Source organism: Mobula birostris, chromosome 16 (genome assembly GCF_030028105.1).
Source record: "Mobula birostris isolate sMobBir1 chromosome 16, sMobBir1.hap1, whole genome shotgun sequence".
In the NCBI taxonomy this organism is placed as follows: Eukaryota; Metazoa; Chordata; class Chondrichthyes; order Myliobatiformes; family Myliobatidae; genus Mobula; species Mobula birostris.
Genome location: NC_092385.1, coordinates 81,423,384 through 81,546,565, shown reverse-complemented (window position 1 = coordinate 81,546,565; position 123,182 = coordinate 81,423,384). Strand labels below are relative to the sequence as shown.

The 123,182-nt window shown below is 46.8% G+C and overlaps 1 protein-coding gene across 1 annotated transcript; it reads left to right on the top strand.

Moving 5' to 3' along the window:
• Positions 1-4,417: 4,417 nt before the first annotated feature.
• Positions 4,418-74,112, top strand: LOC140210902 (uncharacterized). Its single transcript, XM_072280166.1, has 14 exons — positions 4,418-4,522; positions 11,599-11,729; positions 21,266-21,422; positions 28,272-28,415; positions 38,642-38,727; positions 43,972-44,197; positions 47,705-47,886; positions 52,931-53,099; positions 55,458-55,631; positions 61,855-62,307; positions 66,256-66,685; positions 71,202-71,385; positions 72,552-72,639; positions 72,897-74,112. Exons 1-13 carry the CDS (start codon positions 4,502-4,504, stop codon positions 72,589-72,591), a joined length of 2,397 nt encoding a protein of 798 aa, XP_072136267.1. The 5' UTR covers positions 4,418-4,501; the 3' UTR covers positions 72,592-72,639; positions 72,897-74,112.
• The last annotated feature ends 49,070 nt before the right edge of the window (positions 74,113-123,182 follow it).

The window sequence follows — 123,182 nt, the reverse complement described above, 5'->3', positions numbered from 1 at the left end:
GAGAGCTGATACGGCACAGCCAGAGGAACTGAAAGAAGGGGATGTCATTTTTACAAGTGACAGGCTGGGAAGAGGTATAGTTCAGGTAGCTGTGAAAATGAGTAGGTTTATAAAAGATATCAGTAGATAAACTTTCTGCAGAGATAGAGACAGAGAGATCAAGAAAGAGAAGGGAAGTGTTGGAAATGGACCAGGTAAGTTTGAGGGCAGCGTGGAAGTTGTAGGCAAAGTTGATGAAGTGGACGAGTTCAGCACTGGTGCAGGAAGCAGCACTAATGCAGTTATCGATGTAGTGTAGGAAGAGTTGGTGCATGATACCAGTGTAGGCTTGGAACATAAACTATTCCACGTAGCCGATGAAAAAGCAGGCATAGCTGGGACCCCCGTGAGTGCTCGTGGCTTCACCTTTTAGTTTGAAGGAAGTGGGAGGAGCCAGAGGAGAATTTGTTGAGGGTGGGGAACAGTTCTGCCAGAGGGAGGAGAGTGGTGGTGGAGGGGAACAGGTTGGGTCTGGTGTCCAGAAAGAAGCAGAGAGCTTTAAGGCTGATGGGGGCTGGAGGTGTGTAGGGACTGGACATCCATAGTGAAAATGAGACGACCAGGGCTAGGGAACTTGAAGTCATTGAAAAGATGAAGAGCGAGTGATGGGTCTACCTGGACAAGTAGGTTTGTGGATCTTGGGTAGGAGGTAGAAATGGGAGGTGCAGGATGAGGGAACAATGAGGTTGGTGAAGATGGGTTGGAGATCCCCAGAGTCAATATGGTTGGTGATGGTGTGGGGGACAATGGCCTGGTGCTCCTTAGTGGGGTCCTGTTCCAGGGGTAAGTAAGAGGAGGTGTCTGAGAGCTGACGCTGGGGCTCAGCAAGGTAGAGGTCAGTTCGCCAGACTACTACAGCACCTCCCTAATCTGCGGGTTTGATGGTGAGGTTGGGATTAGTGCGGAGGCAGTGCAGAGCGGAGTGTTGAGAAGGAGTGAGGTTGGAATTGGAGAGGAATGTTGAAGTCGAGACGGTTGATGTCCCATCGGCAGTTGGCAATGGAGGTGTCCAGAGCAGGCAAAAGACCAGGGTGGGGTGTCCAGGAGGAGGAGGAGGGTTAAAGATGGGAGAAGAGGTCACTGGTGTGGGGTGGGGCGTCCTTGCCTAAGAAATAGGCTCGGAGACGGAGATGGCGGAGGAAGAGCTCGGTATCATGGTGGGCGCGGAACTCACTAAGGTGTGGGTGCGGGGGGTCCGAGGACAGAACGGTCTGCCTCAGAGAGGGAGGTTGGAAGGAATTGTGAAGACCCGGCACGGATGAGAGCTGGGATTGGAGTGGGGGAGGGGGTTGGTAGTGTCTGAGGAGAGGGGAGGATTGAGGTGTTCAGGGAAGGTGATAGATGGGTGAATAGGAGAGAACTCGTAGCGGGGGAGCCAAGATGGAATATATTGTGTGTGTTGCTCTGAATTTATAGTATCTGTTGAACCTCTTGTGTTTAATCGCTGGTGTGTTTCTGGTTTTTAATTGTGAGGAGAGTTAATTTGCTCCAAAAACAATAATTCAACCTCAGGGATAGAAGAGCTTCAGGAGTCTATTCAGCAGTGGTGGGAATTGAACCCGGGTCGCCGGTACAGTAAAGCGTGTGGACCGCTACGCTACCGGGCTGCCCCACGGTTCACTTGGAATCCAGCACTGTGTATGGAGTGTATGATGGACGGGATTGTGTTAAAAACAAATCCAGTGCACCCCTTGGCTGGCGGGGTGGAGATACGTCTCTAGCAAAGGAGGTGTGAAGCGCTCTTTCCCTCCGCCAGCCTGCGGGTCACCCTTGGGCAAGGTGTAGTACCTGCCACCTGCCTAGCCCCCCAGTCTGGGTTATGTGAGGCTAAGGGAGCAGCTGGTGGATGGTTGTATGAGCAGCCGGTGCAGATCACAAGTCCAGGTTACGCCAGCACTGATACCAGGCAGACAATCTCTGAAGAGTATTGATAATGGCTGGGGGGTGGGGGGGGAGTCAGAGGTCTTGTAAAGACACTGCCCAGAAGGCGGCAGTGACAAACCACTTCTGTAGAAAATTTTGCCAAGAACAATCGTGGTCATGGAAAGACTGTGATTGCCCACATCACACGACACGGTGCATAATGGTGACGTCATATGACACGGCACATAATGATGAAGCAGCTTAATTTCCAACTGACAAATGCTGGAAATCCAGAGTAACACAAGCAAAATGGAGCAACTCAGGAGATTAGAGAGCTGGATAAAGAGCCAACATTACGGGAGGTCCACAGCCTTGTTGTGGTTTGAAGGCTTGCATGCCTCAACGACCCAGAGAGCTATGCTGGCTGGGGTCGGGGCTTTGTGCTTTGGCTCTTGGTAGGATCGCCCACGCCAAACAGGTCAAAGGGTAGGGGTCAAACTAAGAGTGGTCCAGCAGTCCTCGGGATTCGGGGGTTCAGCTCAGAATTGTTACGGAAACAGTAGTGACGATTCCTTCTACGTCTGAGTGCTGACGATACTCCTGAGTCTCCACCCGGGGCTTGCAAGGCTGACAGTAGTGAAAATGGAGAGAAGTCACCGACGTGATGAAGAGAGTCCTGAAGATCGTCAGAGATGGAGGACCTCCATTGCAGAAGGTAAAGTAAGTTTCAGGCCGAGACCCTTCATTAGGACTCACTAATACTTTGTGATTGGTGAAACCGACCATTGTGTGTGGGACAGTCTGACTCTGCCCAGCTGAATCTACATAGGGGGAAGGCATCAGATCAGTATCGGCACTTTGTGAAAGATATATCCCTGCCTCTTGAGGCCCAGCTCAGGACACTTAAACCTCTGTTTAGTTGTATATTCAGGGTGCCATGCGTCAACCCTGTAACAGAAAGGGTTCTGCTAGTTGGGACATGCTACCATTGTAATTATGTGATTCTTTTAATCTGCCTGACTCTATTCAAAATGTTCACATTAAGTAGGTGATTAGTTAATCAATCATGGTGTTGACGAAGTCAAAGTCAAAGTAAAATTTATTATCAACAACCCTGAGATTCATTTTCAATAAATCTATGGAATAAAAACCTTAACAGAATCAATGAAAGACCGCGACAACTTGGGGGTCAGCCAGAGTGCAAAAGGCAACAAGCTGTGCAAATCGGAAAAGAAAGAAACAATAAGCAATAAATATCGAGAATATGAGATGAAGAGTCCTTGAAAGTGAATCCACAAGTTGTGGCAACATTTCAGTGATGGAGCAAGTGAAGTTGAGTGAAGTTAACCCCTTTGGTTCAAGAGCCTGTACCACCTTCCTGATGGTTGAGGGGTAATAACTGTTCCTGAACCTGGTGGTGTGGGTCCTGAGGCTCCTGTACCTCCTTCTTGATGGTTGAGGGCTAATAACTGTTCCTGAACCTGGTGCTGTGGGTCCTGAGGCTCCTGTACCTCCTTCTTGATGGTTGAGGGCTAATAACTGTTCCTGAACCTGGTGGTGTGGGTCCTGAAGCTCCTGTACCTCCTTCCTGATGGTTGAGGGGTAATAACTGTTCCTGAACCTGGTGGTGTGGGTCCTGAGGCTTCTGTACCACCTTCCTGATGGTTGAGGGGTAATAACTGTTCCTGAACCTGGTAGTGTGGGTCCTGAGGCTTCTGTACCTCCTTCCTGTTGGCAGCAATGAGGGAGGGAGTCGGATGATGGATGCTAACTTCCTGTGACAATGTTTCACGTAGATGTGCTTTACCTGTGATGGACTGGGCAGCATCCACAACTTTTTGTAGGATTTTCCGTTCAAGGGCATTGGTGCTTCCCTACCAGACTGTGGTGCAGCCTGTCAATATACTCTCCACCACACATCTATAGATGTTTGTCAAAGTTTTAGAGGTCACGCTGAATCTCCACCCGCTCTCAAGGAAGTAGAGGCGCTGCCATGCTTTCTACAATGGAATTTACAATAAAAACTCCACGTAAACGCAGATTGCCAAACAACCAATGTGCAAAAGAATGCAAGTTGTGTATTAAAGAAAAGCAGGGAACTTGAGTTGTAAAATGTCCTTGAAATGTGAGTTTGCAGTTTGCAGGAATTCTGAAAAATAGTGTCTGGAGAGTAAGAATCTCTCGGATTCACCTGCACCCTACATGAGGACGGAAAAGGGTTCTCGGCTTGAAACGTTGACTGTGTATTCAATACCTTAGATGCTGCCTGACCTGCTGTGTTCCTCCGACAGTTTGCATGTGTTGTTCTGGGTTTCCAGCTTCTGCAGAGCCTCTCGTGTTTATGAAGACCCTCCCCATTCCTGCATTTGTTGCTCTGGAGTTTCTCCATTCTCCAGTCCCCCACCTTCCTTCCTTCCTCCCTCCCTCCCTCCTGCAATGGCGGCAATCTATGGGTCTCCAGTCTACAATCACAGACTGAACTGGCATTGTTTCTTTCGCAGTTCGCCGTGCAGCTGCACTCCTTGGGTTGAAAGAGGTCGGCGAAGAGGAGCAATGGACATTGTACTGGTCGGACAATTTCGTGTCACGGGATAAAGCCATGTCACTAAAGCGGTACCAGGTAATTGACCCACGGAAGAGCCAATGAGAAGCTCCCATTCTGCCCCCACCCCCAGAACCTGCACCATTGTGAAGCTCCACTCAGCTTTTAAATTTCATGATGTTGATGCTGTAGTTACATGGCATTCCTTCCCTCCGCTAGCCTGCATGTCAGCTTTGGGCAAGGTGTAGCACCTGGTTAGACCCCCCCCCCCACTGATCAGGGTCACGCGAAGCCATGGGGGCAGCTGGTGGATGGCCATATGAGCAGCAAGTGCAGATCAAAAGTCCTGGTGATATAACCACTGACGCCAGGCAGACAATCTCTGAAGAGTATTGACGATGGTTTGGTGGGGGGGGGTTAACCATAGAACATAGAACAGTACAGCACAGTACAGGCCCTTCAGCCCACAATGTTGTGCCGACCCTTAAACCCTTCCTCCCATATAACCCCACCACCTTAAATTCCTCCATATACCTGTCTAGCAGTCTCTTAAGTTTCACCAGTGTATCTGCCTTCATTACTGACTCAAGCAGTGCATTCCACACACCAACCACTCTCTGAATAAAAAAACCTTCCTCTAATATCCCCCTTGAACTTCACACCCCTTACCTTAAAACCATGTCCTCTTGTACTGAGCAGTGGTGCCCTGGGGAAGAGGCGCTGGCTATCCACTCTATCTATTCCTCTTAATATCTTGTATACCTCTATCATGTCTCCTGTCATCCTCCTTCTCTGCAAAGAGTAAAGCCCTATCTCCCTTAATCTCTGATCATAATCCATACTCCCTAAACCAGGCCCCATCCTGTTAAATCTCCTCTGTACCCTTTCCAATGCTTCCATATCCGTCCTAAAGTGAGGTGACCAGAACTGGACACGGTACTCCAAGTGTGGCCTAACCAGAGTTTTATAGAGCTGCATCATTACCTCGCAACTCTTAAACTCTGTCCCTCGACTTATGAAAGCTAACACCCCATAAGCTTTCTTAACTACCCTATCTACCTGTGAGGCAACTCATATTGTCCCCACCTTCATCAAGTTCCCTCTCATTGGTGATTACCGAAGAGAAGTATTCATTGAGGACCTCGCTCACCTCCACAACCTCCAGGCACATCTTCCCACCTTTATCTCTAATCGGTCCTACCTTCATTCCTGTCATCATTTTGTTCTTCACATAATTGAAGAATGCCTGGGTTTTCCTTTACCCTACTCGCCAAGGCCTTCTCATGTTCCCTTCTTGCTCTCCTCAGCCCCTTCTTAAGCTCCTTTCTTGCTACCCTATATTCCTCAATATATCCTTGCTTCCTAGACCATGTATGCTGCCTTCTTCCACCTGACTAGATTTTCCACCTCACTTGTCACCCATGGTTCCTTCAGCCGATCATTCTTTATCTTCCTCACCGGGACAAATTTATCCCTAACATCCAGCAAGAGATCCCTAAACATTGACCACATGTCCATAATACATTTCCCTGCAAAAACATCATCCCAATTCACACCCGCAAGTTCTAGCCTTATAGCCTCATAATTTGCCCTTCCCCAATTATAATTTTTCCTGTCCTCTCTGATTCTATCCTTTTCCATGATAATGTCAAAGGCCAGGGAGCAGTGGTCACTGTCCTCCAGATGCTCACCCACTGAGAGACCTGTGACTGACCTGGTTCGTTACCTAATACTAGATCTAGTAAGGCATTCCCCCAAGTCGGCCTGTCAACATATTGTGACAGGAATCCATGCTGGACATACTTAACAATCTCTGCCCTGTCTAAACCATTGGAACGGATCAGGTGCCAATCACTATTAGGGAAGTTAAAGTCACCCATGACAACAACCCTGTTATTTTTGCACCTTTCCAAAATCTGCCTCCCAATCTGCTCCTCGGTATTTCTGCTGATACCAGGATGCCTATAGAATACTCCCAATAGAGTAACTGCTCCCTTCTCGTTCCTGACTTCTACCCATACTGACTCAAAAGAGGATCCTGCTACATTACACACCCTTTCTGTAGCTGTAATAGTATCCCTGACCAGTAATGACACCCCTCCTCCCCTTTCCCCCCTCTCTATCCCTTTTAAAGCACTGAAATCCAAGAATATTGAGAATCCATCCCTACCATCGTGTAAAGACAATACCCAAAAGAAGGCAATGGCAAACCACTTCTGTAGATAACATTTGCTGAGAACAATCACGGTCAGGAGACAGTGATTGCTCACGTCATACAACATAATGGTTATGATGTGCATACAGTACAGTATTTGTCATCGTGGAGCAGAGAGTGAGTTTGTAACTCTGGCGGGAACAAAGGATTTTGGGAATGGCGAGGGTGGAGCACCTCAGGAGGGGTGTGGGACAGGTGGCAGAGAAGGAGTGCCAGGGGTGGGGGGGTGCAGACACACCCAGCCCTGAGACGCCAGGCAAGGTCACTTGATTCCAAAAATTGGTTTATTAATCATTACAGAATGTCTCTCTGGTGCCTTCCCCTCCCTTTCCATTTTCCCAACCAATTCATTCCCCTCTCCCTGCCCCACTTCCCACTCAGTCCACAACAGACACCCGTATCGATGACCTTCGTCTGGTCAGGGAGAGTGAGGAGTTGATAGAGAGGGGTTGCAGGCAGGTGGTCACGCCGGGGCCACGGGAGACAGACAAGTGGGTCACGGTTAGGAGGGGGAAGGGGAAGAGTCAGGTAATAGGGAGTACCCCGATCGCTGTACCCCTTAACAATAGGTACTCCTGTTTGAGTACTGTTGGGGAGGACAGCTTACCCGGGGGAAGCGACAGTGGCCGTGCCTCCGGCACAGAGTCTGGCCCTGTAGCTCAGAAGGGTAGGGCAAGGAAGAGGAGGGCAGTTGTGATAGGGGACTCGATAGTAAGGGGGTCAGATAGGCGATTCTGTGGACGCAGTCCAGAGACCCAGATGGTAGTCTGCCTCCCTGGTGCCAGGGTCCGGGATATTTCTGATCGTGTCCAAGATATCCTGAAGTGGGAGGGTGAGGAGCCAGAGGTCGTGGTACATATAGGTACCAATGACATAGGTAGGAAAAGGGATGAGGTCCTGAAAGGAGAATATAGGGAGCTAGGAAGGGAGTTGAGAAAAAGGACCACAAAGGTAGTAATCTCGGGATTACTGCCTGTGCCACGTGACAGTGAGAGTAGAAATGCGATGAGGTGGAGGATAAATGCGTGGCTGAGGGATTGGAGCAGGGGGCAGGGATTCAAGTTTTTGGATCATTGGGACCTCTTTTGGCGCAGGCGTGACCTGTACAAAAATGACGGGTTACACTTGAATCCTAGGGGGACCAATATCCTGGCAGGGAGATTAGCGAGGGCTACTGAGGTGACTTTAAACTAGAATGGTTGGGAGGTGGGAATCAAATTAAAGAGGCTAGGCGTGAGGTGGTTAGTTCACAACAGGGGGATGGGAACCAGTGCAGAGAGACAGGGGGGTGTAAAGTGAGGGTAGAAGCAAAAAGTACTAAGGAGAGGAGTAAAAGTGGCAGGCTGACAAATCCAGGGCAAGCATTAAAAAGAGCCACTTTTCAACATAATTGTATAAGAGCTAAGAGAGTTGTAAAAGAGCGCCTGAAGGCTTTGTGTGTCAATGCAAGGAGCATTCATAATAAGATGGATGAATTGAAAGTGCAGATTGTTATTAATGATTATGATATAGTTGGGATCACAGAGACATGGCTCCAGAGTGACCAAGGATGGGAGCTCAACGTTCAGGGATATTCAATATTCAGGAGGAATAGACATGAAGGGAGGGGAGGTGGGGTGGCGTTGCTGGTTAAAGAAGAGACTAACGCAATAGAAAGGAAGGACATAAGCCGGGAAGATGTGGAATCGATATGGGTAGAGCTGCGTAACACTAAGGGGCAGAAGACGCTGGTGGGAGTTGTGTACAGGCCACCTAACAGTAGTAGTGAGGTCGGAGATGGTATTGAACAGGAAATTAGAAATGTGTGCAATAAAGGAACAGCAGTTATAATGGGTGACTTCAATCTACATGTAGATTGAGTGAACCAAATTGGTAAAGGTGCTGAGGAAGAGGATTTCTTGGAATGTATGCGGGATGGTTTTTTGAACCAACATGTCGAGGAACCAACTAGAGAGCAGGCTATTCTGGACTGGGTTTTGAGCAATGAGGAAGGGTTAATTAGCAATCTTGTCGTGAGAGGCCCTTTGGGTAAGAGTGACCATAATATGGCGGAATTCTTCATTAAGATGGAGAGTGACATAGTTAATTCAGAAACAAAGGTTCTGAACTTAAAGAGGGGTAACTTTGAAGGTATGAGACGTGAATTAGCTAAGATAGACTGGCAAATGACACTTAAAGGATTGACGGTGGATGTGCAATGGCAAGCATTTAAAGGTTGCATGGATGAACTACAACAATTGTTCATCCCAGTTTGGCAAAAGAATAAATCAAGGAAGGTAGTGCACCCGTGACTGACAAGAGAAATTAGGGATAGTATCAATTCCAAAGAAGCAGCATACAAATTAGCCAGAGAAAGTGGCTCACCTGAGGACTGGGAGAAATTCAGAGTTCAGCAGAGGAGGACAAAGGGTTTAATTAGGAAGGGGAAAAAAGATTATGAGAGAAAACTGGCAGGGAACATAAAAACTGACTGTAAAAGCTTTTATAGGTATGTGAAAAGGAAAAGACTGGTAAAGACAAATGTAGGTCCCCTACAGACAGAAACAGGTGAATTGATTATGGGGAGCAAGGACATAGGAGACCAATTGAATAATTACTTTGGTTCTGTCTTCACTAAGGAGGACATAAATAATCTTCCAGAAATAGTAGGGGACAGAGGGTCCAGTGAGATGGAGGAACTGAGCGAAATACTTGTTAGTAGGGAAGTGGTGTTAGGTAAATTGAAGGGATTGAAGGCAGATAAATCCCCAGGGCCAGATGGTCTGCATCCTAGAGTGCTTAAGGAAGTAGCCCAAGAAATAATGGATGCATTAGTGATAATTTTTCAAAACTCGTTAGATTCTGGACTAGTTCGTGAGGATTGGAGGGTGGCTAATGTAACCCCACTTTTTAAAAAAGGAGGGAGAGAGAAACCGGGGAATTATAGACCGGTTAGCCTAACGTCGGTGGTGGGGAAACTGCTGGAGTCAGTTATCAAAGATGCGATAACAGCACATGTGGAAAGCGGTGAAATCATCGGACAAAGTCAACATGGATTTGTGAAGGGAAAATCATGTCTGACGAGTCTCATTGAATTTTTTGAGGATGTAACTAGTAGAGTGGATAGGGGAGAACCAGTGGATGTGGTATATTTGGATTTTCAAAAGGCTTTTGACAAGGTCCCACACAGGAGATTAGTGTGCAAACTTAAAGCACATGGTATTGGGGGTAAGGTATTGATGTGGATGGAGAATTGGTTAGCAGACAGGAAGCAAAGAGTGGGAATAAACGGAACCTTTTCAGAATGGCAGGCGGTGACTAGTGGGGTACCGCAAGGCTCAGTGCTGGGACCCCAGTTGTTTACAATATATATTAATGACTTGGATGAGGGAATTAAATGCAGCATCTCCAAGTTTGCGGATGACACGAAGCTGGGTGGCAGTGTTAGCTGTGAAGAGGATGCAGGATGACTTCGATAGGTTAGGTGAGTGGGCAAATTCATGGCAGATGCAATTTAATGTGGATAAATGTGAAGTTATCCATATTGGTGGCAAAAACAGGAAAACAGATTATTATCTGAATGGTGGCCGATTAGGAAAAGGGGAGGTGCAACGAGACCTGGGTGTCATTATACACCAGTCATTGAAAGTGGGCATGCAGGTACAGCAGGCGGTGAAAAAGGCGAATAGTATGCTGGCATTTATAGCGAGAGGATTTGAGTACAGGAGCAGGGAGGTACTACTGGAGTTGTACAAGGCCTTGGTGAGACCACACCTGGAGTATTGTGTGCAGTTTTGGTCCCCTAATCTGAGGAAAGACATCCTTGCCATAGAGGGAGTACAAAGAAGGTTCACCAGATTGATTCCTGGGATGGCAGGACTTTCATATGAAGAAAGACTGGATGAACTGGGCTTGTACTCGTTGGAATTTAGAAGATTGAGGGGGGATCTGATTGAAACGTATAAAATCCTAAAGGGATTGGACAGGCTAGATGCAGGAAGATTGTTCCCGATGTTGGGGAAGTCAAGAACAAGGGGTCACAGTTTGAGGATAAAGGGGAAGCCTTTTAGGACCGAGATTAGGAAAAACTTCTTCACACAGAGAGTGGTGAACCTGTGGAATTCTCTGCCACACGTAACAGTTGAGGCCAGTTCATTGGCTATATTTAAGAGGGAGTTAGATATGGCCCTTGTGGCTACGGGGATCAGGGGGTATGGAGGGAAGGCTGGGGCGGGGTTCTGAGGTGGATGATCAGCCATGATCATAATAAATGGCGGTGCAGGCTCGAAGGGCCGAATGGCCTACTCCTGCACCTATTTTCTATGTTTCTATGTTTCTATGTATCAGAATCAGGTTTATCATCACTCACACATGTCATGAAATTAGATTTTTTTTGTGGCAGCAGTACAGTGCAATACATAAAATCACTACACTACTGTGCACCCTTGATATTTAGATGTGCTCCTAAGACTGTTGCAGAGTACTCTACCTCATTATGATCTTGCATTTTGTCATTTACCTGTGCTGCATTTTCTGGGCAGCTTTTACACTTTATTCTGTACTTTGATTATTTTACCCTGTTCTGCCTGATTGTACTGATCTGTGTGAACAGTAGGCAAGACAAGCTTTTCACTGATTCTTGGTATGTGCATGAAAATCGCAGGAGGTCAGCAGTTTCTGACATACTCAAACCACCCTGTCTGTCACCGGCAATCATTCCATGGTCAAAGTCACTTAGATCACAAATTCTTACCCCTCTATTCTGATGTTTGATCTGAACAATGACCGAACTTCTTGACCATGTCTGCATGTTTTTACTAATTGAGTTTCTGCCACATGGTTGGCTGATGAGATATTTTATATTAAGGAGCAGGAGCACCTCGTAAAATGGTCACTGAACGTATGCCACGTCATACTGGTATACCGTCTGCATGGATTGTTAATTCTTTTCCTCACACAGAAAATGAATTACTTTCTTGGGATGAACGAAATCTGTATGAAGGATTTGCTGGTCATGAACTTAAATCGCATGCTAAGGCAATACCCAGAAGATTACAACATCTTCCCAAAAAGCTGGCGTTTACCATCTGAGTAAGTTTAAAGACCACCTCGAAATGGAGTGGGGCTCTGTTCATGCGTGTGTGTGTTTCAAACTTTCAAAGTACATTTATTATCAAAGAATGTGTAAATTATACAACCCTGAGATCTCCTTGCTTGTCAGCAGTTGCAAAGGAAGAAATCCGAAAGAACCCAATTAAAACTAAAGGCCAACACCCGATGGGTGGAGAAAGGGAAAAAACACAAATCATGCAAATAGTAGAAGCAAGCAAAATCTGTATGGTCTCTCTGAACCATAAAGTGTGTGTGTGTGTGTGTGTATAAGTTATGAAAAGATTAAAGATTAGCCTTACTTGTCACATGTACAGTACATCGAAATATACAGTGATATGTGGTCTCAGGCACAGAACCGAGAGTGCATCGAACCGGCAAAGCCCGGGTCCCGAGAGCGAGGAACGACCTGAGATTTGGACGATTTAAGTGCCGGGCCAGATTGAAAAGGTCAGGAGGTGACGAACGGGCTGGTATTCAACTCGCTGCTCGGCAAGGTTTACTGAACAGTGCGCTGAACTGAGGCCGTGGCCTGCAACGAACAGGCTCCTGGACTGGCTGCAGTGACGACTGGCTTCGTGTCAGTGCACTCACTTCTGTCAACTTCAGTTCTGGAAGTTATTTGCTTACTTTTATTGTTGGCACGATTTAATTTTGTTTCTGCCCATTGGGTGTCTGGCAGTCTTCACTTTTTTAATGGGTTCTTTTATGTTTCATTGTTCTGTGGCTGCCTGTAAGGAGACGATTCACAAGATTGGATGTCGTATACCTACTTTGATAATAAATGTACTTTGAACTGCGTCAATGACACTTAGCACCACTTTTCCATCTTTATTACATCAAAGGTTAAAGTTCAAAGTAAATTTATTATCAAGGTACATATATGATATGACCTTGAAATTTGTTTTCTTGCAAGTACGATAGAATTTGTGAAAGACTATAAATAACAAAGACTGACAAACAACCAATGCGCAAAAGAAGACGGATTGTGCCAAGTTGCAGAGTTCTTGAAAAAGAGTCCACAGGGTTGTAGAATGAGTTGAGGGTGGAGGTGAGTGAAGGTATCCATGCTGATGGTTGAGGGGTAATTACTGTTCCTGAACCTGATGGTGTGGGACCCCAGTCTGCTTGGACCTCTTTGTCCAATGAGCAGAGAGCACGGATGTGGATGTTGGATGCTATTTTCTTGTGGCAGTTAAGTGTACTCAATGGTGGGGAGGATTTTGCCTGGTATGGACTTTCTATAAACTCTTCCATTAATGCACATTGGTCTGAAGTTGAGATACGTTTTAAAACAAATCTCAACATATCTCATCTTAGCAATCTTTGTTGAAAATACACCCAAGTTGCAAGGGTCCATTAAGTTAACATCTAATGGAAAGAGATATTAAATGACCATTACCAGTCTCTCCTCCCATGTACCCACCCTCACCCCCTCCCACTCTCCCTGTCACTTTCTCTGTTGCTTCCTCTTCCCACTCATACCCACTCTCTCCCAATACTCCCCCCACTCCCCTGCCACTCTGCTCTTGCACTCCCCTGCTCCCAATCCCCCATGCATGCCCTCCAACACACACCTCCCAATCCCTGCTTTCACTCCCCCCAACACCCCTCCCAGTCCCCCCTCTGAGTCCTCTCTCCCACTCCACCCTCCACTGCCGCCTCCCCTCCCCTCTCACATCTGTATCATACAGCTCTCCAGGGATGTGGATGCAGCATATAAGATATAGCTGACCAATCTCCCATCATTGCCCAAAGGCAAAAGTACCCCATGATTATTATAATGACTGCATCCCTCACCTGCTTAAAAAATTATGGTGTCAAAGGCAAGTGCTCATTCAATAGTCAACAAATTAGGAAAAGAGATGGCAAGGTGGGGCTTGTTAGGCAAAGAGATGATGTGGTGGGACTTGTTAGGAAAAGAGATGGTGTGGTGGGACTTTTTAGGCAAAGGAATTGAGCAATGAGGAAGGGTTAATTAGCAATCTTGTCATGAGAGGCCCCTTGGGTAAGAGTGACTATAATATGGTGGAATTCTTCATTAAGATGGAGAGTGACATAGTTAATTCAGAAACAAAGGTTCTGAACTTAAAGAGGGGTAACTTTGAAGGTATGAGACATGAATTAGCTAAGATAGACTGGCAAATGACACTTAAATGGTTGACGATGGATATGCAATGGCAAGCATTTAAAGATCGCATGGATGAACTACAACAATTGTTCATCCCAGTTTGGCAAAAGAATAAATCAAGGAAGGCAGTGCACCCGTGGCTGACAAGGGAAATTAGGGATAGTATCAATTCCAAAGAAGAAGCATACAAATTAGCCAGAAAAAGTGGCTCACCTGAGGACTGGGAGAAATTCAGAGTTCAGCAGAGGAGGACAAAGGACTTAATTAGGAAGGGGAAAAAGATTATGAGAGAAAACTGGCAGGGAACATAAAAACTGACTGTAAAAGCTTTTATAGATATGTGAAAAGAAAAAGATTGGTTAAGACAAATGTAGGTCCCCTACAGACAGAAACAGGTAAATTGATTTTGGGGAGCAAGGACATGGCAGGCCAACTGAATAATTACTTTGGTTCTGTCTTCACTAAGGGGGACATAAATAATCTTCCGGAAATAGTAGGGGACAGAGGATCCAGTGAGATGGAGGAACTGAGCAAAATATATGTTAGTAGGGAAGTGGTGTTAGGTAAATTGAAGGGATTGAAGGCAGATAAATCCCCAGGGCCAGATGGTCTGCATCCCAGAGTGCTTAAGGAAGTAGCCCAAGAAATAGTGGATGCATTAGTGATAATTTTTCAAAACTCTTTAGATTCTGGACTAGTTCCTAAGGATTGGAGGGTGGCTAATGTAACCCCACTTTTTAAAAAAGGAGGGAAAGAGATACTAGGGAATTATAGACCGGTTAGCCTAACATCGGTGGTGGGGAAACTGCTAGAGTCAGTTATCAAAGATGTGATAACAGCACATTTGGAAAGCGGTGAAATCATCGGACAAAGTCAGCATGGATTTTTGAAAGGAAGATCATGTCTGACCAATCTCATAGAATTTTTTGAGGATGTAACTAGTGGAGTGGATAGGGGAGAACCAGTGGATGTGGTATATTTGGATTTTCAAAAGGCTTTTGACAAGGTCCCACACAGGAGATTAGTGTGCAAACTTAAAGGACACGGTATTAGGGGTAAGGTATTGATGTGGATAGAGAATTGGTTGGCAGACAGGAAGCAAAGAGTGGGAATAAACGGGACCTTTTCAGAATGGCAGGCAGTGACTAGTGGGGTACTGCAAGGCTCAGTGCTGGGACCCCAATTGTTTACAATATATATTAATGACTTGGATGAGGGAATTAAATGCAGCATCTCCAAGTTTGCGGATGACACGAAGCTGGGCGGCAGTGTTAGCTGTGAGGAGGATGCAGGATGACTTCGATAGGTTAGGTGAGTGGGCAAATTCATGGCAGATGCAATTTAATGTGGATAAATGTGAAGTTATCCACATTGGTGGCAAAAACAGGAAAACAGATTATTATCTGAATGGTGGCCGATTAGGAAAAGGGGAGGTGCAACGAGACCTGGGTGTCATTATACACCAGTCATTGAAAGTGGGCATGCAGATACAGCAGGCGGTGAAAAAGGCGAATGGTATGCTGGCATTCATAGCAAGAGGATTCGAGTACAGGAGCAGGGAGGTAATACTGCAGTTGTACAAGGCTTTGGTGAGACCACACCTGGAGTATTGTGTGCAGTTTTGGTCCCCTAATCTGAGGAAAGACATCCTTGCCATAGAGGGAGTACAAAGAAGGTTCACCAGATTGATTCCTGGGATGGCAGGACTTTCATATGATGAAAGACTGGATGAACTAGACTTATACTCGTTGGAATTTAGAAGATTGCGGGGGGGTCTGATTGAAACGTATAAAATCCTAAAGGGATTAGACAGGCTAGATGCAGGAAGATTGTTCCCAATGTTGGGGGAAGTCCAGAACGAGGGGTCACAGTTTGAGGATAAAGGGGAAGCCTTTTAGGACCGAGATTGGGAAAAACTTCTTCACAGAGAGAGTGGTGAATCTGTGGAATTCTCTGCCACAGGAAACAGTTGAGGCCAGTTCATTGGCTATATTTAAGAGGGAGTTAGACATGGCCCTTGTGGCTAAAGGGATCGGGGGGTATGGAGGGAAGGCAGGTACAGGGTTCTGAGTTGGATGATCAACCATGATCATACTGAATGGCGGTGCAGGCTCGAAGGGCCGAATGGCCTACTCCTGCACCTATTTTCTATGTTTCTATGTTTCTATGGAATGGTGTGGTGGGACTTGTTAGGCAAAGGGAGGGGGTGGTGGGACTTATTAGGCAAAGAGATGGTGTGGTGGGACTTGTTAGGCAAAGGGATGGTGTGGTGGGACTTGTTAGGCAAAGGGATGGTGTGGTGGGACTTGTTAGGCAAAGGGATGGTGTGGTGGGACTTGTTAGGCAAAGAGATGGTGTGGTGGGACTTGTTAGGCAAAGGGATGGCGTGGTGAGACTTGTGGCCTCCAGTTAAATTGACAGCAACAAAAGAGAGTTAATTTAAAATAAGCCTCTGCAATCAGCAGCAAATATAATTCAGCCATGTCTCCTGACTAAAAGCAGTGAGTGAAGGAGAGCTGAACAAGGTACAGAGGGAATGGATCTTTGATGTAGAAAGGAAAGCTAGGGGTCCAAGTTCATAACTCCCTGCAAATGGCCATGCAGATAGGTGGGGTGGTCAAGAGGGTGTACAGAAGTCTTTGCCTTCTTGGTTGTACACTCAGTACCCGAGTAAAGACGACATTTCACAGCTGTATAAAGCTTCAGTCAGCCTCCATTTGGAGTGTTGTTGCAGTCTGGTCACCCTATTGCAGGAAGGATATGGAGGCTAAGACTGCAGGACCATAAGACACAGGTGCGGAATTAGGCCATTTGGCTCATTGAGTCCGCTCTGCATTCCATCATGGCTGATCTATTATCCCTCCCAAACCCACTCTCCAGCCTTCTCCTGAAAACCTTTGACACTCTGACTAATCAAGAACTTATCAGCCTCCACCAGTGGTTTGTCCTCCACAGTCATCTGTGGCAATGAATTCCACATGTTCACCACCTTCTGGCTAAAGAAATTCCTCCTCATCCCTGTTCTAAGGGGACGTCCTTATACTCTGAGGTCTTGAACTCTCCCACGATTCTCCTCTAGGGGAGAAAGTGGTCCAGGGACTGACTTAGACAGGCGTGGGGACACTTGATTGGATTTTGAGGACGGGTAACTAGACCATAGACAGGGGCTTGGCCTCCACAGCTGTCTGTGGCAACAAACTCCGCTGATTCACCACTCCAGCTGTAGCTCGGGAGTTACCAACCTGTTTTATGCTATTGACCCCTACCGTTAACCAAGGGATCCGTCGACCACTAGCTGAGAAATTCTTTCTCGTATCTGTTGAAAATGGACGTCTCTCTATTTTGAGGCTGTGCCCTTTGGTCTGAGACTCACTTTAGAGAGGATGCAGAGAAGGTTGGCCAGGATGCTCCCTGACCGAGAGAGTATAAATCTCTTTTGTCTCTACATTGAGGTTGGACAAGATTGGGATTTTTTTCTTGGGAGTGCAGGAGGCCGAGGGAAGTTTATAAACGTTGGACAAGATTAGATTATGAGGACACTCAGTCCACATTTATTGTCATTTAGAAATGGTTCAATGTTCCTCCAGTAGAATATCACAGAAACACAGGACAGACCAAGACTAAAAGGGACACAAACCACATAATTATAACATATAGTTACAACAGTGCAAAGGAATACCGTAATTTGATAAAGAGCAGACCATGGGCATGGTTAAAAAAAAAAGTCTCAAAGTCCCAATAGCCCCAACATCTCACGCAGACAGTAGAAGGGAGAGACTCTCCCTACCATGAGCCTCCAGCGTTGCAAACTTGCCAAAGCAGCATCCTGGAAGCACCCGACCACAGCCGACTCTGAGTCCGTCCGAAAACTTCGAGCCTCTGACCAGCCCTCCGACACCGAGCACCATCTCTGCCAAGCGCTTCGACCCCGCCCCGGCCGCCGAGCAACGCGCAAAGCCGAGGATTCGGGGCCTTCCCCTCCGGAGATTTCGGATCACACGGTAGCAGAGGCAGCGAAACAGGCATTTCAGAAGTTTCACCAGATGTTCCACCGTGCTCTCACGTCTGCCTCCATCAAATCAGAATTGTGCACGGCACCCTACTTGACAGATAACAGATATTCATCACCGGAGTGGCCGCTGTGCGCTGTGTCGCGCCGTCATCTTCTCCTCTGCAATTGAGTTATTTTATCTGGAGTGCAGGAGGATGAGGAAAGTTTATAAAGGTTGGACAAGTTTGGGTTATAGACAATAGACACTAGGTGCAGGAGTAGGCTATTCTGCCCTTCGAGCCAGCACTGCCATTCACTGTGATCATGGCTGATCATCCACAATCAGTACCCCGTTCCTGCCTTCTCCCCATATCCCTTGACTCCGCTATCATTAAGAGCTCTATCTAGCTCTTTCTTGAAAGCATCCAGAGAATTGGCCTCCACTGCCTTCTGAGGCAGAGCAGTCCACAGATCCACAACTCTCTGGGTGAAAAAGTTTTTCGTCAACTCCGTTCTAAATGGTCTACCCCTTATTCTCAAATTGTGACCCCTGGTTCTGGGCTCCCCCAACATCAGAAACATGTTTCCTGCCTCTAGCGTGTCCAATCCCTTAATAATCTTATATGTTTCAATGAGATCCCCTCTCATCCTTCTAAATGCCCAGTGGCTCCAATCTTTCAGCATATGACAGTCCCAGCATCCCAGGAATTAACCGCGTGAACCTCCGCTGCACTCCCTCAATAGCAAGGATGTACTTCCTCAAATTTGGAGACCAAAACTGTACACAATATTCCAGGTGTGGTTTCAGCAGGGCCCTGTACAACTGCAGAAGGACCTCTTTGCTCCTATACTCAACTCCCCTTGTTACGAAGGCCAACATGCCATTAGCTTTCTTCACTGCCTGCTGTACCTGCATGCTTACTTTCAGTGACTGATGAACAAGAACACCTAGATCTTGTTATACTTCCCCTTTTCCTAACTTGACACCATTCAAATAGTAATCTGCCTTCCACTTCTTGCCACCAAAGTGGATAACCTCACATTCATCCACATTAAACTGCATCTGCCCACACACCCAACCTGTCCAAGTCATCCTGCATTATCTCAACATCCTCCGCACATTTCACACTGCCACCCAGCTTTGTGTCATCTGCAAATTTGCTAATGTTAATTTTAATCCCTTCATCTAAATCATTAATGTATGTTGTAAATAACTGCGGTCCCAGCACCGAACCTTGCGGTACCCCACTAGTCACCACCTGCCATTCTGAAAGGGACCCATTTATCCCTACTCTTTGTTTCCTGTCTGCCAACCAATTTTCTATCCCTGTCAGTACCCTACCCCCAATACCATGTGCTCTAATTTTGCCCACTAATCTTCTATGTGGGACTTTATCAAAGGCTTTCTGTAAGTCCAGGTACACTACATCCACTGGCTCTCCCTTGTCCATTTTCATAGTTACATCCTCAAAAAATTCCAGAAGAATAGTCAAGCATGATTTCCCCTTCATAAATCCATGCTGACTTGGACCGATCCTGTTACTGCTATCCAAATGTGCCGCTATTTCATCCTTTATAATTGACTCCAGCATCTTCCCCAGCACTGATGTCAGGCTAACTGGTCTATAATTCCGTTTTCTCTCTCCCTCCTTTCTTAAAAAGTGGGATAACATTAGCTACCCTCCAGTCCTCAGGAACGGATCCTGAATCTATAGAACATTGGAAAATAATTACCAATGCATCCACGATTTCTAGAGGGTTGTTTTATCTGGGGTGCAGGATAGAAACATAAGCTTTCGGGGCTAAGGACTGGAGGCCTGTCTGAATGTATGAGTGGATGGGTGAGTGGCAGAGTGGGAAAGGAGCTTTACAGAGTCATAGAAAAGTACAGCACAGAAACAGGCTCTTTGGCCCATCTAGTCTATGCTGAACCATTTAAACAGCCTAGTCCCATTGGCTGCACCGGGACAATAGCTCTTCATACTTCCTACCATCAATGTACCTATGCAAACTTCTCTTAAACATTGAAATCGAGCTTGCAGGCACCACTTGTGCTGGCAGCTCGTTCCACACTCTCACCACCCTCTGGGTGAAGAGGCTTCCCTTCAGGTTCCCATTAAACTTTTCAGCTTTCACCTTTAACCTGTGACCTTTTGCTGCACTCCCTCCTAACCTCAGTAGAAAAAGCCAGCTTGCTTTTACCCTATCTCTACCCCTCATAATTTTGTGTACCTCTCATTCTTCCGCACTCCAAGGAATAAGTTCCTGACCTATTGAGCCGTTCCTTGTAACTCCTCCAATCCATCTCCCAGACCCGGCAGCATCCTTGTAAATTTTCTCTGTATTGTTTCAACCTTACCTACGACTTTCCTGTTCGTTTGTAGGCGACCGAAACTGCACAGAATACTCCAAATTTGCCGTGTTTTGTTGCTTGTGTTGCTCTGCTGAACATCATGGGCACGCTACGTTGTCACCGGAACGTGCTGCCCCCCAGCACACTTCGGTTGTGTTGTCTGTTAACACAAGTGGCATGTTTCACTGTCTGTTTCGGTGCACCTCCGATTAGTAAATGAACCTGATCTGATCTGAATTGTGGTCTGTAAAAAGATAAGGTTGTATAATCAACGCATAGAGTTGGCGTGATGTTTATCATCATCTTATGCCCCAAAGCCGGTTTGTTTAAAGATGATCTTAAAGGAGAGTTTAACCTGTCAAATCTCACCCATTTTTGCCAGAATGTGTGTCAATATTTGTCCCTGCTCATCCTTTGTTTTGCCAATGCAAATGACACATTTCACTGTATGTTTTGACGTACCTGTGACGTATCCATGAATCTGAACTTTTAACAGTGAAATCAGCAAATCTGGTTGGTGGAGGGTTTACAGAAACGTAAACCACAGTGGACAGTAGTGATGGCCGGAGTTGAGTAGTGTGGAAGAGAACAGGGGTGCAGCGGGCGTGCTGGAATCCGTGCTGGTCTGGGGTGGCTGGTTGCTCCTGTCGGTGCTGTCCTCTAGTGTCCACTCCTTGGAATACAAGCTTGATTGCTTGCAGCGGACCCAGCACGAGACAAGCTCATTTGCCCTCGCCTGCTGAACCGGGGCAAGTTGAGGAACTACTGCGTACTTATTCTTGGCTCCAGGCCAACATCCCAATCACCCCATCAAACTTCAGGCCTGTGCTATAATTTTTGGTAACTGTATGTCCTATCATAACTGTATGTACTATGTGTGTCTTTGTGTGCTTGTGCTTTGCAACTTTGGCCCCAGAGAAGTGCTGTTTCATTTGGCAGCATACGTGTGTACGGCCGGATGAGAATTAACCTTGAGCTCAGCCTTGAACTTAAAGACCTTATGACCTTCTTCTCTCAGTACTAATGAGTGCTTCTCGCTGCAGATATTTTGATTTTGCGGCCTACTATAAAGCCGGGAAACCCGAGACCTTCATCTGCAAGCCAAATCCTGACTATGACTGGCGCGGCATCTTTTTGACCCAGGACGTCAGAGATATGCAGTGCGGGGAGGACGTGATCTGCCAGGTCTACATTCCGAAGGTACTTTACTGCACTCTTGACTCTCTGCCTAGAACGTTAACTCTTTATCTGCATTCTGGTTTCCCTCTTACCCCTTCTCTTCTCCTCCTCCTTCCCTCTTTCCCACGGTCCACTGTCCCCTCCTATCAGATTCCTCCTTCTTCAGCACCTTGCCTCTTCCACCTATCACCTCCCAGCTTCTTACTTCATCCCCTATCCCCACCCACCTTTCTCCTCACCTGGTCTCACCAATCGAGCTTGTGGCAGGTTCCCCTTGCACCCCTTCTCTTCTCCTCCCCTCCCTCTGGAGCCCCTTCTTCCCTTTCTTCCGTAACCAACAGGAGTTGTTATCTTGTTATTTCATCTTCTCATTATTTATTGCTATTGATTTATATTTGCATTTCCACAGTTTGTTGTCTTCTGCACTCCAGTTGACCTTTCATTGATCCTGTTATAGTTACTCTTCGATAGATTTGCTGAAAATTAATCTCAGGGTTGTACATGGTGATGTACACGTACTTTGATAATAAAATTTACTTTGAACTTTGAACATAGACCACTCTCCTCTCTTATTATATTCCTCCTTCAGCCCTTTCCATTTTGCACCTAAATCCTTTTGGCCTCTGATCATCCACACCCACCTACCTTCCCCCCCCCACCTCACCTGGCTTCACCTAGCACCTGCCACGTTCTCCTCCCCCTCCCAACCCACCTTCTTATTCTGCCTTCTTGCCCCCTTTCTTTCCTGTCCTGGTGAAGAGCCTCAGATCAAAACATCACCTATTTATTCCTTTCCTTTGATGCTGCCTGACCTGCTGAGTTGCTCCAGCATTGTGTGTGTGTCTGAATTTCCAGCATCTGCTGAACCTCTTGTGTTTATGATTTACTGCACTCTTTCCTGCTGAGTATAAGCTGTCATAGAGGTGGATCCTAAAATAGACTTTGCTTTATTCGTTATGTTCTGCGTCATATGACGTGGACGATAGTCATAGTCATACTTTATTGATCCCGGGGGAAATGGTTTTCGTTACAGTTGCACCATAAATAATTAAATAGTAATATCTAAATTATGCTAGTAATTAAGTCCAGGACCAACCTATTGGCTCAGGGTGTCTGACCCTCCAAGGGAGGAGTTGTAAAGTTTGATGGCCACAGGCAGGAATAACTTCCTATGATGCTCTGTGTTGCATCTCGGAGGAATGAGTCTCCGGCTGAATGTACTCCTGTGCCCAACCAGTACAGTATGTAGTGGATCGGAGACATTGTCCAAGATGGCATGCAACTTGGACTGCATCCTCTTTTCAGACACCACCGTCAGAGAGTCCAGTTCCACCCCAACAACATCACTGGCATTATGAATGAGTTTGTTGATTCTGTTGGTGTCTGCTACCCTCAGCCTGCTGCCCCAGCACACAACAGCAAGCATGATAACACTGGCCACCGCAGACTCGTAGAACATCCTCAGCATCGTCCGGCAGATGTTAAAGGACCTCAGTCTCCTCAGGAAATAGAGATGGCTCTGACCCTTCTTGTAGACAGCCTCAGTGTTCTTTGACCAGTCCAGTTTATTGTCAATTCGTATCCCCAGGTATTTGTAATCCTCCACCATGTCCACACTGACCCCCTGGATGGAAACTGGGGTCACCGGTACCTTAACTCTCCTCAGGTCTACCACCAGCTCCTTAGTCTTTTTCACATTAAGCTGCAGATAATTCTGCTCACACCATGTGACAATGTTTCCTACTGTAGCCCTGTACTCAGCCTCATCTTCCTTGCTGATGTATCCAACTATGGAAGAGTCATCAGAAAACTTCTGAAGATGACAAGACTCTGTGCAGTAGTTGAAGTCCAAGGTGTAAATGGTGAAAAGAAAGGGAGACAATATGGTCCCCTGTGGAGCCCCAGTGCTGCTGATCACTCTGTCAGACACACAGTGTTGCAAGCAAAGTACTATGGTCTGCCAGTCAGGTAATCAAGAATCCATGACACCAGGAAAGCATCCACCTGCATCGCTGTCAGCTTCTCCCCCAGCAGAGCAGGGCGGATGGTGTTGAACGCACTGGAGAAGTCAAAAAACATGACCCTCACAGTGCTCGCTGGCTTGTCCAGGTGGGCGTAGACACGGTTCAGCAGGAAGACGATGACATCCTCAACTCCTAGTCGGGGCTGGTAGGTGAACTGGAGGGGATCTAAGTGTGGCCTGACCATAGGCCGGAGCAGCTCCAGAACAAGTCTCTCTAGGGTCTTCATGATGTGGGAGGTCAATGCTACCGGTCTGTAGTCATTAAGGCCGCTGGGGCGCGGCGTCTTCGGCACAGGGATGAGGCAGGATGTCTTCCACAGTACAGGAACCCTCCGGAGCCTCAGGCTCAGGTTGAAGACATGGTGAAGTATTCCACATAGCTGAGGGGCACAGGCTTTGAGCACCCTGGTACTGACACCATCCCGTCCTGCAGCCTTGCTTGGGTTGAGATGTTTCAGCTGTCTTCTCACCTGTTCAGCTGTGAAGCCCACCGTGGTGGTTTTGTGTGGGGAAGGGGTATCGTCATGAGAGCAGCGTGGGGGGCTGTGAGGAGGGGTAGGAGGGGAGAGTGGAATATGTGTTGGTTGGGGGCAGACAACAAATGACTCACGGGGGGGATGGGCAGGGGCCACAATGTCAAATCTGTTAAAGAACTGGTTAAGTTCGTTGGCCGTGTCCACACTGCCTTCAGCTCCTCTGTTGCTAGTTTGCCGGAACCCAGTGATGGTCCTCATCCCACTCCAGACCTCTCTCATGTTGTTCTACTGGAGTTTCCACTCAAGCTTCCTCCTACACCTGTCTTTAGCCTCCCTGATCCTGGCTTTCAGGTCCCTCTGTATTGCCCTCAGCTCCTCCCTATTTCCATCTCTAAACACCCTCTTTTTAGCGATCAGGATGTCCTTTATGTCCTTTGTCACCCATGGCTTGTTATTTGAATAACAAAGGACAGTTCTTGTCGGAACATTCCATGACTATGATTGTTCTTGGCCAATTTTTCCACAGAAGTGGTTTGCCATCGCCCTGTTCTGGGTAGGGGTGGGTGACCCCCAGCCATTATCAATACTATTCGGAGATTGTCTGCCTGGCACCAGTGATCGTATAACCAGGACTTGTGAACTGCACCGGCTGCTCATACAACCATCCACCCCCTGCTTCCACGGCTTCACGTGACCCTGATCCAGGAGCTAAGCAGGTGATACACCTTGCCCAAGGGTGACCTGCAGACCTTACATCTACTTTGGTGGAGACCTATCCCACCCTGTTCCTCAACCAAGATAATGGAAATTTTATTACTGCTCTGGTGGTAATTTTGTGTTTGGACTGGGTATCCACAGCATTCTGTCACTGTGAATGATAGGCTGGTGGGAATGGTGGAAACTTGGGTAAGAAGGAAATCGGGGGATTTGAAGATGTGTGGGTTGAGTGGGATAGTGGGGGGCATAATTCACGAATGGAATAAGGACTTGAGGGATAGGCTGGGCAGGAATTTCCATTAGCAAATCCCTTTTGTGATTGTCGAGCCAACTTCACATGCTAAAGTGATTACGCATTGGAAAACCATAGAAACCATAGAAAACTACAGCACAGAAACAAGCCTTTTGGCCCTTCTTGGCTGTGCCGAACCATTTTCTGCCTAGTCCCACTGACCTGCACATGGACCATATCCCTCCATACACCTCCCATCCATGTATCTGTCCAATTTATTCTTAAATGTTAAAAAAGAACCTGCATTTACCACCTCATCTGGCAGCTCATTCCATACTCCCACCACTCTCTGTGTGAAGAAGCCCCCACTAATGTTCCCTTTAAACTTTTCCCCCCTCACCCTTAACCCATGTCCTCTGGTTTCTTTCTCCCCTTGCCTCAGTGGAAAAAGCCTGCTTGCATTCACTCTATCTATACCCATCATAATTTTATATACCCCTATCAAGTCTCCCCTCATTCTTCTACGCTTCAGGGAATAAAGTCCTAACCTATTCAACCTTTCTCTGTAACTGAGTTTCTCAAGTCCTGGCAACATCCTTGTAAACCTTCTCTGCACTCTTTCAACCTTATTTATATCCTTCCTGTAATTTGGTGACCAAAACTGAAAACAATTCTCCAGATTCGGCCTCACCAATGCCTTATACAACCTCATCATAACATTCCAGCTCTTATACTCAATACTTTGATTAATAAAGGCCAATGTACCAAAAGCTCTCTTTACGACCCTATCGACCTGTGATGCCACTTTTAGGGAATTTTGTATCTGTATTCCCAGATCCCTCTGTTCTACTGCATTCCTCAGTGCCTTACCATTAACCCTGTATGTTCTACATTGGTTTGTCCTTCCAACGTGCAATACCTCACACTTGTCTGTCTTAAACTCTATCTGCCATTTTTCAGCCCATTTTTCCAGCTGGTCCAAGACCCTCTGCAGGCTCTGAAAACCTTTCTCACTGTCTACTACACCTCCAATCTTTGTATCATCAGCAAATTTGCTGATCCAATTTACCACATTATCATTCAGATCACTGATATAGATGACAAATAACAATGGACCCGGCACTGATCCCTGTGGCACACCACTAGTCACAGGCCTCCACTCGGAGAAGCAATTCTCTACTACCACTCTTTGGCTTCTTCCACTGAGCCAATGTCTCATCCAATTTTCCACCTCTCCATGTATACCTAGCGACTGAATTTTCCTAACTAACCTCCCATGCGGGATCTTGTCAAAGGCCTTACTGAAGTCCATGTAGACAATATCCACTGCCTTCCCTTCATCCACTCTCCTGGTAACCTCCTCGAAAAACTCCAGTAGATTGGTTAAACATGACCTACCACGCACAAAGCCATGTTGACTCTCCCTAATAAGTCCCTGACTATCCAAATGCTTGTAGATTCTGTCTCTTAGTACTCCCTCCAATAACTTACCTACTACCGACATTAAACTTACCGGCCTATAATTTCCCGGATTACTTTTCAACCCTTTCTTAAACAACGGAACAACATGAGCCACTCTCCAATCCTCCGGCACCTCACCCGTAGAGAGCGACATTATAAATATTTCTGCCAGGGCCCCCGCAATTTCAACATTAGTCTCTTTCAAGGTCCGAGGGAACACCCTGTCAGGTCCCGGGGATTTATCCACTTTAATTTTCCTCAAGACAGCAAGCATCTCCTCCCTTTCAATCTGTACAGTTTCCATGATCTCAGTACTTGATTCCCTTAATTCCATAGACTTTATGCCAGTTTCCTTAGTAAATACAGACGCAAAAAACCTATTTAAGATCTCCCCCATTGCCTTTGGCTCCGCACATAGCCGACCACTCTGATCTTCAAGAGGACGAATTTTATCCCTTACAATCCTTTTGCTCTTAATATACCTGTAAAAGCTCTTTGGATTATCCTTCACTTTGACTGCCAAGGCAACCTCATGTCTTCTTTTAGCCCTCCTGATTACTTTCTTAAGTATTTTCTTGCACTTCTTATACTCCTCAAGCACCTGATTTACTCCCTGTTTCCTATACATTTCATACAACTCCCTCTTCTTCTTTATCAGAGTTGCAATATCCCTTGAGAACCAAGGTTCCTTAGTCCTATTCACTTTGCCTTTAATCCTGACAGGAACATACAAATTCTGCACTCTCAAAATTTCTCCTTTGAAGGCTTCCCACCTACCAATCACATCTTTACCAGAGAACAACCTGTCCCAATCCATGCTTTTTTAGATCCCTTCTCATTTCTTCAAATTTGGCTTTCTTCCAGTTCAAAACCTCAACCCTAGGACCAGATCTATCCTTGTCCATGATCAAATTGAAGCTAATGGTGTTATGATCACTGGAACCAAAGTGCTCCCCTACACAGACTTCTGTCACTTGTCCTAACTCGTTTCCTAACAGGAGGTCCAATATTGCATCCCCTCTAGTTGGTCCCTCTATATATTGATTTAGAAAACTTTCCTGAACACATTTTAAACCATCTAAACCCCTAACAGTATGGGTGTCCCAATCAATAAATGGAACATTAAAATCCCCTACCACCACAACTTTATGTTTCCTGCAGTTGCCTGCTATCTCTCTGCAGATTTGCTCTTCCAAGTCTCGTTGACTATTTGCTGGTCTGAGTGGGATTGATCAGAGAGAATTTTGAGGGTTTCTGCATCGAGGGCTGGAGTAGGGGTAAGTCCGAAGGAAAGAACCAGATGCAGATAAACACAAGAGTTTCTGCAGGTGCTGAAAATCCAGAGTAACATATCCAAAATGCTGGGGGAAGTTAGCAGGTCAGGCAGCATCTATGCAGAGGAAAAAAAGAGTCGATGTTTCAGCCTAAGACCCTTCATCTGGAATGCAGACACACATTTCAAAAATTAGTTACCGATGCGGATGGCGACCGGGGGTTCAGCACCAGATGCCTGCGTTCTGATCACTGATGGGATCCCTCTGCCTCCAGGGAAGGAGCCTGTGGCAGCCTGTCGCTGTGTGGCGGCTCAGGTGGCCAGAGGGTCGGCCTCTACAGTGTCTCTTTCTCTCTTGACAATGGATTTTATATTCTGGGTTTTTCCCCATTCTTTCCTGTTTTTTATTTGAGTAGGCAGAGGGTGGGGGGATTTGGGAGTTGATGTTCTGTGTTTTGTGCAGGGGAAGGGGGATTTGGGGGGGGGTTGATGATTGTGTTGCTGTTCTTTTTTCTACGGGGGGGTGCACGGGTTTGATGTTTCTCTTTCAACGACCTCCATGTTTTTTCCTTTGTTCCGTGGCTATCTGGAGAAGATGAATCTCAGAGTTGTGCACTGCATAAATACTTTGATAATAAGTGAAACCTTTGAACCTCACAGTGTGTTAACTCTTCCTCTACTTGTGCAGCCCTTCACTTTGGATGGTTTCAAGTTTAACCTCAGGCTCTACGTCTTGGTTACTTCCTGTGACCCTCTGCGGATATACCTCTACAATGAGGGCCTGGTCTGCTTTGCCACTAAAAAGTATTCCGAACCGACCGAAAAGAATTTAGTAAGTGACACATTGACTTATCTTTAAGACATACAGTTAATTCTCTGAAAGTACGATCCTACTTTTATAAGAGGTTAATTCTTGCCTAATTCACTGTTGTATGGAAGTAATCGACTCGGGTGGGATCTTGCTGTTACGTTCCCAACCCCAGCCAAAAGCTGACTACTCTGTCTGGGGGGGCGGGGAGTGGGAGGTTGGTGTGGTTACAGAAGCATCTCCTAACGAGTCTAGTTCGTAAAGTTTACAAGACAAGGTCAGGAAAAGCCCTCCCCACCATTGAGCACGTCTACAATGAGCGCCGCCATAAGAAAGCAGCAACTATCATCAGGGATACCCACCATCCAGACCATGCTCTCTTCTCATCAGGAAGAAGGCACAAGAGCCGTAAATCTGTCACCGTAAGTTTCAGGAACAGTAATCACCCTACAACCATCAGGCTCCTGAACCAGTGTGGATAACTTCACTCAGTTCAACACTGAACTGGTTCCACAACCTATGGACTAATTTCCAAGGGCTCTACAACTCATGTCCTCAATGCTTCTGTCTGTCTTTATGTATTTGTGCAGTTTGCCTTCTTTTGTACGTCGGTTATTTGGCTGTGTCGGTGTGTTGTTTTTCATCAGTTCTATTGTATGAGACCATATGAGATAGGAGCAGAATGGGCCATTCAGCTCATCGAGTCTGTCACCATTTCATCATGGCTGATCCACTTTCCCTCTCAACCCCAATCTCCTGCCTTCTCCCGGTAACCTTTCACACCCTGAGTAATGAACAATCTGTCACCTCTGCCTTCAGTATACCCAATGACCTGGCCTCCACAGCCCTCCATGTGCACAATTAATTCCACAGATTCACAACCCTCTGGATAAAGAAATTCTCTTCATCTCCATTCTAAATGAACGTCCTTCTATTCTAAGACTGTGCCCTCTGGTGCTGGAGTCCCCCACCATAGGAAACATCCTTTTCACATCCAATCTGCCTACGCCTTTCAACATTCAATAGGTTTCAATGAGATTGCCTCTCAGTCTTCTAAGTTCTCATGCGTACAGGCCCAGAACCATCAAGCGCTCCTCCTGTAGTCATTCTGGTGAACGGCCTCTGAACCCTCTCCAATGTCCGCTCATCCTTTCTTAGATAAGGGCTGACGATATTCCAAGTGAGGCCTCACCACTCAACATTAACTCCTTGTTTTGATATTCTAGTCCTCTCGAGATGAATGCTAACATTGCATTTGCCATCATCACCACAGACTCAACCTGCAAATTAACCTTTAGGGAATCCTGCATGAAGGCTCTCTCATCCCTTGCACCTCAGATTTTTGGATTTTCCGCCTGCTTAGAAAATAGTCTACCCTTTTGTTCCTTCTGCCAAAGTGTATGACCATAAACTTCCCAACACCATAACTGTTATACTCTGCTCTGTGTCTGCCACTTTGCGTATTCTCCTTATCTGTCCAAGTCCTTCTGCAGGCTCCCTGCTTCCTCAACACTACCTGCCCCTCCACCTCTCTTCAAATCATCCGCCAGTCGGCCACAAAACCAACAATTCTGTCTTCATAGACAATACAGAAAGAAGCAGCTACTCCCCGCCCCCAACACTGATTCCTGTGGGACGCCAGTGGGTGCTGTGAACGCCTGCACGAAAATGAATCTCAGGCTAGTATATGGTGATATAGTCGTACTTCGATAATCAATTTACTTTGAAATTTGAACTTTGAAGATTTTATAAGATAAGTTTGTTACATGTACATCGAAACATCAAAACTGGGCTGAGAAGTGGCAGATGGAGTTCAACCCAGGTAAGTGTGAAGTGGTTCATTTTGGTAGGTCAGATATGATGGCAGAATATAGCTAATGGTAAGACTCTTGGCAGTGTGGAGGATCAGAGGGATCTTGGGGTCCAAAGCCATAGGACGCTCAAAGCAGCTGCGCAGGTTGACTCTGTGGTTAAGAAGGCATACGGTGTATTGGCCTTCATCAATCCTGGAATTGAATTTAGGAGCTGAGAGGTAATGTTGCAGTTATATAAGACCCTGGTCAGACCCCACTTGGAGTACTGTGCTCAGTTCCGGTCACCTCACTACAGGAAAGATGTGGAAGCCATAGAAAGGGTGCAGAGGAGATTTATAAGGATGTTGCCTGGATTGAGGAGCATGCCTGATGAAAACAGGTTGAGTGAACTCGTCCTTTTCTCCTTGGAGCAACGGAAGATGAGAGGTGACCTGATAGAGGTGTATAAGATGATGATCATGTGGATAGTCAGAGGCTTTTTCCCAGGGCTGAAATGGTTGCCACAAGAGGACACAGGTTTAAAGTGCTGGGGAGTAGGTACAGAGGAGATGTCAGGGGTAAGTTTTTTACTCAAAGTGGTGAGTCCGTGGAATGGGCTGCCAGAAACAGTGGTGGAGGCGGATAGGATAGGGTCTTTTAAGAGACTTTTGGATAGGTACGTGGAGCTTAGAAAAATAGAGGGCTATGGGGAAGTCTAGTAATTTCTAAAGTAGGGACATGTTCAGCACAACTTTGTGGGCCGAGGAGCCTGTGTTGTGCCATAGGTTTCCTATATTTCTATCCATGTGGCAATCTAAGAGTTTCTTAAATGCCTCTCATGTATCTGCCTCTACCAGTGCCACTGGCAGTGCATTCCACGCACCCATCGCTCTCCGTGTTAAAAGATTACCTCTGACCTCCCCCTCCCCCATACTTTCCTCCGATCCCCTCGTGCTTTAGCATTCCCCTGGCTATCCACTCCGTCTATGCCTCTGATCAGTTTCTACACCTCTATCGAGTCATCTCTCATCCTCCTTCACTCCAGGGAGAAAAGCCATAGCTTTCTCAACCTATCTCAACTCTGTGGTTAAGAAGGCATACGGTGCATTGGCCTTCACCAATCGTGGGATTGAGTTTAAGAGCCGAGAGGTAATGTTACAGCTATATTGGACCGTGGTCAGACCCCACTTGGAGTACTGTGCTCAATTCTGGTCGCCTCAGTACAGGAAGGACGTCGAAACGATGGAAAGGGTGCAGAGGAGATCTACAAGGATGTTGGGGAGCATGCCTTATCAGAATAGGTGAACTCGGCCTTTTCTTCTTGGAGTGACGGAGGATGAGAGGTGACCTTATAGAGGTGTTTAAGATGATGAGTGGCATTGATTGTGTGGACAGTCAGAGGCTTTTTCCCAGGGCTGAAATGGCTAGCACGAGAGGGCATAGCTTTAATGTGCTTGGAAGTAGGTACAGAGGAGATGTCAGGGGTAATTTATTTACTCAGAGACTGGTGAGTGAGTGGACTGGGCTGTCAACGGTGGTGGTGGAGGCGGAAATGACAGGGGTCCCCACCTTTTTTGCACCGCGGACCTGTTTAAGATTGGCAATATTCTTGCGGACCGGCCAACGGTGGGGGGGGGGGGGGGGGAGTGGGGGTGGCGTGTTCAAGTTCGACAGTGTGTGACAGGAAATGAGGAAAGGTGCAGCTGACTCATATCGTTTCATATCGCCAAATCATATCGTTTCCTCGCGGCCCAGTAGCACATGCTTTGCGGCCTGGTACCTTTCCGCGGCCCGGTGGTTGGGGACCACTCTTTTAAGAGACTCCTGGATGGATACATGGAGCTTGGAAAAATAGAGGGCTATGGATAAGCCTAGGTAATTCTAAGGTAAGGACAAGTTTGGCACAGCTTTGTGGGCCGAAGGCCTGTGTTGTGCTGTAGGTTTTCTGTGTTTCTATCCTCATAATCCAATCCAGGCAGCATCCTGGTAATCCTCTTAAATATTGAGGAAAATTGATGATTCCATCGTAAGACAGATTGAAAATGGGAAGTTGTGTGATATAACACTCAAGGATATATCTAGCCAGGGTTATTGGCCCTGCATCTTGTCTGGAGTTAATCTGCCTTGATTTCAAGAAAAAGCGATAGAATCATAGAAAAGTACAACACAGAAACAGGCTTTTTGGCTCGTCTAGTTGGTGCCAAACCATTTAATCTGCCAAATCCCATCAACCTGCACCCAGACCATAGCTCTCCATACCCCTCCCATCCAAACTTCTCTTAAATCTTGATATCAAAATCATATTCACATGAGGTTACGCATTGTATCGGAGGGATAGGAAGGTAGGCAGAGGGGGTGGTGTAGCTCTGCTGGTAAAGAATAGCATCAAATCAGCAGAAGGATGTGGCATAGAATCAGAAAATGTTGAATCCTTGTGAGTTCAGATAAGAAACTGCAAGGGTAATGGCAGTTATAAACAGGCCTCCCAACAGTAGCTGAGACATGGAGCACAGATTACAACAGGAAATGGAAAAAGGTGTTTCAAAAGGGTAACGTTATGGTAGCCATGGGAGATTTTATCATGCAGCTCAATTGGGAAAATTAGGTTGGTAATGGATTTCAAGAGAGTGAGTTTGTTGAATGCCTAAGAGATGGCTTTTTAGAGCAATTTGTCATTGAGCCTGCTAGGGGATCACCTACACTGGATTGGGTGTTATATAATGAACTGGAGGCGATTAGGAAGCTTAAGGTAAAGGAACCCTTAGGAGTCAGTGAAGACAATATGATTCAGATAGGGAGAAAGTAGAGTCTGATGTAGCGATATTTCAGTGGAGAAAAGGAAATTTGAAAGGAAAGTAAAGGTATGAGAGAGGAGTTGGCCAAAGTAAGTTGGGAGGAGATGCTGGCAGGGAAGACGGCAGAGCAGCAATGGCACAAGTTTCTGGGAAAATATGGGGAAGGTGCAGGATGAATGTATTCCAAAAACAAAGAAATACTTGAATGGCAAAATGCTACAACCGTAGCTGAGAAGGGAAGTCAAAACTAATGTAAAAGCAAAAGAGAGGGTATACAACAGAGCAAAAATTAGTGGGAAGATAGAAGGTTGGGAAGCTTTTAAAACCCTAGAGAGAGCAACTAAAAGAATCATTAGGAGGGAAAAGATGAAATATGAAAGCAAGCTAGCAAATAATATCAAAGTTGATAGAAAAAGCATTTTCAAGTATATAAAAAATAAAGGAGAAATGAGAGTGGATATAGGACCGCTAGAAACTGAGGGCAGAGAAATAATAACGGGAGACAAGAGGTGGCAAATGAACTAAATGAGTACTTTGCACCAGTCCTCACTGTGGAAGACACTAGCAGTGTGCCAGATTTGAAGAGTGTGAGGGAAGAGAAGTGAGTGCAGTTTCTATTACAAGGTTGAAGGTGCTCAAAAAGCTGAAAGACCAAAAGGTACTTTTTTCACCTGGACCAGACGAACTGCAAACTGGGGTTTTGAAAGAGGTAGTGGTAGAGAGTGTTGAGGCATTTGTAATGATCTTTCAAAAGTCATTGGACTCTGGCATGAAAATTCCAAATGTCACTTCACTCTTTAAGAAAGGAGGGAGGCAGCAGAAAGGAAATTATAGACCGGTCAGCCTGACCTCAGTGGTTGGGAAGATGTGGGAGTTGATTGTTAAGGGTGAGGCTATAGAGTACTTGGTGACACAGGACAAGATAGGACAAAGTCAACACGGTTTTCTTAAGGGAAAATACTGTCTGACGAACCTGTTGGAATTCTTTGAGGAGATTACAAGTAGGATAGATAAAGGGGACGCAGTGGAGGTTGTATATTTGGGCTTTCAGAAGGTGCCACACATGAGGCTGCTTACCAAGTTAAGAGCCCATGGTATTACTGGGAAGTTATTAACATGGTTAGAGCATTGGCTAATTAGTCGGAGGCAGCGAGTGGGAATAAAAGGATCCCTTTCTGGATGGCTGCCAGTGAGTAGTGGTGTTCCACAGGGGTCGGTGTTGGACCACTTCTTTTTATGCTGTATATAAATGACTTAGATGGTGAAATAGATGGCAAGTTTGCAGATGATACGGAGATTGGTGGAAGGGCAGGTAGTGTGGAAGAAGCAGGTAGGATGCAGAAGGACAGATAGATTAGGAGAATGGGCAAGAAAGTGGCAAATGAAATATAATGTTGGAAAATGCATAGTTATGCATTTTGGTAGCAGAGATAAATGTTCAGATTATTTTCTAAATGTGAAGAAAAATTCAAAAATTTGTGATGCAAAGGGACTTGGGAGTCCTTGTACAGAACACCCTAAAGGGTAACTTGCAGGTTGAGTCAGTGGTGAGGAAGGCAAATGCAATGTTAGCATTCATTTCAAGATGTCTAGAATACAAGAGCAGGGACATGATGCTGAGGCTTTATAAGGCACTGCTGAGGCCTCACCTTAAGCACTGTGAACTATTTTGGGCTCCTTATCTAAGAAAAGATGTGCTGGCATTGGAGAGGGTTGAGAGGAGGTACACAAGGATGAGTCTAGGACTGAAAGGGTTATCATATGAGGAACATCTGATGTATCTGGGCCTGTACTCGCTGGAATTTAGAAGGATGAGAGGGGATCTGATTGAAACCTTTCGAATATTGAAAGTCCTAGGCAGAGTAGACGTGGAAAGAATGTTTCCCATGGTGGGGGAGTCTAGGACAAGAGGGCAGAACCTCAAGGTAGAGGGGCATCCGCTTAAAACAGAGATGCAGAGAAAGTTCTTCAGTCAAAGGGTGGTGAATTTGTGGAACTTGTTACCACAGGCAGCTGTAGAGGACCGGTCGTTGGGTGTACTTAAGGCAGAAATTGATTAGTTCTTCAATGGCCGTGGCAACAAAGGTTACGGGGAGAAGGCTGGGCGGTGGGGTTGAGGAGGGGAGGAAAAGGATCAGCCATGATTGAATGGCGGAGCTGACGATGAGCCAAATGGCTCCTGTGACTTATGGTTTTATGGTAGTACAGAGAATTTAACACCGTGAATGTTAGGACGGAGAAATGCATTCAAACAGAGGGATCCGTAACTTCTTGAAAAAGAACTCACAGGTAGGTAGGGTCGTAGAGAGAGCTTTTGGCACACTGGCTTTCATAAGTCAAGGTACTGAGTACAGAAGCTGGGATGTTATGTTGGAACCACTTCTTTTTACAATATATATCAAGGATTTCGATGATGGAATTGATAGCTTCGAGGCTAAGTTAGCGAATGATCGGAAGATCGGTGAGGGTGGGGGGGCAGGTAGTATCGAGGAAGAGAATAGGTGCAGAAGGATTTAGACAGTGTAGGAGAATATGCAAAGAGGTGGCAGACGGAAAACAGTGTTGGGAAGTGTATGGTCATGCACTTCAGTAGAAAACTTCAAAGCATAGGCAATTGTATGACTGGAGAGAAAACTCAAAAATCGGAGGTGCAAAGGGACTTGGGAGTCTTCAAGCAGGATTCCATAAAGGTTAATTTGTTGGTTAAGTCAGTGATAAGGAAGGTGTTAGCATTCATTTTGAGAGGAATAGAACATGAAAACAAGGATATAATGTTTTATATGGAACACTCACAGAATGCTGGAAGAACTCAGCAGGCCCAGGAGCATCTCTGGAGTATTTGGGGCCCTGAATGGAAGTGAGAGAGGAGGTGTAGGGCAAGCGGGTGGAACAAGCATTGCACCTGACACTACACCTCGTCCCTCACTGCCATTCAGGAGGCAACACTTCACCTGTGAGTCTGTTGGGGTTCATCTACTGTATCTGATGCTCTTGGTGTGACCTCCTGTATGTCAGTGAGACCCGACGCAGATTGGGAGACCGCCTTGCAGAGCACCTACACTCCGTCTGCCAGAAAAACCCATTTCAAGTCTACTTCCCATTCCCATTCTGACATGTTAATCCTCGACTGCCACGATGAGGCCACACTCAGGTTGGAGGAGCAGCACCTTGTATTCCGTCTGGGTAGCCTCCAACCTGATGGCATGAATGTCGATTTCTCTAACCTCCGGTAATTGCCCCCAACTTTACCATTCCCATTCCCATTTCCCTCTGTCACCTCATCTCCTTAGCTGCCAATCACCTCCTACTGGTGCTCCCTCCCCTTCCCTTTCTTCCAAAGTCTTCTGTCCTCTCCTATCAGATTCCCCCTTCTCCAGCCCTTTATCTCTTTCACCAATTGACTTCCCAGTTCTTTACTTCCCTCCTCCCCCCTCCCAGTTTCACCCATCACCTACCACCTTGTACTCCTTCCTCCCCTCCCCCCAACCTTCTTGCTCTGACTTCTCATCTGTCCTGATGAAGGGTCTTGGTCTGAAACATCAACCTTTTGCTCTTTCCCATAGATGCTGCCTGGCCTGCTGAGTTCCTCCAGTATTTTGTGTGTGTTGCTCAGATTTCCAGCATCTGCAGGGTTTCTCCTCCTTGAGGCTTTAGAAGGCACTGGCGAGGCCTCCCTCGCTTGGGGTATTGTGAGCTGTTCCGGGCCCCAGAAAGGATATGGTGACACTGGAGAGGGTTGAAAGGAGGTTGACAAAAATGATTCCGGGATTGAAAGGCTTATTATATGAGGAGCATTTGATGGCTCTGGGCCTTAACTGACTGGAATTTAAAAGAATGAGGTGAAATCTCATCAAAACCTATCGAATGTTGAAAAGCATTGACAGAGTGGTGTGGAGAGGATGTTTCCTGTAGTGGGGGAGGCCAAGACCAGAGGACACAGCCTCAGAGTAGAGAGACATCGATTTAGAACAGAGATGAGGAGGAATTTCTTTAATTTGTAGAATTCGTTACTACATGCTGTGAAGGCCAAGTCGTCGGGTATACTTAAGGCAGAGTTTGTTAGGTTCTTGATTAGTCAGGGATAAATGGATACGGAGATTGGGGCTGAGAGGAAAATAGATCAGCCATGATGAAATGTCAGACAAGACTCGATGGGTCAAATGGCCCAATCCTGCTCCTACAACTTACAATCTTATGGCGTGGACTGCTCCGAAAAGAAAAACTCAGCCCATATTTCATAACCAGAATTGGAATCAGAATCACGTTTACTGTCATTGTCATTTGCCATGAAATTTGAGGTTATGCGGCAGCAGTACATTGCAGTACGTAGTAATGAAAGTTATAAATTACAAAAAGAAATATATTTTAAAAATTAAATAAGTTGTGCTAAACAAGACCAAGAGACAAATGTTATTGAGGTACTGTACATGGGATCATTGTTCATTCTGAAATCTAATGGCGGAGGGAATTGTTGAGTGTGTGTCTCAGGCTCCTGTACCTCCTCCCTGACGGTAGAAATGAAAAGAGGCTTTACCTGGGTGGCGAGGGTCCCTCAAGATGGATGTTGCCTTTTGAAGATGTCCTCGAAAGTGGGGAGGATTGTGCTCAGGATGGCTGATTTATTATCCCTCTCGACTGTTTTCTCCTGCCTTCTCCTGTTAACCTTTGATGCCCTGACTAAACAAGAACCTATCAACCTCTGCTTTAAATACACTCAATGACTTGTCCTCCACAGCGGTCTGTGGCAACAAATTCCACAGATTCACCACCCTCTGGCTAAAGAAATTCCTCACCTCTGCCCTAAAGGGAAGTTCTTCTATTCTGAGGCTTTGCCCTCTGCTCTTAGAGACAGCCGCCCCCCTCCCACTACAGGAAACATCCTCTCCACGTTGATTTTCAATATTTGATGGTTTTCGTTGAGATCCCCCATCATCCTTTTAAACTTCAGCGAGTACAAGCCCAGAGGGAGCAATGCTCCTCAAATGACAACCCTTTCATTCTCGTGAACCTCCCCCAGACCCTCTCCAATGCCAGCTCACCAATTCTTAGATAAGGGGCTCAGAACTGCTCACAATACTCCGAAGTTCGGTCTGAGTTATAAAGCCTCAGCCTCACATCCTTGCTCTGACTGACAGTACCCATCCTTATGCACTGCGCTTCAGATGAGCGATCCTTTGACTTGGCGATGTTTTGGGGCTACAAAAACTGCTTTAAGATGCAAGGCTTCCTTCAGTCCTTCAGTTTCACCTTCTTGCCACCTGCCGACTGCTCTTCATCACCACAGGAAAAGTGAAGCCGAGAGGAATGAGGAAAATAGCATTTGAGCAGCTTCTGGCTGGGATGGCGTTAGTGTGACGCGATAACTGAGGGCAATGTCCCTGACTGAGAAACCAACATCTTTATCTTCTGGGCAGCATCTGTAGGAAGAGATGCAGTTGACATTTCAGGCCGAGACCCTTCGTCAGGACTAACTGAAGGAAGAGTGAGTCACTCTTCCTTCAGTTAGTCCTGACGAAGGGTCTCAGCCTGAAATGTCAACTGCACCTCTTCCTGCAGATGCTGCCTGGCCTGCTGCGTTCACCAGCAACTTTGATGTGTGTTGCTTGAATTTCCAGCATCTGCAGAATTCCTGTTGTTTATCTTTATCTTCTGCCTCTCACAGGATGACGTCTGCATGCACCTCACCAATTATGTCATCAACAAGCGTATGATGAACGTTGTCCCGGATGAAAAGAAAGGCAGTAAAAGGTGAGACCATATGCAGCAGGGTGCACCCTTCACCACGAGCAGGCACGTTATAGAAGGTCAGTGTTGGAGTGATTTTTGGGGTTAGGACATAGACATTTAGCAATCGAATTTGGCTACCAGTCTTCATATCTGAATGTGTGTTGTGGATTTTATTTGGAGTGCAGATCTGAACTTTATATGTAGGCATCCGTTAGTCTTGTGAGACCATGGAAGGTTCCCCTTGGAAGTTTACACCTTGGAAGCTTTCCAGGGCGCAGGCCTGGGCAAGGTTGTATGGAAGACCAGCAGTTGCCCATGCTGCATGTCTCCCCTCTCCACGCCACCGATGTTGTCCGAGGGAAGGGCATTAGGACCCGTACAGCTTGGTACTGGGGTTAATGCAGAGCAATGTGTGGTTAAGTACCTTGCTCAAGGACACAACACGCTGCCTCGGCCAAGGCTCGAACTAGCGACCTTCAGATCACCAGAGGGACGCTTTAACCACTTGGCCACATGCCAACATGTGACCAAGTCTGAACATGTGGCCAGCTCTGAACAATGGGTTCCTAAAAGCCATGAATCCCAGCTGACAATGGTGATTAAAATTCATTTGGATGTGTGTGGTGTGGCTGTGAAGCAGGAGGCGTGAAGGTTGAATTTTGTTTCAAAGAAAGCATTGTCCATGCATTGTAAGTATGGAGTTGCCCTTTGCCGTTTGGCACATAAAATATTGAGCCCCACGTCAGGCCGGCCAGACCTTTCGACCAGAAGTGTCTTCATAAAATGCCTTCTCTAAACTTGCTTTGTCGAATAAAGAAGCTGCTTTGTATCTACCAGTAATTTTCTCTGCTGGCTTCATTCACACAACAACCTTAGCGAGCAGGCACATTGTAGAAGGAAGGGGAGCACACAGCAGCAGCTTACTGAAGCCCTTAATTCTGTTGCCACTACTTCAGGTTGTCATAACTGGCAGAATGCTCCCAATGGCATGCTATAAGACCATCAGATATAGGAGCAGAAGTGGGCCATTTGGCCCATTGAGTCTGCTCTGCCATTTAATCATGGGCTGATCCAATTCTTTCAGTCATCCCCACTCCCCTGCTTTCACCCCATACTCTGGCTAATCAAGAACCTATCTATCTCTGCCTTAAATGAGCTCAATGACTTGGCCCCCAAAGCCGCTCATGGCAACAAATTCCACAGATTTACCACCCTCTGACTAAAGTAATTTCTCTGCATCTCAGTTCTAAATGGACGTCCTTCAATCCTGAAGTCATGCCCTCTTGTCCTAGAATCCTATACCATGCCCTCCAATAACTTCTGACAACCAAGTCTAGCTCCTGGCCTTCACATGTGGCTTAGCCACTAAGCTGAGCGGAATCATTTCTACTGACAGGAGAAGGGGCAAAGGTGGGTTAATGGCATCTTACATCCAATCGCTTCAGGCAGATGGGACTCATCAACCATGGCTGGCCCCTCATCTAGGAGAGGGAAAACTCTGATCTCAAACCTCCCATTGCCCTGCGACTACACCCACTCATAGGGAAGGCTTCAGGAGTAAACCCTGAGGGAGTCCCACGTTGAGTTCAACACTGACTGGCAACTCCTGCGATGCAGCTGGTGCCAGGCTGTGTTGCTCTCTGCCGTTCCTTTGGGTTCATCAACTGCGTGGAGATGGGGAGCTTGCTACATGGGCAACAGCTTGCTCTCCATATCCGGGCGTAGTAGCTAAGCCACCGTGAAAGCCAGGAGCTGTGACTTGGTTGTCAGAGGCAATATTGAGGCACACGCCATTGGGAGCATTTAATAGGCAGTGGGAGCTCGTCCCCATTACCACCCCATGGCTATAACAACCTTAAGGAACGGAGTGAGGCTGAAATCGTTGCAATGGACGACTGGAAGCGGACCCAAGTGCAGAGCACCGACACGGAGGTAGCATTAACAAAAGTGTGTTTATTAATAGTTGCGAGGAAGACCAGAGAGTGAGGATTAGATGCTTACATGGCCAACAAACCGGAGTAGCCCGGACCCAGAGCTTGGTTATGGAGCTTGGACACGGAGCCTGGACTCGGACTCAGACATGGAGCCTGGACTCGGACACGGAGCCCGGACTTGGACTTGGACTCACACTCTGAGCCGGGACTCGGACACGGAGCCCGGACTCGGACTCGGACTGGGACATGGCGCCCGGACTTGGACACGGAGCCTGGACTTGGACACAGAACAACAAAACCAAAAACGACAGACAATTTGTATCTTGATTCGGAGTAGCAGCAAACGGCCAGCAATACTCAGCAGGACACGAAACTACAAAACCAAACAACGACAGTCTGTTGGTATCTTGACTCGAAATAGCGGCAAACGGCCGGCAATACTCAGCTGGACACGAGACGACAGAATTCCCAAAGCAACCCCAGGCACCGAAGCAACTTAGAGTCCACTATTCTCAGCGGCCCGGAACGTGCTTTGCCGCACTGGCTGAGGTGACGGTCCAGTCCCAAGTAGATGTAAGCCGGAGTTATTATGTTTCCAGTTCGGATGAGAATCAGGTGCCTTAGTCAAGGAGCCAGGTAAAACACGGGGAAAAGGAAATGAACAGAAATGAGGAATCAACTGGACCGTGACTGAAATAACAGATAAAAGTGAGTGGAAGGACAATGTTAAACACTCTCTCATTCAAATCTGCAGACAGGAGTCATTATTAATGATCAATAAATAATGACAATAATGAGCAGGAGTCAATTATACGTCCCTTGCCACAGGGAATGTACCTGGACTGGATTATCTCTCAGGATGTCCCGCTGGTTGGGATCGTCCCAATCTGGTATTTCACGTCCAGCAAGAACCATGGATCTAGAACAAAGAAATGTGAGCTAAATCCCATGAAGGCAGACAAATTTACATAAGTGATCAGATAAATCTGGAATAAAGGTCTGTAAGACATGGCAACTATTGAGCTGTTGTTAAAAAGCTCTTTAGTGAGGGAAATCTCCCATTTCCTCTTCATATTTGAGGCCTACAACACTGCTGTGGCCTTACCATTGCTTACAATGGGCCGTAAATTCATGGACCCTATGCAGATTACAGAGAAGGAGGTGCTTGCTGTCCTGAGGAAAATCAGGGTGAGTAAATCCCCAGGGCCTGACAAGGTGTTCCCTCAGACCCTGGGGGAGGCTAGTGCAGAAACTGCAGGGGCCCTAGCAGAGATATTTAAATAATTCTTAGTGACAAGAAAGGTTCTAAACATAAACCAGGAAATTACAGACTGCTCAGTCTGACATCAGTAGTGGGATAGTTATTGGAAAGTATTCTAAGAGACTGGATATATGAGTATTTGGATAGACATGGGACTGATTCAGGATAGTCAGCATGGCTTTGTGCATGGTAAGTCATGTCTGACCAATCCTGGAGAGTTTTTTGAGCGAGTTACCAGGAAAGCGGATGAAGGAAAAGCAGTGGATGTTGTCTCCGTGGACTTTAGCAAGGCATTTGACAAGGTCCCGTATGTGAGGTTGGTCAAGAGGGTTCAGTCGCTCGGCATTCAGCATAGGTTGTAAATTGGATTAGACATTGGCTTTGTGGGAGAAGCCAGAGAGTGGTAGTAGAGGTTTGCCTCTCTGACTGGAGCCTCTGCCTGTGACCAGTGGTGTGCTGCAGGGACCAGTGCTGGGCCCACTGTTGTTTGTCATCTCTATCAGTGTTCTGGATGATAATGTAGTTAACTGGATCAGTAAATTTGCAGATGACACCACGTTTGAGGATATAGTGGACAGTGAGGAAGGCGGTCATGGCTTGCAGAGGGATCTGGATCAGCTGGAAAAATGGGTTGAAAAGTGGCAGCTGGAAGTCAATGCAGACAAGTGCGAGGTGTTACATTTAGGTAGGACCAGCCGGGGAAGGTCTTACACAGTGAATGGTAGGGCACTGAGGAGTGCGGTAGAACAAAGGGATCTGGGAATAGAGGTCCAAAATTCGTTGAAAGTAGTGTCACAGGTAGAAAGAAAGCTGTTGTCACATCGGCTTTCATAAATCAATGTATTGAGTACAAGAGATGGGATGTTATGTTGAAGTTGTATAAGACATTGGTGAGGCCTAATTTGGAGTATCGTATGCAGTTTTGGTCACTTATCTACAGGAAAGATGTATAGTAAATAAGGTTGAAAGAGTAGAGGAAAAATTTACAAAAATGTAGCTAGTCTGGAGGACCTGAGTTATAAGGAAAGATTGAATAGGTTAGGACTTTCTTCCTTAGAATGTAGAAGGTTGAGAGGAGATTTGACAGAAATATTCAAGATTATGAGGGGTATAGAGAGGGTAAATGCAAGCAGGCTTTTTCCACTGAGGTTCAGTGTGACCACAACCAGGGATCATGGGTTAGGGTGAAAGGTGAAACACGAGGAGAAACGTCTTCACTCAGATGGTGGTGAGCAGTGTGGAATGAGCTGCCAACACAAGTGCTGCATGCGTGCTCGGTTTCAACGTTTCAGCGAAGTTTGGATAGGATGGAGGACTATGATCCTGGTGCAGGTCAGTGGGTGTCGGCAGTTTAGCAGGTTTTGGCATGGACTGGATGGGCCAAGAGGCCTGTTCCTGTGCTGTACTTTTCTATGACAATGACTCTGGAAACACTGATTCGTTACGTCAGGCTTATTACACGGAGCTTGGGAGGGTGAGACTAGAACTAGAGCTCGTGGGTTAAGGGTGAAAGGTGAGAAGTTTAAGGGGAACATGAAGGGAAACTTCTTCACTCGGAGGGTAGTGAGAGTATGGAGCAAGCTGCCAGCAGAAGAGATAGATGGAGGTGCGATTTCAACATTTAAGATAAATTTGTACATGGATGGTAGGGCTACAGACTGGGACCAGACAGATTAATGATTCAGCATGGACTAGATGGGCCAAAGGGCCTGTTTGTTTACTGTAGTGCTTTCTGACTGTGAATGTAAACCACCAGGCAACTTCACAAGATGGAATATTGTGGGTTCAGGGTGCAGTCAACCTTTTCAAAGGCAACTATGAATCGGCAAGAAATCACTTCCAATAAATCCTGTCAAAAAGGGGAGAAATGAATCAAGAGAGCTGATATTTCCTTCAATGGATACGCAGTCTATCTTGTGGCTTGCAGTGCTATTGACCTCTCACACAATAACACAAATGGTGGGGCAGAGTACTTGATCAGCGAAGTCACTCGGCAATGCCATCCGATGGATGAACGGTGGCCTGCGATAGATTAGAACTGACGGCTCTGTAAAATGTTGTTTCTTGCAGAAAGCTGTCTTTCTTTAACCAGTACATGGAGGGCAATGCCTATGACCTGGAGGTGCTGTGGAGCAGTATTGAGGACGTGATCATCAAAACCATTCTGTCTGTGTATCCGGCCCTGAGGAACACCTACTTCACCTGCTTCAGAAATCACGTGTCTGGGAGTGCTTGCTTTCAGCTCCTCGGCTTTGACATCCTGCTGGACCACAGCTTGAAACCCTGGCTGATGAAGGTACGCGCGCCTCTGGGATACATAAAGATTAAGCAGATAATTCAGGTGACTGCATAAAACATGCAAATGTAACATCATGATGGGATGGCCAGTAATATGGTGAAGGATCCCACCAACCCTGCTCACTGTTTGTCCCCACTCCCATCAGGGAAGAGGCTCTGTAGCATTCACACCAGGACCACCAGACTCAAAACCTGTTACTTTCCCCAAGCAGTCCTCCAACAGGACCACAACCGTGTTGTAGGGTTTGGAGGCTTGCGCGCCTCAGTGACCCGGAGAGGGCTGCACGCTGGAGCCGGGGCTTTAGGCTTTGGCTCTTGGTAGGGTCAGCCATGACAAACAGGTCAAAGGGTAGAGGCCAGACTGAGAGCGTTGTACCGGTCCTCCAGGTTCGAGGGCTCAACTCAGCACTAACAGCACTGACCACAAAAACAAAACTGTTACGCAAACAGCAATGAAGAATCCTCCTACATCTGAGTGTGGCGGTGTTCCTGAGTCTCCACCTGGGACTTACATGTCCGACAGTAGTGAAAACCGAGAGGAAGCTACAGGCATGATCAAGGGATCTCTGAACACCACCAGAGATGAAGACCTTCTCTGTTGTCCTAAACACCAGCGCTGTAATGGGCAGTCAGTAAGTCCCCAAGTACTGAGGCTGCTCAACACCCCCACCCGCTAACCCACCCCTCCACACACCCGCAACCACCACTACTTTATCATTTCCTGTCAGAGTCACCTTATGTACAGAAACTCCTGTGCCCAGCGTCACTTTATGGACATACAATCAATCTATGCATATAAGCTATCTAATGTATTTATATTTACTGTGTTTTTTCCCATTATTATTGTGTTTTTTTCCACTTTTCCATTATTATTGTTATCGAAAAGGTGTTATATTTGGATGTGTGCAGTGTACAGAATAAGGTCGATGAACTTGTGCCACAGTTGCAGATTGGCATATATGATCAGAATTAGAATCATGTTTATTATCACCGGTATGTGTCATGAAATTTGTTAACTTAGCAGCAGCAGTTCAATGGAACTGTTCAGGAACAGTTATTACCCCACTCAACCATCAGGAAGAAGGTACAGGGTCTTGAACCAAAGGGGATATCTTCACTTAACTTCACTCACCTCAGCATTGAACTGCTCCCACAGCCTATGGACTCACTTTGAAGGACTCTTCATCTCATATTCTTGATATTTATTGTTTGTTTGTTTATTTATTCTGGATGTTTTGTTTGATTCCTTTTAAATACTGTGAAGGTCCTCAAGTAAGTGAATCTCAGTGAATCAACATATGCCTATGGTCATATGTACTTTGATAATAAATTTACTTTGAACTTGACTTTGAGTAGAAGAGCAGAATACAGTGCAGAAGCAGTTTGACAATGACAGCCTTAAGGTAAAAAAAAGTTAAACCAACTTTCTGACCGTTATCCCAAAATCTGCTCCCTGTGGAAACAGATAGATGGGTTCATAAAGAGAGATTTTGGCACTTTGGTCTTCATTAATCAAATTGTTGAGTACAGAAGCTGAGTTGTTAGATTGAAGCTCTTGAAGATATTGGTGAGGCCTACTTTGGGGTATTCTGGTCACCTAACTACAGGAAAGATATCAATGATTTGAAAGACAGCAGAGAATATTCACAAGGATGTTGCTGGGTCTGGAGGGAAAGTTATTCTCTAGAGCACAGGGGAATCAAGGAAGATTTGATAAAGGTGTACGAAACCATGAGGAGCATAGAGTAAATGGAAGCATGCTTTTGCTGCTGAGGATGGGTGAGACTAGAACTAGAGGTCATGGGTTAATTGAGAAAGGTGAAATGTTTAAGGGGAACATGAATGGGATCTTCTTCACTCAGAGAGTGGTGAGAGTGTGCCAGCGGAAGTGACGGATGCGACATTTAAGAAAAGTTTAGATAAGTATGTGGATGGGAGGGGTATTGAGGTCTATGGTACAGGTGCAGATTGATAGGAATTGGCAAAATAATATTTTGGCATGGACTAGATGGGCCAAATGGCCTACTTCTGTCTTTTAGTGCTCTAAGGTTATGACACAATGGAAGATGTGCATCTATAGATGGGTGGAGGACCATGGTCGTTTATGATAGTTCCCATAGACAAAGACCTGGCATTTGTCTATAGTTAAATCCACATTAAAATGGTTCCAGAGAGGAAGACACCAGAGGTTGGCAATCCAAAGCAACACACAGACACACACAAAGACACACACACACAGACACAAAGACATACAAGCTTGTTGGTGATAGGTGAAACTAGGAGATGGGGAGTGGGGAGGTAAAGATCTGAGAAATTGGTGAAAGAGATAAAGGGCTGGGGAAGGGGGAATCTGTTAAGAGAGGACAGAAGGCCATGGAAGAAAGGGAAGGGGGATAGAGCACCAGAGGGAGGTAATGGGCAGGTAAGGAGATAAGGTGAGGGAGCAAAATGGGAATGGGGAATAGTGAAGTGGGGGGGTCATTACCGGAAGCAAGAGAAGTTGTGCCATCAGGTTGGAGGCTACGCAGACGGAATAAGGAGTTGTTCCTCCAGCCTGAGTGTGGCCTCATCGCGGCAGTAGAGGTGGCCATGGACTGACATGTTGGAATGGGAATAGGAAATAGAATTAAAATTGGTGGCCACCAGGAGAAGTGCCACACCTGCACTTGGATCTCCTCCCTCACTACCTTTCGGGGCCCAAACGGTCCTTCCAGGTGAGGTGACATTTCACCTGTGAGTGTGTTGGGGTCATCTGTTGTATCTGGTGCTCCTGGTGTGGCTTCCTGTATATCGGAGAGACCCGGCCCAGTTTGGGAGACCGCTTCAACGAGCACCTACAGTCCATCCACCAGAGAAAAACAGGACCTCCTGGTGGCCACCAATTGACCTGGATGAGGAAGTGGAGGGATGGGTTAGTAAATCTGCTGATGACACAAAGGTTGGATAGTGTGGAGGGCTGTCAGAGGTTACAGCGAGACATTGATAGAATGCAAAACTGGGCTGAGAAGTGGCACCCTACCTGGGTCACCTTCTTAATGGCTCTGGTCCAGGGCTCCAGCCAGCATTGTTCAATGGTCTTTGCCCCCAGACCCGTGCCTTTGTTTTTTTCAACTCGGCCTGGTTCAAACCAGTTAAGGTAGCTGACCCAGGCACTGAGCCTAATGAGGTTGTAGATTTCTTCTCCAAGTCTGCCACTTTACATTATAAATAGCTGTTTGTCTGAGAGTGGTCCCGGGTTAGCCGGTCGTTAGCTGAAACTCCTTGCGTCCACATTCAATTGCTCTAATTAGATAATCCCAGAGCTAGAATCGAAGAGTTCACAAAATGGAGGGTGTGCAAGGACAGTCTCACAAAATGGCCACCTCCACCTCCTTTCAGCATGTGGCAAGAACAAAGACAGTTTGTTTGCCTACTTCCACTGCCCTTGATTCATTTGAATTCACTGATTTGTGGACTGTTGTTCTTTTTGGCCAACACTATTAATTTTTAATTATTAACGTTGCAGGTTAAGCATTCCCTGAGCTCTGTGATGGACTCCAAGCTTGATCAAGAGGTGAAGGAGGATCTTCTTTATGATACACTCTGCATGATTAACCTTGCAGCTTGTGGCCGGCAGAAAGACATGGAGGAAGAGAGGCCGCGAAAGAAGGAACAGCTGCCTAAGATCTGGTGGTCGCGGGAGTACAGGTGACTGAAAGACTGAAGAGTGCCACGTTGGGCAACGATAATTAATGAATATTCCTGCTCTCAAATTCAGCTGCACACACAAAGTGCTGGAGGAACTCAGCAGGCCAGGCAGCACCCATTTAGAACGGAGATGACGAGAAGTTTCTTTTGCTAGAGGGTGGTGAATCTGTGGAATTCATCGCCACAGATGGGAGTGGAGGCCAAGTCATCGGGTATATTTAAGGCAGAAGTTGATAGATCCTTGATTAGTCAGGGCATGAGGGGTTATGGGGAGAAGGCAGGAGTTTGAGGCTGAGCTGGGAAGGGATCAGTCGTGATCAAATGGCAAAGCAGCTCTGATGGGCCAAATGGCCTAATTCTGCTCCTCTTAAGGAAATGAACAAACAGTCGCCATTTGGGGCTGAGACCCTTCTTCAGGACTGGAAAGAATAAAAAGGTGTGGGGAGGGAGGGGAAGGAGGCTAGCTAGAAGGTGATAGGTAAAGCCAGGACCGTGGGCTAGACTGCGCTCCAGAGGACTAGAGCATATCACCAAGGAAGTAATGCTGAGGCTTTATAAGGCACTGGTCAGACCGCACTTGGAGTATTGTGAGCAGTTCTGGGTGGCGGGGCGGAGATATGTTTCTACCAAAGGAGGTGCAAGGTGCCCCTTCCCCCCCTCTAGCCTGCAGGTCACCCTTGGACAAGATGTAGCAGCTGGTTAGCCCCCTGATCAGGGAGTAGGTGGTGGATAGTCGTATGAGCAGCCGGTGCAGATCGCAAGTCCTGGGTATGTGAGCACTGACGCCAGGCAGACAATCTCTGAAGAGTATTGATGATGACTGGGGTCACCCGTCTTTTAAAGACACTGGCCCAGAAGAAGGCAATGGCAGACCACTTCTGTAGATAACTTTGCCAAGAGCAATCAATAGACAATAGACAATAGGTGCAGGAGTAGGCCATTCAGCCCTTCGAGCCAGCACCGCCATTCACTGTGATCATGGCTGATCATTCACAATCAGTACCCTGTTCCTGCCTTCTCCCCATATCCCTTGACTCCGCTATCATTAAGAGCTCTATCTAGCTCTTTCTTGAAAGCATCCAGGGAATTGGCCTCCACTGTCTTCTGAGGCAGAGCATTCCACAGATCCACAACTCTCTGGGTGAAAAAGTTTATCCTCAACTCCATTCTACGTGGCCTACCCATTATTGTCAAATTGTGGCCTCTGGTTCTGGACTCCCCCAACATCGGGAACATGTTTCTTGCCTCTAGCGTGTCCAATCTCTTAATAATCTTGTATGTTTCAATCAGATCCCCTCTCATCCTTCTAAATTTCAGTGTATACAAGCCCAGTCGCTCCAATCTTTCACCATATGACAGTCCCGCCATCCTGGGAATTAACCGCATGAACCTCGACTGCACTCCCTCAATAGCAAGAATGTCCTTCCTCAAATTTGGAGACCAAAACTGTACACAATACTTCAGTTGTGGTCTCACCAGGGCCCTGTACAACTGCAGAAGGACCTCTTTGCTCCTATACTCAACTCAACTCCCCTTGTTACGCCATTAGCTTTCTTCACTGCCTGCTGTACCTGCATGCTTACTTTCAGTGACTGATGAACAAGGACACCAAGATCTTGTTGCACTTCCCCTTTCCTAACTTGACACCATTCAAATAGTAATCTGCCTTCCTGTTCTTGCCACCAAAGTGGATAACCTCACATTTATCCACATTAAACTGCATCTGCCCACTCACCCAACCTGTCCAAGTCATCCTGCATTATCTCAACATCCTCCGCACATTTCATACTGCCACCCAGCTTTGTGTCATCTGCAAATTTGCTAATGTTACTTTTAATCCCTTCATCTAAATCATTAATGTATATTGTAAATAGCTGCGGTACCAGCACCGAGCCTTGTGGTACCCCACTAGTCACCGCCTGCCATTCTGAAAGGGACCCATTAATCCCTACTCTTTGTTTCGAGTATGCCAACCAATTTTCTATCCCTGTCAGTACCGTACCCCCAATACCATGTGCTCTAATTTTGCCTGCTAATCTCCTATGTGGGACCTTATCAAAGGCTTTCTGAAAGTCCAGGTACACTGGCTCTCCCTTGTCCATTTTCATAGTTACATCCTCAAAAAATTCCAGAAGAATAGTCAAGCATGATTTCCCCTTCATAAATCCATGCTGACTTGGACCGATCCTGTTACTGCTATCCAAATGTGCTACTATTTCATCCTTTATAATTGACTCCAGCATCTTCCCCAGCACTGATGTCAGGCTAACTGGTCTATAATTCCCTGTTTTCTCTCTCCCTCCTTACTTAAAAAGTGGAATAACATTAGCTACCCTCCAGTCCTCAGGAACTGATCCTGAATCTATAGAACATTGGAAAATGATTACCAATGCATCCAAGATTTCTAGAGCCACCTCAAGTACCCTGGGGTACAGACCATCAGGCCCTGGGGATTTACCATCCTTCAGTCCCATCAGTCTATCCAATACCATTTTCTGCCTAATGTGAATCTCCTTCAGTTCCTCCATTACCCTAGGTCCTCCGGCCACTATTACATCTGGGAGATTGTTTGTGTCTTCCCCAGTGAAGACAGATCCAAAGTACCTGTTTGACTCGTCTGCCATTTCCTTGTTCCCCATAATAAATTCACCCATTTCTGTCTTCAAGGGCCCAACTTTGGTCTTAACTAATTTTTTCCTCTTCACATACCTAAAGAAGCTTTTATTATCCTCCTTTCTATTCTTGGCTAGCTTGCCTTCGTACCTCATCTTTTTTCCCCATATTGCCTTTTAAGTTATCCTCTGTTGCTCTTTAAAAGTCTCCCAATCCTCTGGCTTCCCGCTCATCTTTGCTGTGTTATACTACTTCTCTTTTATTTTTATACTGTGCTTGACTTCCCTTGTCAACCATGGTCGTCCCTTACTCCCCGTAGAATCTTTCTTCCTCTTTGGAATGAACTGATCCTGCACCTTCCCAGAAGTACCTGCCATTGTTGTTCCACTGTCATCCCTGCTAGAGTATCTTTCCAGTCAACTTTGGCCAGCTCCTCCCTCATGGCTCCACAGTCCCCTTTATTCAACTGCAATACTGACACTTCCGATTTTCCCTTCTCCCTCTCAAATTGTATTTGAAAACTTATCATATTGTGGTCACTTCCTCCTGATGGCTTCTTTACCTCAAGTTCCCTTATCAAATCCGGTTCATTACACAACACTAAATCCAGAATTGCCTTCTCCCTGGTAGGCTCCAGTACAAGCTGCTCTCAGAATCCATCTCAGAGGCACTCCACAAACTCCCTTTCTTGGGGTCTGGACCAACCTGATTTTCCCAGTCTACCTGCATGTTGAAATCCCCCATAACAACTGTAGCATTACCTTTGCGACATGCCAATTTTAACTCTTGATTCAACCTGCACCCTATATCCAGGCTACTGTTTGGGGCCCTGTAGATAACTCCCATTAAGGTCTTTTTGCCCTTAAATTTCTCAGTTCTATCCATACTGACTCTACATCTCCTGATTCTGTGTCGCCCCTTGCAAGGGACTGAATTTCATTCCTCACCAACCGAGCCACCCCACCCCCTCTGCTCACCTGTCTGTTCTTTTGATAGGACGTATACCCTTGAATATTTATTTCCCAGCCCTGGTCCTTTTGCAGCCATGTCTCTGTTATTCCTACAACGTCATACTTGCCAATTTCCAGCTGAGCCTCAAGCTCATCCACTTTATTTCTTATACTCCGTGCATTGATATATAATACTTTTAATCCATTACAGTACTCCCCTCACCTTTCACATCGATTCCGATTGCACTTGGCCATACTCTCCGATCCCTTCCTGAGCTTTCTGCCCCGTTAATTCTGCTGTCTTTCTTAACTTTCCTTATTCTCTCTTTCCCTTTAACTCCATCCTTATATTTCCTCTCCTCCCCCCCACTATTTAGTTTAAACACACCAGTGTAGCAGGGGCAAACCTGCCTGCCAGAATGCTGCTCCCCCGCCTGTTAAGGTGCAACCTGTCCCTTTTGTACAATTCATCCTTGCCCCAAAACAGATCCCAGTGGTCTAAGAATCTAAATCCCTGCTTCCCATGGGGCCATGGCCCAATCATGGCCGTGGGACCAAGATCACCCATGTCATACAACACGGCACATAATGATGATGTCATATGACCCAGCACATAATGATAGAAACATAGAAACGTACAGCTCAATACAGGCCCTTTGGCTCACAGAGCTGTGCCGAACATGTCCTTACTTTAAACATTACCTCGGGTTACCCATAGTCCTCCATTTTTCTAAGCTCCATGTACCTATCCAGGAGTCTTTTAAAAGACCCTATCATATCCGCCTCCACCACCGTTGCCGGCAGCCTATTCCACGTACTCACCACTCTCTGTGTGAAGAAACTTACCCCGACATCTCCTCTGTATCTGCTTCCAAGCACCTTAAAACTGTGCCCTCTCGTGCTAACTATTTCAGCCCTTTAACATCAAAAAAAGATGGGCTGGCATTGGAGAAAATCCAGAGGAGGTTCAAAAGAATGATCCTGGGAATGAAAGGGTTAAGTTTTGAGGAGCGTTTGATGGTTCTGGGCCTGTACTTGCTGGAGTTTAGAAAAATTTGGGAGGATCACATTGAAATCTATCAAATATTGAAAGGCCTAGGCAGAGTGGATGTAGAAAGACCGTTTCTTTCTGTATGGGAATCTAAAGCCACAGCCTGAGAATACCAGAATGTCCTTTTCGAACAGAGACAAGGAGGGATTTCTACAGCCGGGGGTGGTGAATCTGTGGAAATAATTGCAGAATATGGCTGTGGAGGCCAAGTCATTGGGTAAGAGGAGATTGATAGGTTCTTGTTTAGTAAGGGGGGAGTCAAAGGTTATGGAGAGAAGGCTGCAGAAGGAAAATATCTCAGCCGTGATGGAATTCTGGAGCAGGCTCGATGGGCTGAATGGCCTCATTTTGCTCCTGTGTTTTCTGGTCTTATGGCAAGAGATCGATTTTCAATGGAATAACTGACACCTCCTCTTTGCTTTCCTATTAGAGCTGACGAGAAACGAAACAACCAGGCTACCTGGGTGGAACAGGTGGAAAAGTACGAAGATGAAAACATGGGGAACTTCAAAAGGATCTACCCGAGCTCCACTTCAGAGAAATACGAGAAGTTCTTGGAAACGGTTGACTCCAAGGCTCGGGAAGAATATGTCAGGCAGGTTTACACTGCCCCTCCCAGTCCTGCCCCCTTCCTCCCTCCCTCTTCAGTGTCCCACAGCCACCCAGTGTCCCATCACCTGTCAAACGGTGAAAGGCCTCGAAAGAGTGGATGTGAGAGATACTTCCTATGGAGGGAGAGTCTCGGACCAGGGAACACAGCCTCAGAACAGAGGCGGAGGAGTGTCCTCTTAGAAAGGAGGAGAGGAGGAATTTCTTTAGCCAGAGAGTGGTGAATCCATGGAATTTGCTCCACAGGTGGCTGTGGAGGCCAAGTCATTAGGTATATTTAAAGCAGATGCTGATAGATTCTTGATTGGTCGGGGCATGAAGCGATAAGGGGAGAAGGTAGGAGATTGCGGCTGAGAAGGAAAATGGATCAGCCATGATGAAATGGCAGAGCAGACTTGATGGGCCAAATGGCGTAATTCTGATCTGCATCATATGGTCTTAACCACATTCTCTACTACCCCTGTATAATCCCTCCCCAATCCTTTCACCCTCTTTCTAATCCCACACCACTTCCCCACTACCCACAACACAATTGTGTCGCGTTCTGGTTGCCTCATGATTGGAAAGGTGCAGAGGAGGTTTCCCAGGATGCTGCCCAGATCAGAGAGCATGTCTTTATGGGAATGGGTGAACGAGTTAGGGCTTTTCTCTTTGGAGCGAAGGAGGGTGAGAGGTGACTTGATGAAAGAGATGAAAAAGGCATAGATCAAATGGCAGTCAGAGACTTTTTCCCAGGTTGGAAGTGGCTAATGGGGAAGGGGGGCATCATTTTAAGGTAATTGGAGGAAAGTATAGGGGGAATGTCAGAGGTAAATTCTTCACACAGAGAGTAGTGAGTGCATGGAACACCCTGCCAGGGGTGGTGGTAGAGGCAGATACATTAGGGACATTAAAGAGACTCTTAGATGGGCACATGGATGATAGAAGAATGGAGCGCTCTGTGGAAGGGAAAGGTTAAATTGACCTTAAAGTAGGTTAAAGATTAGCACCACATCGTGGGGTGAAGGGCCTGTACTGTGCTGTCAGGTTCTATGTTCTCTCCCTCCACAGCTATATATTCTTACCATCATTAAGGACCCCCACCACCCAGGACATGCCCTCTTCTCATTGCTACCATCAGGGAGGAGGTACAGGAGCCTGAAGACCCACAGTCAACGATTCAGGAACAGCTTCTTCCCCTGTGCCACCGGATTTCAGAATGGACATTGAGCCCAGGAACACCACCTCACTGTTTCTTGCAGTCTTTTTGCACTACTCATTCAGTTTAATTTTTAGTATGTTTCCTATTGCAACTTACAGTGTTTTTATGTCGCAAGTTTCACAACAACTTTCCCAATATATGTCAATGATGTGAAACCTGATTCTGATCAAGTGTGGTGATTCATCACTGGTGATACGGAACAGAATCAGAATTTGGTTCATATCACTGGCGTACGTGGTGAAACTTGTTGTTACGTGGTAGCAGTACAATGTAATACATAATAATCAAAACTGTGAATTACTGTGTATATATATAACAGTTAAATTAATTAAGTAGTGCCAAAAGAGGGGGAGCAAAGTAGTGAGCTCGTGTCCATTCAGAAACCTGATGGCTGAGGGGAAGGAGCTGTTCCTGAATTGTTGAGTTTGTGCCTTCAGGCTCCTGTACCTCCCCCCTGATGGTTGCAGTGAGAAGAGGGCATGCCCTGGGCGATGGGGGTCCTTGATGGTGGAGGCCGTCTTTTTGAGGCATCGCTCCTTGAAGGTGCCCTGGATGCTGGGGAGGTTAGTGCTCATGATGGAGCTGACTGAGTTCACAACTTTCTGTAGCTCCTTTCGGTCCTGTGCAGTGCCCACTCCCCCACCATACCAGATGGTGATGCAGCCGATTAGAATGCTCTCCATGGTATATCTGTAGAGATTTGCAAGTGTCTTTGCAGACATACTAAATCACCTCAGCCTCCTCATGATATATAGCTGATGTTATGCCTTCTTTGTAACTGCATCGATATCCTCAGAGATGTTGACACCCAGGAACATGAAATTGCTCACTCTCTCCACTTCTGATCCCTCTGTGAGGACTGATGTGTGTTCCCTCGTCTTACCCTTTGAGGTCTGCAATCAGTTCTTTGGTCTTACTGACGTTGAGTGCAAGGTCAGGTACACTTCCCGTTCCTATGTCAAAGAGCACCCCACCCCCAAATGTTAGACTGACGGGTGATTCTTGCCCCCGGTACTGCTCCCTCTGAAACAGCCGAGCATGCTGTCCCTACTGGGCAGACGGTTGGAACATTGAAGGGGTGGGAGAGGGCATTGTTAATATTGGTACAATGGCTTGGTATTGAAAATCTCACTCTCTCTCCAGGCAGATACGCAGGGAAATTCAGCAGAGGCAGGAGCAGAAGGAAATGCTCCTCAAAGAACTGGGGTTCCCTGAAGAGAATCTGCAAGAAGAGTCCCAGTTGCAGAAGAATCCGACCCTGTTGATCTTGGTGAAGCCAAAGTCACCAGAAGGACTGCAGACGTCATCATCCTCCACTCCTGTAAGAGTTTCTCTTGGTTGACGTGCTAAGTCGCCTTAGGTGGGACTGATGATTTAATCTCCGAGATGTAGATGATTTCAACTGAGCTGACATCTTGTAGATGACTTACAGCTCAGCTCAAAGCAACCTCTCAGCTGTCAAGATTGGGAATTAAATATCCAAGGATATCAGGTTATATGGTTTGATAGGCAGGAAGGTAAGGGAGGTGGGGTAGCGCTCTAAGGATGAGATCAGTGCGACAGTGAGAGACGATATAAGATCTAAGGAGCAGAATGTTGAGTCCATCTAGGTAGAGATTAGGAACACTAAGGGAAAAAATAATCACTGGTGGGAGTTGTCGATCAGCCCCCAAATATTAACTTTACAGTGGCACAGGCAATAAACAGAAATATCTCAGACACGTAAGAATGGAACAGCAGTTATCATGGGAGACTAACTTGCACATAGATTGGGTGAATCAAGTTGGTCGAGACAGTCTTGTGGAGGACTTCATAGAACGCATAAGTGATGGCTTTCTTGAACAGCGTGTTACTTAACCTACAAGAGAATGTGTTATCTTAGATCTGGTCCTGTGCAATGAGAAAGGTAAAATTAGTGATCTTGTAGTTAGGGATCCTCTTGGAAAGAGTGATCACAGTATGACTGAGTTTCCCATACAAATGGAGGGTGCAAAAGTAGTCTGGGAACACAGGCTATATGGTGGGACTATTGAGGAGCATTGGAAGACTTTCAAAGAGATTTGTCACAGTGCTCAACAAAAGTATATTCCAGTTAAAAGCAAGGACAGTAAGGGTGGGGAGAGCCAGTCTTGGATAACTGAGGAAATTAAAGAAGGTGTCAAACTAAAAGTGTGTGAATAGAAAGCCTCCAAGAGTAGTGGGAAACTGGAAGACTGGAAAAATTTCAAAAAGCAACAAAGACCCATCAAGCAACTAATAAAGAAAGGGAATAAGGAAAGAAAATAAACTAAAATTCTCTGGATTGTGGGCAGGTTCTGGTGGATGAGGAGACGGCGAATGTCACGCCACTGTTCACAAAATGATGTAGGCAAAAGCAGGTAACTATAGATCAGTAAGTTTAACATCTGTAGTTGGGAAAATGCTTGAAGCTATCATTAAAGAAGAGATAGCAAGACATCTGGCAAGAAATGGATCCATCAGGCAGATGCAGCATGGATTCAGCAAAGGCAGATCCTGTTTGACAAACTTACTGGAGTTCTTTCAGGATATAACAAGTGCAGTGGGTACAGGGGAACAGATGGACGTTATTTACTTGGATTTCTGGAAGGTGTTTGATAAGGTGCTGCATAAAAGACTTAGCCATAAGATAAGGATGCAAAGAGTTGGGGTGATGTATTAGCATGGATACAGGATTGGTTAACTGAAAGAAAGCAGAGTTGGGATACATGGGTGTTACTCTGGTTGGCAATCAGTGGTGAGCGGTGGTGCCATATGGGTCGGTGCTGGGCCTGCAACTGTTCTCGATATATATTAACGATCTCCAAGAGGGAATCGAGTGTAGTGTATCTAAGTTTGCTGATGATACCAAACTGAGTGGAAAAGTAAATTGTGCAGAAGATACAGAGAGGTACGTATAGATAGGTTAGGTGAGTGGGCAAGGGTCTGGCAGATGGAGTACAATGTTGGTAAATGCGAGGTCATCCACTTTGGAAGGAAAAATAGAAGAGCAGATTATTATTTAAACGGTAAAAATTTCCAGCATACTGCTGTGCTGAGGGACTTGGGAATACTTGTACATGAATCACAAAAGGTTGGTTTGCAGGTGCAGCAGGCTGTCATGAAAGCAAGTGGAATACAGTATTGGCCTTCATTACTAGAGGGACTGAATTGAAGAGCAGGAAGGTTATGCTGCAACTGTACAGGGTACTGGTGAGGCTGCACCTGGAGTACTACATGCAGTTCTGGTCTCCATACATGAGGAAGGATATACTGGCTTTGGAGGCAGTTTGTTGGTCAGGTTGGGATTGGTGCGGGGAGAGTTGAGGGCAGTGCATTCAGTGGAGGAGTGAAGGAGTGATGAAGTCGATGTCCCGTCGGCAATTCGAGATGAGAAGATCCAGAGCAGGCAGAGAACCAGAGCGGGGAGTCCAAGTAGAGGAGGAGGTGATTGAGGGTAATTTCAGAGATGTGAGAGCGGATCTTTTACACAGAGAGTGGTGGGTGCCTGCGGTGGTGGCTGAGATAGATACATTAGAGATTTTTAAGAGACGTTTAGATAGGCACATGAATGTGAGAAAGATGGGACGATATGGACATTGTGTAGACAGGAGAGATGAGCTTAGTTAGCTATTTGATTACTAATTTAATTGGTCTGGCACAACGTTGAGGGCCGAAGGGCCTGTTCCTGTACTATACTGTTGTATGTTCTATTAAAGGACTCCTGTCCTCAGCTGCAGGGATATCTTTGAACGAACGTCTGAGGGTCACGCCAGTGGGTCTTTTCACTGCTTTAGCCTTCAGCCCAAGCGGGGCTTTGGTTCAGAGGTTGGGAACGGGAGCTGGCTTTCAAGATAGCAACCAAACCTGTTGGCAGATGTTTGTCCTGGCCAGACAGCTTGGTGTCAGCGTGAGAGAGGGAGAGAGAGAGAGAGGATTCCAGTCTTTCTGCATGTAAGGATGTAATGCTGAGGCTTTATAAGGCAGTAGTGAGGCCTCACCTGGAGTCTTGTGTGCATTTTTGGGCCCCTTATCTCAGAAAGGATGGACTGATATTGGATGTTTGAATAGGCAGCTCAGGCAACGCATCACCAAATGATTAGATAGGGCGTCAAAGGTTAAAGGGAAAATGGGTTTGAGAGGGAAATAGATCAGCCATGATGAAACAGCGGAGCAGACTCGATAGGCTGAAAGGCCTAACTCTGCTCCAATGTCTTAAGTTCTTCCGGTCTTTCATATGGAGACTGTCCTCCAGTCCGCTGAAGGAGTCTGTTAGTGAGCTAGACCTGGAGGTTCTGCATTGGTTGGAATGGACCATGGATGTTGTGTCCTAGCTGTCTACATGATGTGCAAGCCAGGGAAGTACAACACAGAGAGCAAGTTGTTGCCTACACAGCAGGCTAGCTCTCTCCATGTAGCTGATGAATGCAAAGGAATGGCAGAGATCGACAGTTTGGCATCAGCCCAAAGCAACTGGTTTTAAGGCATCAGTAACCCACCTAGGTGCCTTCTCCTGTCAGTAGATACGGTTCCGCCAGTCTTAGTAGCTCAGCCAGACGTGAAGGCCAGGAGCTGGACTTGGTTGTCAGAAGCCTGCCCTGCCGTGCAATGTGATCATGTCTGCTCTATGCTGACTACAATTCTTTTTTTCCTGTATTGGTTTACGTATTAATAAACAGCCAGCAGGTGGAGATTGTGTCTCTCTCAGCCTTTGGCAGTCCATCAGGGTCAAGCATATTTTGCTTCCAACCCACGACACACACACCAAGTGCTGGAGGAACTCAGCAGGTCAGGCATCAACTCCAGTGAGAAATACAGTCGATGTTTCAAACCAAGACCCCCTCATCAGGACTGGAAAGGAACTGGGAAGAAGCCAGAATGAGACTGGGAGGTGGTGGGAGCGTGGAGGGAAGGAGTACAAGCTGGCAGGTGATAGGTGAGACCAGGTAAGGGGGAAGATGGATAAAGTTAGAAGCTGGAAGGGTTTAAGTCAGGGGTTCCCAATATCATAAAACCACAAGATATGGGAGCAGAATTAGGCCATTAGTCTGCTCTGCATTTCATCATGGCTGATCCATTTTCCCTCTCAGCCCCAATCTCCTGCCTTCTCCCTTTATCCCTTCATGCCCTGACCGACCTCTGCCTTAAATATACAAAAATACTCGGCGTTCACAGCTGACTGTGGCAATAAATGCCACAGATTCACCACTCTCTGGCTAAAGAACTTCTTTCTCATCTTCCTATTCATCTCTAAAAGGACACCTCGCTATTGTGAGTTTGTCCTCTGGTCTTAGACTCCCTACCATAAGAAACATCCTCTCCACATTCACTATGAGACCCCTTGCTTAATTGTACTGGTCCATGGCAAGTAAAAGGTTGGGAACCCCTGGTAGAGGTGGAAGAGTTAAAGGGCTGAAGGAGGAGGAATCTGATGGGAAAGGAGAGTGGACTATGGGAGACGGGGAATTAGGAAGGGAAGAGGGTGAAGATGGGAAGGTCTTCATTGAGTTCACAACATCCAATCTGCTCTGGTACCACATATTTATGTGGGCTGTCCTGCTGAGACTCTGGACAATGTTGGCCCCTCCAGGACATTGATAGTTGGGTCTTAAACAACTGTTGGGTCATTGAATATCAGGGATAAGCAGTTAGATGCCCTCTTGCTGGAGATATCATTACCTGGTGTACTGGTGGCATGATAACTTGGCTTCCTGGTGTCTGGCTATAACACTGAAGAGTCCCAAGCCTACTGTCTCCCCTGTACCACTGCGACCTTTCTTACCTGTTTGCTGTAGTAGTGAAATCTGCCCCAAAACCTTGTAAATTATAATTCTTTGAGGACAAAGAAATCTGGCTGTGGGAAACAAGCTTCGTTTGTGTAGAGCTTTTCATTGATGGCATGAACTATTTTTCCAACTACCGGTAATTTTTTCCCTCCTGCTTCCTATTCCCCATTCTGGCCTCTTTTCCACATCTCCCTATCACCTCCCCTGGTACCCCTCCTCCTTCCCTTTCTCCTGTGGTCCACTGTCCTCTCCTATCAGATTCCTCCTTCTCCAGCCCTTTTACCTTTTCCACCTATCACCTTCCAGCTTCTTACTTCATCCTGATCCCCCACCCACCTAGCTGCACACATAATCTTCCCTTCTCCCCACCTTTTTTATTCTGGCTTCTTCCCCCTTCCCTTTCCAGTCCTGATGTAGGGTCTTGGCCCAGAAACGTCAACTGTTTATTCATTTCCATAGATGCTGACTGACTTGCTGAGTTTCTCCAGTATTTTGTGTGTAGAATTCCATTTACCTTTGCCATTATCTACATTACTCCAGCTAACGTTCTGTGACCCCCCCCCAGCTCTCCCTGTACAGTAGCATTCTGTGATGTCACGCTCTCTCTCTCTCTCTCTCTCTCTCTCTCTCTCTCTCTCTCTGTTTAAAGGATATTTTACTTTCTTGCTCCTTTCACCATCATCATTATGTGTCATGCCGTATGATATGGGCAATCATGGTCTTTGGCACTGTGGGCAATGGCAAACCTCTTCTGGGCCAGTGTCTTTACAAGACGGGTGACCCTAGCCATTATCAATACTCTTCAGAGACTGTCTGCCTGGCATCAGTGGTCGTATAACCAGGACTTGTGATATGCACTGGCTGTTCGTACAACCAACCACCACCTGCTTCCGTGGTTTCATGTGACCCTGATCGGGAGGGCTAAACAGGTGCTATTCCTTGCCCAAGGGTGACCTGCAGACTAGTGGAGGGAAGGATCACCTTACACCTCCTTTGGTAGAGATGTATCTCCACCCCACCACCCAGCTACACCTTTAACCACACATTATAGTCCAGCTCCCCTGTGGCATTTACCCTTCAGGGAAATATCTAAAATAGCTCACACAAAATGCTGGAGGAACTCAGTAGGCCAGGCTACAGTGAATTCTAAATCACAACTGTCTATGTTAAAAAGAAATTACATCATTGCCCCTCTGACCCAGGCCTAGGCTGATTCCAGACTGAACAAGAGGCCTGAGCGGAAATCCAGGAACCGGAATCTCAGTAGCCAAAGTGAAGAGATTTATGGCAACTTAACAATTATCCTCAATCTCTTTCCTCCAGTTATTGACCCTCCTGCCGCTGAAAGCAGTTTCTCTTGACCCACCCTCCATTATTTGATTGCTTCTAATAAATCTGCCTTTCTCACCTGTCTCAAAGGGCAGTAGCACTGGGGCTTCTCACATCTCACCACGTTAAATGGTCCCCTCTCCCTGGGCCAGCTGCTCACTGACCTGTTCCGGTATCAGGAATGGCATTATTGGTGTCATGTTATTCTGTAATATCATGGAAATAACTCTTTGACTACATCGTGTTCTTGTCACTGGTGCCATTGTCAAGGATTCTTCTGCACGCCTCTCTGAGTCTGAGGCGAAACTGAGTGGTATTCTGAGTGTCACAAGTTCAGGAAGTTCATCTGACACTGACCACCAAGATTGTTTTTTACTGAGTGTTTTAAAATGCCAGCTGTTTTCAAAGTTTTTTTTCCTCTGTATTCTTCAGACCAGCCAAGTGCTAGGAATTGTCTCCAGCCCAAGCCAGCGAGCAGGCAGCTGGGAGGAGAAGAATGTGGGCCACAGCTGTGAATTGTCTCCAGGCAGAGCAGATGTTGAGCCAGAGCTGGTTTCTGAACAGAAGGCTGATGGCACAGAACACTGCTCGCTGCTCCAGAACCAATCCCAAGCAGAGCAGAAAGAATCAGGCCAGAAGCAGGAGCAGACAGAGGTTCCATCGGAGATCCCTGCTGAAGCACAAGAGGGAAATGCTGTGAGTGAGGCAGTGAACCAACCGGAGGCCAATGGTCAAAAGTTCCAACAGCAGGCCCAAGTCCTGGACCAACAAGAGGCCGAAGACGGGGATCAGCAGCAGGTTCAAGATCTGGTGCCACTGGAGCCCCAAGCTCTGAAAGAGGCCAAAGACCTGGCGCAGCACGAGTCACCATACCCACCTCTACTGGTAATGTTGCAGCTCTAACAAAACCCTAGTTAGACTACGCTTGGGAGTATTGTGTTCAGTTCCAGTCACCTCATTACAGGAAGGATGTGGAAGCTTTAGGTAAGGTGCAGAGGAGATTTACCAGGATGCTGCCTGAACTGGAGGGCATGTCTCGTGAAGATAGGTTTAGCCAGCTGAGGCTTTTCTCTTTGGAGCAAAGAAGGATGAGGGGTGACTTGATGGAAGTGTATAAGACGATAAGAAGCACAGATCAATTGGACAGCCAGAGTTTTCTTCCCAGGCAGAAATGGCAAATGCCAGGAAGCATAATTTCAAGGCGATCGGAGGGAAATATCGAGGGGATGATAGAGGCAGAGAGTAGTGGGTGCATGGAACACCCTGTCATGGGTGGTGCTAAAGGCAGATACATAAGGGGCATTCAGGAAATGCTTAGATGGGCACATGATGATGGAAAAATAGAGGGTTAAGTAGGAGAGAAGGGTTAGATTGATCTTAAAGTAGGTTAAAAGTTGGTACAACATCGTGGGTGAAAGGACTGCACTGTGCTGTGGTGTTCGATGATCTATGTTCTCAATCACACATAGGCAAGTTGAGAATTTGAATTGACCAAGGCCTGTGTCAACAGGAAGCCCAAGTCATAGTCACAGAGCTATCGGTCCCTTTGCCCTGATGCTAACCACGATTACAGGGACTTGAGGACCTGAGTTATAGGAAAAGGCTGAATTGTTTGGGACTTCATTCCCCGGGGCGTTGGAGGTGGAGGGGAGACTTGATTGAGGTATACAAAATGATGAGAAGTATCCATAGTGTAAAGGCAGGCAGGCTTTTCCCACTGAGGTTGGGTGGCACTGAACTGGAGGTCATAGGTTAAGGGTGAAAGGTGAGTGTTCAAGGGGAACCTGAGGGTAATCTTCTTCACTCAGAGTGTGGAATGAGCTGCCAGCAGAAGTGGTAAATTGTGGTTAGATTGCAATATTGAAGAGGAGTTTGGATGGGTCCATAGATGGGAGGGTAGGGATGGCTACAGTCCAGGTGCTGGACGACAGGACTCGGCAGATTAATAAATTGGCATGGCCTGGATGTGCTGAAAGGCCTATTTATGAACTAAATGACTCTTTGGCTGCTAATCTGTACTCAAATACTCTACCATTGCGCTTATAAAATTAATTTTAAAATGACAAAATTTTAGAAAATACTAGAAACTGGAGCAGACTTCATGCATTTTTTGGCCTCTGTAAAACCATAAGACATAGGAGCAGAATAGGCCATTTGGCCCATTGAGTCTGCTCTGCTATTCCATCGTGGCTGATTTACTATCTCTCTCAACCCTGTTCTCCTGCCTTCTCCCCATATCATTTGATGCCCTGACTAATCGAGAACCTGCCAACCTTCGGTTTAAATATACCCAATGACCTGGCCTCCGCAGCCGTCTTGTGGTAACAAATTTCACAGATTCACCACCCAATGACTGGATGCATTCTATGGCCCTTATAGGATTCCATGCGTTTACAGGCTCTCTCAGGAGTAGACAGGGTTCAGTTCCTGAGAACGGTCTGTAAGATGGAAATGAACAGAAATAGTGCACGGGACAGGGTCACGGGAAGAACTACGACAGGGGAGCGAACAGGTGTGGCAAGAGCAGCTGCCAGCCCGTCTCACTGACCCAGTGAGAGGCCGAATTGAATTTGATTGAATTGAATATTATTTCTTACGTCTTTCACATACACGAGGAGTAAAAATCTTTATGTTACATCTCCGTCTGAATGTGCAATCTGTAAATTGTAGTAATTTGTAATAAATAGGATGTCCAGTAATTTATACAACAGTACAGTCAATATAGCTCAGAAATACGGTTGTGTCAGCGTGAATTAATCAGTCTGATGGCCTGCTGGAAAAAGCTGTCCTGGAACCTGTTGGTCCTGGCTTTAATGCTGCGGTACCATTTCCCGGATGGTAGCAACTGGAACAGTTTGTGGTTGGGGTGACTTGGGTCCCCAATGATCCTGCAGGCCCTTTGTACACACCTGTCCTTGTAAATGTCCTGAATCATGGGAAGTTCACAAGTACAGATGTGCTGGGCTGTCCACACCACTCTCTGCAGAGTCTTGCGATTGAGGGAAGTACAGTTCCCATACCAGGCACTGATGCAGCCAGTCAGGATGCTCTCAGTTGTGCCCCTGTAGAAAGTTCTTAGTTTCTGGGGACTCATGCCGAATTTCTTCAACTGTCTGAGGTGAAAGAGGCGTTGCTGTGCTTTTTTCACCACACAGCTGATGTGTACAGACCACGTGAGGTCCTCGGTGACGTGTATACCGAGGAACTTGAAGCTGTTCACCCTCTCAACCCCAGATCCATTGATGTCAATTGATGTCCCCATTCCTCCTGTAGTGCACAACCAGCTCCTTTGTTTTTGCGACATTGAGGGAGAGGTTGTTTTCTTGACACCACTGTGTCAGGGTGATGACCACTTCTCTGTGGGCTGCCTTGTTATTATTTGAGATCAGGCCAGTCAGTGTATAGAGAGTCTGTTCAGTGGTCCCATCACTGCTCGGCCTGAACCGGCCCCCTGATTGTAGTGGCTTGGCTGGATCGAGAATGCAGTGTGGGGAGCAAACACCAAGTTACAGAACCACTAACGCCATCTGGGGCACAGGCCTTTGACAGCAGCTCGCCAGAGTCCTCCATCCTGGGAGTCTTTCAACCTGTTCCCAGGTGTGGCCCATCTTCTTGGCAGATCCTTCCTCTCCCAGGGATGGAGCTTCTGCTGGGGTTTCTGCAGCTCTGGGTTTTTAACCCCATGCCCAGGTGGTGGGGTGGTGGGAGTGAAAGCAGTTGGGAAAGCTCCATTCCCACAAGGTAGAAGATTCCTGCGGCGTCGGAGAGTCATAGAAAAATACGGCAGAGAAGCAGGCCCTTCAGCCTATCTAGTCCATGCCGAGCCATTTTAAACCGTCTATTCCCATCGACCTGCACCGAGACCATTGCCATCCATATCCCCTACCATCCATGTACCTATCCAAACTTCTGTTAAATGTGGAAACCGAGCTCGCACGCACCACTTATGCTGGCAGCTTGTTCCAAACTCTCCCCACCCTCTGAGTGAAAAAGTTTCCCCTCATGTTTCCAGGTGGCAAATGCAGTTACTGCATTGCCCATCCTGAAAGAAACTGTCCGAGTTTTGAACAGATACTAATGGGTCCCTTGCAATTATTTCCCGAGAACATTAAACTGATCCAACACCGTGCCTTTTCTTTAAAATATCTCAGTCAGGTTAGACTGAAATGTCTATACAGAGCGGACGTGGAGAGGATGTTTTTGAAAGTGGGAGAGTGGAGAACCAGACAGTGCAGCCTCAGAAATGAGGTTCGTCACTTTAGAATAGAGATGGGGAAGAATTTCTTGAGCCAGAGGGTGGTGAATCTGGAATTCATCGCCACAGGCGGCTGTGGAGGCCAAGTCATTGGGGATATTTAAAACCAGAGTTTGATAGGCTCTTGATTAGTCAGGGCATCCAAGGTTATGGCAAGAAGGCAGGAGAATGTGGTTGAGGTTATAAATCAGCCATGATGGAATAGAAGGACGTCCCTTTAGAACGGAGATGAGGAGGAATTTCTTTAGCCAGAGGGTGGTGAATCTGTGGAATTCATCGCCACAGACGGCTGTGGAGGCCAAGTCGTTGGGTGTACTTACAATGAAGGTTAAGAGGCTCTTGATTAGTAAGTGTGTCAGAGGTTACGGGGAGAAGGCAGAAGGCTGGGGTTGAGATGGACAATAAATCAGCCATGAAGGAATGGTGGAGCAGACTCGGAGGGCTAAGTGGCCTAATTCTGTTGCTAAGATTTATGGTCTATCTACGAATAGGTTATGAGGTCAGCACAACATTGTGGGCTGAATGGCCTGCAACATTCTGTGTTCTAAACCTTTCATCTATATTTCTGTTTTCTTCAGAATACCCAGTCGGAGATCTTCGAGGAGCTTGACCAGAAGAGCACAGTTGTTGGGGAGGAAACCGAACCAGCGGACGCGTGCAGCACGCTGCCGGCCGAAAGCACAGAGCAGAATGGGAGCTCGAGGCAATTCCTCCCTGAGGTCCAGAGTCAGCCCAGGAGCCAAGGTGGCCCCGAGGCCCAGGCGCTCCCCCAGGGGGGGCAAAAGGCCGCTAGAGAGATGCTGAGCGCAACGGGCAACCCGCATGCCGCCTCGAAGGCCATCAAGAAGTTGTCTAAGGTCCTGAAACGCAACCGCAGCCAAGTGGGCCTGGCAAGCAATGTGAATTGTTCCGGACAGACTGATGCTGCAGGGCACGTTAATGTCACTGAGGAGATTTCAAATGCACCTCGGGATCAGCGTGATTCCTGTTGCAACTGCTGGGGTTACAGTAAGTGAAATACAACCTTTTAGCCTTCTAAACTCGAAATCTGGGTTTCCTCACTTGCAGGGACTCCACAGTTTGTGTTCTCAGTATTACTTGTTTAGTCTTTGTATTTGCACAGTTTGTCTTCTCTTGCCCATTGGTTGCTTGTCAGCGATTGTGTGTACAGTGCCTCTAAAAAAGCATTCGTCCCTTTTGGAGGTTTTCATGTTTTGTTGTTTTACAACACTGAATCATATTGGATTTAATTTGGCTGCTTTGACACTGATCAACAGAGAAGATCTCTTTTGTGACCAAGTGAAAACAGATCTCTACAAAGTGCTCTAAATTAATTAGAATTATTAAACACAAAACAATTGACTACCTAAGTATTTTTCCCCTTCAAGTCACTATTTAATAGATGCACCTTTGGCAGCAATTATAGCCTTGAGTCTGTGTGGACAGGTCTCCATCAGCTTTGCACATCTGGACACTGCAATTTTTCCCCTTCCCCTTCCTTCTTTACAAAACTGCTCAAACTCTGCTAGATTTGCATGAGGATTCCATGGGGCAACACTGCAGCGTAGTGGTTAGCGCAATACTTTACAGTACTGGTGACCCCAGTTCAATTTCAGCCGTTGCCCGTAGAGAATTTGTATGTTCTCCCCATGACCGCGAGGGTTTCCTCCGGGTGCTCTGGTTTCCTCCCACAGCCTAAAGACCTACCAGTTGGTAGGTTGATTGGTGGTTGTAAAACTGTCCTGTGATTGGGCTGGGATTAAATCGGGGGATTGCTGGGTGGCACAGCGGAAGGGTTTACTCCACACTGTATGTTAATAACATCAAATAAGTTAATTAATTAACTCAAAACATGAGGTTTCTCACTTTCAGGGACTCTGCAGTTTGTGTTCTCGGTACTATTTATTTATCTGTCTGGTTTTTTTTGCACATTGGTTGCTTGTCAGTCTTTGTGTGCAGATTTTCATTGATTCTGCTGCAGTTCGTTGTCCTACTGTGAATGCCCGCAAGAAAGTTCATCTCAGGGTAGTATATGGTGGCGTATATGTACTTCAAAAATAGATTTACTTTGAACTTTGAACCTCGAAGTAAGGGAAACATAACCTTCAGACCACATTCAGAGTATTGTCAGCTGTGGAAACTCCTACCAAAATTCGGTTGCCCCCCCCCCCCATACCTAACCAACATCATCGGTCGGTTCCCCAAAGGCATGGAAGGCCGCATCAACATGTGTGGTGAGTTGTCAAACCCATTATCCATCAGCAACGGCGTAAAACAGGGTTGTGTTCTGGCTCCTACTCTGTTTGGACCATTCTTCGCTGCTGTTCTTTAGGATGCCACATCAGACCTGAAGTCAGGGGTCTTCCTACAAACAAGGGCTGATGGCGGGCTCCCCAACCTCGCAAGATTGAGAGCAAAATCAAAAGGCAGGGACATTGTGGTGCATGAGCTACAGTTTGCTAATGACTGTGCACTGGTTGCCCACGCTCTCGAAGACTTACAGGAGATCACCAGTGCAGCCAAAAGCTTCAGACTGACAATCAGCCTGAAAAAGATGGAAGTTTTGTACCAACCAGCTCCTGGCTGAAGCTACGAAGAACCAACTGAACTCATTGATGACACTTGTCTCAATGCTCTCAACAAGTTTTGCTACCTGGGAAGCATAATCACATCCTCAGCTTCTCTGGATGTAGAGACTGAGTCAAGAACCAGAAAAGCCTGCTTTGCCTTCGGTCAGCTGAAAGATCGAGTTTGGTCACAGAACATCAGGTTGGCCACCAAGTGCAAGGTACACAGGGCCGTTGCCATATCAACCTTGTTATAACGGATGTGAGACATGGTGCCCATGTCAGAGACACTTACGCCAGCTTGACCAACTGCAGCAGCGTCACCTACGTTCTCTGATGAAGATCACCCGGCGAGACAAGGTCTCCAATACCGAGGTCCTCTCTCGAGCCGGAATGCCAGCAGTTTCAACCTTGGTGATGTCAGCCCAACTGCACTGGGCAAGACATGTTGTCAGAATGCCTGACGGAAGACTGCCCAAGGACATCTTGTACGGCTAACTGTCCAGTAGCACCCAAAAATGAGGAGGCCAGCGACTACGGTACAGGGAGGTTCTGCACAGGAGCCTCAAGAAAGCTGACATTGCCCCATCAACATGGGAAGATCTGGCTCAAGATTGCTCACAGTGGAGGGACGCCATCAGAAAAGGTGTGGATGCTGCTGAGAACAAGCTCAACGAGGCAACAGAGGAAAGGCACAGGAAGCGCCACAACAGAGCTTCTGCCCCTGCTGTCCCTCCAGGCCTCACCTGCCAAGCATGTGGCAAGCAGTGCCCGTCAAGGATCGGCCTGTACAGTCACTCCAGGATGCACATATCAAACCCCACTAACTGACTGAAAGTAACGTCATCATCCTATGGGATGGATAGCTAGAGAGATTGTCAGCTGTTCTCAAGGTTCAAGATTCAAGTTCATTTATACGTGTGCAGTACAGTGCAAAAGTCTATATATATCGAGAGAGAGAGCGTGAGCTAGAGTGCCTAAGAGTCTGGCCATTCTCCTCTGACCTCTCTCATTAACAAAGTGTTTTCACCCACAGAACTGCTGCACACGGGATGTTTTTTTAGTTTTTCACACCATTCTCTATAAACTCTAGAGACTGTTGTGCTTGAAAATCCCCAGGAGATCAGCAGTTTCTGAAATACTCAAACCACCCTGTATGGCACTAACAATCATTCCACGGTCAGAGTCACTTAGATCACATTTCTTCCCCCATTCTGATGCTTAGACTGAGCAACAACTGAACCTCTTGACCATGTCTGCATGCTTTCATGCACTGAGCTGCTGCCACATGATTGGCTGGTTCGATATTTGCATTTACGAGGCGGTGTACCGAACAAAGTGGCTAATAAACCTTGTGTAGGAACATTTTTTTAAAATTCTGAATGTGTGCTAGATTTTATTACAGCCTTGTGGGCTGAGTAAAACTGAATTATTAGTTGTTGAATTAAGTGTTTCAGGAAACAATTAAGTGCCCAACGCGTCACCAGCACCAGACTACCAGCCATCAAGGATGTATTCCAAGTTCAAAGTACAAAGTACAGTAATTATCAAAGTATGCTTACGGCGCACAGCCTCGAGGCTCATCTTCTTGCAGGCAGCCACAAAACAAAGAAATGTCAGAGAACCCACTTAAAGAAAGCAACCCACGAAACAAGACCATCAGACGTGCAAAGTCACGCAAACAACAGAAACAACAAACGAGTAACGCTCAGAACATCAAACATCAGAACGCAGGATCCCCAGAAGTGGGTCCACACCCACGAGCCACCGGGGGGTGAGTGAAGCCGGTCCAGGAGCTTACCCAGCATCAAGGGCCGGGAAAGAGCCAGTAACGTCAGGATCCCACCCACCCTGCTCACGGACTGTTTGTCCCTCTCCCATCGGGTAGGAGGCTGCATAGCATCCACGCCTGGACCAGCAGACTCAGAAACAGTGACTAACCCACACCCCCAACCACCACTACCTGATCATTTCCTGTCAGTGTCACCTTCTGTACAGACACTCAGTGATTCAGGAACAGCCTCTCCCCCGTCATCAGATTTCTGAATGGACATTGAACCTGTGAACACTAATTCACTATTTTCTTTTTGTCTTTTTGCAAGACTTATTTAATTGTTTAATTTTTTATATATTTACTGTAATTCACAGTTTTTATTTTCTATTGCAAGGTACTGCTGCCGCACAACGACAAATTTCATGGGATATACTGATGGTATTAAAGCTGATTGTGATTTTGAGACACTCCTGTGCCTAGAGTCACCTTATGCACGTACAATCAATCCATGTATATAAGCTATCTTATGTATTTATATTTATTGTGTTTTTATTATTATTATTATTGTGTTCTTTATCTTATGGAGCTTATCTTAGTAATGAGTTAAGCATCGATTTGTCGAACTTCTAGTTTTCTTCTTCACCATTCCCCATTCTCATTTCTTTCTCTCACCTTATCTCCTTGCCTGCCCATCACCTCCCTCTGGTGCTCCACCGTCGTCCCCTTCTTCCATGGCCTTCTGTCCTCTCCTATCAGATTCCCCCTTCCCCAGCCCTTCATCACTTCCACCAATCGACTTCCCAGCTATTTACTTCACCCCACCCCTTCTTCCGGTCTCACCTATCACCTACAACCTCGTACTTCTTCCTCTTCTCCCCCACCCTCAACGTCTTCTCCCTTCCTTTCCAGTCCTGATGAAGGGTCTCAGCCTAATGCGTCAACTGTTTACACTTTTCTGTAAATGCTGCCTGACCTGCTGAGCTTTTCTGGCACTTTGTGTGTGTTGCCTTGGATTTCCAGCATCTGCAGATTTTCTTGTGTTTGACTTGGTGTGTTTTATTTATCTCCTGCATCCCATCCAGAGTTACGATTATTTCATTCTCCTTGACACTTGGGTACTGAAAGTGACACTAAACAAGCTTGAATGTTTTTCGATAGCTAAAGTATTCAGTTCATACCCCAGACAGGATCTGCTGCATGAGCTGGTTATGGGACAGTGCCGTGGAACGCGACTGCAGGAACCCGCCCGAGCACCAGCAGAATCAAGTTGCCGAGAGGTTTCCCAACGCGTCTGCCTATCCCGAGAGGGTGACCGAGGACAGGAGCAAACCCAGGATTAGACAAAGGGACCTCAACAGTCATGGCAGGTAAAAAAAAAAAGGTGAACGCCAGAAATTTTCTCTGGTGTTTCCTCTGGGTGCTCCGGTTTCCTCCCACCGTCCAAAGACGTACCGGTCAGTAGTTTAATTGGTCATTGTAAATTGCCCCGTGATTAGGCTGGGGTTAAATCGGGAGATTGCTGGGCGGTGAGGCTCAAAGGGCTGGCAGGGTCAATTCTGTGCCGTCTCTCAATCAATGAATCAATCAACCTAACCCTCCCCTCCTGCACAGCCTGCCATTTTCCATCATCTGTCAGCCTATCTAAGTGTCTGTAAAGCACCGCAGTCAGCGTAATGCCTTCAGTGCCACCAGGTTCAGGAATAGTTATTACCACTCAACCATCAGGGTGAAGGTACAGGAGCCTCAGGACTCACACCACCTGGGTCAGGAACAGTTATTACCCCACAACCATCAGGAAGGAGGTACATGAGTCTCAAGACCCACACCACCGGGTTCAGGAACAGTTATTACCCCTCAACCATCAGAAAGGAGGTACAGGAGCCTCAGGACCTACACCACCAGGGTCAGGAACAGTTATTACCCCTCAGCCAGGGGTGCACTGCTGCCGGATCTCACCAGAGTGCCACTCCGGCACCTCTGTAAAAAATGTCAAAATATACAAGCGGGGAATTTAACAGTGGCCGCTATAGTTGATTGGAAAGAGGCTCTTTTTATCTTTGTGTTGATAGGAAAAAGAGTAGTGAGCAATGAATGAGACGAAATACATTTCCAAACCTCTCAAGTGGTTGCTGTCCTCCCCGTTAACATTTTTCACTTACAAAATGCAATATTTTCTATTCATACAGATACAATTATAATTTCTGTAAAGATTCAAGCTTCTTTCACTTTTTATATACTTAAAGACTAAACAGGATTTGTATTGGTCTAACCATGTAATACCCGATGTGTGAGGATATTGTGGGTATCCACACACACAGGTACACTTCCTGTCCAACCATTTCTGCGAGAGAAACGGTACGAGGCAGAGTTGCCAACCTACGGCTTTTGATACTAATATTCACCAATATTCGTGGCTTAACCAATCGTTCATCAGACGTTCTTGTTTCATACTTGATTACTTGGTTCCAATTTAGATGGCTGAAAGTGTAAAAAACTTATTTGCTTTATTTCTGTTCTTTTGATACCTGCTTAGGAGCACTGCTCAGCACTGCGGGCCCTGCTGTCTGCTCTGACTCAGCCGTAGAAGTCAGGCTACATCTGTGGTGCTCGCCAATACAAAGGTAAATTTTTCTCACTAACAACCCTATGGCTTCTAAGCAAACAACGTTACTTTACTTGCTTGATAATTATATTTTATGATAATTAGTGAGTACAACCATGCAATACTTTGTCATATTATTAAATTAAGTATGATATGTTTTATTGTACCAGTTATACACTGAAGTGTAGTGATAGGCTATAGTCTTGTTCATGTCGTAACTATCACTATATTTCTGTGGAGCTGGGGAATTCATGTATTTCTTTCATCTTGGTTCAGTGCCTGACATTATAAGAAGCCCTGTTCACATATATATGTCACACCCAATTTGCGTACCTGCTCAAGGGGAGTGAAGAGGACGGACGAGTGCGGGAGCGGTCGGCGGTTCCGGAACAGCGGATACCGGAATTCGACGGTTCGAAGGTTGTTGGAGGTTCGGAGGTCGTTCGTGGACGGATCGGGGAGGTGTGAGCTCCAACGACTTAATTTGGTGCACAAAACTGACACATTTACTGAGTGGCACCTTTGTTTTTTTTTGTGTCCACTAACCACACCACCAAAAAGAGTTATAAAGTGTAACTTAACTGTCTGATATTTTACAGTGTGGGCTTGTATCGGGGTGCATTACGTAGCGTCTACGCAAACGTGAGTACACAGTTTGGTAGGGCCTACGGCAGTTCCCCTAGACGGACGTGAGTTGATCGAGCCGAGCATTACATATCTATCTAGCTAGGGTGCCTGAGACTTTTGCACACAGCGCTGTATTTGTCAACATGGAGCGGAGAGCGAGCTTGTAAATCTGGCAGGAGCAAAGAATGTTGGGAATGGCGAGGGTGGAGCACCGCGGGAGGGGTGTGGGACAGGTGGCAGAGGAGGGGTGCCAATGCACTTGGATAGCGTGGTTGCAGACACACCCAGCCCTAAGACACCAGGCAAGGCCATTTGATTCCAAACAATTGGTTTATTGATCATTACAGATGTCTCTCTGGTGCTTCCCACTCACTGCCTCTCCCCTCCCTATTCCCAACCATGATCCCCCCTCTCCCAGTCCACAATAGAGACCCACATCAGAATTAGGTTGATCATCACTCACATACATAATGAAATTTGTATTTTTTTTGCAGCAGTACGGTGTAATCCATAAAATCACTACACTGTGCAAAAGTCTTTGGCACGCTATTTATATATATGTTTGTGCGTTGTGTGTCTGTCCCTAAGAATTTGGCACAGTACTGTACATATTTTGATAGAAAAGTTTTTAAAGTTCCAAGTTCAAAGTAAACTTTCACTTTTCATCTTGCAGGCGGTAACAGTCCACGTTGGCAATGATCTGCAGAAAAACCGCTTCAGCCGTTTCTAGGCAATTCAACGCCTCTACAGTGCACTGATGCCCCTGTCCACTTGCGCTCCAGCCTCTTCCGTCTTGGACATGATACGACGCCGCTTAAATCGGAGAAGAAATCATTTTATAACTTACTAATCTACTGAGTGGAAATTTTAGTCCTTAACTTCCTACTTTTTGTAAATGTATCTCTTTCCAAAATGAATTAAATATATTTAAAGCTTGCAAACTACTGTAATGTTGCATCAGTTCTTTTGCCTCCCCAGTAGATAACGTGTTGATGATATTTTACCTGTATGGTTGAGGGAGGGAGAGATAGCAGTGGGAACATTGACACATAGAAACAAAGAAAATCTACAGCACAATACAGGCCCTTTGGCCCACAAAGCTGTGCCGAGCATGTCCCTACCTTAGAAATTACCTCGGGTTACCCATAGTTCTCCATTTTTCTAGGCTCCATGTTCCTACCCAGGAGTCTCTTAAGAGACCGTTTTGTTTCCGCCTCCACCACCACCGCTGGCAGCCCATTCCATGCACTCACCACTCTCTGCATAGAAAAACTTACCCCTGACATCTCCTCTGTACCTACTTCCAAGCACCTTAAAACTACGCCCTCTCGTGCTAGCCAGTTCAGCCCTGGGGAAAAGCCTCTGACTATCCACACAATCAATGCTTCTGATTATCTTATACACCTCTATCAGCCACCTCTCATCCTCTGTTGCTCCAAGGAGAAAGGGCTGAATTCACTCAATCTATTCTCACAAGGCATGCCCTCTAATCCAGGCAACATCCTTGTAAATCTCCTCTGCACTCTTTCTATGGTTTCCACATCCTTCTATAGTGAGGCGACCAGAATTGAGCGCAGTACTCCAAGTGGGGTCTGACCAGGGTCCTAAGGAGCTGCAACATTACCTCTCGGCTCTTAAACTCAATCCCACGATTGATGAAGGCCAATGCACTGTATGCCTTCGTAACCATAGAGTCAACCTGCGTAGCAGCTTTGAGTGTCCTATGGACTCAGACCCCAAGACCCATCTGATCCTCCACACCGCCAAGAGTCATCATTAATACTATATTCTGCCAACATATTTGACCTACCAAAATGAACCACCTCACACTTAGCTGGGTTGAACGCCATCTGCCGTTTCTCAGCCCAGCTTTGCATCCTAACAATGTCCCACTTTAACCTCTGACAGCCATCCACACTGTCCACAACACACCCAACCTTTGTGTCATCAGCAAATTTACTAACCCACCCATCCACTTCCTCATCCAGGTCATTTATAAAAATCACAAAGAGTAGGGGTCCCAGAACAGATCCCTAAGGCACACCACTGGTCACCGGCCTTCACGCAGAATATGACCCATTTACAACCACTCTGCCTTCTGTGGGAAAGCGAATTCTGAATCCACAAAGCAACGTCCCCTTGGATCCCATGCCTCCTTACTTTTTCAATAAGCCTTGCATGGGGTATCTTATCAAATGGCTTGCTAAAATCCATGTACACTACAACTATGGCTCTACCTTTTTCAATGTGCTTAGTCACATCCTCAGAAAATTCAGTCAGTATGTAGGGCACGACCTGCCTTTGACAAAGCCATGCTGACTATTTCTAATCATATTATGCCTCTCCAAACGTTCACAAACCCTGCCTCTCAGGGTCTTCTCCATCAACTTACCAACCACTGAATTAAGACTCACTGGCCTATAATTTCCTGGGATATCTCTACTTCCTTTCTTGAATAAGGGAACAACACCCGCTACTCTCCAATCCTCCGGAGCCTCTCCTGTCCTCATTGATGATGCAAAGATAATTGCCAGAGGTTCAGCAATCTCCTCGCTTGCTTCCCACAGTAGCCTGGGGTACATCCCGTCTGGTCCCAGTGACTTATTCAACTTGATGCTTTCCTAAAGCTCCAGCACATCCTCTTTCATAATACCTGCATTCTCAAGCTTTTCAGTCCACTACAAGTCATCCCTACAATCGCCAAGATCCTTTTCCGCCAAGACTATATGGTCAGTAAAGAAACGAAAAAAAAAACAAGGGCCCAATCTTATTAAACAGTCTGTTGCGCAAAGTTGGAACTCACTGATAAGTCGATCGTTCAACGGCGACTTCCCCCGATCGTCGCTGCCCTTCGGACTCTGGCTCCACGTCCGGCGGTCTCCCAACATGTGTAGATGTAATCTAAGGGAGGGGGGTGTTGACCCTGATGATGGAGACTGGTTCCCTGTCATATCGCTCTGTATAGTTTGTTTCTGGATATCCGTTCTGACACGTGATGTCCGGCGCCGAGAGGAAAACTTCCAGGAGCTAACCTGGCAGGGGAGAGACGGTGATGAAGAGCTAAGATCAAGCGTTCTTTACCGGAACGCTCTGATCGCCGGTGGTCATTTCAGCACACAGAGAGCGTTGGCAGGGGAGCGGCCTCGGGCTGACACGGGATGGAGTGTGGAGGGCATTGGCCCCGAAATCTGGTCCTTTTCCCCCTGTGCAGCGGCGATGGAGGAAAGGATGGCTGGAGAGACGAACGCATCAGAGAAGAGGAAGGCTGGAGAGACCAGCGCTTCGATTCGTGGGGCTGGGGTCAAGAAGACGGTCAGACTGAGCGTTCGAGATTTGAAAGAAGGCAACGGTTTCAGTAGGGAGACCTTCATTCGCAAGGTGCTACCGGATTGCCGTGGCTTCAAGTTGGACGGTCTTTACAGCGTCCAGGATTTCACCGGTTACTACGACGTCACCTTCGGGCATGCCCCAGGGTGGCAGAAGTTACGTGACTGCTTCAGTGAGAAGGGGAGCGAGGCGCCGCTGTCGCTACTAACAGCGCAGCCCCTCTAGCCGACGTAACGCAGCAAGAGAGAACGGTTCTGCTACAAATGTTTAACCCCTATGTACCGGTCGTTGGCATCCTCACATTCCCAGCGCGATATGTGGAGAGCGTGGGCAAGTGTGAGAACGCCAACGACAGTCTGGGAGTATGGACAAGTAAAAGGCAGGTCAGGGTGAAGCCGAGGGTGGACACCAGCGGCTGTGTCATCCATCCATCCTCAGTGTCCGCAATAGGAGGGAACCGGTGCTTCCTGGTTTATGCCGGGCAACCTAAGGTGTGCCGGAACTGCGGTAAGGCGGAGGCCATCGCAGCCCAGTGTAAGGCTGTGGTGTGCAGAAACTGCAAGGTAGAGGGACACGGAGGCCAAGTCCTGCCACCTCTGCGGGCAGGCGGACCACCTGTACAGGGCCTGACCGAAAAGGGCGGGCTCCTACGCACAGGTGGCCGGGAGAGATGATAACATCGGAAAGGCCCGGGATGAGGAAGAGGCACAAAGGTCTTCCTTGCTTTTTAAATCTTTTTAGTGAATTAGTACACAAAGAGTGAAACATATAGCAACCAATACATTGTTAGGATATAAATATAAAAGTAATATTAATACAAAAGAAAACAATACAAACAACGTATGTTAATTATAGAATAACAAGGAAATATAATTGCATACTAATTTTTCATATATACCAACAGAACAAAAAAAAACAGAAAGAAAACCTACCGTGCAACTAACGTAACAAAGCAAAGCAATGGGCTAACTAGGTATATACTGGACTTTAAACAATTAAACAATCGCGTCCTCAAACCCGACAGATAAAATCCACGAAGGGAATGTATACATGGTCAGAGAGAAAAAAATAGTTACATTAAATGAAAATATTGAATAAATGATCTCCAGGTCTGTTCAAATTTAACTGATGTATCATAAAGATTACTTCTGATTTTTTCCAAATTTAGACACAGTATCATTTGAGAGAACCAAAAAAAAAACGTAGTTGGGGCATTAATCTCCTTCCAATGTTGTAGAATACATCTTTTTGCCATTAAAGTAAGAAATGCAATCATTGTACGTGCTGAAGGAGGTAAATTATTAGAAGTTTTAGGTAATTCAAAGATAGCAGTAATAGGATGGGGACAAATATCACTATTCAGAACCTTTGGGATAATATTAAAAATGTCTTTTCAAAAAGTTTCCAAAGTAGGACAAGACCAAAACATGTGGGTCAAGGAGGCTATCTCCCCATGACATCTATCGCAAAGAGGGTTAATATGAGGGTAATAACGAGCTAATTTATCTTTAGAGATATGTGTTCTATGGACAACTTTAAATTGAATTAAAGAGTGTTTGGAACAGATAGAGGAAGTATTAAGAAGTTGCAAAATATAGGTCCAGTCCTCAGCCGGGATAGCAAGACCCAATTCCCTTTCCCAGTCAGTCCTAATCTTGTCGAATGGAGCTTTCCTAAATTTCATGATAGTATTATAAATAGTAGCCGTTATACCTTTCTGATAGCATTCTTAATCTCATCAGTAGTGAAGGAAGTTTCTAACATAGAACATATATCGTGTGATATCTTAGGGAAGTCTAGGTTATCTAAAAAGTCACACATGTTTAGAATCTTGTGGAGATTCTGATTGATATAATGAGGAATAAAAATCAAAGAAGGATTGATTAATCTCAGCTTGATCAAACGTCAGTTGATCTTTTTGATTATAAATCTGATTAATTTGAAGTTTAATAGAGTTAGTCTTCAACTGATTAGGCAACAGTTTACCAACTTTGTCACTGTGTATATAAAATTCACTTCTTGTCTTCATGAATTGGTTTGCAATAGAGGACGAAAGTAATGAACTGTGTTCCATTTGAAGTTCAGTTCTTTGTTTATACAGCTTCTCAGAAGGAGCTGTAGCATATTTCTTATCTATTTCCTTAATCTTGTCCACAAGAACCAGCTCTTCCTTCTTCAACCTTTTCCTCAAAGCAGCAGAGTACGAAATAACCTGGCCACGAATATAAGCTTTGAAGGAATCCCAAACGGTGTTCACGGATATATCCTCTGTACTGTTAATTGTGAAAAAAGATCAATCTGTTCATTCATGAAGTTAACAAAATCCAAGTCCTGAAGCAACAGCGAATTAAAACGCCATTGTCTATTGTTATGAGCATTGGCCAATAATTTAATAGAAAGCTTAAGTGGAGCATGGTCCAAAATGGTTATAGAGTCATATTCGCATTTAACTACTTAAGAAATAAGATGAGAGTCAATAAAACAAAATCAATTCTTGAGTAAAAGTGATGAAGAGGCACAAAGATCAGCTGCTTCACCACCATTCAGGCTACATCCCAGCTGGAACATTACCTTCCTCTTCTCAGGACTCCAAACACATTCTGGCCAACCATTGCCTGATGGATCTCTGCTCAAAGGGGCCCCTACTCAGGACTTTCTCCACCTGGAACGAGAGGACAGGGCTGCACGCCACCGTAGCGGAACATCCTGCGCATGCCCAGAACATTCAGATAGAGCATCAAAGTCAGAGTCGAGTTCACTGTCTCACACACACAAGTACATGTGTGAACACAGGTGCAATGAAACGCTTGCTGCAGCATCACAGACACGTGGCATCAGATGAGCTGTATTCACAAGAAAAACATCAATCATACAGTTTTTTACAAGGAAGCACAACTAGAATAAAATAAAGCTCAGATTGAGAGCAAAGCGCTCATAGTGGTTAGGGTTTAAACCAGTTGGGTCGATAACTGAATATTTTAAGGAAAGTAGTTGTTCTTGAACCTGGTGGTGGGGGATTTAGGACCTAAGAGCGAAACATGACTAAAGTATATAAAACTATGGGAGATAGAGATAGGGTGGTGTTGGTATTGCCATTAACTTCTGCAAAGGTAGATGTCAAATCTTCACTTAGAACAGCAGTTCCCAACCTGGGGTCCACGGACCTCTCAATGGGAAGCCTCCATAGCATAAGAAAGGTTGGGAGCCCCTGACTTCGAACAGTACACATCTCCTGCCTCCACACAATGGCAATGTCTTCAGTTTCTCGTTGGCCCAATTCTTCCCCCTGTGGAGCTCTCAGTATTTGTTGTAAGCCAACCTCTCTTCGGTTCAGCCTACTCTGTATGCTCCTCTACCTCCCTGGATTTTGATTTGGGAAGTGCTTCTTTTATTGGTTTATACTCGTTCTCGCTGCTCCTTCAATCACTCGCACACCTTCAAGTAACTCCCTGGCCTTTAGCATTATCATGGAAAAGCATAGAATCAGAGAGCACAGGAACATTTTTAATTGGGGAAGGGCAAATTATGAGGTGATAAGACTAGAACTTGCAGGTGTGAATTGGGATGATGTTGTTACAGGGAAATGCACTATGGACATGTGGTCAATGTTTAGAGATCTCTTGCAGGATGTTAGGGATAAATTTGTCCCGGTGAGGAAGACAAAGAATGGTAGGGTGAAGGAACCATGGGTGACAAGTGAGGTGGAAAATCTAGTCAGGAGGAAGAAGGCAGCAGACATGAGGTTTAGGAAGCAAGGATCAGATGGGTCTATTGAATATAGGGAAGCAAGAAAGGAGCTTAAGAAGGGGTTGAGAAGAGCAAGAAGGGGGCATGAGAGGGCCTTGGCGAGTAGGGTAAAGGAAACCCCCAAGGCATTCTTCAATTATGTGAAGAAAAAAAGGATGACAGGAGTGAAGGTAGGACCGATTAGAGAGAAAGGTGGGAAGATGTGCCTGCAGGCTGTGGAAGTGAGCGAGTTCCTCAATGAATACTTCGGTAATCACCAATAAGAGGGAACTTGATGATGGTGAAGACAATATGAGTGAGGTTGATGTTCTGGAGCATGTTGATATTAAGGGAGAGGGGGTGTTGGAGTTGTTAAAATACATTAGGACGGATATGTCCCTGGGGACGGAATATTACCCAGGCTGCTCCACGAGGCGAGGGAGGAGATTGCTGAGCCTCTGGCTAGGATCTTTATGTCCTCGTTGTCCACAGGAATGGTACCAGAGGATTGGAGGGAGGTGAATGTTGTCCCCTTGTTCAAAAAAGGTAGTAGGGATAGTCCGGGTAATTATAGACCAGTGAGCTTTACGTTTGTGGTGGGAAAGCTGTTGGAAAAGGTTCTTAGAGATAGGATCTCTGGGCATTTAGAGAATCATGGTCTGATCGGGGACAGTCAGCATGGCTTTGTGAAGGGCAGATCGTGTCTAACAAGCCTGATAGAGTTCTTTGAGGAGGTGACCAGGCATATAGATGAGGGTAGTGCAGTGGATGTGATCTATATGGATTTTAGTAAGGCATTTGACAAGGTTCCACATGGTAGGCTTATTCAGAAAGCCAGAAGGCATGGAATCGAGGGAAGTTTGGCTGGGTGGATTCAGAATTGACTTGCCTGCAGAAGGCAAAGGGTCGTGGTGGAGATAGTACATTCAAATTGGAGGATTGTGACTAGTGGTGTCCCACAAGGACCTGTTCTGGGACCTCTACTTTTCGTGATTTTTATTAACGACCTGGATGTGGGGGTAGAAGGGTGGGTTGGCAAGTTTGCAGACGACACAAAGGTTGGTGGTGTTGTAAATAGTGCAGAGGATTGTCGAAGATTGCAGAGGGACATTGATAGGATGCAGAAGTGGGCTGAGAAGTGGCAGATGGAGTTCAACCCGGAGAAGTGTGAGGTGGTACACTTTGGAAGGACAAACTCCAAGGCAGAGTACAAAGTAAACGGCAGGATACTGGGTAGTGTGGAGGAGCAGAGAGATCTGGGGGTACATGTCCACAGATCCCTGAAAGTTGCCTCACAGGGGGAGGGGGAGATCCAAAATGATACGAGAAGACAGGAGGGGGATGGATGAAGCCAGGAGCTGGACAGTTGATTGGCAAAAGGGATATGAGAGGATCATGGGACATGATCATGGGATCATGAGAGAATCCAGGGCGAAGGAAAGGGGCGGGGGGGGGGGGGGGGAAACCCAGAGGATGGGCAAGGAGTATAGTCAGAGGGACAGAGGGAGAAAAAGGAGAGAGAGAAAGAATGTGTGTATATAATTAAATAACGGATGGAGTACGAGGGGGAGGTGGGCATTAGCGGAAGTTTGAGAAGTCAATGTTTATGCCATCAGGTTGGAGGCTACCCAGACGGAATATAAGGTGTTGTTCCTCCAACCTGAGTGTGGCTTCATCTTTACAGTAGAGGAGGCCGTGGATAGACATATCAGCATGGGAATAGGATGTGGAATTAAAATGTGTGGCCAATGGGAGATTCTGCTTTCTCTGGCGGACAGAGCGGAGGTACTCCCTCCAGACTGTGCTGTACCGGGCAGGAAGATCTCGGACAGCCTCGCGCTGCAGAGGGACACCATCGCCTACGTGCAGGACAGGGGGGTGAACGCCAGTCTGGTCAGCTTGAACCAGGAGAAAACCTTCGACAGGACATCGCACACGTACACGGCGGACGTGCTCTCCAAAATGGGATTTGGGGAGGGAATCCGGAAGTGGATCAGAATGCTCTACACAGACGTCCGTAGTGCAGTTCAGGTCAACGGGTGGGAAACAGACAGCTTCCCCATCAAGGCTGTCCCCTCTCCCCTGTCTTGTTTGTCTGCTGCATAGAACCCTTTGCGGAAGCCATCAGGAGGGATGAGGGCATAAGAGGGGTGACACTACCAGGCAGTGGAGGGACCCAAGTGAAAACTTCCCTGTACATGGACGACGAAACCGTCTTCTGCTCTGATCCGAGGTCAGTTCGCAGGTTGATTGGCATCTGCGAACAGTCCGAGCAAGCGTCAGGGGCCAGGGTCAACCGCACGAAGAGCGAAGCCATGCTCTTCGGCAACTGGCCCGACCGATCCAGTGTCCCCTTCACCATCAGGTCTGACCACGTGAAGGTGTTGGGGATCTGGCTCGGAGGAGCCGAGGCGTGCAACAAGAACTGGCAGGAGCGGACTGCCAAGGTGAAACAGAAACTGGGACTGTGGGGAGGGCGCTCCCTGTCGATAACGGGCAAGAACCTGGTCATCAGGTGTGAGGTGCCCTCACCCGCTCCTACACCCGGGGCCCATCCCCCGCTCCTACAGCTCGGAAATCACCCGAGCTGTCTTCAGGTTCGTCTGGGGATCCAAGATGGAGCGGGTGAGACGGACCGTCATGCACAAGTCTCTGGACAATGGAGGCAAGAACGTCCCCAATGTCGCCCTCACCCTGATGGCCAGCTTCGTGTGTGGCTGCATCAGGTTGTGTGTAGAACCCAGGTATGTGGGCACCAAGTTCCACTATGTGCCCAGGTTCTACCTGTCGCCCTGGCTACGAAGGATGGGTCTGGCCCCACTCCCGCGTAACGCCCCAGTCAGCTGGTCGTTGCTGGCATATCTGTCCTACGTAGAAAAGTTCTTCCAGGAGAACGCCTTTGACCACAGGGCCATCAGACAGTGTTCGGCACGTAATGTCCTGCAGGAGAAGGACGTGATGGACACAGTGGGGTGGTTCCCTGAGCAAACCGTCCAGTTTATCTGGCAAGATGCCTCATCGCCAGACCTCACCAACAGGCACCAGGACCTCGCCTGGCTGGTGGTGAGAGGGGCCCTCCCAGTCAGATCGCTCCTGTACGCCCGGAACGGCGCCTCCACACCCCGTTGCCCACGGGAGGACTGTGATGGGCTGCAGTCGCTGGCTCACCTTGTGGGTTCGCGAAGAAGGTGTGCAGGAGAATGGAAGGGACGGACGGTGTTAACATTCATGCCCAGCAGCTGCGTTACCGAGGACATCGTCATCTACGGGCTGTTCCCGGGGACACACACGGAGACAAACATCCGGTGCTGCTGGCAGATCATTAATTCGGTGAAAGACGCTCTTTGGTCGGACCGAAACTTGCTGGTCTACCAGCACATGGAGATGTCGGTGACTGAATGCTGCCGACTGGCTCACTCTCGCCTGCAGGAGTAGGTACTGAGGGATGCACTCAAGCTTGGTGCGGCCACCGCGAAGGCCCGGTGGGGAAGGAGTACAGTTTAAGGTTCGTCACCCGCGGGAGTGGGAGTGGGGGGGGGAGTATACCCTTCATCAGCGGTGTGGATAGATGAATCAACATGGTGCCCCAGGAGTGACGGGAAATGTAACTTTGGAAAAGGAATTAGACCCAACGCCTGTTTTTATTGTTAATAATTTTATTGTAAATAATCATAATTCTTGACTAAGGTTTGAGAGTAAACGAACGATTTATTGTAAACATCTTTCATTTGAATATGGACTGAGAGTCAACGCATAATTTTATTGTAAATAACTTTATTTATGGAATAAGGACTCAGAGTCAACGAATGTTTTTTAAGTAAATAACTTTATTTTGTAATATTTCTGAATGAAGTATTTTTGGAGAAAAAAGCGCCATGGAAGCGGAAGCGCTCCCACGTTCGGACAGGCGCTCCGCTGGTGGACTGCCGGCAGATGGTGATTCATTGTCTCCTACCGCTTCATTTCCTAAGGCTTGGCTCCCACCGTTCTTCGTAATCACTGTTCAGGTTCTCTTCTTCGGCCCGGCCATCGCGTGTCAGAACGGACACCCAGTCCAGGCGAGAAACAAATCAAACCTGCCAGTGGCGGGACCGTGATCGGGAGCTCTGATCAAGGCATAAGAGGGGTGACTGATCCACTGTCCCCGTCACCGTGAGGGTTGAAGGTATTGGGGATCTGGTTCAGAGGGGCCGAGGCGTGCGGGAACAACTGCTGGAGCTGACTGCACTGCCAAGGTGAAACGGAAACTGCGACTGTGGGGAGACCTCACGGCTCGCCCCGCTGCTGCTGACGTCCCAGCCCGAGACAGCAACTGCGCCATTGATGCGGCTGGACGGTACCCCCAGACTCCTGATGGAAACGGTGAAAACAGCCCAGCTGCGAGACGCCTTTGGCACCCCCACAGGTGGAACATAGCCACAAAGCCACCTGGACACGATCGGACGGCTCAGCCCACTCCTGGATCGACTTCCTCTTCCTCTCAGAGTCCCTCACGGTCAGGTCCACCGACGTCAAGCCGCTGTTCCTCTCTGACCACTGTCTTCTGCGAGCCACCTTTCACTTAGGAAGGCAGGAAGCTGAACGTTAAGCTGCTGACCAGAGACAATATTAGGGAACTCGACAAGGAGAACCTTGAAAGCCTTCTTTGACTCCTCGGTTTTCTGGTGGGAAGCCACCAAGGAGAACATCAAGAGATTCTTCATTCGCCAGGGTATCCAGAAAGCGAGGCAGGATCAGAGGGAACTCCGTTGCAGCAACTTCACCTTCTGCAGTCCAAGGGGGTGTGGTGGATGTCAGGGAAGATTTGCGAGAGGTGAAGGGCCGATAAGCCCGATACTTCGCCGTCCAATCCTCCAAGATCATCTTCCGATCAAGGGTCCAAACCGTGGAGCAGGACGAGACGTGCTGACGCTTCTTCTTCCAGAAGGTGCACAGGGGGAGCTCTGTGATCCACAGCCTTAAGGAAGAGGACGGCTCAGTCGCGTCCTCGCAGACAGACATATTGAGGATCAGCACGTCCTTCTATGCCGGTTTGTACGACGAAAAGGCCACAGCTTCCTGCAACTTCCAGTCGTCATCACGCAGGTCTTAGACGACGGCAAGAGGGAGAGTCTGGATCAGCCTCTGACCCTAGACGAGCTGACTGGCTCCATACGTTCTTTTGGGTCGAATAGGGCTCCCGGAGGCGACGGCCACTAGTAGATAGGGCTAACTTAAACAACCCCTAGTGGTCGACACCGCCGAGTATACTTAGCAACGTCTGCGTGGTCCCTGAAGCAGGCGATCGACTGTGGACTGGCTTGGGTGGAGGTCCTTCGCGCCGGTGCCTGAACCTCTGGCACAGGGGAGTTGTATGGAGGGGGAGCCGGTCGTCCCAATGCGGCCGTCATCATTAAATCGGCTGTTTCACTATAGGGTGCCGATGGGGCACTGGCCGGTACGGGGGGGGGGTCGGGGATAAAGTCCCAGGGCAGCTTTCGTTTCAGCCCCAGCCTTCTCTGTTTCAGGCTGCTTACTCTCCTGTTTCTTTGGAGGTTGGCGTCTTTTAGCCACCTCCTTCCATCGTTTAAAACATTTTAACATGTAATCAACATCCCAATTGGGGTCGCCGTCCCCATTTCGGGTGGCGTCCTCCCAGTGTTGGATTAGACTCAAATGAAAACTTCCCCATACGGCCGATCCCCATGTTACCGCTCATACAAATCACTACTGAATGTTACCGCATAACCATCACCCCCGGTCTCTCTAATTACCGTATCGGCTGGGGTCCAGGCGGAACCAGGGGGTCTCCGAACTGCTGGCGGTGCCGTTTTACCTGTTTAGTAGTTTTGGCGGTCTTTTTTCCTACCTGCAGTTGAGTATTGAAAGCCCTCGTTTTACCTGCGGACCTCTTCGGTTTACTGGCAGGATCCGCGCTAGTGGGTGACCGACTGCCGGCAGTCCCCATTTTTCCTGTTTAGGATTTTAATTTCAGTTAAAACAGCACAAAGTCTCTTTATACGCACTATGAACACAGTGAGCTCTCACTGAATCTCCATTTACGAACCTGGAAATCTCCCTTCAGCTTGGGCAGGCCCTTATTTTAATACAGACGCTATTCCCCCACCCCACCCCTTCAGCTAAATCAGTCCCTTATTTTCATTCGTTTTAAGAGTTTATGATCATGATACCGTGGAGAGTCTCCACCGCCACCAGAACTCTGATTTTTAGGTTATACATTGATCATATTTATACTGCAAGACAAACAACTTCACATAACTTTGTTAAGCGTCCCACAGTCAGCACATGATCAATCGTTAAAAGACACGTCAATTATCTCCCAGCGCGAGTCTAACAGTCCTCTTTGTTCCCTGTTATCAGAGCTCATGATTTACTTCTGAGAGGCGAATCTCTGTTTTCCTGTCATCAGGACTCATAACTTACCCCCGGACTTACTCCCTCCTGGTTCCAGGGGTTTAATATGCTGTTGATTTTAATTCCAGGTGCTGCGCTAACCATACAAGGTTGTTCTCGACTCGCAACGACAGCCTTAAGTCCAGCTGCTCCAGAATGGTCAAGTATCCCAGCATACACCTGCTGTAACCATTTCTACCACATAAAATAACCCTTTCATTCCCGGAATCATTCTTGTGAACCTCTTCCAATCCCTCTCCAATGTCAGCGCATACTTTCTTAGATAAGGGACCTAAACTGTTCGCAATATTCCAAGTGAGGCCTCACCAGCACCTAATAAAGCCTTAACATTACATCCGTGTTTTTATATTCTAGTGCTGTCGAAATGAATGACAAGATTGCAGTTCCCTTCCTCACCAATCAAATCAACCTGCAAGTTAACCTTAGAGAATCCTGTAGAAGGACTGTCAAGTGCCTTTAGAACATAGAATAGTACAGCACAGTACAGGCCCTTCTGCCCACAATGTTGTGCCGACCCTCAAACCCCACCTCCCATATAACCCCCCCCCCCCACCTTAAGGACTGCCAAGTGCCTTTGCACCTGAGATTTTGAACTTTCTGTCCTTTTAGAAAATAGTCTATGCTTTTGTTCTTTCTACAAAAGTGAATGACCAAACACTTCCCTACACGATACTCCATCTGCCACTTCTTTGCCCATACTCCAAATCTGTCGCAGTTCTTCTGTCGACTCCCTGCTTCCTCAATACTACCTGCCTCTCCACCTATCTTTGTATCATTCACAAACTTGTCCCCAAAGCCATCAATTCCATCATCCAAATCATTGACATAAAACTAAAAAGAAGTGCTCCCAACACCAACCCCTGCAGAACACCAGGAGTCACCAGCAAAGTAAGGAGGCATGGGATCCAAGGGGACATTGCTTTGTGGATCCAGAACTGGCTTGCCCACAAAAGCAAAGAGTGGTTGTAGACGGGTCAAATTCTGCATGGAGGCTGGTGACCAGTGGTGTGCCTCAGGATTCTGTTCCGGGACCCCTACTCTTTGTGATTTTTATAAATGACCTGGATGAGGAAGTGGAGGGATGGGCTAGTAAATTTGCTGATGGCACAAAGGTTGGGGGTGTTGTAGATGGTGTGGAGGGCTGTCAGAGGTTACACCGGGACGTCGATAGGATACAAAACAGGGCTGAGAAGTGGCAGATACAGAATTCAACCCAGATAAGTGTGAGGTGGTTCATTTTGGTAGGTCAAATATGATGACAGAATATGGCATTAATGGTAAGACCTCTTGGCAGTGTGGAGGATCAGAAGGATCTTGGGGTCCGAGTCCATAGGACACTCAAGGCTGGTACACAGTTTGACTGAACTCCCTGCCACCACCCAGGTCTCATCACATACGCAGCCCCAGTAGCGTTATACGGTTAACTTTTGTACTTGTGTCGTAAATGCACCTTGTTATTCGCTAATTTATTTCTGGTAATGTTACTTTATGTGTTGTGTGTGAGTTATATACACCGCATTGTGCACTTTGGCCCAGAGGAACGCACTGAGTATAGGAGCTGGGACGGTTGTAGTTGTTGGTCAGGCTGCACTTGGAGAATTTGGTACAGTTTTGGTCACCGTGTCTGGGAGAGATGTGATTAAACTAGAAAGAGTACAGAAAACATTGAAGAGACTGTTGCCAGGACGAGAGGGCCTGACGGATCGGTCGTTATTCCTCGGAACGTAGAATGAGGGACGACCTTATAGAAAAGCTTAAAATTCTAAGGGGGCGCGGATAAGTTGGGCAGTAACAGGCAGGGAGTCCAAAGCTAGCGGGCAGAGACTTAGGTGGAGAGAGTCCAGATGAGGTGCGCGAGTATGATTCCGGGAATGAAGGGGTTAACATACGAGGCGCGTTTGGCAGCTTTGGGCCCGTACTCACTGGAGTTTAGAAGAATGCAGGGGTGGGGGGGGGGTGGATATCATTGACACGTACCGGATGATGAAAGGACTGGATAGCGTGGATATGGAGAGTCTGTTTCCTATGGTAGAGGTATCCAGAACCCGAGGGAACAGCCGCAAAATTGAGGATCTGTCTTTCAGAACAGAGGGAAGGGGGACTTTTTTTTAGCCAGAGAGGAGCGAATCTGTGGAATGCTCTGCCACAGACTGCGGTGGAGGCCAAGTCCAGGCGTGTATTTAAAGCGGAAGTTGATCCGTTTCCTGAACGATCAGGGCATCAAATGTCCTAATTCTGCTCCTAAGTCTTATGCTCTTTATGGACAGGAGAATGATTTTAAAAAGGACCCGATGGAACTTGGACAAGCAGAGGGTGATCAGTCTACCAGAAGAAGTGGTTGAGGCAGGTACAAACATATTATTACATAGCACTTGGACAGATTCGTAGAGGGAAGGGCCTTGAGGATACGGGCTGAAATTGGGACGATCTGGGTCAGCATGAATTGCTGGGCTGAAGGGCCTTTATCTGTTATATTGCTCAATGAACCAATCTCAGCAATCCCCTTCCTCCAGCCCTGTCACAGCAGTTTCCCCACTGACATTAACCCCATTCCCTCTCACCGTCCCTCAGAGACTCCAATCTCCCCTAGTGGCCTGTCACAGACCGTATCCGCATTGACCTTAACCCTGAACCCCTCACTGTCCCTCAGTGACCCCTCTCCCCCAGCGTCCTGTGTCACTGACAATAACCCATCTCCCTCACACGGTCCCTGAGAGACCCCTCTCCCCCATCGCCCTGTATCACTGATTGTATCCCCACCGATAATAACCCCGTGATGCAATGAATGAGGCGAACCCAAACGCAGGACACAGGCACGGAGATTGAGTTAGGATGCTGACGCGGGCGTGAGCGTTGAACAGCAAACAGGAGGGATCTTGACACGGAGAGACGGAGTTTCACAGGTAAACCTCGGAACTGGAGCAAAACTTAGAACACGCGGAGAGCCCACAGTAAACGGCTGGGAAACGTTAATTACCACACAGGCAAAACCAACGATCTGGCAACTAGTGGTTGTAATGCCGGGGTTCTTATGCTGCAGGTCCTGATGGCAACCGGGTGTGCCGTCATCAAAGAGAATTAGGAGCAAATATGAAATTGACGGTGGGAACCACGGCAGAATGAAAGGAAATTAGGTGAAAATAGGGAATTAACGATCGGGACCATGAAAGGAAACCGCGCCCCCCCCCCTCAACTTGAGCCTCCAGGCGAACCACCAGGCTCGGCCGGATTGTCTCGATGGAAATCATGGATGAGGGAAGGGTCCAGGATGAAGGAGCGGATAAGCACATCTCTCCCTTCATTCTTAAGGGGGATGTCTGTTGACGGGAGCCAGACCTTCTGCACAAGCCGATAATTGGGTGCAGGAATTCGATGGCGATCGGCAATCCTCCGGTTGTGGTCGGCTGAGCGGAGCAGGGCCGCGCATGCATCCTCCCAGACCTTGCGGCACCGGCGGAGATGGGCCTGAACTGAAGGCACAGCAACATGCAGGAAGCAGAGGGAGCATTCGAAGGGCGACATTCCGGTGGCGGTACTGACCAGGGTGTTGTGGGCGTACTCTACCCAAGCGAGATGGGTGATCCAGGATGAAGGATTATTGGCGGTTATGCAGTGCAATGCTGCTTCCAAATCCTGGATTGCTCGTTCTGTTTGACCGTTAGTCTGCGGATGGAAGCCGGAAGACAGACTTACTGAGGCTCCAAGGGCTTGAGAAAAGGATCTCCAGACTTGAGATGAATTGGGGGCCACGGTCAGAAATAATGTCAGGGGGAACTCCAGGAAGGTGGAAGATGTGACGAACAAGGAGGTCGGCTGTTACGCGGGCTGTACGGAGTTTGGGAAGGGCTACGAAGAGCGCGGCTTTGGGGAAGCGGTCCACCACGCTGAGCACAGCGGTGTTCCCATGTGAAGGGAATACTCTAGTAACGAAATCCAGCGCAATGTGAAACCAGGGGCGGCGAGGCACAGGTAGGGGACGAAGCAGCCCAGCGGGTGGTCGGTGGGAGGCTTTTCCGCGGGCACATACGGAACAGGCAGAGACGAAGGAGCGAGTGTCAGCAACTATGGAGGGCCACCAGAAATGTCGCTTCAGAAGGGACAGAGTTCGATCGATCCCGGGATGGCGGGCCAAACGAGAAGTATTCCCCCACTGGAGAACGTGAGACCGAACAGACGAAGAGGCGATTGGAGGGTCCATTGCCTGGGTCAGGTCAGCTTGAGTCCGTTGGGCCTCTTTGACTCTGGATTCGATCTCCCAGGAGAGGGCAGCCACAACACAGGATGGTGGAAGGATGGTCTCGGCGTTGGGAAGGCCCTCCTCGGAGACATATTGACGAGACAGAACGTCGGGCTTCCCGTTCTTGGACCCCGGACGATAGGTGAGGGTGAACCTGAAATGGCCAAAAAATAATGCCCAACGGGCTTGGTGGGAATTCAGGCGTTTGGCGGGTTGGACGTGTGCGAGGTTCTTGTGGTCTGTCCAGACGATGAATGGATGTTCCGCTCCCTCCAGTCAGTGCCTCCACTCCTCCAAAGCGAATTTGACAGCCAGTAACTCCCGGTTCCCTACGTCGTAGTTCCGTTTGGCGGGGGACCGCCGGCGAGAAAAGAAGGTGCAGGGATAGAGTTTTTGGTCTGGGCCGGAGCGTTGGGAGAGGACCGCTCCCACCCCAGAGTCACAGGCGTCGACTTCCACAATGGGTTGGCGAGAGGGGTCTGGTTGGACCAGGATGGGAGCGGAGGCGAAACACCTCTTCAGCTCCGAGAAGGCTGAGTCCGCTTCGGGGGTCCAGTGAAAAGGGGTCGCAGGAGAGATGAGTCGAGTGAGGACGGGAGAAGTTTGCCAACCCCAGAAATCGCTGGAGTTGTTTGAGTGTCGTGGGTTTTGGCCACTCCGCCACCGCCCGGATCTTTTCGGGATCCGCCCTCACTTGCCCGCTCTCGATGATGTACCCCAAGAACCTGACAGAAGGGACATGCACTTCTCTGCCTTAACGAATAGTTTGTTCCCTCAAAGCCTGGGCGGAACCTAACGGACATGGTGGATGTGCTCCTGAAGACTGCGGGAGAAGATTAAAATGTCGTCCCAATAAACGAAAACGAAACGGTTAATAAAGTCCCTAAGGGCATCGTTTGCCAGGGCTTGGAAGACGGCGGGAGCGTTGGTGAGACCGAATGGCACGACCAGGTATTCGAAGTGACCAAGAGGGGTGTTAAAAGCTGTTTTCCACTCATCTCCCTCCCTTACCCTGACCAGGTGGTAGGCACTCCGTAGGTCCAACTTAGAGAAAATGGTGGCTCCGAGAAGGGGTTGGAAAGCAGAGTTGATAAGGGGCATTGGATACTTATTCTTTATGGTGATGCTATTCAGGCCACGGTAGTCAATGCAGACCGCAGTGAGCCACCTCTCTTCCCCACAAGGAAGAAACCCGCGCCTACAGGGGAGATGAGAGTCGGATAATGCCAGCCGCGAGAGAGTCATTCAGGTAAGCCTCCATTGCTTCCCTTTCTGCCCAGGACAGGTTATACAGCCGGCTGGTGGGGCTCCGGGGAGAAGGTCAATGGCGCAATCGTCAGGGCGGTGTGGAGGCAGAAAAGGGCCAGTTGTTTGCTAAACACTTCTCCCAGGTGGTGATACTCTGCTGGAACCTTGGATAAGTCAGGGGTTTCAGAGGCAGACGAGGTCACGGTGCCTCTCTCAGGGGAAAGAGCCGACTGTAGACAAGTGGGGTGACAGAACGGACTCCAGCTGGCTATCTTCCCAGCGGACCAGTCAATGTGGGGATTATGGCGGCTTAACCAGGGGTACACAAAAACTATAGGAGCTTGGATCTGCATCCGAGTTCGGGGGACAGAAGAGAATGGTGTCTGACTCACCAGGGTTCCCCGCTCTACTGGTGAGCCCTCCCTTTTGGCCGAAGGGAACAGGTAGCACGGAAGTGGCCGGACTGGCCGCAATAGAGACATATCCCTGCTCTCAATCTCCGGAGTCGCTCTGTGGGAGAAAGGCGGTTCCGTCCCGGCTGCATGGGTTCCTCTCCTGGGGTGGTGGAAACGGCTGGACTGGGAGCTATTCTAGGAGCGGGAGGGGAAGAGCGGCTAGGGCTGGTGGGAGACGGTAAAGAGTGTCGTGGAGTGGCCAAAGGTAGTGGACGACCAGTTCTCTCCCTATGGCCTTCTCGAAGACGATTGTCCAACCTGGTGGCTAGGGAGATCAAACAATCCAGGCTGTGGTGTCATCCCTTGCCGCCAACTCGTCCTTCACCAGGTCGCTGAGGCCTTTTCGAAATACCCCTTGGAGTGCCTCATCATCGCACCCCGAGTCGGCCACTAACATCCGGAACTCCACGGAATATTCGGCAATACTGTGTCAGCCCTGACGGAGAGTGAGTAGTCGCTTAGCGGCATCTTTGCCATGGACGGGGCGGTCAAAGATCTTTCTCATTTCTGTGATAAAGGTGGGGAATGAAGAGCAGATAGGCGGTTGATTATCCCAAACAGCTGTAGCCCACGCTAAGGCACTTCCCCGCAACAACCCCGTGACATAACCTATCTTCGACTTGTCTGTGGAGTACGTGGATGACTGCTGTTCGAAATCCAAGGAGCATTGCAGAAGGAGGGCCCGGCACTTCCCCAAATCCCCAGCATAGTGTTCTGGTTCAGGTACGTGTGGCTCCTTTGGCGGTGGTGTTACCGACACGTTGCCACTACCGGCTGTCTGGGCTGGTCTGACAGAGTTCCAGGAGTGGATCGGGTAAGGTGAATGGATACTCGGTCCACCTGGTCACTGATCTTCTTTACGTCAGCAGACAGGGAACGGAGATTCTCCATGACATCGCAGAGAGTTGATCGTGCAGACCCAGTTGGGAGCCCTGGCTGGCGAGGGCTTGTTGCAGGGTATTCGTGTCCGCTGGGTGCATAGGGGCCAGATCGTTCTGTTGCAAGGAGCGACTGAGGCGAACCCAAGTGCAGGGAGATTAAGGTAGGATGCTTACACGGGGGGTAAACGCCGAACAGCAAACAGGAGGGATCTTGACACGGAGCCTTGACTCAGAGAGACGGAGTTTCATAGATAAACCTTGAAACTGCAGCTAACTTAGAACAAACAGTTCCCAGCGGTCGGGAAACGTTAGTTATCACACAGCAGAAAGACCAACGATCTGGCAACTAGGTTTTGTAACGCCGGGGGGTTCTTATACTGCAGGTCCTGTTGGAAACCAGGTGTGTCATCATCAGAGAAAATTAGAAGTAATAGGGAAATAAACGGTCAGAACCATGGCACTATCAAAGGAAATTAGAGGAAACTATCAGGACCGTGACAATATAACATTCCTCACGTTCATCTTCAATCACTGCATTTACTTGTTTCATTTTATTCCTACTTCTGCAACAGTGTGAAAAGTAGTATGATTACTCTTACTGCATGCATATTTTTCCATACGCTGGACACTTTTTTGCCTGGTGCTGCTGTCCACAGCAATCACATGACGTCTTGCTCGCTGTCGGTTTCGTTGCCTTTTTAATATTTCTTCTAATATGTTCGCGCTTTTTTACAGTGTCCACGCTGCAGCTTTCAATGAAAAGGTGTTCAGCCTGTGTCGTTACGGTTTCCGAAGCTTTGCAAAATATCAAAGCTTTTTCCAAATCCAGGTCTTGTTCTCTTAACAGCCTTTCTCTCAGATCATTATCCTGAATGTCACAAACAATTCTGTCTCCAATGAGAGACTCTGTCAGTTCTGCAAACGCACATGTTTCACTTCGGCGTCTCAACTTCGTAACATATCGATCTATTGTTTCATCAGCTTTCTGCTTACACGTGAAAATTTTGTACCGCTCATACGTCACATTACCTTCGGTATACACAATGTTTCCAAATTGTCCATTATCGACTTTAAATTGAAATTATTTCCATCTTCAGAATTAAAATGATTATATACCTCAATTGCGTCGTCGCCTATTACGTGGAGTAGAATCGCCGCTTTCATTTTTTCTGGTTTTCTACCGGCTCTGATTGCCGATAAATATATTTCAAAATGTTGCTTGAATTTCCTCCAGTTTTCAGCTACATTCCTAGTCAGCTGAAGTGTCGGTGGGGTTTGCAGATGTTCCATTTTTAAAGCTGTTAGCAAACACCGAAAACAGTTCGCGTTTTTTTTTGGATTATCTTCGACTCTCCCGTATTAGCGAACGTATTATTCTTCCAGACCGACTTCTGACACCATGTTGTGTTCTTTATACGCACCGTGGTTTAACAATAACAAAACATATTCTGGAAGAATAGAACTATAACTTTTATTTACAACAGCAACTGCAACCACGTTTACCATACAAGTTTCTCGATGATTTCTCCGAACACTCTCCAATCACGTTCTGATGTGATATCACCACACTCGGCACCGAGTGCTGCGAGCAAGGGGGCTGGCTCACACCATCCCGATCCCCGGCCAGGGCACGGGAGACAGGTCCATGCGACTCGGTGGAATCTGTGAGCCGAGCCGGGATCGGAGCCCATTATAATCTGCCCAGCGCAGGTGGAAATATGGCTGCAGGAGTTTCACCAGGGTGACCAGCCCCACCACTCGTTTGGCGTTGAGGAGGCCGAGCACCATCAGGCCAGCAATCAGCCGAGACTGCCGCCCATTTCTCCACTCCTAACACCTCCGGGGCTTGATGGCGACGGCAGTGCAAACCTGCTGTTCGACGAACGCTTCCCTGTGCTAGCGACCAGCCACCAGGAGGGTTACAGCGAGGAAGTGGCAGCCGGTAGCCCCGGCATCGGGGACCTGCTCTCTCAGCTTCGGCAAAAGGATAACGATCTCATCCTGGCGGCTAAGCTCGGCAAAGCCTTGCTGGAGAAGAACCAAGAGCTTACCAATCAGTACGAGATAATGCAGAGAGAGCTCACTGACAAACTAGAGGTAAGATACTGTGGCAAATATAAGGCAATCCTTTCATCCTGCTCACCTCCCCTATCCAAGTGTCTTTGACCCTGTTTCACATCGCATTCGTATTTCTGCCCAATTTGGTAGGGTCATTAACCATCGGTACCCCAACTTGTCATCCTTCTTATTCGGAACCACAACTTTGTCTTTGGACTCCACCGCTTCCCACGCCATTTTTACCCGAATATATTGCGTCTACTACATTAACATCTCACAGACTCGCCCCTCATGCTGCGGTGACGCCTGAGTTCTGATGATCTGACGTCATTACATTGGCCCGGAACCAAATCCAAGACCGTCAGAAACTGGTGATATATTTGGAAATCCGCTCGTGTCCACGCGTTAATATTTCATGATTAATCTCGGAAATGCTATTGAGACGTGTCGAATATATAAGTATAATAGCAATAATATTACATAGTAAGGATAAGAAAAGTAGTTCGCCCCCTTTCATCTTGAGGTACAGGGTCAGTCCTGGGTTCGGTGTGCATTGACGGTTGCAAGGGCTTTGAAAGGCGGTAACTCAGAAAAAATGTTGTTGACGTGGTTAGACTACGAATGTAGCGTTTGTCCTTGCTGTTCGGCGCCTTCCCGAGGTCGGCAATGTCTGTTCTGAAGTAGTTTCTGTCTACCTGTTACAGATACCTGAAAACCGCGCGAGGCCCCGCTCCATTTTTTCACTTTCAGTCAAACAAGCGAAATGGGCATGTCTCACTCATTCAATGCTCAAACCTAAATCAGTGTGCTACTTATATACAGCATGGGGGGAAATGATTCGCAGCAAAATATTTCTTGCATGCAAATTAATATTTTGTCTTGGGTTTTCTTAAAGACTGTTAAAGATAATGAAGGAGAGTCAAAGTTGACAAGTTGTGGCGAAGGCTGTAATGGTGGGCTGGAAGGGAGGAGGATGGTGTTATGGTAGCAGGGAATGGTACTGGATCAAAGAGAGGGAAACTGATTACCTTGGAGGTCTGGTACAAACATTAGCTTCCTTCCTGATCTCTAGTGTTGTCTGTGGAGTCTGCACATTCGTTCTGAGATCCCACCAGATGCATCCATTTCCATTCGGAACTTGCTGTGCTGCTACTGAGGCACACTCAAAAGATGTGCGAGTTACTAGGTTAATTGATTATTATAATAGGGAACCAGATTAGTGGAAATGTGCTCTTTGATAGAACAGACACAATGGGTCAAATGTACAAAGTCCCTATGTTGTACAATTCTGTGACTAATAACAGGGGCCAAGCAGAGCTGGGACAGCCACTCAGCCTGACATGAGGGGAAGTGGAGAAAGGCTCCTTGCAGAAGTTTGTTTACGCCCAGAATCTTTATGGAACATTCTCCTCTCTGAACTTCAGTAAGCTACCTAGTTGAGGTGCAGGTTGCCTTAACACAAAGTCCTCGCTGAAATAAATCATCTGCTACAATTACAACAACAGGGAAAGAATAGCGTTGCCTGGGGCTCTGAAGGTTAATGTGGTGACAAATCTTTAGCGTTTGGCTTCTCTCAGATTGGAGTTGTTTTTAATAACTCACAGTATGTTGTCCTCTGCTGTGTAAGAGATACTAACACAGTTTGAATTTACTGAGAATGTGCAGTAATTTCACTGGAGTTGCACGCTTAACTAGGGTACAGGGCACAATTACTGCATGCACATAATTTGCAGGCAACACTGGTATATTTTAGAAGGTCATGTCATTTCCTCAAAATCCAGTTGACGTGACCATTGGCAGTGAATCATGTAGGTCAGTACCCAGCATACTAAATGCAGTCATGATACTTTCATTCTGTGGTGGTCCACCTATCCCATTTAGTAAGCACCCAGTGCTTCTGATTCTACACCATCCTGTCCTGCAAGGGGGAATACAATTTGTGGGTAAGTGTCACCTGGTTGACATGGCTATCCTGGTTGAAACAAACAGTTTGTGTAACCTGTGAGATTTGGATTTGGGTGTCAATTGTTGGTGCATGGATAGAACAGGTGATGTACTCTAATGTTACATATGAGGCCTGATTTATAGTCTGATGCAAAACTGGTGATTTAATAGTCTATGAGGCTGTTGGTGCAGGTAATGGAATATGGCTTTTGAAGGTAGGCTCACTGATCTTGACCGTTCTTTTGAGGTCATTAAAAAAATCGAAGCAGAAGTAGGTCATTTTGCCTATTCATGTATGCCCTACCAATCAGTGCAATCATGGCTGACCTTCTACCTTACTAACCCTGCATCCATTTATCAGAATGGTGGATTCCAGTTAACAGGGCCACACCAGGATCAGTACATTTTGGCCCAATTAAGTGGCTGCCACAATTAGCCAAAGTTTCATGGAAATACTTTTAAAAAGACAAACTGTGTTTAACCGAGTAACAAATTATGTATTTAAATAAATACAGAACAAATTAGAATATTACCAATATAGTACTACTATAACACCTAATAGTTATCGACAGAGGAGTTCATACAGTGTTCTTTTTGATTGACTGTAAATGAACAAAATCAGTGTTGAAGTAGTGTCAAAAATTGTTGCTTTGTCATTTGGCATCAGTAGGCCCAAATGAAGAGCATAGCACAAGCATATGCAATTGATGCTATTTAAAAACTATTTGCTCTAAGCATGCTGTAGTGTCTCATGGCCACACACATGCACACAACTGATGCTAGTTAGAAACTGCTGCATTCTCCAAATCCTCATTTTCATTGTAACCTTCAAGATGATTTTCAATATCTTAACTTTCTTCGTGGTTTCTAATTTGTTGAAGTAGTGAAATAGTTTCATTTTCATTACCAATCATTTCTTGCATCTCCAAGCCTGACTGCTTGAAACTGCAGTGAGCAAAACAGTTCTAAATTGTCTTACTGTTTATTTCTCGCGACCTATCACTGACATAAACCACTGCTTTTCTGAACACAAGCTGATGATATTTAAAAACTGTTCACTCTAAGCACGGTGTAATATTTAATGGCACACAAGTGCACACAACTGACGCTAGTTAGAAATAGTTTGGCAATACTCTCCTGTCCCTGTTAAGAGGCATAGTGTCCCAAATAAGTGAGGAAATTCTGGCTATTTTTTTGATTAGTTTATGTTCATTTAGAGTTGTCCCAAATAAGTGGCTGTCTGGATTAACCGATAGAATAACTAAGCAGAATCCATTGTACAGTATATCATTTATTCACACCCAGTCCACTCCTGATGCAAGGTCTCAGCCTGGAATATCAACTTGTATTCTTTCTCTGCAGATGCTAATTGATGAGCTGAGTTCTTTCAGAGTTTTGTTTTTGCTGGCAGATCCCAGAATCTACAGTCTCGTTTGTTTTCATATCCTTTATTAGCTCGAGAGACCAGATCTCTTTACAATATTCCAGGCACAATCTTACCAAATATTAAAATAAATGCACTTGAATGTTATTATTCTTGTACTCATTCTTCTTTCAATAAAGACGAGCAAACCATTTGTCTTTCTAATTGTTTGCTGTACTTTGGCATCAGTGATTCACGTACAATGGTACCCAGGTCACTCTGAGCACCAACTCCTTACAGTCTCTCATCATTTAGCTACTCTACTTTTCTATTTTTCGCTACCAAATTTCCTCTTGCACTTTTCCACATTACATTCTATCAGCTGTGACTTTGCAGGTTCACATAACCTGCATGTATCCATTTAAAACACAAAAGATACTGCAGATGCTGGAATTCCAGGACAACACACACAAAACGGTGGAGGAACTCAGCAGGTCAGGCAACATCTATGGAAATGAATGTTAGAGTGAATTTTTTTGGGTAGATGATTTGTTTACACTTAAATGACTTTGGCCACCAGACTTCCACTTGACAATGCACTTCCTATGCTTCCGGCGCGGTAGAAACCATAGAAACTACAGCACAGAAACAGGCCTTTTGGCCCTTCTTGGCTGTGCCGAACCATTTTCTGCCCAGTCCCACTGACCTGCATACGGACCATATCCCTCCATACACCTCCCATCCATGTATCTGTCCAATTTATTCTTAAATGTTAAATAAGAACCAGCATTTACCACCTCGTCTGGCAGCTCATTCCATACTCCCACCACTCTCTGTGTGAAGAAGCCCCCCCCCCCTAATGTTCCCTTTAAACTTTTCCCCCCTCACCCTTAACCCATGTCCTCTGGTTTTTTTCTCCCCTTGTCTCAGTGGAAAAAGCCTGCTTACATTCACTCTATCTATACCCATCATAATTTTATATACCTCTATCAAATCTCCCCTCATTCTTCTACGCTCCAGGGAATAAAGTCCTAACCTATTCAACCTTTCTCTGTAACTGAGTTTCTCAAGTCCTGGCAATATCCTTGTAAACCTTCTCTGCACTCTTTCAACCTTATTAATATCCTTCCTGTAATTTGGTGACCAAAACTGAACACAATACTCCAGATTCGGCCTCACCAATGCCTTATACAACCTCATCATAACATTCCAGCTCTTATACTCAATACTTTGATTAATAAAGGCCAATGTACCAAAAGCTCTCTTTACGACCCTATCTACCTGTGACGACACTTTTAGGGAATCTTGTATCTGTATTCCCAGATCCCTCTGTTCCACTGCACTCCTCAGTGCCTTACCATTAACCCTGTATGTTCTACGTTGGTTTGTCCTTCCAACGTGCAATACCTCACACTTGTCAGTATTAAACTCCATCTGCCATTTTTCAGCCCATTTTTCCAGCTGGTCCAAGTCCCTCTGCAGGCTCTGAAAACCTTCCTCACTGTCTACTACACCTCCAATCTTTGTATCATCAGCAAATTTGCTGATCCAGTTTACCACATTATCATCCAGATCATTGATATAGATGACAAATAACAATGGACCCAGCACTGATCCCTGTGGCACACCACTAGTCACAAGCCTCCACTCAGAGAAGCAATTCTCTACCACCACTCTCTGGCTTCTTCCATCGAGCCAATGTCTAATCCAATTTACCACCTCTCCATGTATACCTAGCGACTGAATTTTCCTAACTAACCTCCCATGCGGGACCTTGTCAAGGGCCTTACTGAAGGCCATGTAGACAATATCCACTGCCTTCCCTTATCCACTTTCCTGGTAACCTCCTCGAAAAACTCCAATAGATTGGTCAAACATGACCTACCACGCACAAAGCCATGTTGACTCTCCCTAATAAGCCCGTGTCTATCCAAATGCTTGTAGATTCTGTCTCTTAGTACTCCCTCCAATAACTTACCTACTACTGACGTTAAACTCACCGGCCTATAATTTCCCGGATTACTTTTCAATCCTTTTTTAAACAACGGAACAACATGAGCCACTCTCCAATCCTCCGGCACTTCACCCGTAGACAGCGACATTTTAAATATTTCTGCCAGGGCCCCTGCAATTTCAACACTAGTCTCCTTCAAGGTCCGAGGGAACACCCTGGCAGGTCCCGGGGATTTATCCACTTTAATTTTCCTCAAGACAGCAAGGACCTCCTCCTTTTCAATCTGTACAGTTTCCATGATCTCACTACTTGATTCCCTCAATTCCATAGATTTCATGCCAGCTTCCTTAGTAAATACAGACGCAAAAAAACCTATTTAAGATCTCCCCCATTTCCTTTGGTTCCGCACAAAGCCGACCACTCTGATCTTCAAGAGGACCAATTTTATCCCTTATAATCCTTTTGCTCTTAATATACTTGTAAAAGCTCTTTGGATTATCCTTCACTTTGACTGCCAAGGCAACCTCATGTCTTCTTTTAGCCCTCCTGATTTCTTTCTTAAGTATTTTTTTGCATTTCTTATACTCCTCAAGCACCTGATTTACCCCCTGTTTCCTATACATTTCATACAACTCCCTCTTCTTCTTTATCAGAGTTGCAATATCCCTTGAGAACCAAGGTTCCTTATTCCTATTCAATTTGCCTTTAATCCTGACAGGAACATACAAACTCTGCACTCTCAAAATTTCCCCTTTGAAGGCTTCCCACCTACCAATCACATCTTTGCCGGAGAACAACCTGTCCCAATCCGCGCTTTTTAGATCCTTTCTCATTTCTTCAAATTTGGCCTTCTTCCAGTTCAGAACCTCAACCCTAGGACCAGATCTATCCTTGTCCATGATCAAATTGAAACTAATGGTGTTATGATCACTGGAACCAAAGTGCTCCCCTACACAGACTTCCGTCACTTGCCCTAATTTGTTACCTAACAGGAGATCCAATATTGCATCCCCTCTAGTTGGTCCCTCTATATATTGATATAGAAAACTTTCCTGAACACATTTTACAAACTCTAAACCATCTAGACCCCTAACAGTATGGGAGTCCCAATCAATGTATGGAAAATTAAAATCCCCTACCACCACAACTTTATGTTTCCTGCAGTTGCCTGCTATCTCTCTGCAGATTTGCTCTTCCAAGTCTCGTTGACTATTGGGTGGTCTGTAATACAATCCCACTAATGTGGCCATACCTTTCCTGTTTCTCAGCCCCACCCATAAGGACTCAGTAGACAAGCCCTCTAATCTGTCCTGCCTGAGCACTGCTGTAATATTTTCCCTAACAAGCAATGCTACTCCCCCACCTTTCATTCCTCTGCCTCGATCACATCTGAGACATCGGAACCCTGGAATATTAAGCTGCCAGTCCTGCCCCTCCTGTAGCCAAGTTTCACTAATTGCTACAACATCATAATTCCACATGTCAATCCATGCCCTCAACTCATCCGCCTTCCCCGCAATACTCCTAGCATTGAAATATATACACCTCAGAAGATTTTTACCACCACTCACAACCTTTCTATCAGCGGATTTGCTTAAACTTTCAACATCATTTATTTTCACCCCAGCCACACTGTCAGCTCTGGCACTCTGGTTCCCATCCCCCTGCAAATCTAGTTTAAAGCCTCCCCAATAGCACTAACAAACCTCCCTGAAAGGATATTGTAGTTTGACCTGATGCTGTAGTTTCGAAGACAGTATTATCTATACATTATAAATATTAATTGTCTTCTATGTTAACAGGGGAAATGCCAAATAAACGTATCGTAGACTTAACTTACATTCCTAAAGGCTGTGGTTACCAACCCAGACATGTTGGCATCAGAAGGAAAGGATGGTGTGATATTTTGTATGTAGCCGCAAAAGGAAGCATTGTCTATAACTTTTTAAGTAGTGATTGCCTTTGTGTTTAGCATATAATTATTGAGCCCACATTGGGCTAGCAGACCTTTCTGCAGAAAACGTCTCAGTCCGTAAGATGCCTGCTATAGCTTGTGTCGAATAAAGAAGCTGCTTTGTACCTACCAGTGACTCTGTCTCTGCGGTGATTTCATCCACGCTACAACAATGAATAAACTGCTGGCACTTCAGGCTGAGACATCCCATCAGGACTGGTAAGGAAGGGGGAAGATGCCAGAATAAAAGTGTAGGGAGAGGAGAAGGAGACCGAGCTTGAGGGTGATAGGTGAAGCCAAGTGGATGGGGGAGGGGGGAATGAAGTCAGAAGCTGGAAGGTGACTTGCAGATGTAGGTGGGACGCAACTGAACCAAGAGGGATAAAATGGAGTTGTGGTATGTGGATGCGAGAGCAGGCAGAAACAATGGGCCTACCCAACCATTCAGCTTTGTGAATCTTGGGACCAGGTGTCAAATCTCTGGACACCTCCTCTTACTCACCCCTTGAAAAGGACCTCACTTGGGACCATCAGGATATTGTCTCTGACACCACCAGCAACCTCATCGACTCTGGAGATCTCCCATCCACTGCCACCAACCTCATTGTTCCCTTATCCCACACTGCAACACCTCGTATTCCAACTAAGTAGTCTTTAACCTGATGGCATGAACATTGATTTCTCTTACTTGAATTACTTCCGGTAATTTTGCCCCTCCCATTCCCCACTCTGGCCTCTTACTTCTTCTCCTCCCTGCGTATCCCCTCCCTCTGGTGCCCTTCCTCCTTCCCTGTCTCCCATGGTCCACTCTCCAGTCCTTTACCTTTTCCACCTGTCATCTCTAAGCTTGTTACTTCCTCTCTCCCTCACCCACCTGTCTACACCTATCACCTTCCAACTTGTCTTCCTTCCCTTATCCCTCCTTTCATATTCTGCCATCTTTCCCTTCCTCTCCAGCTCTGATAAAGGGTCTTGGCCCAAAACATCGGCTATTTATTTATTCCCATAGATCTGCTGAGTTCTTCCAGCATTTTGTGTGTACATCCATTTAAAACTTCTCTGCATCATCATTACAAGCCATACAGACCCAGCTTGGTATCATTAGCAAACATGCGTACTGTATATTATAATAAACCCTCTCAACAAGATCATTGATATTGACTGAATATTATAGCTCGAAATCAACTCTTGCAACACTAGTCAACAACCTCCCAATCTCAAAGTGACCTATTTATTCCTAGTCATTATTTTCTGTTTATTAACTAATCCTCAACGCAGACAAGAATATTTCCTTCAATCCCATCTGCTTTATAATTTCTTCTGTGGCACCTTATTCAAGGTCTTCTGAAAGTCTGATGAGCAGCATAGCTGGCTTCCTCTTATCAATTCTCAGCAAACTTGAACAAGTTACATGTCAATTCTGATCAGTCCTACTTTTTTAAGTGTGCTGTTGCCACTCACTCAATGATAGACTTTAAGTATTTTCTCTGCAATTGTCTTCTCCCTACTTTGTTAAATAGTGGGGTAACATTTACTTCCCTCCAGTTGAAGGGAACCTCAAGAAGAAAGAGGTGGGATTTTGGAAAATGTATTCTTTGTACCATCGTACTATGGTAATTTTGCTCATCCATTCTGCAGTCTCTTGAATAGATACAAGGACTGGAGTTTCCTTGGTGTTGTCTGGATCCATATACTAGCTTCATTTGTAATTACAATCTGTTCGCCTTACTCACCGGTTCAGCAGTACTTATTGTTAAGGGCATGATGACCTCCTGGAGCAAAGTCTCCAGTGACACCATAACCAGGTCTATTAATACTGTCTCATATGACAGGAAATTAACTGCTTTGCAGCAACTGTAAAGTGCAAAGTTGCAAAAGTACAGCCCAAAGACAGTAAATTGCTTCAAATTTCAAAATAAATAGTGCTTAAAATGCATAATGATGCATTGTTCGTGGACCTTCATTATAAAATCAGAATCAAGTTTATTATCAGTGTCATATGTTGTGAAATTTGTTGTTTGTGGCTGCAATACAGAAAACAAAATAACTATGTTACAATAAGTCTTTGATGATTGTCTTGGAGGAGGAGATGTTATTTTTGCTCTCCTGATCTGGAAGTCAATGATCTAGTTGCAGAGGGAGGTACAGGAGCTCAGGTTTTGAAGCTCGTTGATCAGTAATGAAGGAACGATGATGTTGACCACTGAGCTATAATCAGTAAACAGCAGGCTGACGAAGGCAATGTTGTTGACCAGCTTGTGCAAGGGTGAGTGCAGTGCCAATGAGATTCATTCCCTATAGAACCGGTCGGTTGGGTGGCACAGGTTCTCAGTGCCAATGAGATTCATTCCCTATAGAACCGGTCGGTTGGTGGCACAGGTTTTCAGTGCCAATGGGATTCATTCCCTATAGAACCGGTCGGTTGGTGGCACAGGTTTTCAGTGCCAATTAGATTCATTCCCTATAGAACTGGTCGGTTGGTGGCACAGGTTTTCAGTGCCAATGAGATTCATTCCCTATAGAACTGGTTGGTTGGATGGCACAGGTTTTCAGTGCCTTGCCAGGTACACCATTGGGCCTGAAGCTTTGTCAGGGTTCACCCTCTTGAAAGCTGTTCAGATGTTGACCTCTGAGACAGATATAAGATGCTGCAGGGAATTACACATGTATAATTTTATTCTGCCTTTCAAAGTGTACATAAAAGGCATTCATCTTAATTCAGCCATTTATGATGTTAGGTTTCACCTTGTAGGAAGTAATAGCATGCAAACGCTGCCAAAGCTAAGGTGCATCTGATTCTGTCTCCAGCTTCCCTTGGAACTGTTTTTTCAGACTTAAGATAGCCTTCCATAGGTCATAGAGTCATAGAAAAGTACAACACAGGACCAGGCCCCAGGCTGATCTATTTCATAGAAAGCCATTTAAGCTGCCTATCCCAGCAACCTGCACTGGGTCCATAGCCCTCCACACCACTGCCATCCATGTACCCATCCCAACTTCTCTTAAATGTTGAAGTTGAGCTCACACGCACAGTCATCCCACCTCTCCCGGAAGTTCCAGGAGTCTCTCGCAAATTGATGGTGCTACCTCCCTGAAATGAGTTTTTGCAGGGTGGGATGTCTGCATGCACCACTTGCATTTGCAGCTCATTCCACACTCTCATGACTCTCTGAGTTTCCCCTCATGTTCCCCTTTAAGCTTTTCACCTTTCACCCTTAACGCACGACCTCTAGTTGTAGTCCCACCCAACCTCAGTGGAAAAAGACTGGTGGTGTAGTGGCATCAGAGTCGGACTTGGGGTCGAAAGGTCCCCGGTTCGAATCCAGCCGACTCCCCTGCACGCTGCTCCATGCTGGGTCACATACCTCTTCTTCCAGTTCTTATTTAGTGTGTTTCCACTTCTCTTCAACAGCACTCCCTGCAAGAAAACACACCAATGAAGACCAGGATTCAGTCAGATTACCCCACTGCTCTCAACTTGAGTGACCTTGAAACCGGAATCTTTCTTGTTGGAACAGCACAGGTCACACGAACACGGGAGCTTGGCAGCTCAAGCACCATCTCTGGAGAGGAATAAACTGAGCCCTCATCAGGACAGACCGGAAAGGAAGGGGACGGAAGCCGGAATAAGGTGGTGCGGGGAGAGGAAGGAGTACAAGCTGGAAGGTGATAGGCGAGACCAGGTGAGGGGGATGTGAGAGGCTGGGAGGTGATAGGTGGAAGAAGTAAAGGGCTGGAGAAGAGGGAATCTGACAGGAGACCATGGAAGAAAGGGAAGGAGGAGGGAGGAAGAGAAGGGTAAGAGGGGAGCCAGCATGAGGCCTGGAAACAGAGAGAAGGAGGGAGTGGGGAAAGATTACTGGAAGTTGGAGAACTCGATGTTTGTGCCATTAGGCTGGAGGCTACCCAGATGGAATACGAGATGTTGCTCCACCAATCTGAGTGTGGCCTCTTCGAGCAGTAGAGGAGAGAACCAACATGCCAAAATGGGAATAGGAAGTTGAATTGAAATGGATAGCCTTTTGTGGCAGATAGAGTGAAGGTGCTCGACTGTGTGATACCCCAGTCTACGCTGAATCTCACCAATGCAGAGGAGGCTGCACCAAGTTACAGCAGGTGACCCTGGCAGACCTGCTGGTGAAGTATCGCCTCACACGGAAGGACTGTTTCAGGGTCTGAATAGTGGTGAGGGAGGTGGTCTAGGGGCAGTTCACAGGGATAAGTGGAGGAGGGAGATCAGTGGGGAGGGATGAGTGGACAAGCAGAAAGCGAGAGTGGAGGGGGGAAAGGAGAAGATGTGTTTAGTGGTAGGTTTTGGAATTAAACTCCTATATAATACTATGGTACCAAAGACATTTCCACATCAACAAGTGCTAATAAGAACAATCTGTGCACTCAGGAGAGAGACAAGTGAATACTTGCCACAAAGAAACAGCCAATTGAATGCAGATACAAGACGCCATCTGACTGACTTGGCCTCCACTCGTCCCTTCTCCACCCGCCCCACCCTTAAGGCTGATTTATGCTTCTGCGTCGGCTCTAACCTGTAGCCGATGCCGTAGCCTACGCAAGTGGCCTATGCCTTTGTGAGCATTTATACGTGTGCACTGGTGTGTCCGCGTCACTCTGCAATTCACCGCCAAAACGCTCGTTGGCGGTGGGGTTTCTACGCCACTGTGTTGAGTTTCTTCGTGTACTTCAAACAGTGGCGACTGAAACTGAGCGCATCATGTTGCAGTTGGAGCTAATAAATGTTGAACAAGAGTAACTTTTATTGAAATTACTGCAAGGCAGAAAGGAGGGAAGACGTCGGAGGAGATGGTGTGAATGGATTGAGGCAGAAGGAGGGTGAATTTTCTGTGCTTGTCCGGCCACTGAGAGACAAGAAGCAACCAGAAATGAGTAGCAGGAAATGCGATGCTACCAAGCCAACCAATCAGTTGTTGCTGTCTGCGTCACTACATTTTTGGGGAGGTGCACGTCAGGCTACGGCCTAGGGTACGCGACTACGCCGTACTACGGCGTAGATTCAACGCAGAAGTATAAATTGGCCTTAACTCCTTTCCCATGGCCTAAGGAACATTTAAGTGACACCCATCTGACATGGGAACACAAAAGAGGAAACTGACCAAAATAATTAAGAACCAGCAGGTAAAGATAGTAATATGCCTGAAATCATTTTCAGATACGTTCTATAAAAACACAATTGGTGTTGATAATGTAAGGAAACAATCTTTCACAAAGGTAAGGTCGAATTTGGAGCATTGTGTGCAGTTCTGTTTACCTACTTACAGAAGAGATATCAGTAAGATTGAAAGAGCACACAGAAAATTTACAAGGATGTTGCCAGGACTTGAGGAACTGAGCTATAGGGAAAGGTTGAATAGGTTAGGACTTTATTCCCTGGTGTGTAGGGGAATGAGGGAAGATTTTGTAGAGGTATCCAAAATTATGAGGGATGTAGATAGGATAAATGCAAGTAGGCTTTTCCCATGGTGGTAGGGTGAGACTAGAACTAGAGGTCATAGGTTAAAGGTGAAAGCTGAAATATTTAAGGGTGAACCTTCACTCAGAGAGTGGTGCAAATGTGGAATCAGCTGCCAGAGGAAGTGGTGGATAAGTACAAGTGGTTGATTTCAACATTTGAGAGAAATTTGGGTAAGTACATGGATAGGAGGGGTATGGAGGGCGAGGTTCAGGTGCAGGCAGCTGGGACTAAGCGGAGTAATAGTTTGGTATGGACTGGACAGCACTAAGGACCTGATTCTGTGCTGTAGTGGCCTATGAGCCTAAACGTGAACTATGACAGAACTGGAACTGACAGCTACACAGCAAAAGGTCCTGACACACTCGTAGCAGCAGCATCAAACACTATTCGAGACCAGGCCGTGAAAGGAGATATTAGAACAGGTGACCAGAGTTTGGTTGATGGGAAGTTTCCTAGGAGCATCACAGAGGTGGGGAGAGAGGCAGAAACGTTTTGGGAAGGGATTCCAGAGCCTGAGACACAGACAGCTGAAGGCACAGTCATCAATAGCAGAGCGCTTCAAATCATGGTTGAACAAGATGCTGGAATTGGGGGTGCAGAGATTTGTAGGAGTGGGAGAGGATGCAGAAACAGGAGACGGGATTGAAAACAAGAGTCTTAAGATTGAAATGTTGTTTAACCAGGAGTTTGGGTTGTTTGGTGAGGACAGAAGAGATGGATGAAAGGTCTTGGTGCGTGTTAGAACAAGGCAGCAGTGTTTGGGGTGATTAAAAACTGTTACTTGTTAAACGGGAGATTGGGCAGGTGGTTTGACATTTTTTGGAAGGTGGTGCAGAGATAACAATGCAAGGTGGGAGTCTCAGAGTGTGGGGACATCTGGAGAATTAGAATCCAGAGCTGGAACAGGGGAAGACAAGATTTGGGATACTTGGCCGGGAAAGGCTAAGTGGGCTAGGTGGGGTGAAGCCATGGAAGGATTTGTAAATAAGGACATGAATTTTGATATCAATCCCCTGTTTGCCAAATCAATGGAAGTTAGTGGGAGTATGGCGTAGAAGCATTTGCAGCTCCTCAGTATGGCCATTTGCAAGGGTGCTACCAGACTTCTTCCTTAAAGCTGTGGATCAGAGAGCTCCCCCTCAACCTTTTGGAAGAGGTAATGTGAGTACATCTCATCCTACTTCATGGAATGGATCCTGAGTCGGAAGATGATCTTGGAGGGTTCTGAGACAAAGACTGAGGCCTGCTGGCTCTCCACTTCTCGGAGTTCCTCCCTAACATCCACACCCTTGACTGCAACAGGAGAAGATTCTGCAAGCATGTCAGAAGTTGACACAAGTCCTGCTGACCCTGTCTTGGTTTCTGAATACCTTTTCATATGAAAGATCTCTTGATGATTTCCTTAATTGCTTCCTACTAGTGCTTTGGGAGTCAAAGAGGGACCTCATCATTCTCCGACCTGGTTAAGTCCTTCTTTAGCTCCTCGATAATCTCTGTGGTCAGCACCTTGACATTCAGCTTCCAACTCCTACTGCCTGCCTTCTGGTCTTTCTGTAGGTACGACTCAGCCTGAAGGAGGTCGTGGTCAGTTTAATGTCCAGTTCCATGACCACCAGATGCTTCAGTTGTCCCTAGGCTGTGCACGTACCAAGTCAGCCCCAGCGGTCGCCTTTGTGTGAAAGTGGCTGTAGCTAAGTTGTGGCGCAGCTATAAGGAGACTCATTTGGTATGGATCAGTGCACCCTACACAGAGTTGGCTGAAACCCACCTGCCTAATTGGGATGGCACAGCCACTTCCGATGTTATCTGCCTTACTGTCCGGACTCCTCCTTTCCGTATCGCTTCCCCGCCGAGCCTGTGGAGGGAGTGAGAACACAGTATTGTAGGCAATGCTACAGGGGCAGCTCTTAACAAAAGCTGTATCCTAGGAGTCGCACAGTAACAGAACGAAACAGCCCTGAGTGGGTTAATCCCGTCTCAATCGTTAGAATAGCACTGAAAGAGGGCCAGATGTACGTAACCTTAAGCTGCTCCCAGCCTTGCAATGAGGATAATGTTTTTGTGCAGCCGACTGTTTCAGAGGTCAGTTAAGAGTCCATCACACTCTTGAGACAGAAGTCATGCACAAGCCAGACACAGTAAGGCTGGCAGAGTTCCTTCCCTGAAGGACATCAGTGATCCAAGAGAGTTTCTCTGACAATTCAATGGTTTCCCGCTCATCATTACTGAAGCTACATTTTATTTTGTCCAAAATTCCAGATGAAAATGGGTAAAATTGGTTTATTATTGTCACATGTGCGGAAGTACAGTGAAAAACATGTTTAGCACGCCACTGGTACAGATCATTTCATTACAGTGGCACATTGAAGTCGTATAAAAGAGTGCAGAATGAAGTGTAACAGCTACAGAGAAAGTGCAGTCCCAGTAAACAGTAACGTGCAAGGACCATGATGAAGTAGACTGGGAGATCACAAGTCCATCTTAGGGGACTGTTTATTTGATTCACTGAATCTAACTATTTAATCACTTGACTAACTGAATTTCAATTGTCACTGCCACAATTTAACCACTCCTGCTGTTACTATGCTACCTCCCGTCAGCCAACTCCATACATAAGGATATCGCAGTTATAACACTGCATGACCACAGCTGCTTCCCAGACACCCTTCCTGCCCTCCCCGGTATTAATCACACCACCACATGCTTCCTGTCCTGCAGCAGGTCTCATTCCTCTATCACCACCTTAGCATTGACCAATGCTGCCTTCCTACAGCCTCAGCCCACCTCTTCTCTCAACATATCCCCTTCAGGAGGATCTACATCAACAAACCTTTGCCCTGCTTTGGTGGTGGAGATTTCACTCAACCTGATTCTGCCTCTGGGACATCCTCCCAAAAGCTGCTGCTCCTTCTCTTTTGAAAAATAATTCTCAAATCTCCATTTATTTCTGTCCCATTGGCCCTTTCTCCCCCTAACATTGATTTATAAAACGATGACAGACATTTCAATATACTAAAGGTGCTGATGCTTTGTTGATGCGTTGTTGATGCTTCCTGTCATACTAACAGCAAGCTGGCGAGGCAGTATGTACTGAGGGCAAGGCTGGAATTGAGGGCAACATGGATGGGGATTGGTTATCAGACTGAGCAAAGACTGCTGTGGGATACTGCAGAGATCAGTGCTTCACTCTTGCCCCTCATCATCTAGCAACAAATTAGCTCAGGGCACCAAATGTCATCATTCCAAGTTTGCTAACAATAGTGTCACAGGGTGAAACTGCACAGAAATAGGCCCTTTGGTCCAGCTTGTCCGTGCCAGTTGTGTTGTCCAGCTAGCTAGTTTCATCTACCCATTTCTGACCCTGGGCCCTATAGGGGGAAGGGGGAGGGGAAAGGGGAAGGGAAGAGGGTGAGAAAGGAGGGAGAGAGGGAGATAGATGAGGCAGAGATTAAATGAGAGGTAAGCAGAGAAAGAGGCAATCAGACTGAGAGAGCAAGAGAGAGAGACTGGGGAGAGAAATATGTAAAGAGGAAGAGGGAGGCAGGGGCAAGGAGACAGAAAGGTGAAGGGGAAGAGCAGGGGGAGACAGAGAGACAGCAACAGTGAGAAAGACAGTGGAGAGAGAGCAGCACATTCTAGAATTATAAATATTCCTCTTTGTGAACTGTTTCCTTCTGACAGAAATTATGATGTGGATGGCAGTACTGTAGAAAGATCTAAGAATTGTCTGTAACAGTCCACGGGTTGTGGAACTGAGTCAAAGGATAACATTTCTTGGCTTGGTGGTTAAAGCACTTGTCAGGTCAGAACTGAAGAGGATGATCTGATGTACTTTGATATTTTGGCATCGTAATACAGTTAAAAGCTTTAAACCTCCTATGGAGAGCAAACTGCTGGCATTATACAGAGCAACTAACAACAGGTGCACTATCCTCACTGCCAGTATGATGTCCTGTATAAGAATCTAGGAAGCAAATAAATAAAGCCTTCGTCCTTGCTTTGATAATAAGGCATGTAACGGGTTCCCCACAGCTCCACTGGATAGGGTCAATTCAATTCAAACAGGACAGACACAAAGATAGTGTTTCACTTGGCTGGAACCAGGAACTGCAGACGCTGAGCGAGGAGGATGGCCATTCAGACGAGAAGATTTTTTTCCATGTAGGGGGAGCCAGGGTACTTCCTGGCTTAAAGTCAAAAACGGCCTGGAGAGCTGTCGTCAGAATGGGAATCCAAAGCCACTGTCGCACTGAAGGTTCAATCCTCAAACGGGCAGTACTGAGTTACAGTACAGAAACAGGCCCTTTAACCCACCATGTTGTATCACGTACATTAATCCCATTTACCCACATTACATCCATAGCCTGTGTCACGACAAATCTTGTTGACTTGTTGAGATGCTTCGTAAATGTTGTGAGAGTCTCTGCCTTCAGCACCCTCTCAGATAGATTCCCGTCACCCCCTCTGCCTCCCCCGAAGAAAAAATTCCTCCCTCATATCCCCTCTAAATCTCTCATCTTAATGGTGATGCCGTAGCATCTGTCATGCCAGTAACACAACAGTGGTGGGGCTCATCAACAACGATGAGATGGCCTGCAAAAAGCAGGCGGAAGAACTGGAGACCCAGTGCCATGTAAATAACCATGTAAATCGACGTCAATAAGACAAAGGAGATGCTGATCATCTCCAGGACAACTGGCACCACTCAGCACAGCACTGGAAACTGTCAGCAGTTTCACACTCCTGCGAGTGCACATCTCACACAACCTCTCATGGTCCCAGAACACATACTGCACAATGAGGAAAGCTCTCCAACACCTCTACTTTCTGAGGAGGCTGAAGAGAACAGGATTATGTACATCTGCTGTATACTCATGTCACTCTACAGGTACGCAGTGGAGATAATCCTAACACACTGTGTCACTGCTCGGTACAGACACTGCTCTGCGTCAGACAGGAAGTCTCTACAACGGGCAGTCAAAGCTACCCAACACGTCACCGGTACCAGCCTACCCACCATCAAGGACACACAGTGTATACAGAAAGGTGCCAGGAAAGGGCCAGTGACATCGTGAAGGATCCCACCCACCCTGCTCATGCACTGTTTGTCCCACTTCCATCAAGGAGGCTGAGTAGTCTCCTCGCCAGGATCACCAGACTCAAAAACAGTTACTTTCCCCAAGCAGTAAGGCTGATCAACATGTCCACCCACTAACCCATCCCTCCACACTCCCAACCACCATTTCTTTATCATTTCCTATCAAGTCACCTTGTGTACAGACACTCTTGTGCCCAGCGTCACTTTATGGGCATACAATCAATCTATGCATATAAACTATTTCTATTTATTGTATTTTGTTATTATTGTGTGCTTTATCCTATTGTGTTTTTTTGTGCTACGTTGGATCTGGAGTAACAATTATTTTGTTCTTTACACTTGTGTACTAGAAATGACATTAAACAATTTTAAATCTTGAATCTTAAACCTGCACCTTCTTGTTTTAGACACCCCCACCAAGGGAAAAAGATTTGTATTAGCTCCAGCTCTATCAGGTCATCCCTCAGCCTCTTCCACTCCAGGGAAAACAAACCCAGCCTTCCCAATCTCTCCTTATAGCTCTAATGCTCCAACTCAGGGAATATGCCGGCAATTTCCTCTGCACTCTTTCTAGTGCAATAACATCCTTCCAGGAATGTACAGGCTACACCACCTCTGATTTGTAAAGTTGTCAAAGCTCTTGTACTCTATGCGATGACTGATGAAGGCAGGCATCCCATGTGCCTTCTCCACCACCTTATAACCACTGAGCCCTCAAACCCCAGATTGTCACCGTCTCACTATATAATGGCTTGGTACGGCAACTGCTCTGCCCACGACTGCATCAAACTGCAGAGGGCTGTGGACACATCTTAGGACTACACTCTGCTCTGTGGACTTTGACTATATTTCTCACTGCCTCAGTAAAGCAGCCAGCACTATCAAAGAGCCCACCTACCCAGGACATTGGCTCTTCTCCCCCTCTCCCATCGGGCAGGAGATACAAGAGCCTGAAAGCCTGTCCCAAAAGGTTCAAAGACAGCTTCTATTCCACTCTTAAACCGACAATAAGGTGGGGGCCTCACAATCTACCACATTATGATCTTCTACTTCATTGTTTACCTGCACTGCATTTTTTTGGCAGCTTTATTCTGCATTGCTATAGTTTCTGGTTCAGTGCAATGTGTAATGATCTGATCTGTATGGACACCGTGCAAGATAAGTCTTTTACTGTATCTCGGTATATGTGACAAGAATAAAGCAATTCCAGTACCAGTACCGTCAGAAGCAGTCCCAATCATTGCTCACAGTTACAACAGTGCGTGGTGTCAAATCCCAAGGTGGCACCTGAACCAAGTTACACATCGAGACAGCATGTTCAGACGAGTGTTGACGGGGATCTGTGGAAACTGCTTGCGATCTGATCTGCTTCCTGATAACCTCTTACTAGGCAAGTACTTACTGTGAAAAGGCTGAGGCGTCACTTCAAGTGCTTGCGGACAGAACCGGGGTCTCGGAGACTTGAGAGATGTCAGCTGCTAGTTCCTGGTGACTTACGTTTGAAGTGGAAGGAAAGGATAAAACATAAAACGTAGAATAGTACAGCACAGTACAGGCCCTTCAGCCCACAATGTTGTGCCGACCCTCAAACCCTGCCTCCCATATAAGCCCACACCTTAAATTCCTCCATATACCTGTCTAGTAGTGTCTTAAACTTCACTAGTGTATCTGCCTCCACCACTGACTCAGGCAGTGCATTCCACACACCAACTACTCTCTGAGTGAAAAACCTTCCTCTAATATCCCCCTTGAACTTCCCACCCCTTACCTTAAAGCCATGTCCTCTTGTATTGAGCAGTGGTGCCCTGGGGAAGAGGCGCTGGCTATCCACTCTATCTATTCCTCTTATTATCTTGTACACCTCTATCATGTCCCCTCTCATCCTCCTTCTCTCCAAAGAGTAAAGCCCTAGCTCCCTTCATCTCTGATCATAATGCATACTCTCTAAACCAGGCAGCATCCTGGTAAATCTCCTCTGTACCCTTTCCAATGCTTCCACATCCTTCCTATAGTGAGGCGACCAGAACTGGACACAGTACTCCAAGAAACAACAGGAATTCTGCAGATGCTGGAAATTCAAGCAACACACATCAAAGTTGCTGGTGAACGCAGCAGGCCAGGCAGCATCTGTAGGAAGCGGTGCAGTCGACGTTTCAGGCCGAGACCCTTCGACTGCACCTCTTCCTACAGATGCTGCCTGGCCTGCTGCGTTCACCAGCAACTTTGATGTGTGTTGCACAGTACTCCAAGTGTGGCCTAACCAGGGTTTTATAGAGCTGCATCATTACGTCGCGACTCTTAAACTCTACCCCTTGACTTATGAAAGCTAACACCCCATAAGCTTTCTTAACTACCCTATCCACCCGTGAGGCAACTTTCAGGGATCTGTGGACATTTACCCCCAGATCCCTCTGCTCCTCCACACTACCCAGTATCCTGCCATTTACTTTGTACTCTGCCTTGGAGTTTGTCCTTCCAAAGTGTACCACCTCACACTTCTCCAGGTTGAACTCCATCTGCCACTTCTCAGCCCACTTCTGCATCCTATCAATGTCTCTCTGCAATCTTCGACAATCCTCTACACTATCTACAACACCACCAACCTTTGTGTCATCTTCAAACTTGCCAACCCACCCTTCTACCCCCACATCCAGGTCGTTAATAAAAATCACGAAAAGTGGAGGTCCCAGAACTGATCCTTGTGGGACACCACTAGTCACAATCCTCCAATCTGAATGTACCCCCTCCACCACCACCCTCTCAGCGAGCACTGTGAGGGTCATGTTTTTTGACTTCTCCAGTGTGTTCAACACCATCCGCCCTGCTCTGCTGGGGGAGAAGCTGACAGCGATGCAGGTGGATGCTTCCCTGGTATCATGGATTCTTGATTACCTGACTGGCAGACCACAGTACGTGTGCTTGCAACAGTGTGTGTCTGACAGAGTGATCAGCAGCACTGGGGCTCCACAGGGGACTGTCTTGTCTCCCTTTCTCTTCACCATTTACACCTCGGACTTCAACTACTGCACAGAGTCTTGTCACCTTCAGAAGTTTTCGGATGACTCTGCCATAGTTGGATGCATCAGCAAGGAAGATGAGGCTGAGTACAGGGCTACAGTAGGAAACATTGTCACATGGTGTGAGCAGAATTATCTGCAGCTTAATGTGAAAAAGACTAAGGAGCTGGTGGTAGACCTGAGGAGAGCTAAGGTACCGGTGACCCCTGTTTCCATTCAGGGGGTCAGTGTGGACATGGTGGAGGATTACAAATACCTGGGGATATGAATTGACAATAAACTGGACTGGTCAAGGAACACTGAGGCTGTCTACAAGAAGGGTCAGAGCCGTCTCTATTTCCTGAGGAGACTGAGGTCCTTTAACATCTGCCGGACGATGCTGAGGATGTTCTACGAGTCTGTGGTGGCCAGTGCTATCATGTTTGCTGTTGTGTGCTGGGGCAGCAGGCTGAGGGTAGCAGACACCAACAGAATCAACAAATGCATTCGTAAGGCCAGTGATGTTGTGGGGATGGAACTGGACTCTCTGACGGCGGTGTCTGAAAAGAAGATGCTGTCCAAGTTGCATGCCATCTTGGACAATGTCTCCCATCCACCACATAATGTACTGGTTGGGCACAGGAGTACATTCAGCCAGAGACTCATTCCACCGAGATGCATCACAGAGCGTCAGAGGAAGTCATTCCTGCCTGTGGCCATCAAACTTTACAACTCCTCCCTTGGAGGGTCAGACACCCTGAGCCAATAGGCTGGTCCTGGACTTATTTCATAATTTACTAGCATAATTTACATATTACTATTTAACTATTTATGGTTCTATTACTATTTATTATTTATGATGCAACTGTAACAAAAACCAATTTCCCCCAGGATCAATAAAGTATGACTATGACTACAACGACGACGGCGACGACTTCTGCAGGCAAACCAATTCTGAATCCACCTGGCCTAACTTCCCTGGATCCCATGCCTTCTGACTTTCTGAATAAGCCTACCGTGTGGAGCCTTGTCAAATGCCTTACTAAAATCCATATAGATCACATCCACTGCACTACCCTCATCTATATGCCTGGTCACCTCCTCAAAGAACTCTATCAGGCTTGTTAGACACGATCTGCCCTTCACAAAGCCATGCTGACTGTCCCTGATCAGACCATGATTCTCTAAATGCCTATATATCCTATCTCTAAGAATCTTTTCCAACAGTTTTCCCACCACAGACGTAAGGCTCACTAGTCTATAATTACCCGGACTATCCCTACTACTATTTTTGAACAAGGGGACAACATTCGCCTCCCTCCAATCCTCCGGTACCATTCCTGTGGACAACGAGGACATAAAGATCCTAGCCAGAGGCTCAGCAATCTCTTCCTTCGCCTCGTGGAGCAGCCTGGGGAATATTCCGTCAGGCCCCGGGGACTTACCCGTCCTAATGTATTTTAACAACTCCAACACCTCCTCTCCCTTAATATCAACATGCTATCGAATATTAACCTCACTCATATTGTCCTCACCATCATCAAGTTCCCTCTCATTGGTGAATACCGAAGAGAAGTATTCATTGAGGACCTCGCTCACTTCCACAGCCTCCAGGCACATCTTCCCACCTTTATCTTTAATCGGTCCTACCTTCACTCCTGTCATCCTTTTTATCTTCACATAATTGAAGAATACCTTGGGGGTTTCCTTCACCCTACTCGCCAAGGCCTTCTCATGCCCCATTCTTGTTCTCTTCAGCCCCTTCTTAAGCACTTTTCTTGCTTCCCTTCCTAAACCTCATGTATGCTGCCTTCTTCCACTTGACTAGATTTTCCACCTCACTCGTCACCCATGGTTCTTTCACCCTAACATTCTTTATCTTCCTCACCGGGACAAATTTATCCCTTACATCCCGCAAGAGATCTCGAAACATTGACCACATGTCCATAGTACATTTCCCTGTAAAAACATCATCCCAATTCACACCCGCAAGTTCTAGCCTTATAGCCTCATAATTTTCCCTTCCCAAATTAAAAATGTTCCTATCTTCTCTGATTCTATCCTTTTCCATGATAATGCTAAAGGCCAGGGAGCGGTGGTCACTGTCCCCCAGATGCTCACCCACTGAGAGATCTGTGACCTGACCTGGTTCATTACCTAGTACTAGATCTAGTATGGTATTCCCAGTGGTTGGCCTGTCCACATACTGTGACAGGAATCCCTCCTGCACACACTTAACAAACTCTGCCCCATCTAAACCCTTGGAACTAATCAGGTGCCAGTCAATATTAGGGAAGTTAAAGTCACCCATGATAACAACCCTGTTATTTTTGCACCTTTCCAAAATCTGCCTCCCAATCTGCTCCTCTGTATCTCTGCTGCTACCAGGGGGCCTATAGAATACCCCCAACAGAGTAACTGCTCCCTTCCTGTTCCTGACTTCCACCCATATTGACTCAAAAGAGGGTCCTGCTACATTACCCACCCTTTCTGTAGCTGTAATAGTATCCCTGACCAGTAATGCCACCCCTCCTCCCCTTTTTCCTCCCTCTCTATCCCTTTTGAAGCACTGAAATCCAGGAATATTGAGAATCCATTCCTGCCCTGGTGCCAGCCAAGTCTCTGCAATGGCCACTACATCATAATTCCATGTATGTATCCAAGCTCTCTGTTCATCACCTTTGTTCCTGATGCTTCTTGCATTGAGGTACACACATTTCAGCCCTTCTACCTTACTGTCTTTACTCCGTTTATTCTGCTTCTCTTTTCTCAAAGCCACTCTATCTGTTAGATCTGTCTTTAGTCCATACACTTCTTTCACTGCTCTATCGCTCTGGGTCCCATACCCCTTGCAAATTAGTTTAAACCCTCCTGAACCATGCTAGCAAACCTACCTGCAAGGATATTGCTCCCCCTCGAGCTCAGGTGCAACCCATCCAATCTGTACAGGTCCCACCTTCCCCAGAAGAGATCCCAATGATCCAAAAATCTAAAACCCTGCTCCCTGCACCAACTCCTCAGCCACGCATTCAACTGCCATCTCCTCCAATTCTTACCATCACTGTCACGTAGCACTGGCAGCAATTCTGAGAACGCCACCCTTGAGGTCCTGTTCTTCAGCCTTCTGCCTAATTCCCAAAACTCACACTTCAGGACCTCATCCCTCTTCCTGCCTATGTCGTTGGTCCCAACGTGTATCACGGCTTCTGGTTGCTTTCCCTCTCGTACCAGGATGTTGTGCACCCGGTCAGAGACATCCCGGACCCTGGCACCTGGGAGGCAACAAACCATGCGTGTGTCCTTCTCACGTCCACAAAATCTCCTGTCTGCTCCCCTGACTATAGAGTCTCCAATGACGACAGCTCTCCTCTTCTCCGTCCCTCCCTTCTACACCACAGGGTCAGTCTCAGTGCCGGAGGCCCTGCCACCGTGGCTCACACCTGGTCGGTCATCCCCGCCAACAGTATCCAGGACAGTAAACTTATTATTCAGAGGAATGGCTACAGGGGTGCTCTGCACTACCCGTCTGCTCACCTTTGCTTTCCCCCCTCGGACTGTCACCCAACGACCTGCTTCCAGCAGCCTAGGTGTGACTACCTCCCTGTAGCTCTCATCTATGACTGCCTCATTCTCCCTTACGAGTCGAAGGTCATCCAGCTGCTGCTCCAGATTCCTTACAGGGTAAGGGAATGAGGATGAGGAATACTCACCCACGTTGCCTGTGAAAGATAGTGTGGCAGGAAACAGAGGAAAAGATGAACACAGAATCAGCTTTACTATCAGAAAGATTAAGCACTCTTTCTCCAAGAAACACTGGAACTGAAGATAGTTAAACACACATACCAATGGATCATAGCATGACATTGTATGCACCATGACGACAGGTGCCGAGCACTTCCTCTTTGTACCTGCCCACGGGTTTGCTCATTGAGCCCACAGAAGACTAATAAAGAAATCATCATCTTTGTCCCATGTCCTTCATTTCTGGTGGTTCAGAAGGAGTATGGTGTTTTGGCAGTTTTTAGTCGGGGGATTACCGTGAGGTAATGTTGCAGCTCTATAACACTCTGGCTCGACCACACTTGGAGTATTGTGTTTAGTTCTAGTTGTCTCATTGTGGGAGGGATGTGGAAGCTTTAGAGAGGGTGCAGAGGAGATTTACAATAGTGGTGCAGTAGCAAAGTGGTGAGCACAATTGCTTTAAAGTGCCAACGGTCCCGGTTCAATTCCCGCCACTCCCTGTGAAGAGTTTGTATGTTCTCCCCGTGGCTACATGGGTTCCCTCCCATACAAGACGTACAGGTTAGGATCAGTAAGTTGTGGGCCTGCCAGAAGCATTGAGATACTTGCGGGCTGCCCCCAGCATTTCCACAAGCTGTTAGTCTTTAATGCAGATCATGCACTTCATTGAACACACATCAAAGTTGCTGGTGTATGCAGCAGGCCAGGCAGCATCTCCGGGGAGAGGTACAGTCGACGTTTCGGGCCGAGACCCTTCATCAGGACTAACTGAAAGAGGAGTTAGTAAGAGATTAGAAAGTGGGAGGGGGAGCGGGAGATCCAAAATGATAGGAGAAGACAGGAGGGGGAGGGATGGAGCCAAGAGCTGGACAGTTGTTTGGCAAAAGGGATATGAGACGATCATGGGACAGGAGGTCCCGGGAGAAAGAAAAGGGGGAGGGGGAGAAACCCAGAGGATGGGCAAGGGGTATAGTGAGAGGGACAGAGGGAGAAAAAGGAGAGAGAGAGAAAGAATGTGTGTATAAAAATAAATAACGGATAGGGTACAAGGGGGAGGTGGGGCATTAGCGGAAGTTTGAGAAGTCAATGTTCATGCCATCAGGTTGGAGGCTACCCAGACAGAATATAAGGTGTTGTTCCTCCAACTTGAGTATGGCTTCATCTTTACAGTAGAGGAGGCCGTGGATAGACATATCAGAATGGGAATGGGACGTGGAATTAAAATGTGTGGCCACTGGGAGATCCTGCTTTCTCTGGCGGACAGAGCGTAGGTGTTCAGCGAAACGATCTCCCAGTCTGCGTCGGGTCTCGCCAATATATAGAAGATCCTCTCTCTAGAGATGCTGCCTGACCTGCTGCGTTCACCAATAACTTTTATGTGTGTTGCTTGAAATTCCAGCATCTGCAGATTTCCTCATGGTTGCACTTCATGGTATGTTTGATATTCAGGTGACAAATAAAGCAAATCTTTAAGAGTGAGTGGAAAGCACTGGTAGAGGCAATTATGTTAGGGACATTTAAGAGACTCTTAGATAGGCACAAGGATGCAAGAAAAATGGAGGGCTATGAGGAAGCAAAGGGTCAGATTGCTCTTGGAGTAGGTTAAAAGATCAGCACAACATTGTGGGCCAGAGGACCTGTACTATGCTGCATTGTTCCATGTTAATGTATTGTGAGAAGCCAGGGGCTTGTAGCCATGTATACCCATTTGATTTGTTCTGGAGGAACTGAGCAAGTTCTCAGTCCAAAATATTGAGCACCCCTCGCCCTCCACATATGCTGCCTGACCGCTGAGTTCCTCCAGTGATTTGTTGGCTCCACATTACCGCATCTGAAGTCCCTTTTGTCTCCAGATCTAGTTAAACCTCATACATGGGGTGTGGCATCGAGGGGGCTGACACTACTCTGGCTGGCCATTCGCCATCACAGAGCACACAAGCAAACTCTGGCGATCGGCAAAGCCAGCTGCTACCAGGTGTGACCAGAGATCGAAGAGGAGAATCCACAATTCTGTATGTGGGGATCACTGATACCAGTGGGATGGGGCACAGAGGAAGAACAATTCATTCACTTGCTGGATTCTCCACGACTTCTCAGCAACTTCTTAAAAAATATTATTTGCCCACAGGATGTGCGGTAGGTATTTATTGCACATCCTTAGCTACTCCTGAGCAGTGGCTTGCTGGGCCAATTCAGAGAGCAATTGACAGCTAACATACTGCTGAGATTCTGGTGTTTACAGGCCTTGCTGAACCAGGTGAACTTGGACATCAATCCAGTGCTTTACAAACACAAATAATGACACTAATTTTTAATATTTGAAGTTGTTTTAATGATTCAGATTTAAATTTCCCAGCTGCGATGGTGAGATATGAACTCGTTTTGATGGATTTAAGAGTGCAGTTCTCTGGGAGCAAGTCTAGCGGCTTAGCCACTGTGCTACTATATATACTAATCACACCCATTAACAATCAACTGGTTGCAGCCACCCACAGAGACCTCTTCAAGGTCAGGATATCTGTGGGATGACCCACTTGGTATTGGAAGTTAAGAATGAGTTAACCCTCTGTGGAAAAACCTGTCCAGTGTTTGTCCATACTCTTTGAATGTCCAGTTGGCCTGGTAGACTTCTGTCTGAGGGAAACAACTCTTCCCACTAAGATGATGGTAATGCTGCTCAACACTTCAGTGCTGAGTTCCCCCAGCATTTTGTGTGTGTTGTTTGGATCTCCAGCATCGCAGACATGTGGTTGGATTATAGCAGCTCAAGAGATGAGCTAGTGACTTGATACCACTGACACTCTCAGTGCAGTACCGCGGGAATGCTGTACGGTCAGAGGTACCATCATTTGCCTGAGATGTTAAACCAAGACCCTTTGTAAACAGATTTAAGATATCTTACAGCGTCACTGATTTGGAGAAGGGAAGTTTCTCACAGTGTCCTGGGGCAGATATTTACCCCTCAAACAAGCGGCTGGTATAGCAGTTCGCATAACGTCATTACAGTGCCAGCAACCTGGGTTCAATTGCCACCGCTGTCTATAAGGAGTT

Bases quoted from the DNA above. Each gene is read 5' to 3' on its own strand.
- LOC140210902 (XM_072280166.1), top strand. From the start codon at position 4,502: ATGTCACTAAAGCGGTACCAG. The intron at 62,308-66,255 runs GTAATGTTGCAG...TGTTTTCTTCAG, and splicing joins CACCATACCCACCTCTACTG to AATACCCAGTCGGAGATCTT. The intron at 71,386-72,551 runs GTAAAAAAAAAA...ATACCTGCTTAG, and splicing joins GACCTCAACAGTCATGGCAG to GAGCACTGCTCAGCACTGCG.